Source organism: Strigops habroptila, chromosome 8 (genome assembly GCF_004027225.2).
Source record: "Strigops habroptila isolate Jane chromosome 8, bStrHab1.2.pri, whole genome shotgun sequence".
Taxonomy (NCBI): domain Eukaryota; kingdom Metazoa; phylum Chordata; class Aves; order Psittaciformes; family Psittacidae; genus Strigops; species Strigops habroptila.
Window position 1 is genome coordinate 22,041,311 of NC_044284.2, and position 144,179 is coordinate 22,185,489.

At 39.5% G+C, this 144,179-nt stretch overlaps 3 protein-coding genes and 1 long non-coding RNA gene across 9 annotated transcripts; 1 reads left to right on the forward strand and 3 right to left on the reverse strand.

Moving 5' to 3' along the window:
• Positions 1-10,534: 10,534 nt before the first annotated feature.
• Positions 10,535-70,100, reverse strand: PLOD2 (procollagen-lysine,2-oxoglutarate 5-dioxygenase 2). Its single transcript, XM_030494975.1, is given in 23 exon segments — positions 10,535-13,168; positions 14,175-14,300; positions 14,540-14,686; positions 16,706-16,810; positions 17,832-17,897; positions 18,291-18,404; positions 21,016-21,157; positions 22,324-22,449; positions 23,791-23,895; positions 30,327-30,411; positions 30,414-30,447; positions 31,209-31,334; positions 38,399-38,484; positions 38,487-38,499; positions 41,781-41,795; positions 41,797-41,853; positions 41,855-41,880; positions 42,688-42,751; positions 44,747-44,859; positions 46,204-46,367; positions 51,446-51,582; positions 53,116-53,207; positions 69,657-70,100. Coding segments are annotated over 23 exon segments (2,208 nt in total). The 5' UTR covers positions 69,766-70,100; the 3' UTR covers positions 10,535-13,012.
• Positions 70,101-90,413: 20,313 nt separating this feature from the next.
• On the reverse strand, positions 90,414-104,891 carry PLSCR1 (phospholipid scramblase 1). Of its 6 annotated transcripts, none has more exons than XM_030495115.1 (9): positions 104,668-104,870; positions 100,118-100,148; positions 99,208-99,309; positions 97,036-97,205; positions 95,923-95,965; positions 94,629-94,849; positions 93,717-93,878; positions 92,516-92,677; positions 90,414-91,275 (listed from the first exon to the last, which is right to left on the reverse strand). In XM_030495115.1, exons 2-9 carry the CDS (start codon positions 100,128-100,130, stop codon positions 91,216-91,218), a joined length of 933 nt encoding a protein of 310 aa, XP_030350975.1. In that variant the 5' UTR covers positions 100,131-100,148; positions 104,668-104,870; the 3' UTR covers positions 90,414-91,215. The 6 variants fall into 6 exon arrangements, with proteins under 6 accessions (XP_030350975.1, XP_030350978.1, XP_030350976.1 ...); XM_030495118.1 differs by having other exon boundaries at positions 97,036-98,721; positions 104,668-104,855; XM_030495116.2 differs by lacking the exon at positions 104,668-104,870 and adding an exon at positions 101,919-102,053.
• A 17,601-nt stretch (positions 104,892-122,492) lies between these two features.
• Positions 122,493-135,361, reverse strand: PLSCR5 (phospholipid scramblase family member 5). The gene is made up of 8 exons (XM_030495122.1): positions 135,331-135,361; positions 131,719-131,870; positions 127,451-127,493; positions 126,409-126,629; positions 124,721-124,882; positions 123,526-123,687; positions 122,649-122,727; positions 122,493-122,562 (listed from the first exon to the last, which is right to left on the reverse strand). The coding sequence occupies exons 1-7, from the start codon at positions 135,341-135,343 to the stop codon at positions 122,689-122,691; spliced, it is 792 nt and encodes a 263-aa protein (XP_030350982.1). The 5' UTR covers positions 135,344-135,361; the 3' UTR covers positions 122,493-122,562; positions 122,649-122,688.
• LOC115611745 lies at positions 127,204-129,100 on the forward strand. The gene is made up of 3 exons (XR_003992678.1): positions 127,204-127,367; positions 128,703-128,813; positions 129,016-129,100. It is a non-coding gene; the product is annotated as an uncharacterized LOC115611745 (long non-coding RNA).
• Positions 135,362-144,179: the final 8,818 nt, after the last annotated feature.

Sequence of the window (144,179 nt, forward strand, 5' to 3'; positions counted from 1 at the left end):
TCTGGAGCAAAATCACCCTGGAAAAAGCTCAGATATCCAGGTAATTTATTTTCACTGAAGATACAATTTTCCCATAGCATTGTTCCAAATGAAAAAGGAGGTTAAATCCTTAGCAACAGTTTGACTTTACATGTAGCCAACACGAAGCAAGAAGCTGAGTAGTTTTGGATCACTGGCAAAATGCACCTTTGAATTCAGAAATGAATTTGTGGCTGTGTTTGACTGTTGCTATAAGTCAAACTAACTTCTCAAATCCAAACATAACCTCAAACTGAGGAAACGGAGGTCAGACAGTTGTGGCTTGGGTTCATGTCTAGTTGCTACCAACTCAAAGGCTTCCCCTCTTGAAAACAGAGTGCTAATGATCCAGTGACAATCCAAATGCAAACAAGAAAGAAACAGCAAGAAAACATCTGGAAGCAATACTGGTAGGAAGAGAACATGGAGACGTGGCCAAATGCTTCACTGCCAAAGAGGAAGAAAAAAAATATTTTAAGACAAGGGGCTTTTCCCTGCCTGTGTTTAAATATCACCAACAGAGCATCTGTGCAGAATAAAAGACTAGGAGAGAAAGTACATATGTGGTTTGTGAATGAGCAAAGAAGAAACTGCTAGAAAAACAACTCCAGAGTAGCTAAGGAAAAGGCAGCTGATTAGCATGCAGTCAGTTGAAATGTACACAATAGCATAATCAACATTCATATGCATCTGTCCAATAAAGCCTGTAAGAACCACCATTTTTCCTTAACAATTGCCAAGTTTATATCAGAAATTACCATGCACTGACAAATAAAGTAAAATCTCTGAAATCTTTCTTGCCACAATCAATCTGTTGATTAAGCATCAGGATAATGCAACTAGTCAATGAAAGCCACTGGAAACTTTTACATTAATGCTCAGGCTACAGTGACTGCTGACACAATGAATTTAAATGAATTCCAGAGACTGGCTGGCAAAGAAAGTATGTTGAAGCAGATGGAAATTTTTAAAGCAAATCTGTGCATTTCCTGAAAAGGTAATTTTGCTGAGGCTTGTTGCTGGAGAAAAATAGGGGAAAAAAGAAGAGCTACATTTCACTCTACTGCAGCAGCTTCAACAGTGACATTGCTCCATATTCCCCAACCAGTTCTTACACACACCCCCCTTCAGGGCAGACTTCCAAATATTAGGAGATGACAGAGATGCAGCACAAATATTTACCCTGTTCTGTGAGGTAGAAAGTGAGGAGCAGTAAAACGCAGGCTTGTTACGTGTCATAAAAAAAAAAAAAAAAAAAAAAAGAGAGAGATTCATGTTGCTAAGAGCAGCCAAGGCTTGGTTTCCACTTCCCAGCTCCCAGCATCTTTCTACAGGAGGCCAAAGCTCCCATCAGGGTGGGGAGACCCAGTGTTCAGCTGCAGGCAGGGCTCATGGCATGTGTCCCCAGGGACACATGCTTTGGCACATGCCTTTGAGCTAAGATTCTTCCTCACAGGCTGCAAATACAGGGGCCAAGACCTGTCACAAAAGTCAGGGTACAGGAAAATATGTTGTCTATACAAACTGCTTTTAGAAGCACTGGTTCTGCTCTGAAAGTCCTTTTAACCTACTGTCAAACTATATAATGGAGCAAGGGACAAATTACTGCCTCTTTCCAGTCCTGCTCCAAGTGAGTTTCACAGGCTTCACTCTTCCTCTGAATCACTTCAGATCTAGGAGAGTCTTCCAGTTAAAAAGCCATTTCTGAAAGTACCTTCAACCAAATGACAATTCAAATAGAATATACTACACACAGACATTTATTTGTCCTTTATAGCACCTTCCTTGATGGATATATACTTCCCATACATCTGGGAAATGAAACCTGACCAAAGAAGTGAAAAAATTGCAAGGAGGTGACATCAAATGAGTAAGTAGCTGTTTTATTAGCAGTCATACAGCTCTTGATTTAGAGGCCTCATTCCCTCAGAACTGAGGAACATCACCTCTCCTGGTTCTATACATGTCAGTCAGGACTAAAAACGGCAACAGGACATTTTTGTTGTAGCTTCCCAAACCTGTCACCTGAGTTCAACGAAGCTGCATGGGTGATAGAAGAAGTGGATCCTCTGGCAGCAGTGTAGCAGCCCTGCACCTCGCACCCACACCTCCTCCTTTGCTGCCACAGCCGGGATGGTTGCCGAAGGAAAGCAGAGCCATGGAAACAAACGGGTCTCTCAGCAACCACCCAGCAGCCCCACGTGCACACCAAGCCTGCTCCTTCAAATAATTTCCTGAGTGATAAATAAGTACAATATTGACACTGTGCAAATTCATTAATTCACTACCTATGCAAGTCTTTACACAGTCCTGAATCTATTGCTATTCTAAAAGGGAGAGGACAGTTTTCCTCTTGTATTTGGTTTCAATATATTTATTTCTGAACTGAAGGAGGGATGGAGACAAAGAGAGGAACTGGAGCTTGAAGAAGCATACCATGAAGAAAACACGTTCCACATTTAAGTAGCATTTATATTGCCAATGGTATTGGCTGTGCTGTTGGAGTGTTTTCTCCTTTCCCACAACACTCTACTATAAAGAAAAACATTCATAATTCAAAACTTAGGAGAAGGTTGGAAAGCTAGCTGAAAAGGATGAATATTCTCTTTATCAAGGTTCATTTTACATAGAGGGCTACCTACCAACATGCTGAACTAAAGCCAGGTGGGAACACAGAAAGAAGCTCTGTATCTACAACGAATTTCCAGGAACCCGAGAGGAGAAGTGAAATGTTTAATAAAGTGGTAAGGAAGGACTGCAGGCATCTCTGTAATCACTTTCCCAGTGGACCACAGGCATTTAGGAAAATACTGGATTCAAGAAAGAAGTTGGCAAAAAGCATGGATAAATGCCATGTCTGAGTACTCTGCTTGTACCATAAGACATTCCACCAAGAAACACACACAGAAGGCAGCACTGTAAAGTCAGAAAACAATGAATCAAAGTTATCTAAAAGCTGATGACAAGTAAACATAAAAAGTAAGCTGAAGTTGGGGGTAGGAGGAACCTAGGAGTTCCTATCAGTTGCCTTTCAAATAATCCTGTGTTTCACCTGGCCAAATATGACAAATGACAGCAGAGATGTCTGTTGGGAATTCAGCCCCTTAGAGCAGAAAATAAGAGACAGCAACGGATCTGATCACTTCTAGAATGATCAATATGTTTCACTGTCCATTATGGCTTGGCAACTGGATTGAAAAAAGTCACTACACTTAATGCTATTTTTATAATGAATCGTAGACCATAATATGTGATTCTGTCACTAGCTTATTCAATTCCACTGCCTTGCATCTCTTCTAAACTTGTTTCCTACACATGAAGATTTAAACTTTATTTTGTATACAATCACTTAGGTCCATTATGGGGAAAAAAGTTTTACTTCTTTCCTTGTGGAAACAAAATCCCAAACTGGTTTTCTTCAGCAGTTTTTTTCAGATCTGCAAACTTCATTAGGGAAAAGAAAACATGATTAGCAATAAATACTCTTTATCTCTTCTTAGATATTTAAAAGAGAAAAGATAAAAATTCAGTAATGTTTACTGTAAGTTTTTACTCTGAGCAAATATGCTGTGGAAGACATTCAGTCTGGAAGAGCTTCCTTAGCTTGTCTTTGAAGTAAATAAGTAGCATTTTAACACAGCGTGCTCCACATAAAATCTTCAGCTCGAAGATAAACACATCAAAACTGAAAGAGCAGCAGTATTTTTACATACAGGAAAGATAAAAAACAACTCACATTTATAAAATAAATGCACAGTAGCGGTCTTTATGTATGAGTTACTTGTAATAAATAGAAGGGTATCCTTCTCTAAAGTTTCTTTGTGAAAGGAAATACTTTTCAGCCTTATGAGACCAATTCCTTTTGCATTAGCAAAGGGCTAAAGTTTTACTTTGTGCATATTTAGCTCCATTATTCAAAGAAATCAATTTCTTTTTTTTTTTCTGGAAATGCCCTTACAGAATTAATTTTGCTTACTGCAGACCTCCTATATAGGAAATTTATATTTGAACACTCAGATTACGTATTTTATGTATTTCCCTGAAAGAAAGAAATGTCTACTTCTCATGCATGAACATATTTCTACAATTCTAGTGATTTACATTGCTCAAGAATTGTATTAGCTTCCTTCATTCCCCAAGTTAAAAACAAACAAACAAAAAGAAAGGGTGGGGTAGAACACTCCAGATCAATGCTGTAGAAGAACCACATAGAACACACTATCAGCCTCCTCTCTCCCAGGGGCTTTGCTCCATCTCAGTGCCTCTACTTGGAGGTTCATCAAGCCTACGGCTATTCTACAGTTGCCAGCCTGCTCCTACACAGAAACAGATGATGTTTCTGTGCATCAGAAACAGAGCACTCTGACTGGATTTCTAAAAAACCAAGACAAGAAAAGCTTCAGTCTTGCCCCTATGCAAGGAAGGTGTCTTGAATTCCAACCTGTAAGAGCCAGGTGGGATTTCAGCATCCTTTGGGGTGTTTCATTCAACTGTCTTATTTACCATAAATGTGGAGCTTGTTCAGGAAAAACAAGAAAAAATTATGGTGGACTGTCGTGGACCCAGGACATGGACATATATCCTCTCAATCCTTGGCCTCAGTGGTTTCAATATAAAACTGCAAGACCTGCTTTGAAGGAAGGAAATAAATTAGCACTTTAGCTGCAAATATTTTGCAAATTTGTTATCAGCTCTCAGATCTGTGCCATACACACACTCTCATTCTAACAGGAATTAATACTTACATCAGTAACTTCCATTCACAAATGCAGTAAGTTTCAATTCCCACATGAAACCTGGTGAAAAACTACCCCGCCCTATATTTATTTCTTTCCCGTTAACTTCAACAACTTAGTTGCCATAGAGTTTTAATGCCAAGCATAAGACTTGGTAGGCATTAGAGCTACATGTAGCATTGGATGCTGGGGGTCCTCTCAGCTAAGGAATGATGACTAGGGTTAGAAGTTTGGTCCTATTTCTGAATACATATGCTTTAATGTTACCCTGCCTTTTTGTTTGTACATGAAGAAAAGACCCTTCAGGAATAAAGTCTGCAACTAGGAGCTCTTCCCATTTGGGTTTTTAGTATTAAGGAAAGTTAAATTTGTATTAAAATTAAAAGAGGTCATTAGGCTGCGGTATTTTGACGACATTCCTCAAGTGCCTCTTCGGGGTTCTGGTCATAAAATACTTCATGCAGGGAGTAGTTCTGTCTTAATGGCTGCAAAGTTCTTCTCTCCTCTGCAGTATAATCTTAATTTATCTTTTTTTTTTTTTTTTTTTTTTTTTTTTTTTTTTTTTTTACGAACTTCTGATTCCCAGCATTTCAATGCTGCTATAATGTGATTTTTCTCCCTTCAGACTGAAAGTAAATAAGAATGGGAACAACTTGCCAGGCATGGATCCATTTATTTGCTCAAACAACATTTCAAGAACACCTGCACAGCTATTTTGGAAATATACTGGTATCTCCATTCAGCCTTTTACATCTGTGTTATCCAACTTCAGGCAGATTATGTCTACCTAATGATAAAAAATGCACAGCGTTTCCCATATCCCTACATTCAGCTAAAAACCATCTCATTTTCCTACTTTTGCCATTTGAATGACTTATAACGATCAATTAAATTCACAGAAAGTTCACATTCCGTTTGTGTCAGTGATATTTAGAGAAAAATCAAGCTTTGCCTGTATACTTTTCTGTGCGCCATTATTTTCAGAATAAAGAAAACACTTTCTTCGAGTCTGAGCAGCTTGATGAAAAACATCCTCTTTGTAGAACAAGGCCAAGGTACAGACAGGCTATGAAAAAGTTCAAACATGGGTTTGTGTTTCTACACACACACACACACACACACACGTATATAATGATGAAGAATAAAAAGCTCTCAGTAAATACATATCACAACAGTGAAACATTGCAGCAGTCACCTGCTCCAACAGCCACCAGCGATGCCACAGATTGGGATAAGAGACTCACCTGTGGGATCTGAGAAACTGAACTCACCAGCGGCCCTCTATATTCATCTCAGACCCCTGGCTGTATAAACTACAAGAAAAAAAGTTAAATTGGGAAACATCACCTGTGCTTTTCTACAGAGCATAATTCAGTTGTACCTGATACACAACAGCTCCCTAGTTCGGATCCTAAGGCATCTTTCATTACCACAGAAGCTGTAGTTTAAAATTTACACTTCAAGAACACTTTAAAACAAAGTTCCCTTGTCTCTACCTTCCTTGCTCCTGCCTGCATTTATGCAAATGCCATTGGCCACCCATGCCTTTTTTTGTTTGTTTGTTTTTGTTTTTTTTCTGTCCCTCCTGGAAAGCTGACATTTGGCAAACACATGAGATGTGAAGGGAGCACAGTCTGGATGGAAGTGACATGCATGTGTATGCCTGAGTGATGGGGTCACAGGCAAGGAGTCTAGGAGAATAAAAAGTTCATATCTCATATGGCCAAAATGTTCTTGTGCGGATTAATACGTGACTGAAGTACAAGAACTGAGAATTTCCTCTTTTTGCAAGCAATGCTGTCAAGATCTCCACTCTACAATTCATGATGGCACAGTGAAGACAAGTCTGAGACAGTTGGATCTGGAAATTTTAAGGCAAAACACTACCTTATATACCAAGACCTGTCCTACTTTACATGGTACATGTTTTAAAGAATGACCAAACACTTGAAATAGCTCCCTGGTGAATCACGATTTGAAAAAGTGATTGAGATAACGAGTCTCTAAACTTGGCTGCGCCAGAAGTTCATTGCTGCATTGTATACCTGCCCACCTCTTACACTCACCCAGTACTTCCAAAGATTTAAAAACTAGCTTTTAGTAGCTTATACTTAATGCTTTTTGCTTCAGCTTCTCGTACATTGTGTTTACTTTATGCTAGAGAATGTTCCTTAAAATGATGCAATGGCCACCTGCTTCTGGAACTTGAAACTCATTAAGGGACACCAAATCTTACAGAAATGCCTTCGGTTACCACCATGCCCAAGTTAAAAGTCCCTTGCAGGGGGAGAGGAAGGGCAGTTAAATCCCCCCAAATCCTCATCTCCTGTAAGCTCAGAGACTTGCTAGAGTTCAGGAGCTAAAATACCAGAGGAGTTCATCCTTACAAAGCACGCTCCGTCTTCTCCAAGCTCTTTATACACATCCTGGAGGCAAAAAGTTGGATCCAACTACAGCAAACCCCGCATTTCTCTATAATCAGTGTGGTGAGTGCAACCTGGGACTGGAGCAGGATACAGCTGGCCCTCTCAGGTACCCTTGACCAACTAGATCTCTCCATGCTCACTGCTGCCACAAGAGGATGGAGAAAGACCTATCATTCACACGTTAACAGCAGCAATTGGACACATCTTCCCCTTGCAATAGAATAACAACTGTTATCAGCCACCAAGCTACTTCAAGGAACATAGACCTGAGCAGTTATTCTCCTAGTTCTGTTGTTATTATACATGGAGAAGTTAACTTACTTTATATGCTTGGAAGAATATCCTTTAATTGAAAACTGAAAATTACTACTTTAAAAATAAAGTGAAAAACAGTGAGGTTGCAAACCTTTTCACACACTGCTAGTGGATGACTGCATGTTATGAGAGATTAGCAACCCATGTCTGAGAAAGCTTAAAGCCTGAAGTATTAGTCAAGCACACTCTGAAGGGTAGGTCACGATATCTTAAGGTATTAAGGATGGTAAACCATCTCAAAAGCTTAAAGTATTGCTCAAATTAACTGCCATTCCAAATGAGGCTGTGAAAATGCAATGTTTTCATGCCCTGTCTGTACTACAGATTTTGAAGGAAGAGACTTATACTAAATTTGCTTTGCTACCTTCCTCCTCTCTGCTCCCCACTCCCAAAAGAGTGCGGAAACAAAATGGTGCAAAGCAATTAGTAGTTGAGCAACTCCTTTCACAACTAAGCAAAATTCTTGGAAATTGAAGAATTCTGGTTTCAAGCCAAAAGACTAGATCCTGAATAAATCTGTTACTATGCAACTATGCACCTCCCTTGCCAACTTCAGGCACCCTGAGACATTCAACAGCTGTAAACCAGTAGTAAGTAGTTCAGGCAAGCGCAAAGAGAACAATATTCAGAACCCAAAACACAAGTGATTCCCCCCCACCCCCTGCCAAGAAAATGCAGTTTTCTTAACTGTCAAGGTGCCATGGCATCGCCCAAAGTCCTGTCTGCAATATGGCAAATAACCTCCATGCTGGCCAGGCTCTCAGCTTTGCTACTTCTGAAGTTGCACTGATGCCAACAAAGGCTGTAACCATGCTGACTGAAATCCTACTTTTGAACTGTTGCCTTACTCTATGAAATATCTGAAGACGAATATGCTTTTATCAGATCGCTGACCTTGTATTTGATTCATGTGCAAAATAATCCCGAGGGGCATTGCTTTAAACACTACCAAAACAGCTTTTCTGAAGTGAAGCTTTAACAGCTCAGTGTCCACGTGGAAACCAGAGATGAGTGGTGTCCCTCAGGGGCCAGTGTTGGGACCAATCCTGTTCAACATCTTTGTAGGCGACATGGACAATGGGATGCGGTGTTGAAGTGCAAGGTCTTACACCTGGGTCAGAGCAATCCCAGGCACAGCTACAGGTTGGGCAGAGAAGAGATTCAGAACAGCCCTGAGGAGAAGGACTTGGGGGTGTTGATCGACAAGAAACTAACATGAGCCAGCAGCATGCACTCACAGCCCAGAAAGCCAACCGCATCCTGGGCTGAATCAAAAGAAGCGTGACCAGCAGGTCGAAGGAGGTTATCCTGGCCCTCTACTCTGCCCTCGTGAGACCTCACTTGGAGTATTGTGTACAGTTCTGGTGTCCTCAGCATAAGAAGGACATGGAGGTGTTGGAGCAAGTCCAGAGGAGGGCCACGATGATGATAAGGGGGCTGGAGCACCTCCCGTATGAAGACCGGCTGAGAAAGTTGGGGTTGTTCACCCTGAGGAATAGAAGGCTGCATGGAGACCTCATAGCAGCCTTCCAGTATTTGAAGGGGGCCTACAAGGATGCCAGAGAGGGACTCTTCATTAGGGACTGTAGCAATAGGACAAGGGGTAAAGGGTTCAAATTTAAACAGGGGAAGTTCAGGTTAGATATAAGGAAGAAGTTCTTTACTGTGAGGGTGGTGAGGCACTGGAACAACTTGCCTAAAGAAGTGGTAAATGCTTCATCCCTGGCAGTGTTCGAGGCCAGGTTGGACAGAGCCTTGGGTGACATGGTCTATTGTGAGGTGTCCCTGCCCATGGCACGGGGGTTGGAACCAGATGATCTTAAGGTTTTTTGCAACCCTAACCATTCCACGGTGCTATGATTCTTGGCTCAATCCAGCTCCCAAACTCTCCTGAGCTTTGACCAAGCCCCTCCTCATTTCATCCTCCCCCTCCAGCCATGAAATGCATAAAAAGACAGCCATCATCCTGTAAACGGCATGTATTTCTACAGATCTTAAAAGCTATGCCAAATGGGAAGATAATTACAGAAAGAAAAAAAAATACAACTAGCAAATATAATATTTCACTGAAGATAGAAGCATCTCTTTCCAGTTGTGTTTAAAGATCCAGTTGTACACATGAACAAGGTTCTTCAGTACTGTTGAGCGAGACTGTCTGCTTCATTAGATACAGAATAACTTTTTATATTCAGATAAAGAAAGTATTTGGGAAGCCATGTTGGAAAGTCATTTGTAGTGACACGTCCACCATATGGGTACAACAAAATCCTGCACCACCAGTTCTCATTTCAGTTTTAGTGTTGGCTGGAAACTAACTTTCTGTCAGAGGCCATCTTTCTTGGCACCAGCTAGAGGGAAGAAACAGAACAACTGTGACTTCCTGCAAGTCATAAATTAACTCCTTATTCCTGCAACCCTGCCCTTAACTCTACTAGTGCAAATCTCAGCTCTTAGAACTGCCAATATCAATTCTACAAATGCATTTTATAAGGGCTCTGCCCTCTAATGCGTGCTCTGCTATGGAATAAAAAAATTCCATAATTAAACAAAAATAGTCAAGTAATTTGACTGACACCTCAGTCACAGAGGGCTGCTGAGACAGGAACCGTCTTCCCTTTCACTCACAAAAAGAGCAGCACAGTCTACTCTGCCATGCAAGAAAGTGAGGATTCAAGGAAGTGAAGATTCAAAAAATACTTACTTCTTTCGGAACTGAATCCGCTGAAGATCACATCAGAAACAAATCAAAGGAAACGGAAATGCATATATTCTTTAAAATGCTCATTGCAGTAGCTGAAAAGAAAAATCTGAACAAATCCTTTTAAGCAGAATAACAAAAGTATAACTAATACTTGCACATGGGAGGAAGGAATTACAAGGGTCCTTTCCATCTCTTTAAATGTCTTGGTCTCCTTATTGCTTACATGCTGCAAAAGAGAATCTGTTGTGGAGGTCCTGTGTTCAGTTAACATTTATCTAATGAATACAGTAGATGTGGGGGGAAATCCATTACAAAAGAAAAAGGAATAATCAAACAGATTTCATTATTATTGCCTCACTGAAAATAAATCTTCTTTTCAGGCTTGGCATAGTTTTATTCGAAATGAAGTGACAAATACATATTGGAATTATTTGTTGCACACTGATGTTAAAGATTAAACGTGTAAAATACTACCAAATGCCCTGAACATTGTTTAGTAGTAGAGCTGGAATGGTTCATGGATAAGAAATAAAACCGAGCTATACTCAGCCTCCTTTTGGTAAAAACTATTTAGAAATATTTTGCGCATATACTGCTCTCCCACTTCTTACCCACACCACAGTCTCTTCAAGTACTTAACAGTGAATAATAAAGCTAGATGAAAGTAGAAAAAAATCAAATACTCTAAAAAATATCTCATCTGTTGTAAAGCACCTTTATAGCCTTGTACTCCCGAGATTTCTCTATATGCTGCTAGAATTAAGGCTGCTGCTTTCTTCCTGATGCAGATATCTTCATCAGGAAGGTATGAGGAACAGGGGGAGCGGGGGAAACAATCTGCAAAAGAACTTCCCATGTGCTACAGGATTGTATTTTTGTGGGTTTTTTTCCAAGAAAGCTCCTCATAAGAGTAAACTGTAACTGAAATATTATTCTGTTCTGAGTTAGCCTAAGAAATCACAGGCAAATGCTCAGAAAAAGGAGATTAACAAAGATCACTTTCATTCTGAAGGCTTGAAGATTTTCTTATCTGTAAATTTTGCCTAAGCACAGGCAGTATAGAGACATTCACTAAGACAGAGATGTTCTATGTGTGCAAAGACAAGGGATATCAACCTCCAAATATTAGCCTCAAACAGAGGAAAGCTGACAGTGTAAAAAGAAATTAAAAAGCAACTTCCTGTGAAAAGCCATTCCTTTTCAAGCCAGCCCATTTTAGTACATTATTGAAGTTACCACATTTTGATGCATTTACTTCAGCATAATTTCAAGTATGATTACAACCCATTCCTCAAAACAGCAGAACAGGGATATATGCAGACACTTATCTGTGGTAAAAGAATAATCTTTGAACTCTGCTCCCAATCCTTTTAGCTCCAAATAAAGCTTCTTTTTAGGGAATGTGATACGAAGCTTCTTCAACTATCAGCAGGTAAGAAGTAAACTACTGTTCTGATCAGCAAAAAGCCTCTATGTAAAAAAGCAAGGTTGGTACAGAAAACAAGCAGCATCCATCCTGCTGGAGTCGTTTTGAAAGTGTAATGCAAGGTTTGGTATGCAGGCACAAACTCACGTCAGAAAAAATTCAAGTAACACAGCAAATAAACCAAAACCTGACACTTAGAGAAACCTCCAATTTAAAATGCATCAACACTGCCTTAAAAAAATATTCATCAGTAAATATTATTTCTGTAAGAATGGCAACATGCAAAGAAACTACCTAATACAGCAAAATAATAAATACCTAATAAAGCAAAAGTTGTTATATTAATTTAAAATTACCCTTTATTTTTCACAAGTTTTTTCAACACACTGTGCCTTTTGGCACAGTAGACTTTGAGATAGTTAGCTTCAAGTTTCTTTAAATTACAAACAGTAGATACAGTAGGAATATTTTTAAACCAATTTCTTTAAAATAGACTGCAAGACCCTTAGCTTTAAAAGAGAGAGACTGCAACCATTTCATTTTCCTGATAGAAAATTCAAGTAATTTTAAGTAAGAATAGAAAATTATCTTTATAAAACATCCTATTATTAAAATTTAAGCAACGTTCTCAAAATAAACATCAAATTTCAGTATCACTTGGGTGCAACTACACCTTTAGAAAAATAACTCATTTTAAATGAAGGTCACTTGGTGAAGATAAGTAAATTTTCAACATGATGAGTTCTCAAACCAAAAGATAAACCATTTTTTCTTAGCTAGATTATTTAATTCTTGCTCCATCTACACAATTTATTTTTTCATATAAAGGTATTAATTTTAGTATTGATAATTAAGAAAATGGGCTACTGACATTTTCCCTTCAATATATACCAACATATGACATTACTGCTTATCCCCAACAACTGCATACAAGATTCACTTGATTTTGATTTTATGCCGTGGTTTTTAATTGGTTGGTACCAAACATATACACCACAAAAACTTTAGCTGTATTTACTGAATGAAAACCACAATAATTTTTTTTTCAGATAATTTTGTATCTACAGTTGATTGGGTTTTTTCAACAAAGAAATGGATTCATCATAAAATGTTTTTTCCGTTTTCCCTCCTTACCTACTCTTTAAGACAGCAGAATGGAAAACCAAGCAGGACAAGTTTACTTTGTGACTCAAGGCTCAGAGTAGATATTGAGAAATCTTCAAAAAAATTTTGCAACATTTTCTTTTTTTCATTCTTTTAGCCCAAAGTAACTTTGTTGTCTAGGAACAGAAACAGTTTCTTTTATCACCATCTTCCAGAAGAAATTTATAAATAAATGTTTATGTAAAGAATCAAACACTGCCATTGAAAAGAGAAAAAAAAAATAAAATTAAGGATCAATAAATGATACTGCAATGTATCTTGTGCCATTCAAGATAGGAAGTCCTTCATGTAAATGAGTAAGTCTTCCTGGATGCATGAAACTCCATCCTTTCCTGGGAGACTCAATGGAGCAGTTGTACCTAAGAAATTTACATCCACCTCCCTGTAGTAAAAACAGAAACAGAACCCCAAACATTTACCTTGTGTTTTAATAAAGTTCCTTTTTATTTATCCACAACTTGAAACATTTTGCTATTATTAATAGGCTGCTAACAATAATAAGCTACATAACAGACATGCACTTAAAAATCAAAGATTTCCCTCGCTTTGTTTTAGCATTCTCTTATGCAAGCAGCAACTCTGGCAAACAGATCTTCAATAACTTTACTGTAGATGATACCAGAAAGAATCAAATCATGTTCGCAGGCCTTGTTCCAGCACTGCAATCCTATTCTTGAGAACATTTAAACAAATCTTAAATAAATTAATCTGGCTGCTGCTTTCAAACCGTGTTTTCTAAAGTAATGTTTGATAAACACACTTGTGGGCATTAAGTAGGATTGTGAATAATACAGGTTTATAAACAAAACAGGTTAAGTTTCTCTGCTAGTCAAAGCTGAATATTAATGCCACTGCCCTGCCTATCTCCATCCTCTGAGGACTGTTTACTTGAATTAGAGTAGAAAATAATTTATATCTCAAGAAAAAAATCCTCAAACAAACCAAAAACCAGGAACAACAGATGAAAAATTTTGATTATGTGGCTGATCTTAAAAAAGATCATTAAAAAAGTTGTAAAGAAAAGCTACTTGAGCCAATTTGGACTAAAGGGTTTTGAAAAATTGGTTTTCATTGTACAGAAATGAAGCATGTCAGAAATGTTAAAAATGAAATGGCTAACATCTCCAAAGTTTTTCTTTAAACTCCTTCTCCTTCTCCATCTGAAATCATTTTGACCAATTCAGCCTGACTGCATCAACAGTTCTGGATCCTGCAATTGAGCAAATTTAGTACTTGTCAAAAAACACCCAGGAATATTATATCTCAATTTGTGATACACATCTTTTCCTTTTCAACTTGGTCTTTAAGTATATCCATTTGGGCTCTAGTTTGGAAATTATATTAAACACTCAAAGGACATTTTTTAAGTCAGTAAGTTGTCAACTTACTTGGAAGTCCTCTCCTATTTTGTTGAGAGCGATGTTGATTGTGAATGTAGATGAGTCATGATGAGGTCTGAGTGACCGCTGTCTGTCAGGGCTATATTTTACAACAAAATTCAGTAAAGCAAACCCCTGAAACAAAACAGAGTCAGACTTCAAGCTGTGAACTTCCACATCACACACAGGGTTCTTGGGTTTGTTTCGTGGGTTTTTTTTGTTTAAAACTGAGTTATAACACAACAACATTCATCTGTAACTACTGCTTCATCATGTATGAACTCCCCAACCAAACCAAATAGTGTATATTCAGTAATATACTTAGAATCAGTCATGTCATGCAGTAATTGCCTGTATAAGTTTTAAACCCATACCTTGGTATAATAGCCAGCAAACACTTTTAGGGTTACGGGTGCAATGAACTCTCTTATGAAATGCAGCCATTCATTATCCAGTCCAATTTGCTTCATATGAATATCATCAGTTGGGACATTTTCATAACCTCCAGAAATACGGCTGTCCTAATGAAAACACCATAAATAACCTTGAAATATGGAAATGGAATGCTTCTGGCATTTTGACAAAATTTATTTGAAATTTGCAGAATCACAAAACTGCAACAAAGCAATGCTTTAGTTGGCATATGTGAGCTTACTATACAGTAATTTCGCAGCTAACGGCTGTGGAAAAAAAATGCTGAGCTATCAATGAACAAAAATTTGAAGTTTTTTTTAAAAGGCGAGTCAATATTTGGACATGTTGCCTGTAAATAAGGGCTTTCTGGGGTAATGATTTTATTTATTGAGATGTAGATGTCTTGGTATCTGATATCAGACATCAAGACAGTACAGGCCTCAACCTGACAATGTAATAAATAATTTGAAGATAAAAGTATGTTAAAATGCTTTCTGAAGGCTCCTCTTTGCAGTAAAATAATGAATGTAATTTATCTCATTTCCAAGGTACCACATTTGTGAATATGACAAACATTCCCCCAATTTCAGCCATAGTTAATGAGTAGCTTGAACTTTCTGCAAACACAAACACAATAACTCGTAACATTTGTGAGTAACTGCCCAGGGGGACAACTGTGACAAATTAGTACTTAAGAGGTAAACAAGTAAAACTTCTCTGGACATCTATCCAAGATCAGCCTTGGATAACTGTCATATAACTACCACAGCAACTGCACAGTGAGTGTCTGAATTTGCTAGTTCAAGGTCTGTATTGGGTTTGCATGCCAAGGTTTTGGTAGCGGAGGAGGACTACAGCAGTGGCTTCTGTGTGCTAGAAGCTTCCGCTATGTCCAACAAAGACAATGCCAACTGGCTTCAGGACGGACCTGCCATTAGCCAAGACCAAGACCATCAGGTACAGTGGCAGCACCTCAGGTTATTTTAGGGAGTAACAGGACAGTGAAACAGCAATTGTAGCTGGGGAAAGAAGAATGTGAAAGAAACAGCTCTGCGGACACCAACGTCAGTGAAGGAGGGGAGGAGGTGATCCAGGAGCTGGGAAGATCAGATCTTCCCCTGCAGCCCATGGTGAGGCAGGCTGTCCCCCTGCAGCCCACGGGGGTCCATGGTGGAGCAGATATACACCTGCAGCTCATGGAGGACCCCACACTGGAGCAGAGAGATGCCCAAAGGAGCCTATGACCCCATGGGAAAGCCTGCGCTGGAGCAGGCTCCCAGCAGGACCTCTGGCCCTGTGGAGAGAAGAGCCCATGCTGGAGCAGGTTTGCTGCTGACTTGTGACCCCCACAGAGGACCCATGGTGGAGCAGTCTGTTCCTGAAGGATGCACCCCATGGAAGGGACCCATGCTGGAGCAGTTCATGAAGAACTGCAGCCTGTGGGAAGGACTCAAGTTACAGAAGTTCATGGAGGACTGTCTGTGGAGGAAGGGACCCCACACTGGAGCAGGGGAAGGGTGTGAGGAGTCCTCCCCAGAGGAGGAAGCAGCAGCAGAGATGATGATGAACTGACCACAACCCCCATTCCCTGTCCCCCCGTGCCACTGGCACAGAGGAGGTAGAGAACTCAGGAGTAAAGTTAAGTCTGGGAAGAAGGGAGGGGTGGAGGAAAGGTGTTTTTAAGATTTGGTTTCATTTCTCATTATCCTACTCTGATTACATTGGTAAGAAATTAAACTGATTCCCCCAAGTCAAGTCTGTTTTGCTTGTGACAGAATCTGGCGAATGATCTCTCCCTGTCCCTATCTTAACCCATGAGACTTTTGCTGTATTTTCTCTCCCCTGTCCAGCTGAGGAGGGGAGTGACAGCGCAGCTTCGTGGGGCACCTGATGTCCAGCCAGGGTCAACCCACCACATGGTTCATTGAGGAATGTCTCTAAATCTACTGAACAAGCAGCTAGATGGTAAACTAAAGTACGCACTGTACACCATGAAGGAGATGTCTCGGGTCATTGACAATTCTTGGAATGCTTGTTTATTGCAGTACACTGTGAACTGTAAAGTAAACTTATTATCATAAAGGTACTTGCTAATTAGGGTCATGTTTATACAGGCTGCCACTTACTTGGTGTTTTCCACCAGACCACTGTCCAAAATGTTCCATTTCTTCTACCAATTCATCACAGGCAGTGTCAGAAAATATGGGAAACCAAAACACATCTGGACATGGCTACAAAAGAAATTTTTTTTTTTTTTTCAATTACATTCATATTTTCAGGGGAGTTAAACTTTTATTTTTAGCTGCTAAAAAAAGACATCTTCACTTTTCTTGTTCCCTAAAGAATACCAGCTGTTCTCATTCAAACCATAATTGAGATATTTAAATAATTAAATTTTGTCTTGATCCACAAGCACATTCTCATAGAATGAAACAAAAACTACCTTGCAAGCTATGACCCAGTATTAACAGCTGTATCAGTGTACCCACATATTCTGTACCTTGGCTGCTCTAAATAACAACCCTGATCTACATTTACAAGCTATTAAGAAAAAGTTAAAACTTAACATTGCTTTAAACCCAAAACCAATTTATCACAGCTTTTTAAGAAAGTAAAATTCATTAAATCACCTAATTGACACAGAACTGATCATCCAGCATCGGTACAACAATTACCATCTTAGAAGTGCTCTGTCCAGATCAGTTGCATGAAAACAAGAAACCAGCAGCCAGGAGAGCTAAAAAAAAAAAACAAAAAAAAAAACCCCACCAAAAAAAAAAAAAAAAAAAAAACCACCAAACCAAAACCCAAAAAACAAACACCAAAAAAAAATGCCAGCAAAAGGCTTTGCCTTATATTCATGGTTGAAAGACCTTAGAAATCTATAGGCAAAGGCAAACCCCAAGGAAAGAGCCTAGATGAACTTGCCTTTACCGGACACCAGTAAAACCAGTGATGTGCTACAGAAGTTTTATTAGGCCTTCTGCTAGTGGTACTAACTAGTTCAAATAAATAAGCTAAGCATATCTGTATTTTGGAGCAGGCAATTACTTGGGCAACTACATTATTCCATGCAATCTACCAATTATTTTTTGGACTAGTCTCATCTAGTTTTCAAAATGGCAAAAATTACATTCCAATCCAAAAAGCTGTTCAGCCACAGACCAAAGAGAATCTACATGGAAATAGTTACTGTATGCCAATTTACTATCAGTCAGGCCCACAAATTTTAAGAAAACTATTTATACCCACCTGTTCTACTATATTATCAGTGAATATCTTTGAGTAGTTAGGATTTATATAGGTTTCCTTCCAGTCCTAAAACACATGATTTTAAAACATTAAAAGCAGAATAGATGAACTCATAAATGACAAAAACAAATTTGTTCATTTGCTCTATTAAAAGCATTCAAAACAATTAAACCATTTCTTACAGCCACAAATTAACTGGCTCTCATGATGTCAAAAATCACGAAATTACATCAGAGCCGTATCTCCAACTCCTTACACTTGTCAGTTGGCTTGTTCATATGATATATTGTCATTTGCTTAAATGGGTGGCAGAGAACACCTTTTAGTACACAACCAATATTCAATGCATAAAAAACAAACATTCTTCATGTAGTCTTTAAATCCCAAGTCCTTTATAGTACGTAAACTTTACAATTTTTTCAAACAAAATAACTGTTTCATCAATAATAAGATGCATACCACAGGATTTTCAAATATCTGCCAAAGGTCGTTGTTGTAGTGGGAAGTATTGTAATTGGCTGTAGAAATCAGTCTTCCAAATTCATGTCTGTTGGTAATGTACATGAAAACACCCTATACCAAGTAGAGAAAATGTCATTAGCAAAACTATCTATCTTGGCACAAATGATACTTTAAAAAGTTGGCTTATGATTGCACTTTCATGAACTCTATCACATACTTGTACATGCACATTATACACATACTGTTCATCTAGCATCTTTAATTTTCAAATGGTTAATTACAATCACCATCTAGTGCTCATAATTTCTTATTTACAAGAGCTTGAATTTATTTTGTAAGCACATTAACCCAAAACATATATTGTTCATACCATAAACTTATATACAGTTATAAAAAGGAAAAAAAAGAGAAGTGATGAGTTGATTTGTTTTCCAGAAAACCTATGCGGACACACTGGAGGCACCTGTTCTCAAACTGAAAATACTCATATAAGAAAAACAACATCTAGGGTTTAGTTTCTGATCAAAAACTGAAAGGATAAGCTAACAATAAAAGGGCTAATGGAAGTCAAAACAAGAAATTTATTTCAAAGTGTTTACTACATGATCCTTCTGGTGAACTGGCCTGAAATAAAAAGATAATTGGCAAATACAGCATATAAAAATATTCAGATCGGAGTACAAAACAGCTGAGCACTTCCAAGTATGATCACCTAAGAAAACATTGCAAAATATGTGCAAGATATCAAACATGGTAAGATACAGCTTTATTATCAAGCTATTAAGAGAAGGTATTAAGAAAACTCTCTTGATTAGAAATAGTAGCAGGAAATAGTCTTTTTTAAAAGAAACTTAGGTTTGGTGGGTCTTTTTTTTTTTTAGTTTACTGTTTTTCAGACTAAAACTTCACTTCTGAAGCGTTTGTGACTTTTGGATTTGCAGCAGATGAAGACATTACCATTTGGATACTTTGGTATTCCTGTCTATGTTTTCGTCCGAAAAAGAGTTAAACTGTTAGAAAGATAATGATTATGTTAAACACATGCCCAGTTTTGGGCACTTAAAAATCATAAAATAGCTGCAACAGCAGGGAAATTAAGGAGGGTCTGGGTAAAGAAAAACAGCTTAAAGTGACAGTGTGGCCACTGGACTGTAAAGGACAGACAGGGCCTGGCAAAACTGCTAGTGATTTGAGCTTTAGTCCTTCCTAGGACTGCTGAATCAATCTTAGCTACGGAAGCATAGCTTCGGCACACCTTGAGCTTAGGAGCACTGAGAAACCTCCCTGACAAGCCTGTCTAAGATGCTTTGAGCTGGTCATGAAGAACCTGTCCCTGGCAAAAACTTGAACCTTAGAAGACTGAAGAGAAAGCTAGAGCAGTATTTCATTAGAGTAAGTGGACAGACAAGAAGTATCTTCCTGTGGTAGGATAATACTGCACATAATAACAACTAACGAATAAAAAAAATAAAGCAACACCTTTGGGGGTCTGAGCATATGGAATGTTTCCGAAGAAGGGGAGTCTTTTTCCCTTTGTAAAGTCTAAAATGAAGGAGAATCATCACATCAGTTTTTCCGTTACATAATCTCTTTCTCTTTTTCTGACTACTATTAGGTTTCCACAGTTACATTAGAGAAATAGCAGCCTTTGATCTAAAGCTGATATGCCTTTACAGACAACATGCATCTCCAAGCAAAGCTCATAATACACATGTCAAAGCTGTTTCCACCAGCCCCTTCTTATCTGCTGCAATACAAAAACAAGCACGTACCAGACCATCTTGCAGCACAGACTGAGAAAGAGGAAAAGAGAAAGCACTTTTCTGATGAGCCAGTCAGATTAGTTTAATGAGCGCATGGGAAGCACAGATTTGCAATAACTGATGCTGAGAAGGTTTGAATACAACAGAATTGGATGGGGATGTTCTGAAGAATCAGTACAAACAAATGAGATCATGCCTTGTTATGAGGGAATAAAAAAAAAAAAAAAAAAAAAAAAATCAATACTTGCCAACTTTTCTTGTTCAACTCAGCAAAATTATTTTTCAATGCTACAGTGTCTGGAAATAGGTCTGGTTTAGGTCTTATTTGTTTCTGTGCTGAAACTAGTGTAAATATCAGTAGAATATGAATATGTAAATCCACATATTTCATAGTACAAGTAAGTTTTCTCTCATTACTTACAGCTTAATGCAAGTAACGAATTTCCAATACAGTTTTCATCTATTTGGGAAAACTAACGAGCAATTCATGCTCCCTAAGAAGATTCTTAACATTTCTTAAATCACTTAAGGCTTTTAATATCAACACTGCCCATCATTAGTTTAAATATGTATCTACTTAAATGTAAAACTGCAAAACATTCCAACTTAAGTCTGCTAGAAGTTTCACACTGTATAAAAACATGCATAACAGAGATGCTCTAAATGCACTGATAAGTTTGAAGTCATCTGTTGAGGTTGTGCCAATGAGGAAAATATTTTAACTTCAATAGGAATTTCCAGTGAATTTAACTAAAAACCATTATGCGGCCAGTGCACTGGCCTTGTAAAAACCTCTGTTCTCAACAATTTAAAAGAAACACACCCAGAGTGTTCTGTGTCACAAAAATTGGCCAGTACTTTGAACTAGAAGTAAATATGTAACATCCAAGATCAATCAAGTGAAGCAGCCAAGAGTAGCGGGACACAAAGAAGTCTGAGTGTATTTATAAGCACCTTACCATTTCCCTGGCATTCCTGCAGAGAGCCATATCAGGATCCAATTTATCACGCATAAAGTAGTTCTTTTCTTTCATCTCCAATCTGAGAGTTTGTCCCTTAATTAAGTATATATTAGCCATATAAGGAATATTCCACACTCCTCTTGAAAAAAAAAAAAAAAAAAAAAAAAGGGCAAATAGTTTAAAGCCATGAAAACCAATTTATGGCCTATTTCTCAAATCAGCATCTCTGTATTTGCTAAGACTAAGCAAGTTTCAAGGAAATGAAGCTGCAAGGTTCCCTAGACATTTGAAAAACTACAGCTGGACATTGTGAACATCTCGAACATAGGCATAATTCAACTTTTATGAAGTACTGTTATAAAAAATAGAAAGATCAAATTCTCTAGAGAGTTTTAACTACAAATATACTTCATGTTTCCTAAGTTAAGGCAATTAGTCAAAAACCCTTTTATAATATTATTCTACACTACCAGATGGAGAAAGCAATTCTAAAACAGATTTTTAAATGAAGTTTAAAGACTTCACTAAGGCTTCACACAGCTGGTCTGACCTCCTCACACAAATACTCACAGACCACAGCAGGCCATGTACTTTTGAGAGTTGAGCCAATAACAACAAAAAAAGCATTGCTGTCATGATGCTCACTCTGCAGATTTCTTCCCAACCAGCGCCACGAGCACATCTTTCAGCGTAATTGAAAATGAACTAGTTCTATTCAAGCACTCAATCTGTTTCAGACCTTTTGCTCTTCCAGGGCAATGAAGAGGCATCACCATATGGAAAAGCCAAGCTTAGAACAACTTATATCACATTTGTTTAGGGGAAGGACAAACCCAAAAGGCTATGTGACAAACATATTTCTCAAGAGCATCTTGAATATACAGAGCAACAGAATATACAGGAAGAAACACAAAGAAATTCTAGCTGTTGATTAAGCATTTGCCCCAAAGAGATGAAGAAGTCATCTGATGAATGCAACAATCATGGCTTTGGCCTGAGGCTCCTGGGATATGGTGTTTTCGGTTTGCTATTTGTATTGTCACTTTCTGTATTATGCACTGCTAGAGTAACCAGACAATCAGACAGGTACTAGTAATGACTATGCCTGGCTTAAACACTGCTTTTTTATTCAAATTATGAATGGGAAAAAACAAATGGGAAAACATGTCTATGAAATAGAAAAAACTAAACAATATAACTAATCTAAGCTCTTCAGGAATACCATAGTGCATGAAAATTTAAGAATATGTTGCTAATAACTATACTAGGTGCCTTAACTCTAAAAATCAGCTTACAGTTACTTACACTCTGTTTCCTTGGACAATATCAACATAATCTTCTGATCGAGCATAATAGCCATCTGGGCTCAAAGCACCCCAGAAATTGGACCAAAGCTTCCCATGACGAGTTACAAGTGGAGCAATTATCTTTCTGTGAAGCAACATATTGAATAAGAAAATATGAACCGTTACACACAGACTAAAACATCAAAATATACCAGTTTTACTCAGTTTGGAGTACGGCGTAGTTAAAACACCAATGACTGTCAAATTTTGCAATAGCTCTTCTGAGCTTAAGCTGGAAGAAACAGCATCCAAGCACCCACTGCCTGGAGACAACACATGTAACAAAAGCAAAGATCCCTACAAATTTGAGGTGGCTTGATTTTTCAGTCAGCAACAAAATACTGCCCATAGCATAAAGACAAAATGCATCCCAAAGTCAGAGATGTTAAAAAAATAAAGGCAGAAAAAACAAGACGAACAAACAAAAAACCAAACCAAAACAAAAAACAATACAAACCACCCACTCTGCTTACCCAAAACTTTGTAAGAGTAAAAAGGGGAAATCTAAGTTGACCAGAATAAAAAGAATAAAATGGCACTTTGTTTCAGAGGATGACTACTGGTAGATATATTTTGCAAAGCTTCTGTTTCTTCCACCTAGTGTACCTGCCTTTTAGCCTTTTTCTGTAACAGTAAATATTACAAGGAATATAATGCAAATGATTGGCAGCCAGATCTTTACTTAAGTTTCAGCCCTTGTCACTAGTAGATTGAAACAGACATTGATAATTTATCTTCCTGTGATAGACCTGAGATGCCCAGATGCATTATGAACAGGCAAACACCACTTACCTACCTCAAATGAGAATTTGAAAATTGGCAGGAGTAAAGTGTACAGCACTCACAGCAGGCCCAGCCCACCAAAAGCTACTGATGATAAAGTCACAGCTTTGTACACCTAACTACATACCAATACAAGATGAGACTGGTCATTACACCTGATTCATCTCCAATACATTTCCACTATTTTATTGCATTTATGATTTAAAAAGAAAATAATAATACTGCAATACCAGAGTAGTAAACTCTAGGAGTTTTTGTTAGGTTTTGTTTTGAGGTGTTTTTATTGCTGTTTTTTGGGGTTGGTTTGGGTTTTGGATGGTTTTTTTTATCATTTTGTGGGTGACCAAATCATTAGTCAGTGAAACTATAATTCATTTCATAAAACCTGCTTATACCATACCATTCTTTTCAGAGGAACTCTGAAGCATTTGAAATTCACATCAGGAATTGCTGTTTGACAGGAACAAAATGCTTTGTTAATTGCTGGCCTCTGAGCCAGTTATGAACTATAGTAATCAAATACCACAGGTAAATAAAGAGGACCAAACTGCAAGAACAGACAGGATCTTACTTTCTCTGTATGGGCCCCAGAGAATCCTTTCAAGCTAGAGAAAATTCTGTAAAATCAAGAGATATACCACACCTGTTCTGTTCTATCAGTATTCTTAAAGTTTTTGGGTTTGTCAGCACAACATCTGCATCTATGCTGAAGTAATATTCACATGCTTTATCCTGGCGACAAAGGTCCCTAAAAAGACAAAAAGGAATGGTTAACTTGCACATGTCCAGAAAAAAATTCATAAACCACAAAGCAAAAACCTCAAAAAACCCAAATCACAACCAAGTGCTCTACTCATACATTGCATTAAAAGCCCTCTGCAGTGTAGTATGGTAAAAGAAAGGTGCCTTCAGATTATAGTAGTGTGATAAACTAAAAGATTATTTAAAAATATGGATCAGATGCCTTATTTATCTAAAAAAAAGAAAAAAAAAAGGAAAAAAAGAAGTAAGTGATCCCTAGTCTTTACGAACTTTAGTAAAAGCTACTATGCACTAAGTTTTGGTCCAAGTCATAGTCATTCAGTAATATATTCAATAATCTGAGAATCCTTTGAAAGCATTACTTCTTTCAATTCTGATTTTAACCCCTGTAATGAAGAATATTAAATACATAAAATTATAATACAATGTGTATAAATAATATATATACCCATATTAAATATGTGTTTATATTGTGTGTGTGTGTGTACAGATACAAAAAGACAAAAAAAGAAAAAAAAAAAAAAAAAATCAGGCTATTATTCTGACCGTACTCAGACTCATTTTTTTTTTCCTTATTTCTTGCTACACAGCATTGAAGACTGGATCACTAAACTGCAAAACCATGTTTGAAGCATAATTCTCTATGCGTTTACAGACACAAGTCACAATGTCAAACGCAAAGTATAAGTTTTGACCTTGCATTTTAAAGTCACTAACAAAAACATCTACAAAATCTTCACATTTCAGATATACAGAAAGAGTTGTAAAGTTTCTGTCAAAAGTAATAAAGCAAGCCTACTCTTAAGAAATTCATGCATTTTCTCTTTTAGGCTTTCAAAGTTGCCAAGTAGCTTTCCCAAGGAAATAAAAGTAATCCTGGGTATTCCCATGCTTTGAAGTATTACCTTCTTACAGTGTATGCTAACCTCACCAGACGTAGAAATACCAGATTATATTTGAAACTATTATGTGTATCCAGGTTGCAGCAAGGAACAAGTGGAAAGTGCTTTCTAGCAATACTCATATGTATAGTAACATACTTCCTAATCTAAATTGAATGGCTACAACCCTTCATCTACTTGCTTTACTCTCCACCTGCTAAGATCAACTATTGAAAAGAAAGCCATTTCGGTGGCTTTCCTAACAAAAATTCAGAAGATGACCAGGATTTTTTGTTGGAAATGTGAAGGTCAGCAAATCAGTTTAAAGTATTCTACAATCAGAGCAATGTTTAACCTTGCCTACAAATCACAAGCCCATCTAGAACACTGACCTCATCTGAAAATGGGAAGTGTGACTGCTCTTCATCAAACTTTCCACTGAGATATTCCAAGGGTCTAGTTGTTTATAGTAGTAAGACATATGGTCTAACCCATTTCTTTACCCTTTAAAGTCACTTACTTTTTTTTTTTTATTTTTTATTTTTTAGATATAGTTTGAATTTGCAATTAATGCACTTATCATTTCTATACCCCTCACAGTTTGAAAATACAATTCTAAATGTGGACTATGAGCCCAAAGAGAGAGCACTTACTCTACTTGACAGACCTCTGAAAGAAAGACCCAGATACAAGTCTGCAACACTCACTCAAAGACTGGCTGATACAGCCTGCCTTTTAGGGCTACATTTTGCATCTCTCCAGATGGCCACAACAGCATAAGGAAACTCTTACCAACAATCACTAAAAACAAACAAATGCAGCCACGAAACAGATAAAGCACTAATGTTTAGTTTTGCATCTTGGGCTTAAGTATTGTTACCGCAGTTACCACACCCGGAAGCTACTGAAACCAGATATAGGTGGGGAAGTTGTTTTTCTTCTACAACACTCAAAGCTCAAAATGTTCCTCCTCCATCTGAGGCTGAAACCTGAAAGTGCTGAAGTGTTCAGGAGAAGCAGCTCCAGAAAATCTAAGACTCCCAACAGCAATCACTTGACATCTGGGAGACACAGATTTAATCCCTGACCTTCCTTCAACCATAGCCAAGATACTTGCCTTACTCAAAGGACTGAAACCAAGAGCTCAGAGACAATGACTTAACATCCTCTTTCATAAAACACATAGGAGGTCCCAAATTCAGCTCAAAATTCAACAGTGAGGTCAGTGAACTCTAGAACTGATTCTGATCTACTATTCTTCCTGAAACCTCTGAAAGCTTTCAATGGAAAATTTCATTAAAATGTGTGCATTCCCACTAGTAATTGAGGTAACTATAATTTTTTAAAAAGTCCAGGAAAATTCCTAACTAGTTCTATTACTAAGAAAAAAAACAACACCCTCCACCTCTCCCCCCAAAACAAACAAACCAACCCTGAAGTACACAAGTACCGGGGGAAAAAAGATTATGGAAAACAAGCTTTTTATAAATAAAACCACAGAGAAGTGAATGAAATAAATTCCTGTATTTCCCCACCTTCTGTTATTGCCTGAATATATTTCATATTGTTATTTTACATTTTCTGTCATAACAAATTCTGTAACAGCTGGCTGAAATCTCATCTCCAAAAAGGCAAATCCACAAATTTTGTTTTCTTAAACAAAAAAGAACCAACAATAAGAATTCTAATATAGTCCTTGTAGTCAAGCTAGGGAGGGAGGGAACATTACGTGGAAATGCTATTTTAGGGTTTCAAGTGATGTACAAGCAGAAAAAACACTTAGACAACATGCAACTAAACTTTCCTTCTCTTTACCCTGATTTATTTTCATTCCTTTTCATTATGTTTCAGTCCACAGAAAGGAAAGCAGTGCACTCCTGTCTGCCAGTATTATTGAATTGTAAGCTAAAATGCTAAGTTGTAAATTAAAACCACTTTGTTAATGGTAAGCAAAGATGTTAGGTCGTAAATTGGGACTGCTCTGTTGAGAGCAAGATGGGCTGGTGCAGCCTTGGGCTATGTATAAAACAAGGGCAGCCTTTGAAGATAAGAAACGACCAAAGCGGATAGGGCCGGTTCTTCAAGACAGGAAAAAAATCAGAACATTCTGACCTAAAACACGGACACAGTTGTTATGTAATTCTTAAGAGTCTTTTGCACATGCACAAGCACACAGGTCAATCAGTGGATACAGTGAGGGAGACTATCCTTGACCACCAGAGACCTCTTGAGAGACACCACTCAGCAAGGAAACACATGCGTAATTAAAATGCAGATATTATAATTAGTTCCAGGAAATCTAGAGAATATGTAAAGCAGCTCCCAGAAAAGTTGTAAATATGCATAAGTTGTTGGATATATGGATGCTGCTTGTAGACTCCAGGTGCGCTCACCTTTGTGAAATTATTTGCATGTACAACCAGCACTGCAATAAGGAATGCCTGCTTTCTAAAGCTCCTTTCTAAAAATCAAGTCTTCGACAGTTTCTTTGACCATCTTTTGCAGTAACAGAATCATAACAAGTTTTTGCGGACTGCACAGTTTTGGGTCTTTTCCAATGCCTATCCAACTTTCACAAGTGCAGGAGAGAGTTTTCCATGTCAAGGTACAGCAGGAAAGTAAATGCTTCAATTGTGTGAATGAGAAAAGTAGACAGAGGCTTGCTGTATGGCTATGGGTCAAATTAAAAAAAAAATGTTATTTTCTCACATTTATATTGACATCAGAGAGTCTCATTTACTGAGAATTGTGATCAATCAATCATTGTGATTTCTCACCACTTTTTACTGAGCCAAAATGGAGAGGGACAGTGAGGAAAAAGGTAAGGAGAAAGAAAACTGACCCAACTGCATTACATACTCAGAAGTATTCTGCTGAAAACAAACCAGGCCTTCGATGCCTAAGGGTTGGGTGGCTGGGTTGTTTGGGTTTTTTTCCCTCTCTCTGCCTGTTTTGCTGCTTCAGATACATAAACTTTTTGTGTGAAATGTTCAAATGAGTAGTCCAAATTAATTCTACGTCTACTTCAAATTAACAGAGATACACTAAAATCAGCTAATTTGGAAAAAGAACGAAAGCAAGTGTTTGAGGCAGATGGAACAAACTATCAGTCAATAATGCAGACAAGAGGCAGGAGAAAATTAATCAGAAGACTGAATATATCAATCTTTGTAAATCAAACCATTAAACAGCTTTGAAGAATCACTCTTTACAAGTTGTTCCCATCATGGTATTACTGAGAAACAATTTAGGTTTTTACATTGGAAGCAAGCTGAAGGGTTGAAAGTAGGCCATTTTTTATATTAACTGCCTTTGCCATGAATATCCTGCACTTCTGTTCCCGAGAAGTTTGTGTGTTCACCAACGTAGCCAAGCACAACAGTAGTGCAAAGGAAGCCGCAGATGAACTCAACCTGCTTCAGTCAAATTCAAAGGAGCTGTCAAACTATATCCACATTGTTCACATGAAAGATCCTACTACTAACACTCATACTTTCTGGATGAATCAGTATTCTGGCAAGATCTCATTCCACATGCGTTGTACATAATGTATAGAGAAAACATGAGGTATCTCTTTAGGACAGAATCTTTACTAAAGATGCCTTTCAAAGCAGGAGCAGTACGGGTCAAATTATATCCAGACCATGGATAGCAAATCACAGCGTAGTGTATCCAGTGGAACACAACACAAGTGTGATTATCTCCTGCCTTACAAAATAGAATTTGAAATTATTTTGTGCAAATATACATTTAAATTACTAATTTTTATCCATAGATCAAAGACATATAATATGAAAACCTCTGTCACATTTTAACATCAGTAGGCTCTACCAAAAGATGACAGGTTTAAAGATCTTTGGGTGACATTTAGTAACAGTATAGAAATTAATTACACTAAAGATTACAACTTACGCTGTCTATATAACAAAGAGGAAAAGGCAACTCCAGAAATTCCACCTTAGTTACATGTAACATACACTACTACAAAAAGCTTGCAAACATGGTACATTTGCTCTAGAGACTATTGGAAACAAAGAAAGAATGATTTATAAACATGTGAATGGCTGCCTACACTAACATTGGACATCTGTAGTGTTTCCTAGAAAAGCTAAGGGAGAGGCTTGGACCTTCTGCCAAATATAAGTTTCCCAGTGGCTTCAGCACAACAAAACCCCATTCAAACAAACTTCCATGAACACCATGGGGAATCAGGACTAGACCTTCATTCTTTCAACTGATGCCATGAACAGCTTGTGCTATGCTCTTAACCTTGTAATATAAAAGGGCCTTCTGAAATTAATTTCTCCGCTCTGACACTCATGGTACATTTGGGAGAAAACAGAGTGGAAGAATTATATGAGAATGAAGCCTGCTCAAAAGCTACAAGCAAGTTCTTCACGGTCTGTAAAACTCCATAGTCTGACTGATGGATATACTGGAAGAGCCATGAGCAACTCTGGTAGTAGCCAGCCCTGTAGCCACTAAAGAGACCCTCCGGACAGGCAAGTCTGACACAGGATACTATTACATACTCCTATGTTCTGATTAGGCCTGGCAAGTGTGAGGTATAAAAGATAAAGATTTGGATTCTCTATTAAGAATGAAAGGAGAGAAGAAAAAAAAGGGGGGGGGAGCAAGACTAAAGACAAGATCAAGTCAGTTGTCTTTGCAAGTCCTTTCTTCCGCCACCCTCCCGAAAGCAGAAACTTCTGCTAGAGCACTTCCAACGGATATTCCTGTCTCCTGAGCTGCAGAAAGAAATACAATTCTCTCACCTGTACACTCAGGTCCAGCTTTAACCATGTTTTTACTTAAATGTAGTATCATTAAAAAAAAACCAAAAAAACACCAAAAACACAAACAAAAAAACAAAGGAGGGACTAGGACAACAATTGTGCAATTGTTAAACGCATGTTCGATGCAAGAGGTACTTCTGTGAAATCAGTCCGGGAGATAAGTTAACTTGAAAAGGTTTTGAATAAAAAAAAAAATACAACCCGACCCAATACTTTTTTCAGAAGATATACTGCAATTAGAATTTCTATTTACATTTGCACCTGCTTACACATTATTTTTTAAATTACTGCTACAATTTTCTGCACAAACCTTTTATTAAAGTTCGTTGTATTGTACCATCTATTTAATTTCAACAGCATTCTTAAAAAAACCTTGAGTTTACGCTCATATTTAATAAATATCCATGTTTAACTGTAATGTAAAAATAGCCTGACACACCTTATTTCTTTGTAGTCTACTATTGTCTATGCCTTCATTAAAAGACAAATGACAGACTACTGAAGTAGTCCAAACCAGAGAAATGTCTTCACAATGGCCAACAGCTTTTTATGTTAGACAGAAACTATAAAATACTCAACAGTTCCTATCTTCTACCTAGATCTTGTTCTACCACAAAAGCTCCCACTTTTGTATCTTAAGATGTAAAGTTGTTAGTGCTTAAGAGGCAACTAATACATATAAGAAATGAAAAAATGTTAATGTATCCATCATTATAACAGATGTATTAATTAGTATTTACATTCCCATGTTCCGCGCTTCTGCTTGACTCAGATTTTCTTCAGGTCCAACAATTTTTATATTTTTGATGATGTTCTTGGCTTTTCCCAGAATTTCTTGATGTGCTTTTCATGGTAAACCTCCTGTAATCATGTTAACATTGTTTATAGTGAAAAGTACAAGCTGCTGTGAAATCATCAACACAGTGTCCAAGAGCACATTGTATTCTATCCTAAACAACAGATGGCAAATAGTATTTGAAGATATTCCAATATATGTCATTGAAATGAAGCTCGTGTCCAAAATTTAGCAAAGAACCTAACACATCAGCAATGTAAATCAAAGCTGTACTTCCAGACCAATGATCCGAGATTCACAGGCTGTTTATGCAATATTTTTTCAAGATACTTATTTTACAATCTTTAAAACTTGTCCTACAACCTCAGTGGCACACAGGTTTTTATGCCACTCTAGAATGCACGGGGGTATCAACAAGCAAATCCAATGTCAATTACTGAATAACAGTTATTAGTAACATGCCATATAACTTTTGGTCAGTCCTGAAGTGGTCAGGGCAGTTGATGTAGATGACCTTTGTAGGCCCCTTCAATTGGAACTATTCTATCTTACCCTACCCTACTGTTTTGTGTCAATTAGTACTTCTCCCAGAAGCAGAACACTTTAAAATACAATCTTTTTCATTAGTAAAAGAGAAAGAATCTATGCAGTTTCTTTAAATAGATTTCAGCAAGCACTGACAGAATTTGTGTAATTTTTCCACTTCTGCATAATAAATTCTGAAAGATTCTCTTTTCCTATGCAGTTTTATATTTCTTCACACCACTTTCATTCATACCATAATTTCCAAAAATTGAAGCTTTCATAATGGTAACATCATACTTACATTATTATGAACGAAGATACTGAGCACCTCCTTTGGGTAATCCAAAGTCAACAGTCTGTCTAAAAATTTAGGTAGAAAAGGAGTGGGTTGTTCAATGAAAACACCAATTTTTACTCTTGGATAGTCCTAAAAAAAAAAATAAAAAAAAATATATATATATATATATATATTATTTTGACACAACCAATAAGACTTGTCTCCTTTCTACGATTAGTCATCTTAAAAAGTAATTAATGTCATGTTGTAGTAACTTAGGCCACACAGCTTTCAAATAATTAAAACCAACTAGCTCAAAAATGCTATGCCTTTTATTTAATTTTACTGACTTCAGTAAATAAGCAAAGTTAATTGATTTATTACTGCTAGAAAACTTTGAATTCCAGTAACAGAAACTAGAAGTAGAAAATAATGTATCATGTTTTTAAAAATTCTTACATTGAAAAATAATAAAATGGCAAAAAAGAAGTACTTAAGTAATATGCCTAGAACTGCACGGCAAATTAATTTTTTGAAAGTATTCCTACATTTCTTGTAAACGTAACATACATACCTAAGACCAGATTTTTTAAAAGTAGTTTGAGGATAAATACAACAAAATACTTTGTTATTCAACCTGGAGAAGAGAAGGCTTCAGGGAGACTCCACAGCAGTCTTTTGGCACCTAAAGGGGGCCTATAAGATAGCTGGAGAAGGAATTTTTATGAAGACATGTAGGGATAGGACAAGGGGAAATGGCTTTAAACTGCAAGAAGCTAGATTTAGATTAGATATAAGGAAGAAGTTCCTTACTGCGAGGGTGGTGAGACACTGGCACAGGTTGCCCAGAGAAGCTGTGGCTGCCCCATCCCTGGCAGTGTTCAAGGCCAGGTTGGACAGGGCTTTGAGCAACCTGGTCTTGTGGGAGGTGTCCCTGTCCATGGTAGGGAAGTCGCAACTAGATAGTCTGTAAGATCCCTTCCAACCTTCTATGATGCATCTGTACTTTAAGCCAAAGACCGTGATACCTTTCCATACACTTACATTCATTATTTCCCCCTAACCTTTGATGAATTAACTAGAGCTTCTTTCTTTGCATCCAAGGATACAGAAGTTTTATCCACTTATTTTAAGGTGAATTCACATGTTTTGAACAGTGGTATTATTCATGGTTTGTATGTGCTTGATATAGAGATCATGACCACAAACAACCTAGACAGCACTTCTGTTTATTCTTAACAGTATTACATTATGCCAAAGAAATTTAACCTTCGAAGGCTTCACTCCTACACAAAATGCACTGAGTAAACAAAAGATTTTTCCACTTCTAAAACATTTAGTATAAACATCTAATCCACTACAAAGCTCAGAGAGAAATATGAGTATAAAAGGCTGCAAGTTAGCTTTCCTTAAGCAAGCCAACACCCACTTGAAAAGTGTCTGGATAAACCATCAGTGTTGTTGAGATTTTACAGTGTCACTGCCTACATCGGAATCCAGAAACATACTGGCAAGTGCACCAGATCAGAAACATTAGGCACCAGTGTTTACTCTGACTACCTCCTATTCACAACTTCATCTGTGAACCTAATACGCACTCATGCAGACAGCCCAATAACTTCAAAATAGCTGACAAAGACAAGCACACTGATGTGCTTGAAAAAAGAGCAACTGTGGTATTCTCTGGCAACCACCCATTGAGGCCAGTGTCATGGTAACTGGTACCACTGATTTGGGCAATGAGAAAAGCAGCGCATGCTATCGGGCTTACTAAGCTGAACATGCATATGTGCTACCAATACTAAAACTGCAATAATTTATTTTGCATATTTCTCTAATTCTAAGCCATCTTCCCCTTATTCTCACGGACCATGAGAAGCAGGTTCAGGCTGGATCTGCAAAGGTTATAGGGACAATAAGGGATTAGTATCACTCCTTCAGTACACCAAAGTGTGAATCACTTGGCTCTGCACTAAAAAACGCAGAGGTGTGAGAGATGCAAAAAATTAAGAGTAAAAATTCCTCTAAACTGCACCTCCTCAAAGCAGAAAGTTCTCTGCTGCCTCTCCATCTCTGCTTCATCCCTGCAGGGATACGCCTCTGATGCATCTCCCATTGCATTTCCTTGGAGCAGAGAGTTCATCAAAACTAGACCCTGGTTCACCAGACTATAAAAAGTTGTCACTGCATAATCTGAAACTAGGTCACAACGAACAATTTTAAAAACCAGCATTCTGAGTATATGAAATTCAGAAGTTTTGGTTCTTCCCAAAACACTTTTGGGAAATACCCAGTCTGCACCGGGATGTTATTCTCTCCAACAGATTTTCTCATTTTCACTAAGCTCATACTTTTGCCTTTCAAAGTTTACTTTTTCACAAGCAGTAGTTAAACATATGACAATCTTTGGAAGAAATACAGGACAATGTCTCAGTACAACTACACAGAACAAAGTCCAGGAACTTTTGGCACAACAGTTGCCAGTGAAGCAAGATGAGCGAGGTCATCCTTCCAGCAACACCAGAAAGTCTCCACACCAGTAACAAGCATTAGGACTTAAGACATACCTCTAGAGAGATTAAGTCAAATTTAATTTAGGGTTTTTTAAAACAAACAAACAAACAAACAAACAACAGAAAAAAACCCCAAACAAAAACCACCCACAACCAAAAAAACACAAAACCACAAAAGAAACACCTTCAGTAATAAAATTTACACTTATTGAGTCACTGTGCATTCTTCAACTTATTTTCCATTACCCTGGTTTGACCTGGACAGGTAGCTAACTTGGGGGTGGCACAGGCTGCAGACATTAGCAGAAGACAAACAGTTACCAAGCATTTCCACACCTCAGCTGTGTCCTGCTTCTGTGGACAGGACAAGGACTGAGCAAGAGACTGCGTACATGGCACTCTGTTCCTTCACAGGTAATCCCAAAGCTTAGCTCTTCACAGGCTATGCTCTCAGCGTCTCGCACTGACCCTGGTTGTACGTTGGGCTCTTCTGCTTATCCATCGCAGACGAACCTACATAACCCATGGCAATGGTTCCACCCATCTCTGCCCTGCATGCACCTACCCCGACCTTCACAGAAGAAAGGATATCCCTCTGCCCATGATGCAAAGCAGTATTATTTTAGCTCCATGTTCTACAGCAGAGCTTATCTGGTTTGTACTGCTCAAATCAAGGTCTGTAGGTAAGCCCCAGCCCAAAACATTGACTCTGCAACACCTAAGATAAAGAAAAGGACCAATTTATAACAGAATTCAACAAAAGGGAGTCAAAGTCAAAAAAATAGGTATCAACAAATTCAATTCTCTACTTGCTTATGAAAAGAATAAGCAAAACCCTAAGAAGATACAGAATCATAAAATCATTAGTTAGGGTTGGAAGGACCTTCAGATCATCTAGTTCCAACCCCTCTGCATGAGCAAGAACACCACCCACTAGACCATGTCACCCAAGGCTCTGTCCAACCTGGCCTTGAACACTGCCAGGGATGGAGCATTCACCAACTTCCTTGGGCAACCTGTTCCAGTGCCTCACCACCCTCACAATAAAAGAACTTCGTCCTTGTATCTAAACTAACTTCCCCTATTTAAGTTTAAACCCATTACCCCTTGTCCTATCACTACAGTCGGCTAATGAGAGTTCCTCTCCAGCATCCTTGTAGGGCTCCCTTCAGATACTGGAAGGCTGCTATGAGGTCTCCACGCAGCCTTCTTCCTTCTCCAGGATGAACAGCCCCAACTTTCTCAGCCTGTCTTCATACGGGGAGGTGCTCCAGCCCCCTTAACACCGTCGTGGCCCTCCTCTGGACTTGCTCCAACAGCTCCATGTCCTTCTTATGTTGAGACACCAGAACCATACACAGTACTCCAAGTGGGGTCTCATGAGAGCAGAGCAGAGGGGCAGGATCACCTCCTTCGACCTGCCAGTCACGCTTTTGATGCAGCCCAGGATACAGCCAGTTTCTGGGCTGCAAGCACACACTGAAGCCAGCTCATGTTAGTTTGCTCATCAACCAACACCCCAAGTCCTTCTCCGGCAGGGCTCTGAATCTCTTCTCCGCCCAACCTGTAACTGTGCCTGGGATTGCCCTGACCCAAGTGTAGGACCTTGCACTTGGCTGGTTGAACTTCATGAGGTTGGCATTGCCCCACCTCTCAAGCGTGTCAAGGTCCCTCTGGATGGCATCCCTTCCCTCCAGCGTATCAACTGAACCACAGAGCTTGGTGTTGCCGGCAAACTTGCTGAGGGCGCACTCAAATCCCACTGTCCATGTTGCTGACAAAGATGTTGGACAAGATCAGTCCCACACCGACCCCTGAGGGACACAACTCATTACTGGTGTCCAATTGGACATTGAGCCATTGACCACAACTCTTTGCATGAGGCCAATCCAGCCAATTCTTTATCCACCAAGTAGTCCATCCATCAAATTGATGTGTCTCCAGTTTAGAGACAAGGATGTCGTGCGGGACAGTGTCAAACGCTTTGCACAAGTTGAGGTAGATGACGTCAACTGCTCAGCTGCTGTCCATCAGTTCTGTAGCCTCATCATAGGTGGCCACCAAATTGGTCAGACAGGATTTCCCCTTAGTGAGCCATGTTGGCTGTCACCAACCACCTTGTTGTTTTCATGTGCCTCAGCATGCTTTCCAAGAGAATCTGCTCCAAGATTTTGCCAGGAACAGAGGTGAGGCTGACTGGCCTGTAGTTCCCTGGGTCTTCCATTTTCCCCTTCTTGAAAATAGGGGTTATATTTCCCTTTTTCCAGTCATTGGAAACTTCACCTGACCGCCATGATTTTCAAATATGACAGGTGCCTCCTGTGCCTTTCTAAGTAGAGTCACGTACTATGACCAGACACTTCTTCCTGGAGGCACTAGCAGTGATCCTCTTTACTGGTGCACCAGCTGGTTGTTTCATTTGGTGCTGTGGGCGTTTCCTCACCAGCCCCCCGGCAGAACAGAAAAGCAGTTCTGGGTGGGAACGTTGGATTTTGGAGGAAGCCCCTTGCTTTAATTGTCCTCTTCCTCCTTTTTTTGTGGTTTTTTTGTCACTAGCTCCCAGCTTCCTGCATTAACACCCTCCTTCTTTCCTGTATGTGCTATGGTGCACGCCTGTGGTCCCTGCACGGTTTGGGCCTGGAGCAAGCAGTCCAGCTCCCTCTCAGCTTCCCTGACAGCTTTCAGCTACTGACAGTGTCCCGCAGCGCAGCCCCTGCTGCAGGGGGACCTCCATCACGCGCACCAAGCGCACCCCTGCCCATTGTGCACCTTTGCCTCAGCAGACCAGTCGAGGCCCTTCCTACACCGCGAGCTCCGCGCGGCAGCCTCCCCTCCCATCGGCTCTGTCGGTGCCGCCGCTGCCACCGCCGGGGCAGCCGGAGCGAGCTCCCGGGCGGGCCCTGCCCTGAGCCGAGCGCTCCCCCTGCCGGCGCCACCTGCCGCGCCCCGCGCTGCTCCCCGCGCTGCCCGGGGCGGGTTCTCCCCGCTCGGGCGGTGCCTCCCTCCCGGCACCCGCCCCGGTGAGTCCCTGCGCGCTGGCAGCGGAGCTGCGGCTCCTGGGGCAAGGCCGGGCGAGGTCTCGAGGCTCCCTCAGAGGCTCTCGCCGCTCAGAGCTGAGGCTCCGGGGCGCGGGGTTTTCCTTCTCGCCCCGGGTTGAAGGCTTCTCTCTGGAGATGCTCACCTCGGCAAATGAGGTGTATCAATGCAGAAAGTTAAATAAAACAGTATGGGAATAATTATTAGAGACACAGTGTTAGTATTGCTCTTTTCACTGTAAGATTTCTTGTTAAGCAAGAACTATCCAGGCCTGAACAGAAACCACGTTCAGAAAATTTAAAATACTGCTTGTAGTTTAAAAATGCCTGAAGTAACACTTCCACTGAGGCCAAGGAAAAGTCTCGTATTTCTTGATGGCAGAGGGAGTGAGGCATGAAGTCCAAAGAATGAATTATAGTAAGGAACACACATTCCAAGTAGAATACATAAACTATAGGAAGCTATCCAGTAAATCACTGCAAGTTACTCCCCATTACTAGCTTTAGTATTTTAACTGCTCCCCAATTCATGTTTTAATTACCAAGCACCATTAGGAAAAACTTAGCCTTGTTTTCCTGAGGTAAACTTCATGCTGGGAGTGCAAACATTACTTCAGTACACCACCATATGAATATTGTATCTTCAAAGCAAAATTAAAAAACAGTAAGCTGAAGGTTATTACAATTCCAGCAATAACTTTTTAAATTTATGTTCTAGTCCGTAAGCTACTTATTGTCCAGAAATTCTTTCACTTTGTCCTTTCATTACAAAAAGGACAAAAAACTACTACTTCTTTCATGCTATCCTCAACTCTACCTTTTAAGACCCGTTTTCATTCAAATCTTCGATACAAGAACAGAAACGAAACAGCTGCTATAAACAGCCTACTAAGAATAATCAGAGTATTCTTTTAAGTACAAGCCTTACATTTCATACAATGGTTATTTACTCTGCCTAATATTTACTGAGTACAAGCTGAAATACTCATAAAGACATTGAAGACATCATGCTTAGAGCCAAAGAGCCAAAGTAAGTTCCCAAATATACACATACGATATGTACGTCTATGTTTGTCCTATAAGAATTCTGGAGGCTGAACTATCTGATCTCAATTGCATCAGATTTTTTTACAGAAACACATTTGTATATACAATACAGACATCTGTATCATTCCTTATGAAGAAAGTAGATCTTTTAGAAAATAAGTAACTTTTAGCCATGCTACAATTAACTTCTACTTGTAACAGAAGTTGTTAAACTGATGTATATCAAGTTTTTTTGTAAGTCTACAGTTTAAAAATCTGGATACGTAAAAAGTTTTCCTACCTTCCCAAAAATTCCAAGTACTTAAATCTTGCATGATTCAAAAACTAATCATTTACCCCCCAGTGAACAGAGGTAAGGATCTGGAGGCTTTTGGATGGGACCATCTTCAGTTATACTGGGGGAAAACCCATCTCAAAATGCATGCATAAAATCATTTCTGAAAGTACTGGTATTTCCAGTACATTAAAATTCGATCTTTATAGTTTCATATACCAGTAAAAATATCCTGATGACACTGCAAAACATAATACTGTATACTGAAGCCACTTTGCCTCGGAAATCACTATACACCTATCAACTGCAGTCAAAGGGTTTTGTTCTAGTTGAAATTATGCTTACCGTTACTGTTGACAGGTCTAGTAAGTCTAAGTCACAAATACTGCAACCAGTTTCCCGCGTCCAAGCGTTAGGAATATAGTTTCCAAATAATTCAAGTGAATCTGGTAAATAAATGAACAATTCAGATCAATTAAAGGTGCATGCAAATGGTGATTTGTACCTTTTTAAAGAGTTCAGGGTTACTCATTGAATCTGCTATACATAAAAGCAATTGATTGTTTTGGCTTATGAAATTTAAGGTTAAAAAACAAAAAAACAAACAACCGTAAAAAAAACCAACAACAAGCAAGCATACAAAAACAGCTGGTAGAAGGTTTTTCTTCTTTTATTTACAAAACAAAGACTATATTCTCCTAGCATCTAAATTTATTGCTTCGGTTAAACCAGACATTTGTTGCAAGTATAACAACTACTAACTAAAATGCTTGTATGACTTCCAAGACACAGGACTACAGATCATTCAGCTCTCAAAAGCCACTAGGCATAATTTCAAGGAGAAATTCTTTTCCCAAAGCTGAAAATCATCAACACTTTACACAAAACACAGACATATGAAAAACACATAGAAAAATGTATAAGATAGATGCCCAGATGATGCATTTTTGACAAGCCATGCCAAGATTCAGAAGCCAGCCAGGGGGATACATTTTAAAGCAGCATCTAGCTTTTTCGCACATTTTGATTTGGCACTGCACAAAATATGTACTTTTTCTGTCGATGGGCTGCTTGGGCTGCCCTGTCCTCCTGGATTCCATAGGAAGTTTGTGCAGAACTTCACTCCTCTCTACTGCCATTTGCAATGGTTAAAGGATCTCTTATGCCAGGGAAAGGCTGTCTGAGGGAAGGCTGCTATTCATTCCTGCTCTACTGCCCTCAAAAAAATGAAAGGATAAAGTACTATTTTGCATAGAAAACACATTCCAGTCCAATACTCAATCTGCATTTTACCGTAGTTTGGGTGTTTGCTTACACATACTGAAAATCATTCTAGACAGATTATAAATAGAATTGCTTGAACTTAATTTCATAAACTACATAAAAATAAGTATTTTACCAAAAAGGCATTGCACTTCAGGAAAAATACTAAACATATTGCACGTTGGGATAGTTTAGTATCCATTTCAAAGAAATCTATCTGTCCAATGCTATTTACTAATTCTGCAAATTGAAGATATTAAATAGAAAACAAAAGGTTCTTATAAACAAAAAACTTACCACTTGGAGTTAATTCTGGGAATTACTTTCATGCTAGTTTATTTACCAACTAGTGAAACTTTTTCCAATCTTATTACACTATTTTCCTCCTAATTCTATGTTTAAAACAGAAGAATCTAATCATGATGACAAAGTGATATATAGCAAGAGTTCCCTCTTTGTTTTTAAAACATGAATATATGCAGAGATGGAGTTTTGTTTAATGTAGCATAACTCATGGACCAATATAAGGAGTTCCAACCTAAACTGCCTGCCCAGCTGTAAGATATAGTACCTTTCTTTTCACTGGCAAAGTGTCAGCAAAGCCAGTGATGATAGATAACTTAAGGATTTAATCGAGGCAAAAATAACTGTAGGAACATGGAAGAAATTGATCATATATTTCACCACTACTGAGTAGCTGTAAGCCAAACAGAAAATGGCATCATAACATTCTCTAATTCCAAAGATGAAATACAGTGCAAAAAACTACAAAGCAGCAGTCACTGGAATATTAATGAGTTTCAAACTTTATTTCATTCTCCTGGGAGGCATTTTCTGAAAATAAGGAGCTACAATACAGAACATGTATTCAGAAGAACTTAGGGAGTACCCATTCCCAATCCTTCAGCCAACAGAAGCTATTACAAATGATACACCTTTACGCTTCTTTGCCATATAATAACTGTGCCAGTTGCTCTGGACCACTGAATCCTTACACATGGACAGAATCTGCCAGAACAGCTACTTCACAGGGCAGATGGTGCTCTTACTGTAAAACCAAAGTTCATGAGTCGATGGGTGTATTACAAGCAGTGATCAATGACACTGAAGATGCAACCACAAAACCCAGCCATGGGTGTGTATATACATACACACACACACACTTTTTTTTTTTTTGCCTACATAAATTTTTTGAAATATATGTATACAAACACACACCACGGTCTGGTAGGATCAGATGTGTTACTGTTTCGTACTCCAGCTGTCACTCTTGGTTAGATTTTTCTCCCCCTAAAAACCTATCCTTCCAATTACTATTTAATAACTAGATAGACATTCTTCACTAGCTTCAAAAAAATGTTTTGTGACAGTGAACATGTTAACATAAGCTTACTCTTTCTAATATCCCATACTACAATGAATTTGGGAGCAGAATGAGTTGTTTCAGCATGATATCAGGTTGCAAGCACAACATCCTTGTCTCTAAACTGGAGAGAAAAGGATCTGACAGATATACCACTCACTGGATAAGGAATTGACTAGATGGTTGCACTCAAAGAGTTGTGGTTAATGGCCGTATGTCTGGGTGGAAACCAGTGATGAGTGGCATTCCTCAGGGGTCAGTATTTGGCACCAGCACAGTTCAACATCTTTGTCCACGACATGGACACTCAGCATATTTGCTGATGACACCAAGCTGTGTGATGCAGTCAACATGCTGGAGGGAGGGGATGCCATCCAAGGGACCTTGATATGCCTGAGAGATGGGCAAGGACAACCTCATGAAGTTCAATAAAGCCAAATGCAAGGTCCTGCGTGTGAGTTGGAGCAATCCCAAGCAAAAATACAGGCTGGATGGAGAATGCACTGAGAGCTGCCCTGAGGAGAAGGACTTGGGCTGTTGGTCCAATGAGAAGCTCAACATGACCTGGCAATGTGCACTTGCAGCGCAGAAAGCCAAACCATATGTTGGGGCTGCATCAAAAGAAGCATGACCAGCAGGTCAAGGTAAGTGATCTCCTCCTCTACTCCACTCTTGTGAGACCCCACCTGGACTCCTGCATTCAGCTCTGGTGCCCCAACGTAAGAGAGACCGGACTTGTTTGATCAAGTGCAGAGGAGGACCACAAAGATGATCAGAAAACAGGAGCATCTCTCCTATAGAGACAGGCTGAGAGAGGTGGGCTTGTTCAGCCTGGGGAAGAGAGAAGTCTCCAGGGAGACCTTAGAGCAGCCTTCCAGTACCTAAAAGGGACCTACAAGATGCAGAATGATACAGTGACAGGCAGAATAACATGATGGAGAAACCTATTAGAATGGGGGAGTTTAATCCTTGAAAATTCTTATTAACATTAATTGGAAATGGGGCAGTGGTGGTGTGCTATGATTTTTTCAGACTCTTCCATCATTATTCTTCTATTAAAGTTGCCATCTTTGCACAAAAGTAAAACAAACTGTCACTCACTTTAGTTGGACCATTTTCCATGAATAGTGATTGGTAATGTGTCGTACACTGAATTCCTTGCCCTTACTTTTCCCGTCTTCAAATTTCAAAAGGACTTCATCTGCAAATCATAGATCGTACAGTAATACAGTTTATAAATAAAGCTATAGTTTCAGAGTTCTTTAAGTTCTTGATGATACATATATACTTTGGTGGTGTTATCATTGTCAATGTTACTTATTTGGAAGCTTTTGTTCATTTTTTAACTAGATCTTTAATTCTAAGCTCTTTATGCCTAAATATGGTTACATAAAACTTCAAATTTGCTTATTAGCAGCCTTCAGTAGTTGTATAAAATCTGCTTTAAAAATAAAACTAATGTTGTGCAAATACTATTTATAGAGAAATCACAGTTGTTTCAGGTATGATCTGACTTTGATTTTTTTTTCCCCATATTTAGAGTTTAAATGTAAGAAAGGAAGTTTGCACAGATGCCATCTTTCAGTTTAAATTCATGACAGCTGCATAAAGGAAATCCTACATTATTCCACATTCCATGTCATTATGTATAATCATTTGCTTTAGAACACCTAAAATGCAGTTTTCATTACTAATCTTTACTCCCGTAATTAAGTTTGTGAAAGGCAAAAGGAAAAATTGTTCTTTAATTTTGTGTTTACTGCTAACTTCATTTATTGAAAACTTTTTTTTCTGTTTTTAAATCAAGTATTTTATCAGTGGGAGAAATTTCCCAAAGCTGGAACAATTAATTAATGTTAAACCCAAATGACCTGTAACTAATCTGACAACCAGGTTTACCCATCCAAATATTTCATTAAAACAAGCATATGCTTAGGGAATTATTGTTAAGCAAAGGAAGTGTTAATAACATTTAATACAACACACAACATGCAAATCATACACTTACCAATAGCTCCATTTAGGGTCTGGAAAATTGCACATTTGTGGTCCAAAGTAATGTTAAAACGTTCCTGAAATAAAAATACCAAAGTTATTGAAGCATTCTAAAAGCCAATGTTTTTTACAGTAATGTTACAGTTATATTGCAGTGGCAACAAGTAATCAGGCAAAACTACATATTCAGCTCTCAGATATAATTATTAATTTTATACTGTTAAGTTTTTCTATATTTCCGAGTTGTGCAGCTGTATAGCGATCAGTTTTATAAATGCAAAAAATTTACCTATACTTAAAGGATAGGGGTCATAACTCTCCAAAGAAACTACAATTTGGCAGTATAAGCCAAAGAAAATCTGTGTCTTATCCTAAAAAATAAATAAATTAGCAATTCTAGTCTTAGCCAAGCAACAAAACATACTATGTTTCACAGTCTCAAAAATACAAAAGCCAAATCTAACTATCATGTCAGAATAGAAAACACCAGTGGTTTCAGAACATGTTCCTAATATTGTATTATTAATCCTACCTAAATTCTTATTTAAAGTATCATGTTTTGAAGTTTTAACATGTTGATCAACAAGTATATAACCTTTAAAACACGCTTAAAAACCCTTATACATGTAACATATTCTGGTTTGGTCTTCCAAAATTTGTTACAGCATTGGACAATACATTACAGAGAACTGGTGCTAATGTATAGTGCAATATCCCAAGCTAAGCACCACGGAGGCATTTTGAATCACAGTGTAGTAGTGCACTGTGAAGAAGTGCACATTTTTTTGTCTAGGAAACAATCAATTTAGACAGCTAATTATATTACTTCTGACTTTGGTGCAGAGTCAGCTTTAATGTCTCTACACCCTGTCCTTTCAATTGCATACGTAGCATCTGACTCAACTTGCCTAAAATCAATTTAAACATTAAGGGCTGGAACAAATGTCCTATGAGAAGTGGCTAATGACTTTGGGTTTATCTGGTTTGAAGAAAAAGGGGCTGAGGGGTGACCTCACTGCACTCTACAACTTCCTGAGAAGGAGAAGTGGAGAGAGAGGTGCTGATCTCTTCTCCCTGGGATCCAGAGATAGGACAAATGGGAATAGTCCAGATCTGCATCAGGGGAGGTTTAGGCTGGACCTCAAGAGGCATTTCTTTACTGAGAAAAACAGTCAAACACTGGAACAGGCTTCCTAGAGAGATGGTCAACGCCCCAAGCATTGGGGTCAAGTTTTTAAGGGACAATGCCCTTCATAACATGCATTAACTTTTGGTCAGCCCCGTACTGGCCAGGCATTTGGACCAGATCATCATTGTAGGTCCTTTCCAACTGAAATGTTCTAAACATGCCTGATGTTTCAGGCATAACTTAGTGGAAAAACATATATGTAATTCAGAAACTTCACATCTGCCTTAAGCATACAAATGCTCGAAATCAACCCCAAATTCTGCAATATCAGCTTCTAAAGGTCTTTTTGCATCAATACATTGTTAACTTTCCTTTTTCCACCATTAGGGCCACAGCTCTGACATCTATCATGCTTTAACGCTCCTACTCAGCAGAGAACTTTGTTAAGCTAGGGGACAGAGAGGTCTTCACCAAAATTTATGATGCAGCTTTATTGAACGTATCTGCACAAAAAACTGAAAAGTCAGAGGCAGCTGCAGGCAGGAGCTGAAATGGCAGCAAGCCAAATATAAACCACTGAATCAGCAAGTAGTTCAGTGACACCCTGGAAGAACGCCACATTCTCTGGCTGTCAAAATGCCAAGTACATGGGACCCTCATTGAGATGAATGCGTCTGATCATGTACCTCAGAGCTATTATTTCTAACGACGAAGCACAACCTGCCTGGATCTGCAGACAGCCTGAATAATATATCAAGTCATGACCCTTTGGACGCCTGTTCATTACTCCAACAGGAGGAACCTCCTGAGGACAAACACAACTGTCAATATGGCACTCAGGAATAAAGAGACAGCATTCCTTTTATTTTTATCTCCTGATTTTTTATCAGGAGCAGCATGTTATTTCAAGCAGAAAGAAATGAGAAAGCCAGTTACTACCTACCCTTGCCAATGGGTCAACATAGATTTTAGTGTAAAACAGCTGGTCATCATCATTATCCTGCAGATTCCATTGCTGCACGATACGATTTATATATGGAGCATAACCAATAAATCCTGTAATATCACACACACACAAGTTATTTCCATAAAAAGCACTATTCTGCCAATGCTCTCCACCTGTCAGGAACTTCATTCTTATTGTTTGGTGCCAGCAAAGGAGAAGTATGAAATTCATACAACTTGGCTCAAAATCCAGCTTTCTTCCTGTCATATGTACCAGTTCTGTTTTAAAGAATTCATAATTAAGGGTTATTTTTATACAAATGCTATTTTAAGGGAAAAAGTAAGAAACAGAGATCTGTTTTGGATGGTCCTGAGAACACCAAAGCATTAGATTACACTACTATTATCCCCAAGACCCCATCTGTGGAAAAAAGTTTAATTTTCGTCAATCACTTCTTGCTGGCAGAGAAACCTGAATCTAATACTGCCAGAACTCCAAAGAGAATTCACCTCAAAACCAATATACATTATGTTAAGCCAAAAGAACAACAACAACAAAAAACAAACAAACAAAAAAAAACCAAAAAAAAAAATCACAAAACCCCCCACAAAACAACAACAACAACAAAAAAAAACACAACAAAACACAAAACAAAAAAACAAAGAAACAAAAAAAACCAAAACCCACACCAAACACAAAAAACCACCATGGCAGATACGTGACGTAAAGAAGAGAGGGAAACAAACAGGCACATTCCCAGATCTGCACCCTGCCCAGCACCATGTACTTAGGAAGTGACATATGCTGTGCTCTGCAGCAGTTAAACAGTATCAGTGTCAGTGCATGTATTAATCAACTGCAAAAATTATTACCAAAGCTCACATTTAAATTAAGGATTCCAGAATTAACGCATCATTGAGATTAACAGGAATAACTCAAACTTCTCTTGGAATGAACTGCCTTAGCCATGCTGATGGGCCAGGCAGAGCTACCAGCGCATCTACACTGTATGCAGAGATCACCAGGAACAAGGTAGCCGAGGCAGGAAACTCTGATGCAGCTAAACTGTGCCTATAAATGCCATGTACTGCTTTGACTGCACTTGTACACTGCATTGTTTCTGCAGTAGATTCAATCAGTGGCAACTGGGTCATCCCTGCACAGCATTTCATTGCAAGACACAGTTGCTTGCTAGACCATCACTTTGTTTACCTGCTTTTTGCAAGTTATTGACAGCAAATACTATGTAAGTTTCAATGAAAACTGTTCTTGAGCACAGAAGAGGATCTATTTGACTGGGGAGGAAGACAGGAAAGAGGTGGACAGCAAATCTAGTCCTCGATTTTGCACTTGGAGAATTCAGGAACAGTTTCCCATACAAATTTGTAAAACAGGTGACAGAAACAAGTCATGTTCGAGTTCAAGAATTCATTAAATTAGAAAATTACACTTGCCTCCTGAGTTCAGGAATCGTTTTCCACTCCGGACAACAGGATACTTGTCAGCTAGCCTTTTATCCGGCCAAATTAGCCCATCTGCTGCAAACACCACTTTATGATTAGTTTCCTGAAATTTCTTTAGCAGTTCTTCAGGGCTCCCCGCAAAAATAACATCATAACTGAAAATAAAGAAAAGATACCCATTAGACTAGTTTAATTTTAATACTTCTGTGTTCAAAGTAACAAGTGGTTAGACTATTCATGTTTTTTAAAATCATACAGACAGTCTTCGATTCTGAAAAATTACATTAATCATGTTTTACCACCATGTAAAACTTCCACACCCTTTCTAGGAGAAAAAAATTCAATCAATACTATTTCCCCTTCTATTTACATTCCTTTTTTTTTTTTACTTTTAAACCTCATACATTTTAGACATTCTTTTTCCTTCAGATTTAGTCTACCTGAAATCAATTTTCACATTTCATGTATATCGAGGGGAAAAAAAAAATAAAATCTCCTTCGGAAAACTTTTTATGTGTTCAAGAACGACCACCAAAAATAAATTAAAAAAAAAAAAACTAAAAAAATCAAAACTCAGCAGATGAAATACAGTAGGACTGAAAGATTAATTTAGGTATCTCTCATTTAAAGGCTCTAGATGATCTTGTTCCAAAACACAACAGCACTTTCTTCTGAAAAGTCTTATCAAGAATGTACCTAGATATTTCTTAATAAAGTCCAGTTGCCCATAAAGTTAAACTGTGTTATATCTGACAATATATAGCCTTCTCCTTCAACCTCCTTAACATGCTGAAGTCTTCAGGAGGCTCTAAACTTCACATCTGTTTATGAAAAACTCCACCTGCCTTTATGTGTTCATCAGATTTGACTCCCACCTCCTATTGAGGACAAAGACCTAAAGTTGAAGGGCTCATCTATAAAAACAGCAGTTACCCATAGCCAAAGGTCAACATCACCCCAAAACAGAAACAAACATGCATGGGTTTGGCAAAGGTCATGTAAGAATGTAGTATCACAAGTCCTGTGGTTTCTTGTTGAAACATCTAAATCAATGGGTCTTGAGGGATCGAGGAGTGGAAAGATGACACAAAACCTCAAAATATGTATAAATTATTAAATTATTCAGAACAGAAGGTTCATTTGTTTGTGCTTAAGATCTACCTATACAAGCATTAATGTGAAAACCACTTCAAGGTTCATTTTACACAACATGAAACCATAACAAGTAATATTTGGAATTATGTCCCAGATTAGACTCTGGCTGAGGAAGCAGCATATTTGGATTGAATGGCAGCATCTCAGCCCCACAGTTTTCTCATCCGAATGCAGGTATATTCATTTTATTCCGTACATCTACCTTAGTAACTGAAAATCATTAGCCCTGATATAGGGCAAAGGAATAGTACAGCAACCAATAATCAAACGATCTAACCTTGATCAAGATTTTGTCCTTGCAAAGTCTTTCAGCTGGGCTAAGGAAGACAACAGTTCCTCTATTTGCAGTATACAGAACTTTCTGCACTGTGATTTATTAGCCAGCAATAGTGCCAACAGACCAACTATTAATGACTTCTGGTACTTCTTTATTACAGTTTTGAAATTATTTAAAATGTCTTTTCTTCAAAGGGAATTTCATGCAATTGGTCTAAGAGTAGCGAACAACACCTGACTTACAAATGCAAAAGAGCGTATTTCCTCTGCAGATGAAAGAATGAATCCTGGAAAGGAAGTGTGTTATGTAGTCTATATAAAGTAAGTGGGTTTCTGAAAACTGTTTTCTTTTTCTGTAACTTCGGCAGAAGAATGTATAAAAAAAATATTGTACATTTTGGAGCTTCCCCAGTTTTGCAAAAACTGCCTGCTTCTGCCCAAGTATACAGGAACACACTTCCCTCCCTTTTTCCATTCAATTGGTGTAACCTGATTCAAAGCCAGAATGAGCCTGAAGAACAAGCAAGAAACAGGAGACAAGTCAAAGATAGACAAAACCAGAAATTTGTCTGAGGCTTTAACTTAACAGCTTATGGCAGGCTGTGCTTCTCCTCTTTGATCAGGTTAGTGCTGCTGCTGCAATGACTTACAGCTGGAATATTGCTTCCAAGGACTGTCATTCTGTAAAAGAAAGCCAAAGTTGAGCAAAATGCCGGGCTAGCCACAGGCTCTGCTTGTGAAAGGGATACGCTACTTAATACAGCACAGTCTATAATAGAAAGCACAGTACAGAGCTGCTAAACTGCATTACCGATTATAGTAAACTTTACACACTAATGGATATTATGTAGGAGTATGAATCCAGCATGGACTCAGGTCTACACCATTAAATCCATCACAAAATGGGTCCCTTTTGTGTCAACTATCCTTGACAGTTTATACTGTTACCATGAGTGATCCACATAGAATCATAGAATCACCTAGGTTGAAAAAGACCTTTGAGATCATCAAGTCTAACTGTTACCTCAGGACTGCCAAGTCCACCACTAAACCATGTCATTAAGGGCCTTGCCTACACAGGTTTTGAACACTTCCAGGGACAGTGATTCCACCACTTTCCTGGGCAGCCTGTTCCAATGCCTGACTAATCCAGGTAATTTAATTCACACAATCTTAAAATGTAAATATTTTAGGTATACTCAAAGGGAAAAGACTATACTAGATAAGAAACACAAGATGATGAACTTGCTACAGATCAGTTCATTTCAACATGACTTACTTTAAACAGGGCTTCAAAATTTGACAGGGAAGAAAAAAATGTGGATATATCCAGGAAAATGCAGGCTGCCTTGGCAAGCTGGAAAGGCTCATACAATCTTTTATTTCGTCTTCATAAATCTTTCTGATTAAGTAGAAAGCAAGAAGAAGAAAGGGGGAAAGAAAAAACAAAAAAAAACCAAAAAAAAAACCCAACAAAAAAAAAAAAAAAACCCAACCAAAAAAAAAAAACCACACAAAAAAAGAACCCCCCCCCATTCCCCCCCCAAAAAAAAAAAACCAACCAAAAAACACCAAAGTTTCCACAACTCCAATCCCACTTCCTGAAGCTCCCAGATGGCAGATGTTTGGGGCTGGAATCCACCCATCCCTCCTCCTCTTGCAGCAGCAAAGCATCCCAGCTACACACCCAATAACACAAGGAAATGTCAAAGATGGCTTAGGTCCTCTGGAATTGTGAATGCAGTTTTTGCATCCACAACTTTTATAACAAGGACTTCTTATTACTGGGGCTGAAGGTTAAGAGCTCAAAATATAAGCGAGAGAGGGCTTACTAGTAACCAGCAATTCAGGTCCTATATCTCATCTTATCTAACTGGACTATTCAGCCACATAGCCATTCTGTCGTCTATACTGTACCCCCACTGGTATGACACCTTAACCATTTTGAGATATGTATAAAATGTAATTATCCCTTACTTTCTGAAAGATATTTAAGGGGAAAAAAAAGAAAGAAAAAAAAAAGGTCATAACAAAACAGAGGCTTCAAAAATCTTCCACAACACAAATAGATGGCTGTGGGAGTTCTGGATGAACAGTCAAAGCACCAGCCATTTTATCCAGTCTACACTGGCCATTCGCCAGTTCAATCTGAAATAGTCCAAAGTAAACCAGTAGTTAGCTCTTGCAAAAACAAGACTAATTTAAATACCGTTCCATCTGCAGGCAAAGCATTTTGCTATCTGCACCTAGACACAAGCTATCCACAGAAGTTGTGCAAACTTCTTCCAGAATTGTGAGCCATGTAAAAAACTGCTAAAAAAAAAAAAAAGCAAGAACCCAAGTTTAAGTAAACAGTTCACTAGAAATTACTTGCCTAGTTACAGTAAGTAAACCAGACATTTCCTTTCCCTGCCCCCAAGATTAATATTCCAAATGCTTCACCATGAATATAACAAAAAACACTTGAAAAATAAAGGACGTTCGCTATATTTGTCTTTTCCAAAGCTACAAATACATTGATCAACATTTAAAAATTGCAAACCAGGATTCCTAGAAATTAAAGAGCTCATTAGAATTAAAATATAATGCTAGAATCAGCAAACTTTTTTTTTTTTTCCTATCTGGAATCAGTTCCACCAACTTTAAATCAATATATACTTGGGATTATAGACCTCAAGAACTTGGGAGGCCTTAAATCCTGTGATTTTTCATAACAAAATAATTATGGCATCTGCACTTCAACACACATGGTCCTCTACTCTCTCATCCATGCCAGCAGACAGCCTGCCTCTCAAGAGAATAAATTGTGTTGGAGAAGAATTTGAGCTATACCCAAATCTGATAAAAAAACTTGCACATTTTACCATATAGGAAGAAAACACTGATGAATCAGGATATTAAATTCAAAACCAAAGACATTCTATGTAAGTAGCAAATATCTGATTCATCTGAGCATTTAGTAAAGAACAAAATTATCTCCCAAATTAATTTTAAAAGTGTCAGTTATTGCATGACCAGTTAGACAACACTGTGAACAAACATGTAATATTTACTTTTAGAAAGATACTTTTTCCACTTACCAATTGGGGGGTGGAGGGAAGGGGAAGCAGAGGGAAGCAATGGAAAAAGTAGGATTTCAACACGTCTGAGCTCCCTGTTCTCTGTGACAGGAAGAAACCTATCTGGCCTCCAGTGAGGATGTTCAAGCATAGCTGTTCTATGAGCTATAATCTGGCATCTGCAGCAGCACTGTCTCCCCATCCTTCCATCACACAGGCAGCGGGGTATATCTGGCACCAAGCCTCTTGTTTCTGTCCTCTAACATGTAAAAGAAGCTCTCCTGTTAAATGCTTTCCTCAGAGGCCCATTTTCGAGCTTTCTCCATATCACTGTTACTTCATGGAACAAGATCATGCTCTGGTCCCTACTGGCCACTTTATTTCTAGATCTGCTTTTGCTCTCCTCCTCCATTCCACACTCCTAGCCTGTAGCCACGTCCTGCTCTCACTGCAGCAGAGAGGACGAAGGCTTGCCTAAAAGCCTGTCAGCTCCTAAAAACTATTCTTCCAGCCCCTTGAGGCAGCAGAACTATGAACAACTCTTACATCTGTAAATCTGTTTAAAAAGTAATGATTGCTCTTTGAGCAGTCTACTATTTTTATGAATGGAGAAAAATGGAAGCAAACTGTCTCAAACAAACAGCAAGGGGGAAAACCAGCATGCAACTTTCAGCGTGTCAGGCAGCTACTTTTGCATGCCTACCCAGACTAAAATGTAAAGACAATAAGCCAAGATTGCTCACCATTCAACAAACATTACAACCAAGTCCTCTTGATCAGCATAGCTTTCTAAGCCTTCTTTCAGTAACCGAACTTTCTGCCCTCCACCAATAGAATTAGGCAGCTCCCCACCTTTCCACTCTTCACCTTTTCCAAGTACCTGGAAGAGGAAAAAAAAAAGCATTTTTGCTAGTACCCAAAACAAGAGGCTTTTTAAAGCAGGACCTTATTGAAAACAGATGTTAAAGCAGAAGCAACATATTAAAGCATAACAAGCCAGCATTTCCAACATCATAAGTTTTCCATGTCTGAAGCAGCATTAGGCACAATGACATCACTGCAAAAACATGAGACATTTCTTAACCAAGTAAGAATTGAGCAATTGCCTGCTACCACCGTTTATTCAAATGAGTCTCCTTCGGGGAGGGGGGGGGAACCTTCCCCCCCCCCAAAAAGAAACCAAACAAACAAACAAAAAAAAAAAAACCAATCCCAAAAAACACCACCAGAAACAAACACTAATAACTGTTTCAAAATTTGCATTACAAAAGCATTCTGAGTGAGACCTTTAAAGTCAATGTAATCACTTTAGGAGCAGGAAGCTAAGAGATCTTGGTGGATCAGGGTATTATTAATACAAATCACAAGCTCCAATCTTTCTCAAATCCCTCCAGAACACTTTTCTATATGGAAAGGATAGGTTCCCCCAGCAGGTGGTTACTAAAATCGGCTAAACAAAATTCCTCCCTAGCCAAGCCCTATAGTGAATTACAGCTCAAAAAATAACAAAACCCCTTGGTTTTGAACACAATATTTTTGGAACTCATAAAACCTGGAAGAACCACACTGCATGAAGCTTTGGACAAATCTGCAAAGTTAGTAGATATACCCAGAGCTCATGCTTCTTGGGTGCTTCAGTACATCATTATCATTTTAGGAAAGGTTCTCTCAGTCTCCCAAGTTCAGTGGTTCAAGTCAAACTTCAAAGACCCGAATAATTTCCTATTTATGGTGCAGACACCATCATAAGTAAGCAGAAAAAATTCATAACACCACCAATTCTTGGATTTTCTCTTGCAGAGCAATTTGTGGGGAAAGTTTAGAAGAGGTTTAGTGCCCTTCCTTTTTCCCAAGGTCATGCAGAGGCCAACCTCAGAATGTGACATGTGGAGATATGGAGCAAGGCAGAAAGAACGATAGAAACATTTTGTCCTCTCAGAGAATTACAGGTTCCTGAAAAACACAGAGAAACTTTCAGTTGTGATCCTCCTTCCCCACAGCAGAGATCCAGCTTTGTTTAAGGAGGGAGACATTCAAAGCCCTTTGAGCACAGTGCTGCTTCCAGAAGTATTAATCCAAACAAAATCAGCCACACCAAAGCACGAGGCTGTATCACAAATGATGACAGAACCTTTAAGTGACTGAGGACACCGATCACAATAGCTACTGATCTTTAAAACAGTTCCTCAGGCAGTGAAAGAAGCACTCTTGTGGTTGTTCAGAGGGGGACCAGCAGGTAAGCAACAGGGAGAGCAGCATGGCCACATGCAAGTGCCCTACCCGCCCCTGAGCTGTGTAGGTCTTTTACTTTGCTGCAGCATGCAAGGAAGCTAATGCAATTTCAGTTACTACTGCACTGTTAGTGTCTTAAAGGCTGTGTAGTATGAATACCTGGTATGAAAACATACAATACCTTTACTGTGTAGTTGAAGTGCTTTGCAGTTTGCATGAAACGGTGAAAGCCATCAGGTTCTTTAGTTGCTACAGTGAAAACTAGTAGTTTATCTGAGGGAGAAAAAGAAGGAACGTGTATTAATATGTTCTCAGGCCACAGTTTATAATAAAAAAATGCACTGGACAGCTCTGGATCAAGGGACTTGCATCTCATTCCAAGACAGGAGGCAAATACACAGTCATCTTATAGGCTTGAGACATTATCAAACATGAACTACTATGGACAAGGGTGCTGTATTTAAAATTATCCTCAGGAAGAGGAAGCAAAGCACGCTATCTACTCTGTAAACAACTAACTCAAGACATGAAAATAAAGCTAGTATGACTACTGCACAGGAAGGAATCTTCAAAACAAAAATAACTCACTACTTTTCAGTTTGAGCTAATCCTGTGATCTCTTATCGCAGGACTGAATGGTACCAGAGAATTTACCCAGCCTCGGTAACTCCCCTGAAAGAACGTGTTCATATTCTTCATGGAAACAGGGCAAAAAACCCCAAAAAACTATGGAAACCAGTCCCCCAACACGCAGCATTTAGTGCTTTTAAGTCCTTGGGCAAGAGAAAAGAGCAAGGGTTTTGGGTTTTTTTATTCAGAGCCTCTGTAAATTACAGCAGTGCCCTCCTACTGCACGCAGGCAAATGACTATGCAACCAATTTCCTTTTCATATCCCAGGGCTTTTGACATAGTTCAAATGATGCCATGCATTCCCGCTAAACAGCTTCCCAATTAAACTACTGAACAACATTCAGCACCCTATGCGACATACTGCATAATCAAGGCACATAATTCAAAGCTGTGAGAAAGACAGTACTGCTATCCAACATGAAGTATTTAATCAGACCAGCCTGGATCCCAGAGCACATTGCAGTTCCCCAGTTTAGTCTGAGTTCAAGCAACAGCTGCCCTCTGAATAGAGCCCATGAGATCAATCCTTACAAGAAAGTAAAATTTATCGCCTCTACTGAACATTCCAGATACAGTGCCTGTTGCTTCACTTACCCCAAAAAACATCCTCTGGGTTTATCTTCACAAGCATAGTAACGTGTGCTAAAAGCGGCTGCTGTGAAAAACACTTCTGTTAACCCTTCAGCCTTGTCCACCACCACAGACGTAGCAGGCTAAAAATTTTGGTAAGAAGTTTTAGAAGATTAATTGCTCCATCTTCTTCCCACTTAAGTCGGGAAGAAGAAGCAGTCTTTTACAGGCAAGAATCAGAAAAAAAATCCCTTGAGTACATCTCAGGACGGTAGGAGGACCTCCACAGAGGATTCCAGTGCAATGTGTTCACAGACCACTGACTCATAGATAGACTTAAACACAGCAATATGGTTCAATACCTTCAAAATAATATATTCTAAAGGTCATGTAGTTTAAAGTAATTCTACAGGAGTCACCACAGAATGAATAAAGAACACGGTATCTTAGACTATGACTAAAACAGAAGTGAAGGCAGAGGATAGGATTTTTCTCCATGGAACAGGTTAAGTTACGATTAATTTTTTCTCAAGCACTGCATTTTCAAATTAGAGGGAACAGGAAAAATCTGATCATACCAGACTGTACCATCAAGCCAAATGAACCCATAATTGAAAGTTTCCACGATGAGAGACTGAAAACTCCTTGATCCAGATGACCAACCAGTTAAGCACTGACTATAACCACGGAATTTGGTTTAGGGTAGACATATTTCACACCCAGATCTTCCTGAGGAATGCTAACAGCAAGGATTCCAAAAACGTACTTTACAACATGATGCAAATGACAAAATGTGGGCTGCATCAGATTCCTTCTATAGTCATTAAAACAAGTAAAGTATTAAACCAATGTGCAATTACAGTTTGCCAAGCAAAAAAGAATCTACTGTACTTTACAGGATATTGTCATTCTCTTTTCATGGAACCCAAAGTAATTCCACCTACACATTGTTCATGTATTTCAGGATTCACTGTGGATCCTTGTATGTTACCTGAGTTTTGTGGAATAAGAGGAAAGATAATGATGTGCCAAATCATAAGGGTTTGCAACCTGAGCTATATAAATGGAGAAAGATGAACAGACAAATAACATCCTTTATATTGACATGAAACTGCAGAAGAACCTGTATTACACTCACAGCCAATGAAGCAATCTAAGGACGCTGCCTCAGGTAGGTTTGCAAACAGTCACAAAACATGAAGCTATTTTTAGAAATGTATGATTCACATTGGAAATGTTTCCTTTTTAGCATACTTGCTAATGGTCAATTTTTTAAAATTACAGATGAAAAGGCTGGGCTGCATCAAAAGGAACATGACCGGCAGGTCAAAGGGGATGATCCTGCCCCTCTACTTTGCTCTCGTGAGACCTCACTTGGAGTATTGTGTACAGTTCTGGTGTCCTCAACATAAGAAAGACATGGAGCTGTTAGAGACAGTCCAGCGGAGGCCACAAGGATAATAAGGGGGCTGGAGCACCTCCTTAACAGAGACTGGCTAAGAAAGCTGTGGCTGTTCAGCCTGGAGACCTCATTGCAGCCTTCCAATGTCTGAAAGGGGCTTACAAGGATTCTGGAGAGGGACTCTTCATCAGGGACTGTAGTGATAGGACAAGGGGTGATGGGTTCAAACTTAAACAGGGGAAGTTCAGGTTAGATTTAAGGAAGAAGTTCTTTACTGTGAGGGTGGTGAGGCACTGGAACAGGATGCCCGAAGAAGTTGTGAATGCTCCATCCCTGGCAGTGTCCAAGGCCAGGCTGGACAGAGCCTTGAACAACCTGGCCTAATGGGAGGTGTCCCTGCTCATGGCAGGCGGGTTGGAACTAGATGATCTTAAGGTCTTTTCCACCTCTAACCATTCTATGATTCTATTTCCACGTCTCTGCTGCACCACAGAATTTTAGGTGCATGTGGTAGTTAAAAATGATTTAAGTGCAGCAGAATTGTAATTATAGCATTTAGAGTCCATTTAGAATTAGAGTTTCTTTGTAGACTACTAAGTCTTTGTTGAGGGTTTTTTGGGGAGGTAGTGGGTTTGTTTGGTTTGATTTTGTGGTTGCGTTTTTGGGTTTTGTTTGGGTTTTTGTGTTTGTTTGTTTGCTTTAAGTAATCTGTGTCTGACCAAAGAGCAAAAAAACCCATGCTTTTTACTCTGTCTATAGTGTGTATGGACAGACAATGCAAAGTGCATTAAATTATAGTTACCTTGGTACATTACATAGGGCATTACTAACCAAATGAGGAAAGAGCACTGTAGTCTTCTAATTAATAAGACATTACAAAAATATTAATGTAATTCCTGTAGGCTCCTGTGACTTTATTTAGATGCAAGTGACAACTTGCACCAGTTTTACTGGCAGAGTTCCACTAAGCATAGCATGGGAGATACGTGTTTCTTCTGGGGGAAGTGAGTGAAGAGAATGCCCACCAAATACTTCTGCTTATTTCTTTTTAACTTTTTAATTTGATTCACTTTGAAATACCCATTCCTTGTTTGCTACATTTAGGTACAACAACCTCTTAGAACACTTGCCCAAGCTGTGTCTCATAACACAAATCCAACCCAATTTTCACGAACTCACACCAGTGTCAATATCCAAGTACAACACAGATCCCAGGGGAGTAAGTTTATCCAAGTGCCATTTCCATTTCAGGATGTGCTCAGCTACATCTATTTTCGCTGCAGCCACCCACGGTGTCCCTGCTGCACAAAGCAGGTTCGGTCACACAAAGAGCCCCGCTGGTATGGTTGTTCAGAGCAGCACCAGAGCCTTTACCACAGGCTGGTCTGCATGCAAATGTTGCACTGAGCAGTTGAGTGACTGGCCCAGAGTCCCCAGCAGCATCACTGTGCCAGCTGCAGGGCTCCAGCTGTGCAATGAAGACCTAGGCCTAGCAGCGGAAAGCTGTCTGCAATTACTCAGAGCCCAAGTTACCACTGTGGCCCAGTACCCCCCAGTGAGCGAGCCACAAAATTCTGTATTTGCAAAAACCCCAGGATGAATTCTAGCTGCAGCTCGACACTGTTCCTGATTCACCACCCTCTTTGGCACAAACCCCTGCCCCATCCTCCATGCAGGTGTCTACCCAAAGGAGCTCTGCTGCATGGTGTTACATATAGATTTGAGCTATCCTTAAGTCTGCCTATCCTCCCGACATGAAGGGACAAATGCACACTTTCAGTAATATTTTCCAACAAACAATAACAGCATCCTCAAAATGCAAACTTACATGAAACAAACAACACAGCAGGCGGTCACAGCCCTCCACACTTGCAGGGTACTGGGATGCCACATAGGGTACAGACTGCCTGGCAGGGCTAGGCTCCCCCAGCACGCAGCCTGCCAGAGGCATCTTGGCAGGCACTAGAGGGGATTACCAAGCTTGGCATTTATTTCCACATGTAAAGTCAGCCTGTGTAAAAAGGAAACACGAACTCTATACTGAAGTTCAATGGGAAGGCATGAAAAACATTTCTGAAGAGCTTCATGCCAGGTATGAGGGTTCTGAAGTTACTAGAGTGCAATTACTCCAGACAGCTTTCCGATAGTTATAGTCACAAAACAGCTGTTCCGTTTTGAAAACAAGCCTGAAAGAGCATGCATTTGGCCAAGAAAAGTATATCCAGTGACAAAAAGAATTCATTTTTACATGCAAATTAGGAAACCCTTTAGCACTGAAGTTGTGAAAGACAACACTGCATTGACAGCACATGCAACTTAGAAGGAAATCCAGTGAAGGGTTATCAAAACATCTCACTCTTATTCAGTCTTATGTGCCACTACCATGAGGGATCTGACTGAATAATAGATATTTATTTCCACAAATAAGAACTATAAACCAAAGCTTTTGTCTTCAGTGAACTGCCTGGCAAGGTCTCAGCCAGGAATTAACACGGCAAGACTGCTTTAAGTAGCAGTAACCCGTCTCCTTGTACCTTGGCAAAGAAGTAAGCAAAGAACTGCAGTCATTCCTCACACGCCCACGTGGTTCTTATTTATCTTGAATGAACACTGACAGAGATTACTATATAATTTCTACCAGGGGTTGTGGGCACTAGTACAGTAGATTCAGAGCAGCCAGAACTGAGGATGTTGCTCAGAGCCACATGGGAGCTGACATTTCATTCTTGGATTCAAGTACCATGGACTTCTCTGGAGTAGGAGTGAGCTGTAAGATCAAAGGACATCTGTGCATGGTACTACATTATGCCACTAAAATCTATTTCTACCTTTAAAACTAGTGGTTTATAACAGTAAACAAATCATGTTTGGTACTTGGAATGCAGTTTACAGTTCTAGTATCTATATAAAAACACAATCTACTTTCTCCTTTGCAGATTACGTTGCACCCAGAACTGCTCAACTGAGTAACAACTGTGCATCAAACTCTCCATTAAATGAGCAAAGAGGTACGCAACTGCAAAACAATTCACCAAAGGCTTCCAGCAAGCAAATAAACAAGCTGCTAGAGAGCGTGGAAAAGCCTAGGAAGTGGAAGTATACTGGGAATAGCTCTGTGGCTTTAAAAACAAAAACCAAAAAATCCATACATGCACATTGTCAAAGGAAGGTCAGGTAGTAACTTTGGCAGTGATCCGCATGACCTTAAAGCATAGCCTGGGCACATACCTGGAAGAGAAGATGGAAGAGATGGATACCTGGAAGAGGCACATGAATGCATCCAAGCCCATTAATTAAGCAATGTAATTGTGTCCATTAATTAAGCAATGTAATTGTGCCTATTGTTATGTCTTCCACACCTCCAGAGATGTGGCAGACCAACAGGTTACAGCTTACACACACAACCAAAAAGAGGGGAAAAAAAAAAGCCAACCCACAGACTGGATTTAGCTTGCCTTTACACCACATAGGAGCATCCTTCTTCATCACTGGAAAGGCACACTAACACACAATACCACTGGAAGTATTATCAGCCTGGATTCCTTCCGTCACACTTCAAGAGCATAGTAATGAGGACCGTTCAAGAGTAAGTGGAACCGAGAAGTAGATGTCAGAGTGACAGTAAACAGCCCCAACTAACTGCAAACTGATTGCATTTCTGCTATTATTTATTGTTTCCATGGATTAACTGGGAGGGAGGGGGGGGAGGGGGAGGAGGGGAAGGAAAGAAAGAAAAAGAAAGAAAATAAAAGAGAGAAAGAAGAAAAAAGGAAAATAAAAAGGGGGGGGGGGGGGGGAAGCTTGTTTGGTTTTGGATTAAAGTTTTCAGTATGGCTGTTTATTTCCAAGGCAGGCAACCTACCCAATGTATAATCATCTCAAACTTATGAGTTCTGACTTGGCCATGCCGCTTTCCCTTCCAACTTTGTACTGACCCAATAACCAGAAGGTGAACTAGAGGAATTGCCCTCAACAAGTTCTATTTTCCTTCCTTACACAGCTCACCTAAAGCACATGCTCCATCAAGAAAACTCACATTGCAAGACTTTTACAGCAGTCTAGTTAGAAACAAAATGTAATTAGGAGTTTCCCTGGCTTTCCCATCCATTATATTCCCCTAAAAAGGGAATATTTCTGTGCCTGGAGGAGAAATCACAGTCCTCAGCTCTGCCCTTAGCACAGCTCCTTGCACATCAGAAGCTCCCGGTGGGCGCTTTCCAGCATGTCACCAGGCCTGCTTGGAGAACATGCTATTTTAATATCACTGCCCTGATAAGCATATTGAGTTAGTAAATAAAAGGATAATAGTGCAGTTTGAGCTGTGAGTAGGTCAGCTGACAGTATGCAAAGGCATGATCCATAACAGGCATTTGATATTTAGTTTCTCATATCCTCATGATAAAACCGGTAAATTTTGGAAGAATAAAACTTTTAAAACTATTTAGGAATAGTGTTGCTATACAACTAACCTCCTGTAATTTCTCTAACAGATGAGTTGTATTTCTGGAAGATATCCTGGAAAATGTAAAATACTCTACAATATCTTCCAAACAAGATGAAGCTTACCAAGATCCAAAAAAATGTCTGATATAAAGCTTGTTGGAAAGTATCTTATTTATAGGATCAATTGCTGCTTCCTCCATAAAACTGAATAATATAACAGTCTGAGTTCCCAATTAATTGAAAAACTGTGAAAGAGCTTTTAAAGAGAATACAGCACAAGATTTAAGCCAATAGTAAAGAAAGCATTAAAAAAACTGAAATGGATCATTGGGCTACACAACACTGTACAGAGTCAACACAGTCACGATAGCCAGTTCTCTATCCATGCAAGTTTTGATGACTGTACTAAAACCAATTCTTCCATATGCTTCCAAGCTATGTTGAAGCTCTGCAGATAGCTAGAGGATCACCGATGGTGCCAACAGGAGTTTCCCTATTTATACGGACTCAGGCTGTACGCTTGGAACCCAAAGAACTGTTAAGCTAACTAAAAAGCTGAAATATCAAACAGCACTTTCAAAATCCAGATTTTTAGCACATAATCTTCCACTTATCACTCAAGAAGGCAATACTAGACTCCCTGAAACATATGTTTATTTTTTCCCCTATAAATGGGAGTTACAGCCTAAACTTCTATATCAAATAAAACTTGAAAATCCACATACTCTGAAAAGATGTCAAATAGCTGGAAACAGGAGAAACCCATCACATGCAGTGTAACCATGATTGTGAGTTATACATACATATACTTGGTTAATGCAATCCAGCAGAAAACAAAGATGATCTTAAGAACATAACCTGAAAACCACAAACCTTAAACATATGCATCTACCCAGTGCCAGTTTCTATGACATGCATATGGTCAAAGAAAGTAGTAAGCCAACAGAAGAATTTCTGGTCAAATAAAACTTTTGGCATAGACAGGGAAAACACAAAACTATCCAACAGCTGTTTATTTTCCCCCAGGATTCTTTAGAAACATGATAATGTGCTGAAATAGCAAACATGGTCATCTTCTTTTCTCAGGAAAGAAACGACCATTACACTCCAGGAGGGGGAAAGATGACTGAAGTATAAACAGTACTACTTCATATTTCGAAGTTCTGGGGTTTTTTAAATCTGATTTTTATATTATACAGTCAACTTCTGTTCTGCACACTTTGCTGCACACCTCCACTCATACCACATTTAACTGCTTCTCAGAGAGGCAGACTGGTTTCAAAGTCCCATCAAGAACTTCAGGAAAGCTAAAGGCCTGACAGAATTAAATCTGGGCAGGGATGTTACAGGCAACAAGAAAAGCTTCTATGGGCACATCAGGCATAAAAGTAAGATGAGGGGAAATGTGGGCCTGCTCCAGAAAAATATGGGAGACTTGGTTACCCAGGACATGAAGAACTGCCTGCTGTAAGAGAAGATCAAATCTGAAACCACCTAAGCAACCTGAAGGTTCACAAGTCCATGGGATCTGATGAGATGCATCTGCAGGTCCTGAGGATGAACTGGCTAAGCCACTGTCCATCATATTTGAGAAGTTGTGGCAGGCCAGTGAAGTTCTCACTGACTGGAAACAGGGAAATATGACCCCCTTTTTTAAAAGGGAAAAAAGGTAGAACCAGAGAACTACAGGGCAGTCAGTCTCACCTCAGCGCCCAGCAAGATCATGGAGGAAATCCTCCTGGAAACTGTGCTAAAGCACATGAAAATAAGATGACTGGTGACAACCAAATGGCTCCACTAAGGGCAAATCATGCCTGACAAATTCCACGGCCTCCTATGACAGTGTGACAGCACTGGTGAATAAGGGAAGAGCAACTGACATCATCTACCTGGACCTGTGCAAAGCTTTTGACACTGTTCTGCAGAACGCCCTGTCTAAACTGGAGAGGCATGGATTTGATGGATGGACCACTCGGCTGAACAAGGAACTGGCTGAATGGCTGCAGTTTCAGTTACTTTCGAATAACTGGTACTGTTGCAACTTCCCCAGCTGCAGTTAAGTGTTGCCTGTCACAGGGTTCTCCCTCTTCTCATGTGTTTTAAGGGAACAAAGAAACCGGGTTAGCAGAAATGCATGATTATATTAAGCAAGAGCTGCTCTGAATTTTCTTGTAATATACAAATTTACACTATATTAGCACTTGCTAACACACAGACACTGGACAGGATGCTAAGTATCCTCTCCCCTCCCCCCCAGCTTCCCACCCCTTTCTACTAACTGAATCCAAACTAAAGTTTTCCCAAGACTTTCAAAGAGACTTATCACTCAAGAGTTCCATTATTGTTAAACGCCATCTGCAATCTAAATCATGAAGAAGTGAACAGTGCTGTAGAAACAGTGCATTTCAGAATCTAAAGTTTGTTAGGAAGATACCAAAGATTTCTCATACAAAAAAATCTCTCATGCTTTAATTCACAGCCCACGGGGACGAAAACAGGCATTTCCTTCTTCCGTACGTACTGACTCAAACGATAAGCCTGTTGAGCTGCTGCTTTCTGCCTTTTATCTCATCATTTCTGATATCACACATACAGTATCTAAAATGTTTACATGGAAATGATCAACTGTTGAACAAAGCTAGTTCTAAAAAAATAAATAGCCACCCACATACTGTATCTCTGTAACTGTATTTCTGTATATATATTCACATGCTTTCAAAGATGTTACTTCCAACATTAATACACAACTGATTTCAGAAAACATTTGAAAGCTGATTCTGTCTCAGCTCTCAATTTACTTTCTTTTCATTTAGTACTATTGAATATACAGTCAACAAGAGCTCATTAAGACCAGTATGTGCACTCATCAATCACCCATGTCAGTCCTTGGTGAAGCACTGAGCAGTGCTCAGGCCTGCATCCATTCTAATGCAAAACTTCCTCCTTTTGATAGCTGAACAAAACCAGATACAAGCAGCAGTAGTCAGACCCTGTTTACTGAATCAGTCGCTCTGTAGTAAAGCAAAGATAAGACACTTTCCTTAGTTCCCAGATAAAAAAAAAAAAAAAAAAAAATTGAAGTCAGCTGTTTGTAAATGACATTGCCATGCATGAAGCAACTCCTCGAACAAGAGCTGCCTAACTTCCTGACAAGCAGGGAACAGATCAGGTTACAGCTGTTTATTAGTATACAGATCGCAATCAAACCACAAAAATCTTGAGAGTGGTAGTGGATGGAGTCATGGTACAGGCTGGGTCTTGCTTGAACACGCCTATTGGATGGCCCTGCTATAAACTGTCACTGGGGCTGTGCAGCTGAGAGCAGGACACAATTAACATCAGCTGTTTAAGTGAGAAAGTTTACTCAGCTTCTGCCTTTTTACAGCCTTGCCCTCTCTGTCTCTCCCAAACACATATCTAGAGAAAAGCATGCTGCTTCTTAAGCTGCTGTTTAGCAACTCCAGCTGCTTAAAGCGAAGCAGTCAGACACAGCACTAGGCATTGTCAAAGTCCATTCTGACAGCTAATCAATTCATCAGTGAAATTCAGCAGGTAAGAGCTGCAATAACAGTTTTTCCTTAGACTAGTCTTTGCTTTCAAAAAAAAAGAGAGAAATTGGAGCTGGAACTGGGAAGTGGAGCCATCCTGAAGATGTGTAACTGTCCATGCCTGCACCATGGTTCCTGCTGTCAGCAGATGCTACCACCCCGATTAGTCAGTTCATTTGAAAAAGCTGCCCTGCAGCTCCACATCTGGCCCTATGTCCAGATACTGGTCATGTAAAATTCTCCAAACAGAAACACAGAACACGCAACCCTGGAAAAGATAAAAAACATGTTTTTCAAAGATCCCTCTTCTGTGTTAACAAGCAACTTAAACTCCACACTTGAAATACATGTAGCACCCTGACTTGAACTACTCAGTCCTTCAGATCATGAAATAGCACCAAAAATTTCTGGCCTGCTTGTGACACGAGACGCCATGACATGGCAAGTACGATGCATATTTAAAGATGCTTTTAACATCAAACACTTGACCCAGCAACTTCAGTTGCTTAAGTTTGTAGGCCTGGTTCTGATCTAACATGTGTACAATTGCTTTACAGTGATGTAAAATAGAATTGGTAAACCGCTTACAGAATAGCCTAAGGCAACATATTGCTGTATTAGTTTCATGTGAACTACAAAACTAATTAAAAAAAAAAAAAAAAAAGGCAATTCTATCAGATACTGATTATTTTCTGCACAGATGATTTCAGCGAGAACCCCTAATGGGCTCATTCAGTACATTAACACTTAAACCCACAGTTACATAATTAATTGTCAGAGTAATGGCACTTAAATGCCAAACCTATTTTTGTTTCACATTTTTCTGCTTTTTCCCTTACAGTTTGCCTTAATTACAAATACTGTCTATGCCAGCTTTAAAAAACATGCTTGCAGTTACACTGCAAGAATCAGTACTATCATCAAAAAGGAATCCCCACACCCTTGCTTTTTTTTTTTTTTTTCCTCCTGTGTCTATTTTCCAAGGAAATCCACGGTGGATCAATAGATTTGCCACTTGCCTAAGAAGAAACCCTGGAATACCTTCAACAGGCAGACCAAAAAGCTGGTGAGTCAACAACTAAAATAAAGAGAGCTTTTTCAGAACTGACCTATAAATTCGAATGGAATGTTTTAAGACAAGGAAGAGTTGTACTGTTTAGCCTTAAACTATTAAGGAAATCGGTCTGTAATTACTTAGTACTCCATTACAAAAATAGTCACGTGTTTTAAAAGAAATTATATAGTAATCCACAATATCTTTAATTTTGGTTCAAGCTGAAGAAGAATGAAATAATCAAATATGCCAACTGTACAATTTGTCAATAACCTCAATATTTCAATAATTAGTAGGCACCTAAGCTTCTGCAGTCTCAGTGCTGAGCTGGTACCGTTACCATTAAAATATTACATTAAAAAAAGGCACACAGGCATGCACACACACTGAGAACATGAAGACGCTGATCATCAAATAAAAGACTTACTGTTTCTTTACAGGACTTGTAATTTCTTTGTTTTTCATTTGTTTGTTTTTCCTTCTACAAATTGTAAATTAAATTCTAGCTCTTGATGAAAAAAAAATAAAAAAAGAAGATATGTGGGATGAATCTACCTTGAGGAAATACTCCAGAAGCAGTTCCATTAAATCACCTAAAGCCACTTGTGGAATCAGGCTGTGCTTGCAAGCACGTACTCCTTGATGATTAACTGTCATTTATTCTCTAGAGCTACAACATTCCCACACATACAGACACATTCCTGATACTGATTTCTTTGGTCAAGTTGTGTTTTGTGCTGGAAAGAAACACCCTCTATATACAAATTAAGAGGGAACAAAAATACTGTTCACTTTCAAACCTCTCTGCCTTGCAAGTGGTCCTTCAAAAACTAAGAAAAACTGACATCATAAATGAAAACAAAAGTGCCTTTATTGCAACCATACTTACTCTTCATGACAAGGGAATTCACTTGAGCAATGTGTCAAGAAATTTGTATTTCGGACTAGCAGCTCTACACAAATGGAAAGATACTGGTTTTGATTACACAACGTAATAGCATTAATTCAACAAACAAAACACTTGTCCATGAAGAGACTAAGTCACTTTTGCTTAAGTAAGCAACAGTGAGGGAAAAAGCCAAGAACTTGCACATAAACCATGACTTTCCAGAATACGGCACCAACATTGATAAAACTTTGAGAAATAATCTGTTGGTTTAGATCAGGAACGTGTTTCAAACAATACTTCCCTGCCTCAGATAACCATGGTGGTCATTCCACTGTACCTTTACACTGCAATTTACAGCATCAACTACTGATGCTAAAGGTCACAACTGGTTTACCTTTTCTTGTTTTAATTAGAAATACATTGTAGGGTCAAAGTTGCAGTGATCTTATCCAACCCCACCGCATTATCGCAGAGAGAAGCAATGTCACATTCACCACTGTGGTCTACCTCGACAGACTAATTATTCTGCCCCTAAACCAGATGCTATGAAGAACTCAGACTGCCAACTCTAGATGTCTTCAAGGATGACTATGTTCAAAGGGAAAATTATGGAAGACTGACTCTGCTGTTTTGCACCTCCACAGCCACATTTGATTACTTTTAACAAATTTCCAAACATACACATAGCCCACCACACACAGGTTTATTATTTGCCATTTATTTCAAAGGTGGAGCCTAAAGGTATCCACATGCGTGATACCCTCTGAAGGGGTGCACACTGATGCCACATGCATTTCGAAAGAGCCCCCACGGAATCAGGGTGATGATGCATCAAGACACGGGTAGCCCAAGTGCTGTCTCCTGCTGCATTGGGTCCTGGGTACATCACTCTGCCTTTACTCTTCACCTGTAAGGGCAGGTGACAGCTATTTTGTACAGTCCTCACATAAAGGGCACAAAACTCCCAAGTGATCTAGAGGAGGTTTTTCCCCAACACAGGTTTATGTAGCAGCTTTAGATACTGCAGTGACAAGACGGGACAAAAGTTGCATCAGAGGACAAGCATGAAAATTGGGCAGAGAGATGGAGGCAGGCATACAGTGCTGTACTTATGGCCTCTCCTCCACAAAGCAGACCAAGTCTTTCAGTACTTCTAATAAGTATGTCGAGATGGCTGAATGACCAAATTCCCTTCTTTGCTCACAGGTGCCTCAAAAGGAGAGGACTATCAATCACTGTCACTCACAGCAATCATTTTAGCTGGGTCCAAAGAAGTCAACAAGAAATGGCAATAGTACGTGCCATATCTCCAGGTCCTTGCACAGCTAGACCGGTCAGCAATTACTTCCTAAAGCACTTGTGACCAGCATCGGACAGATACCAGGGTGGTGGAAAGCCTGCTGCTCCCACTGCCTGCCAGGCTGCCTCTAGACAGCCACCCATGCTGCCTGGCCCTGCTCCGTGACAAACCCTCTCCCAACCCATCCTTCCCACCCTCACATTTTGGAAGCACATAAAGACAGGAATGAACCACAGGGCCCACCTCAAAACCTGCCAGTTTGCCACCGTTACAACCTGCGGCCCCAACGCCTCAGTGGAGCCACGCTCCAGCTGGCCCAGTCCCCACAGCCGCTCTAGGGAACAGACTCAAAGGCAGTGAAGCCATTTCCCATGCCAACAGCTGATTAATAAAACATTTTAGGTGGGAACATCATTTGCATCTGTTGCCAAGAGCAGTGTCTGCTTCTAGCACAATGACAAATGTCTTTTCCACTCGCTCTCTCGCACATCCTGGATTGCATTACATGATAAGTAACATGCATGCAGCAAGTACGATGCAACGGAAAGATTTTAACGCTGTTCTTTTAACACAGAAGCTTTTGTGTCTCCACCATACAGGAGCCACTGTTTCGGAGCTCAATGATGCTCTTCTCTGTGACTGCTTGAAACATAAACCTGTAGAAAAGGAGCACAGGAGGGATTTTGGCAAATAGTTTGCCACAGGGCCACTCTGACTGCTCACTGTCCCAAGTAACCACTGCTGAGCGACAGCCCATTCTCTTGCTCTAACTTTTCCAAGCCTTTCTATGTTAAGCAGCAAAGCCTTATTAAAAAATACAGATGCAGCTTGGCAGTTGGTTTCAGATACTCTTGTTACAACTTATTTCTGAAGCAAGCAGTAACATTAATGGACCGCTTTAAAACCTGTCATGTAAATTATGCCTTTGCCTGCTGCTTTACACCAAGTTGTACAAAGTATCAAGAGACTAGAAATTAAAACCCAGATTTCTAGAACTGGAAGAAAATTAAGTTCTGCCCTTCAATTAGTACAGCACTGACTCAGGGAAAACATTTAAGGGTTAAAACTGGAATAAAAACAAGTAACACAGCAGGCAGTGTCTGGGGTCATGAAACTACTCAAGGAGTGGTTTCAACTCAGAGCCTTCTACAATTCAGGCTTCTCATGTTTAAATTAAGAAGATTTAAGATCTTCCTGTGTGAACATCTATATATAAATGTACCAGTGCTTCCTAGCACCATAATTTGTATAGCATCATATTTATTATTTATACAGATGTAACAGTCTATTTTGGGTTTGCTGAATCATGCAGTGCTGTCTGGACGACACACTCTACTTTTCACACCTTTGAACACCAGCAGGATTAAAGAAAAATCCTTACCATGCTAGCTATTAGTTGTATCAGCTTGAGATCCCAGATTTCGAGTACGCAGTTGAAAAGGATGCATTATTTGAATAGATATGTTTGAGAAATTTTAACTGTGATTGCAATAACCAATTTCCAAAGGAGCTTGACTTGCAATACCACTGCCCTGATGACAGGAGCTCAACTATTTACCCAAAACCATCTCACCAGGCTGCACCACCAAGGGACAGTAAAGACTGATTAGTAATGCTCACACTCCCCTAACAGACCACGAACTACAGCACATACCTCAACCTTCAGAGAAATCCTCTGAATGGCTAAAAGCAGCAGAACATTCAGAAAACTGGGAATAAGAAATTCATTGAGTGGAGTCTGGTCTTCGTCAACACCATTTTTATTTTTTTTTTTTTTCTTTTTTTACACTAGTTATCAACCAAGTCAGCACTTTTCCTATCAAAATGAGAACTTGCTTCTCAAAAAAAAAGTTCCTTCCTCTTGCACACCAGAAGAAAATTAATCTAGATATTAAAAATAACTTGATTACACTCTTGAGTAAACAAGCCAAGAAATTAAACTATTTTGGATTTCATGTGGTAATAATCTAGAAGGATGAAATACCTTTGTATGATTACAACAGCGATCAGAAGTACAGATTCTAAAACAGCACTAGAGCAAGAAATATGTTTTGGCATATAGTTGGACATACATGTTCTTGGACACCTCTCTCTGAGGGAATTTCCTGTATACATTCTTTTATTTTACATGCTGAAGATAAAATTTCCTTCTCTCTTCTGAATCCTTGAAGTTCAAGTGACTACAAAATACAACAAGCCTCTACGGGACAAGCCCTCGAAGGGGCACTGAAGCCTCCAGCTGACTTTTGCATGAAGTGGGAAACTTCATCAGCGTTTGCTACAGTTCAGAGAAGCGGCTGACGTTATGCTTTTCCCAGCCTTGGAAAAACATGTTCATCAACACCTTGTCCCAGGGAAAGGGAAGAAAAGGGGGAGGGAGGGGAGCAGGAGGGGGAAGAAGGGAGAAAGTCATGGACACTCGCTTCCCATTAAAGAATTTTACTTTTTTTCTTCCCCAAGGGGGATTATGCATCTATGACCCACCTCGGCAGTTAAATCACCTTCAGCAAACCGGTTCCTCCCGACAGCCGCCGGGGAGCCCTGCTCTCGCCGGCGCCGCAGCTCCTTCCCGCACCGCCGGGCCCGCTCCGGCGCGGCATTTTAAAGTGCGGGGCGGAGGAGCCAGTTGGGGTTAAAAATAAGTAACTGGGAAACCGGCGGCTCCCAGCCACCGCACCCAAGACGGGAGGGTTCTCCCTTCCTGGCGGATGTTATGGAGCCGGGGGGCACAAAGCCGCCGGCACCGCCCGGCCGGCAGCTCATCCCCGCCGCCGCCACCACCACCCTCACTGCGCCCGAACGCACCTCCCACAGGCGGCCGGTCCGCGGGGGACCGCGCCGCGGTACTCCACCACCGCACCCCCGACCCCAGCATCGCGCCTCACCTGCGGGGCCGGGGCCCGGCCCGGGGCGCCGCTCCGCCGCCACCAGCAGCGCAAGGGCCAGCAGCAGCGGCAGGAGGAGGCGCGGCGACCGGGCGCCGCTCCACGCCATCTTCCCCCTCCGCACCCGCCGGCCTGCCGCCGCTCCCCGCGCCACCACCCCTCGAGAGCGGGGGGGGAAAGGAGGCGGGAGATGGAAACCGAGGGGGAAAACTCGGTGCCTGGGCAGCAGCCGCAATCCTGCTGCCGCTCCTCCTCCGCGGCGGGCAGGAGCGAAGGGCGCTGCCGCCCGCCCCAGGCTTTATATGGCGGTGGGAGGACCCGGGCAGCGACGGCACCCGGCGGCGCAACAGGAGCCGCTTGTGGCGCCGCTCCCGGTGCACGCTGCTGCTGCTGCTGCTGCTGCTGCTGCTGCTGCTGCTGCTGCTGCTGCCGCCGCCGCCGCCGCCGCCGCCGCCGGGAGAGGGACCAGTGGCCAAACCCCGCCCCGGTCTCCGGCGCCAGGGCCGGTGCCGTAGGGGTGGGGCGCTGTACGCGGCCCCCCGCCGCCGCGGGGATAGAGCGGAGCGGGCTAACGCCCGGCCGTTGGCGTGGGTCGGGTCTGGCGCGGCCCAGCGCGGTGCTTCCGCTTTCGGTACCTGCCAGGGCGAGGGGCCGAGGTGGCCTTTCCGACCCGCTCCTGGAAGGGCTCCCGAGGTGGTCGCCATGTGGGGAATGATACTCGCCTCCCCCTGCAGACGTTTCGTCAGTGGTTCCGTTGCCCGCCATTATGTCTTGATAAACGTATTCCTGAAAACTTAAATGTTGTTCGGGAGACCGTGGGCAGCTGAAGCCATTACTCCATTCTATGATTCTGTGGGCCAGCAAAAACGGTCTGACCCTTCCGCATATGGGAGTAGCACTGTCGGTGTCGGGACTGTGCTGCATATCCACAGTGCTTGTGGACGACTTCCCTGTTAAACACTCCTCATTATAGCATTCAGATTTCCATCAAAGAAACAGTTCATTTGCCTAATCTCAACACACAAAGCTGTTACACTTTTATCGTTAAAGAAACACCCAGTGAATCACCAAATTACTGAAGACAAGCCCTAAAATACTGATGATGAAGGAGGTGTACTGGCCCACATCCACTCTTATTGCAATACAAGGTATATTCAAAATAAAAAAATACCGTAAACAATAGCTTAGATGCTTAAAAGTCAAATAAAATTATAAAAGCAGATGGCAGCTTATTGGAATCAGTGTGGATTTACACCTTGGAAATGTTATTTGAGGACCAAAGGCATAATCCAAAACAAAAATCTGTGCTGAAAGCAGGATTCATGTATTTGAGATCCAGCTATACAATCGTCAAATAGACACCTCATTTTTTATCCTAAATGTCTCTATGGGCCTAACAGATGTGCTTTTTTTGAGCCACAGAGGAAAGAAAAAAGGGGGAAAGAAGGGAAAACTTGACCTTGGCTACTGCAACCAGAAGAACTGCATGCTTTTGTTTGGAACCCAGAGAAGAAATCAGAGCCTGCATTATGTGCCCAGATGCTTTTACGGTTAATTGAGAAAGCTCATTCTTTCTGGACCAGGCAGCACACTCAGCAGGGATGAAGGTAAAGCAAACCAAAGAAAAGAACTGGGTCCTCGGTCCTAAGGAGCTCCTATAACCGAGAAGGACTGTGAAAGCAGCAGTTGGGAAATACTGAAAATGTATTAATGCAATGGTGAAGCTGCAGTTGCTGACTATAGGAGAAAAAGAAAAGACCCTCCAGTTCTTGCACAGTTACACATGACCTGCTGTCTCCTGCCCCCTCTGTCAGGTGTGCTGAGATTCACCAGAGAAGAAATATCTTTTGAACATAGACAGTATGACTGCATTTATGCACACATCCATGAACGGCCTCTGCTCACTCTTCCAAGATCCAGCACTACTGCTGCTGATCAACTTATATAGGTACATAGACTGCATTAGCTGAAAGCAAGCAATGCCATGACTGGACAGGTTTTTTGGTGGTGGTTTTTTTTTTTTTTTTTAACAAGTTTAAGAAATGGGGCCTATGAAAAATGAAGATGGAAAAAACAGTTACTGTATCACAGCTGTAGTTTCCAGTTAGCAAAGAGGTAAACAAGCATTTCAAAAGAGGTCTGCAACAGAATAAACATCACCTCAGATCCAGAACAGCTTAACAGTAACACTTGAAGATATAAACAAAGTGAAAAAATAAAAACTTACCAAGGAGGAATTGAATCACAAGAGACATGCAGAACACAATACCATCAACTATGAAAGAAATGACAGATTTCTTCAATAAAGTCTGAGGGGAAAAAGACAGGACCGTTTGGCACCATTTCAGAATGCCATGCTGATGATGTCATGGCTCCCACGGACAGGACAGGAAGCAGATGAAGCTTCAGCCCTGCAAATTTAGAGTAAAATCAGCTGAGTATCACGCACATACACAAGGCCCTGAGAAATCACAGCCCAGCACCTCAGCTCTGTCATAAGCAGCGAGTTTCACCAGACACTAATACAGAGGTCCTGAAACAGCCCTGTTAGTTGGAAACCAACAAGCATAAAGAGGAGGGAGCATCTAAGAGAAATCCTAAGAGGCATTTTGTTATCAAAAAGTACATGTAAACAGCAGGGAAGAATGAAGAGTGTTAGTGAAAGAGGGCTGTAAATATGCAATAATGAAAGAAAAGGAAATAACTGGCAAAGACAGATTTCTAATGTATGAGGAAAATGGGAGAGAGGAAAATGTTGAGAGAACCGTGATGTAAGTGCGGCTCGTACCTGTAAGTGCAAGCCCAGACTTTGACTAGAAATTTTTACATTTTGTCATTTTTCTTGATCTCTTGAAGGCTAACTTCATCTTCAACTCTTCTTAGAAAATGCAGGCTTTGCTCCCAGAGAGAAAGCAGAGCTGAAAGTTACCCAAAACACTGCTTTCAAAGTGACAGATGTGGCCAAAACATCTCCTATCCCCAGAGGCTTGAGTCGAACATTGGCCGATGGAAGGGAAAATGCTTGTGAAACTTCAGAGCGGAGAAATGCCAGCTGTGCAGTGCCCAAGGGCTCTGTCTCGCCCTGGCTCCACAGGCACTTGGGTTAGAAATGCTACTTTTGTCCAGAAATACCAACTTCAGGGCCTGAACTGGCAACTGGTGGTTAGCAGAGTCTTCAGCACTCCTGATGCTGTCGCAGGCTGCTTCAGTACTTAAAACTGTTCTAGAGTACTGAATACTTAAATCTCTGAACTGCTAAGTAGGAACAGACCCTCAAATCAAAACAATTTTAAAGAATAACTTAGTGTGTAATGTAATATGCAAGTATGCTCATATGCTACAGAGGTCACCTCCAGAAACAATTCCTACAAATGTCGCAAAAAACAGTCTTACGTTCTTGCTATTATCACTGTTTGCTCCTTTGACTTTTGACGTTATCAACCTTTTTTCCTTTTCCTTTGCAACAAGGCAATTTCTCCATGAAAGATAAATCACTTTGGTTAAGTAGGCATGGAGGAGGGAAGCGAATTCATTACTGCTAGCTATGGGGCTTTGAACATGGGAGCCCAAGGAGTTTTCTTGTGCTGAAAATCCAGCAATAGTGAGCAAAACGAAAAAGGGAGCAACTGGAAGCAGACATCACTTCAGAAAGTCACCGTGAAAAGTAATTTCTAACCTCTGTGCTGGTTTTGGCTGGGATAGAGTTAATTTTCTTCATAGTACCTGGTATGCGGATATGTTTTGGATTTATGCTGAAACAGTGTTGATGATAAAGGGACGTTTTAACTATTCCTGAGCAGTACGTACACAGAGCCAAGGCCTCTTCTGCTTCTCATACCACTGTACCAATGAGTAGGCTAGGGGTGCACAAGAAGTTGGGAGGGGACACAGCCAGGACAGCTGACCCCAACTGACCTAAGGGATATCCCATACCATATGACATCACGTTCAGCATATACAGCTGTGGGAAAAGGGGGACACAAACACACACACATGTTGGGAGTGATGGCATTTGTCTTCCCAAGTAACCGTTATGTGAGATAGAGCCCTCCTCTCCTGGAGGTGCCTGAACACCTGCTTGCTGACAGGAAGCGGTAAATGAATTCCTTTTTTTTCTGCAAATTTCCTGCTTTGCTTGTGTGCAAAGCTTCTGCTTTTCCTATTAAACTGTCTTTATCTCAACCCGTAAGTTTTCTCAACTTTTACCCTACTGATTGTCTCCCCCATCCCAAAGTAGGCAAGAATGAATGAGCAGCTGTATGATGCTTAGTTGTCAGCTAGGGTTAAACCACAACAACCTCACAATCAGTTGCGAAATTCATTTTTTAATATTTTTTTCACACTCAGTGCATTTTCAACAGATCAGCAATAATACCTAGAATTCAGCTAGCAGATATTTGGACAAAATTCTACAGGACCTTTGCAGGAGACAACAGCTTCCTGAATTGTTAGTAATCTCCATGCCCTCAGTGCCTTTTCCTCAGATGTCTGAACAGTTCTCCCTGTCTATATCTGGCCATCCCTACCTCCTTTTCCCCATCTCTTCCCTAATTGTCTATAAGAAATCATCATGGGGTTGGCAGCATCCATCTTCCCTGAACTACCGATAATTTCATATTTCAAAATACCTATAGCTGGTGCCACATGGAATGGACACAGATGTAGTTCATTGCATCACCAACCCATCACTGCAGCCAGAGGCAGGTAAGGCCTGTCGTAGGAAGTTGCCTTCTAAACTACAGAAGCTTCTTATAAGAGAGCTTTTTCACATCCTCTAACTACTTTTCATTTCATTGTATTTTTAAAAAAACCCACAGTCTGTGCTCCTGCTGTGCTGTGACTGTCCTTGAACTCATCTCACCTTGCATCTGGAGGCCCACTAAAATACTTTTTCCACAGATGCTAAAATGGAGCAGTGTTCAGCACAAAACTTCCTTCCCTAATATTATAATCATAGAATCATAGAATAGTTAGGGTTGGAAGGGACCTTAAAGATCATACTGAAATTATACAGTAATAAAAACAAAAGAAAAGAAAAATAACAAGATTGGTCTGTGGAAAGCCATGGGACAGAAGGACTTGTCAGCAATTTACCAGCAGCAGTATTCCAAGAATAAAATAAAATAAAATAAAATAAAATAAAATAAAATAAAATAAAATAAAATAAAATGATGTAAAATAACATAAAATGACATAAAATAACATAAAATAATGCAAGTATCCTAAGTCCCTTACCTCAATAAAGATCATAAAGATTTTTCTGACAATAAATTTGACATATAATGGCCAAAAGTCTGTGTTGTCTGGGCAAAAGTAATTCTCCATGTATTTTCAATAGCAGCAGTCATTAGCCATTTGTTATGAAGAACAAATTCCTCTCCTGTTCTATTCTAGCTTTTCCTCTTAAATATCTTTCTAGTTTCCTGAAGTTTGTCCTCTTTGTGTTACAGAGATAATTCCATATCCATTTATTTCGCTGCCTGGGTCAAGCGCAAACAAAATATAGAATTAAACAGAAAGTTTTGACTTTTTTTGTTACATCATTGATCTAATTTACTGTATCAAAGTAGCTAGCTGAGCTCACCAGTAGATTTGTAAAACACCTTCGGGTATGTATGTCATACCTATTTTTCCAATTAATTTATTTACTTTTGTAATTTCTAAAAAGAAAATACTAGTTTTGAATTATAAATTCAATACATATCAGTACTTTACATGAGCCAGGGCTAGCTACAAATAGGTGTTTGTTATTATAGAATAATACTAATAAAATTAATATTCCTAAGTAACAGAATTTTTTAAATCCCTTTTCAGTCATAGGAAAAAATGTTCTTCAGATATACTTCATTTAGATTCTCATGGCTGTTTCAGTTTGACCGCAAGTCAATGAAACACTAGACTTAAACTAGAATTAAGAAAAAAAGTGCTGAAGTACATCAATATGAATGGAAAGGCCCATCTGGCAATAATACAGCATTAAACTATGCAGCACGTTGCCAAACTTAGTAGTGTATGCGAGCCTTAATAAGGGCCTCTTAAGTCCTTCAACCTTAATGAGAAATGTTCCACAGACAATTTATTTCCAAGGAATCAGGCTAAATGTTAACTGAAATTCTACTCTTGCTGTCTGAAAATAGTTTTGCTTTGGTTGCTTCCCTTTAATTTATCCTCAACTTCAATAACAACATTTCTTTGAAATGCTGCCCCAGTCTTGTTATTATGGATGAGATCCAGCCTATTGACGAGATGTGCTGAGTACTCCTCAGGGGTGCTGATGCCATGCTGATTTCAGTGGATGCTCAGCACCTTTCACTATTGCGCGCTGAGTAGAAGAGCTGTTGAGCTCTTTCATAGAAGTCATAGTTTCTTTCCCAAACCACCCAATCAGAAATTACTTTGTTTCATTCACTCATTTACAATTAAAGCTATAAACAGCACATCTGAGTAAAAGATTAATAGTGTAAGCAAGCATTTCCAGGGTATAATCAGCTGTCATCCCATAATTACTCAAAAGATTGGATGAGAGGCTTTGAAATTACAAGGAGAGTTACATTTCTTTACCGAGATGGAGCAGCAAGACAGGAGTGCCCATGAAAAGCCATGCGAAGTTTTTGTCTGCGGTCCATCCTTTGGTATTTATGACACAATTGCTCTAGCCTCAGGGTCCTATCCTGCACTGCAGAAGTCAGTAAGCATCATAAGAGAATAAATCCTGATGACCTGGCTTCAAAAGAGATGTTTTAGTCCTCAGTTGTTGCTTCTGGTGGACACAAAGGTCTGACCTCCATTTTTGTTTTCTTTGCATTCATTTTTATGGGATTTTTATAGGCACAAGAAACTGAGAATTAAATCCTGCAGAGTGTATCTTGTAAACCCTGCTGATCAGGGTTGATCTTGTAAAGATTTCAGTCCCATAACCCAATAAACTATAAAATACTTCCCAGAGCCTCAAATGGGAGGTGTTGAAATGGACAGTTAATCATAATGACTAATTTAAAGTCTTGCTTTTGTTATAGTTTGGGAATGCAGAAAAGAACATAATGGAAAAGTTTCTTTTTCAAGAAAACTGCCTGAAAGAAAAATTCTAAACATTTAAAATGGGCTTAATAGGAACTTGTAGCAAAATGTGTTTATGAAATTTTCTGAAACTGGGAGTCTGGGAGTGTTTGTGTTTATGTCAACATATGATCGTAATGTAGGAAATGTTCCTCTGAAGTAAGCCTGTGGTATTAAACAGACTGAAGTATGTCACGTGTATGACCAATAGAGGAGGGGAGGTCAGTATGTGTTTTACAATAATTACCCTGAAGCCTACTTTTTCTATGATTTCAGAAGCTTTCTGGAGACTCCTGGAGTGGTAATTTGGGAAGCCACTGGAGCAGAGAAGCATGTCCCACAAGTATCCCCTACGGGAAGACATCAGATTTCATATTCTCTGTTACTGGAATGGTTTTGGCTGAAGTTTCTTTTCCTGCCCCTGCTCTGGGAGTTTTATGACCGTTCTGCCTGTCCACAATGATCTCATTCTCTCCAGCTGACTTGTATAAGGTAAATAGAAACTGCTGTCTGACAAAACCCAATTTTGACAGGTAGGTCTTTTTAGTAATTTTAATGTAGTTTGATTTATAACAAAACTGCCGTTAAATTAGTCTTATTTCCTACTTCCTATATGATCTAAATGAGGAATCTGGCTTCTGAACAGCCAGAAGAACAGCTTCTGGCAGCGCTGCTGGGGCACTGGATTTGAGAGAGAAAGAAAGGACATTTGCTGGCCATTATTTTGCTGCTGCTGCTGAAGTGTCCTTGCACGGAGCCTTCCTACTTCCGCTTTTCAGCAGGAATTGTGTGGCAGACTGACCACAGGAAAGGTAAGAAAAAGCTAAGAGCCACAGGTCTTAATTTAGCGCCTCACAGGTTGGTCGAAATACCACACGGCTTCGCAATACCTAACTTGACAAGAACACCTTTTACAGGGGAAAAGAGGTGGCAGCCAATAAAAACAAGGCATGGAAACTTAACAATCCTGTCTTTAAATGAACAGTTAAATACAGTTACCAGGAAAGTTGAGGTTGTGAGCAGTGTCCCTGACATAAGCAAGAAAATTTCATGACCAAATCAGTAGGAGAATGTGCTTTCAAGCTTATAAACATTTAGGAACTAAACACTGCCTTTGAGTTTGGTTTTTTTTCCTTTATCCTCTTCTCCATCTTGCATTGCATGTGTACATAGTTTTATTTGGTAAAAAGGGATATGAAGGGAGGTTACGTTCACATCACTATTAGAAAACTTTCTCTGCAGAGCAGGGGTCACAACTCTTAGCCTGCGCTAGTGTACTTAAATCACTTAACTCTGTAACTGACAGGGTGCGAGAGTGGAACAGATTCAGACCTTTAACACTAAAATGGCCAGGAGTTACTGAAGCAATGAAAAAGTTTTAGGTTTCAGACTGTGTACCGTAAAAGTGAAATGCATTCAGTCTGGATGCTCCTTCATTGTACTTAGGCAAGTGAGCAAAAAAATGCATGCTTTTTTTTAAGGCTGGGAGGTTGACTGTTCTCAGCTTACACGGGAAGGGGTACAGAAGAGACATGCTCTGAATAGCAGCATAGTTTTGATAAACGTGATCCACTCTGCATTCAAAACAACTCACCTATCTGCTGTTCAGGGAATGACTGGAATAAATCGAGAGCTTCCAAGAGATTCTTAAGAGGTCTCTTTTCAAAAGATTTGGAAATTTAGTTATATTTTAGCACATCACTCAACAGAAGCCAGAAGGATGGCTACTTTGAATCTTTGAAATAATTTCTCAGAGACTACAATTTGTGCTTCTGTAGTCTGAATTCTCATGGAGATGAACTAATTCTGATCACTTGTCAGGTTAGCAAAACCTGACATTGGCATTTCATCTTGGTCCTGTAGTCTGGGCTTTGGGAGGGTAATTTCAGAGTTGATCCAGCTGCTTCACTTCTAGATAATCCGAGGCGTGTACAGTTTAAGGCAACATACAGATTGCTTCTATGATAGGGAATATGATGGAATGAAATTCCTTCATATTTAAAGAAAACTAAACTAACTCACTTTATGTATTGGAAGAAGGCACCAACCTTCTCCACAATGAGGAGAAATATCATGATGAATAAATAGCAGGAGTCACAGGTTTGCTCCGGCACTGTGAATGGCTGTTCATAAAATCCCAAGCAGAATTAAGAAGGTGACCAAACTTGCGGGTAGCCTAAGCATCACATGCTGATGAGCCCGAGTCACTGTCATCTTCTGTTCTTACCTCTTCCTTAGTCTTTCTTCACTCCATCAAGAGGATATGCATAGTATATAAGGCTGTAGCCAAAACCACTTTCATAGGGTTTAGAAGAGTAGGAATCACAGTACTCAACCTAAAAGTGTCCTCACATAAACTGTGCAGGCAGCCTCTATTCCAGGGTACCTAAAGGAGGAGGGAAATTTGGTAGGCACAGAGCACACATCCCCAGGACGCTCCTAGTAAATGGCGAGGTAAAAGCCATCCTGTTGTCATAGCAAAGAAAAGGAGTAGACACCAGTGCCCTTCCCTTCTATCCCTGTACCAACGTAAGGATATTCTTATCTTTGTGATATTTACACATGAACAACGTTCTTTTATATATTCTTTATACATAAAGAAATAAGGAAAATGTTATAGCCTTTATATCTGACTCTGACAGGCAGCTACCTAGCAAATTATCACCTCTGCAAAACACTTACAGGAAATCTCTGAAGGGGGCCTACAAGGATGCTGGAGAGGGACTCCTCATCAGGGACTGTAGCAATAGGACAAGGGGGAATGGGTTTAAACTTAAACAGGGGTTAAGTTCAGTTTAGGTATAAGGAAGAAGTTCTTTACTGTGAGGGTGGTGAGGCACTGGAACAGGTTGCCCAAAGAAGTGGTAAATGCTCCATCCCTGGCAGTGTTTAAGGCCAGGTTGAACAGAGCCTTGGGCGACATGGTCTAGTGTGAGGCGTCCCTGTCCATGGCAGGGAGGTTGGAACTAGATGATCTTAAGGTCCTTTCCAATCCTAACCATTCTATGATTCTATGAAAGTGTTATTAATGTGGCCGTCATATTGTGCTTACATCCTGCCTGCCAGAATTCAGAATTCTTCTGAAATAAGGGCTGCAGAACCCACTGTGGCTCAGCTGTAATGCTCCTCACATGTAGTAGGGAATATTGCTATTACTTATTCTTGCGTTCAGGTTCCCAGACTGGGGTTTGTACACCTGATTCAGGAGAAAAAAAAAAAAGGGGGGGTAAAAAAAATCAGTAATATTACTCTGCTTGGAAAGGCTATGTAAACATTTCTGATAAGCTACTAAGTTGTTTCTAATCAGATAGATTTGATAAAATTTATTAAAAAAAAATCCTTTACACCAGTCATTTTCATATTTCTCTTTCATATATCCTTATTTTGTAGATGCTGCTTTTTCACTTTTCTACCAAAATATTCTCATGCAATGTAGCCAGAGCTGTATTATACTGTATTAGCCTAGTCTCAGTATAAAAGCTCTGCAGGTCCATGATTATTTCATTCTCTGGGTTTTATGACAGGGATATGTGACTATCTTTAGCTCAGTCCCCTTTTTTGTGTGTAATCATTTGTTCTGCCAGCTCTGCGTGGACATGACTCAACCATCTCTAAGGCCGGCAGTCTGCTCCAACCTGGAACAGTGCTCAGAAACATCAATATGCCTTTCCAGCCCTTCGGTAAATGCATTCAGCCATGAGTACAGCATTTTCAGTCATGTGGCCTTCATCTTTTTTTAAGGTCCTTTTCAAGTTGTTTGCTCTTGAGATGCAAAAATCGGATCCCAAGACTGTGGATCATTTAATCCTTTCACTTTGCATGTATTTTTACACTAGCCTGTTGGAGTGTTTGTACCTAAACTGAACATGTATCAAGGGAGTTATTGGATCAGGCCCTTAAGGTTAGTGCTATCTGAAAGACTTCAAATTGCCAGATAACATAAAAGCCATGGTTTCCAGTTGTCCTGATTTCAGCTGGGATAGGGTTAATTTTCTTCTTAGCTGCTGGTACAGTACCGTGTTTTGGCTTTAGTCTGAGAATAATGCTGATAACACACCGATGTTGTAGTTGTTGCTAAGTAGCACGTACCCTGATCAAGGACTTTTCAGTCTCTTATGCTCTGCCAGTGAGGAGGGGCACAAGAAGCAGGGAGGGAGCAGAGACAGGACACCTGACCCAAAGTAGCCAAAGGGGTATTCCATACTACAGCATGTCATGCCAGTATATAAACTGGGGGAGTTGTCTGGGAGCCACCAATCACTGCTCAGGGTTGGGATGGGCATCAGTCAGCAGGTGGTGAGCAATTGTATCGTATATCACTTGCATTTCTTGGGTTTAATTCCTCTCTCTGTTATCTCACTTTAAAATCTGAATGATGATGTTCAGACTATTAACTATTTACTGAACCATCATGACTCCTCAGATTGCTATCTAAAGCTGATGTGAGGTATTAGTATTGCCACACCCTGTTCATCTTACCATCTTGCCACCAGTTTTAAGGTTTATCCCCCTGGAGGTAATAGTGATAGCCTCCCCAGCTTTCTAGTCCAAAGAATTGAAATCACTTGCTCCCAAAACAAAATATAATCTTTAAACTGGACCATGCATGCAGTAGCTACTAAAGCCAGAGAGAGCACTATGATGCAATTTCCACAGGAAAACTAAGACAAGATAAAGGCCAAAACCATTCCCCTCTAAATCACAGACATTCAAGAAAACTCATACACTGCTAAAGCCAGGCTTCTGCAAAATGTTAATTGCAGCCTTTTTCTTTTCTTGGTACCTCGTGTGTCTTTTTCCAGACCCGTGTCAGAGAGGATGAAGATTCTTGTTGTTTAGTAAGAGTAGGCCATTTAATCCTTCGTATCTTCCAACTGTTGTTCATGAGCATCCCAGCTTGCTGTATATCAATATGCATTTGTTCTGTTGAAATATTACAAATAATTCTCTAGTTCTCAAACATAATTCTAGTGTTTTATTCCCCCTGTGCTCTAGGACTATAATTGAGACAGCTGATGGTGCAGCTGAATATAAGCTTCCATAAACAAACGCTGTGGATTTGAACAAAACTGCACGTAGGCCATCCACACACTTTTTCCACTCTGTCTGTTTCTCCCTGCAGCCAATTAGGGAAGATGTTTTGGCCATGACTCTGCTGTAGATTACTCTGCATCAGACCAATGACTGATTGGATTGAGGAAAAAGCTACTGGTTAAATGTCCATGGTTTTCAGCTGGTGTGCCAAGAGCTTCAGATGAGATGCACTCCCTCTCTCTTTTGAAAAGGATCAGCATTCCCAGGCTGACCTTCAAAGCTGAGCTCTGTTTTTGGGAGCGTGTACTCTTCACCTCTCAAAGACAGGGAACTTACTGCAGCAGTTGAAATTTTACTGGCTGTGTTTGCTTTTCATATAGTGCAGACAGGGAATATTAGGCAGGGATTTGCTTTACAATCACCATTTATAGAATTTACTCTTTTTTCTTTTCATTCCAGAGAAAGCCTAACCTTTTTCCCATGGAATTTCTCTTAAGTGAGTCACAGAAGTTAACTGTTGCCCAGGCACTTACAGGAAAGATGGATTTACATTTTATGTGCATTTTTAGGAGCACTCTTCTGTCACACCATAGTTCTCAATGACTAAATTAGGTCATTCATTTGCTTTTTCCCTCTGCATTGTAGAGGAACAGACGTGATTTATCAGTCTGTCATTATGGGGGAGGTTTTATTCTGAGTTTGTACATACACTTCTAACTCCACATAAACCTCAGTCTGTGATTCCCATCATTTTGCAGCTCCATAACTGGAGAGCATGACTGGGCAGAGAAAGACTTTGATACTTTGGTGATTAAACATTTTAAAAACACCTAATTTAGATGATGTATAGATGACAAGAAAGCAGCACTTGTCTGTGATGTGGTCTCCCCATAACCCACTGAAAAATACTTGGCAATAAGCAAAGATTCATAAAACAGGTACTAGCAAATATGCTTTGTTTCTGCACATATGCTGTGCCTGAGACAGCTTCATAACAAGTCCTTGGGAGACAGCATATGTCACTGGCAACAGGACCTACAGCCACTGTGCACAACACTTTGGTCCTCCCCAGCTGCCCCAAGATTGCATCCTATAGCAGTGCTGTAGGGAACCTTCTGCCTTTTCAGTGGTGATAGAGGAAGCGATTACTGCTTTTAAGGGGATGATTCCTTTGAATGCTTTTCAGCCTTCTAAAGATTTTAAATTTATGGAATAAATACTTAATCTTGCACTAAAACTCATTCAAGAATTGCATATATAAACTTTAAAAACCAAAGTAACCTTTTGCAATAGTCTTCTGCTCCATTATTCGCAAAGAACTGATGGGACTTAGAAGAAACTTAGTTACTGCTCCACAGGCACCGAAATCTCCAATAAACAGGGCACTGTCTAACTAAATCTAATAAAATCATTATTTCAAGTATCAGGAGAATTCCATCATACATGAAAATATAAAAACCTTAACAAAATTGCTCGATTAACAGGAGCATCTTCATAATTCTACCTGGCTGCCTTTTTTTTCTTTCTTTGGGGGGGGGTGGGTGAAAATTGGAGTTCTTCTATTTTAACATGAGAAGAGATACTTGATCAGCTGTTCTGACTAGAATGTCACACTTATTGCATTCCTCTTACATACCCTCATATTATAGCCAAGAACATGAGTTAGATTAAAACATTTTGGTCCTCAGCAGAGTAAACTGTTGATGCCACGCTGACAGCCTGTTAACAGCAACCAGCTATTAGTGGAATTGCTGTGGGAGTTTGTAGGAAGGCATTTGCAAACGCTTTATCGATACAGATTTACCTCAGCAGCCAAAAGGACAGACAGCATTAGTTGTTGTGGCCTGGATGGATATACCATACGCTTCCTCCTCGCTGAAGAAAAAGCACTTGAATCAATGTGAATTGCAGGTAGATAGCTCAGGTGGAGCAGAAGGTGATGGTCCCAGGGAAGGGATGAAGTTTCAGGAATTGCAACAGTTTTCCACATATCTGTAATCAAGCAGCATCAAAGCACGTCTCCAAGGAAAGCACTCATCATACTCTTTTATCCAGTCACTCCAGGCTGCAGCTTGATTATGCTAAGATTTCAAGTCCTGACATTTTTTGCATCCTTCTCTTTCATTTTTCCGTTGTCAGCAAATATATTTGTATTTTTAAATGTTCAAATTCTAATCTTAAATATACATCAACCAAAAAAAAAAAAAAAAAGTAATCTGTACCTGGTTAGAAATACTGGCGTGGCTAGATTTGAGCTAAGATGCAGAGATTTATCAGTGGTGGTAGGTGCCCTCTGGACCAGGCAGCAAATTGCCTTGGACTTTACCAAGCTTTTGCTCAATAGGATTTTGAAGTCAAACATATTTCATAGGTGTTTACACCTCGTTACAGCTTTTTGAAAGATAAAAACTTGTCTAGTACATATTTCTGTTTGCAAATTTGGATTGAGTTTATACAATAGTGAAAGCTTTTGCTAAATTTCACCACCTAATTACTGAAGCACAAAACGCCAGGAAAAAAACAAATTGCTGTGAAGATTTCATATTTGCACCTTAAGAGGTGTTGATCAGTTAATGTTTTACTCTGGCACTGCATTATAGTAGCTCCCTTAAAGCATATGTAACTGATGACATTTTTGTAATTTATTTTTCATTAAGCATTTTTTTGCACAAATATTTCCTTTGACTAAACATTGCTTGGAATCTTGAACACCATAAATAGAGCACAAACAATGTACATAAATTTAGTTGATTCATTCAGAGATTTTACCCTCTCTGTCTTGCTCTTTATCACTGAAAGTTAACGATTTGGTCGGGGGATTTTGGGGGTTGGATTCCCCCCTCCCCTCCCCCTTTGTTTTTCTCCATGGAAAAATGCGTGCTGCAACACACAGGTAAGTTCTTGTTCATTTCAATGGCTGGCTTTAATTCTTATTGCATTTTAATATTAGCTTTCTACCTCTCATGGCCTTTCCAAAGTTTGTTCAGTAGAAAAAGAGGACAGGGCACAGTGAGCCCTTGTCTGTGCTGAACAACTTCACTTGTATTTCTTTGCTATCCTAATCTGGCAACAAGCAGAATACAGACATAAACAGAGTGCCGGCAAGCTCAGCCTCAGTGAGAGACCTATATTTTCCAGGAGCCACAAATTCTCGTCTCTGGAAAATGAGAAATTTCTGGCACAATAAAGCAGTGTGCCTTGGTTCCATTGTACAGCCATACTCAGTGGGATAAAAAGTAGTTTTATAACAGTTGAAAAGTTTTATAACAGTTGAAAAGTTTTATACCAGTTAAAAAGCAGGACTAGCTGCAGGAGTAAAAGAAGACAGGATTTAGCTGCTAACATGTAGGTTACATTGCAGTATTAGGATTCATTTTGTTCAAATTCCCCAGGGCAAGTGTTGCTCTGAATCATACTGCATGGCTAGAGAAAGCTACAGTAAAACCCTGAGACAGAGCCTGAGATGAAATATCAGCTGGGAGATTGGGAAAGATCATAAAGAACTGAAGGAACAACCTGCAGAATATAAAGACTGTTGGACTTCATTGGTGATGTACATGACAGCTCAGTTGTATAGCAGGGTATAACTACATAGAAAGTGGACCAGCACAAAGCAATGACTGTACAAGTTTGGATACTTTGGGAGGTTGTGCTGTTCAAATTGTGCCAAAAAAAACCCCAGCATACAGGAGGAACTGTACACTTACACAAGAGGCACTGTACTTCAGAGCAGGAACATGCTGCCAGGATCTCAATTATAAAACATTATTGCACTGATGTGCTGGTTATACACACCAGCAGAACATTGCTCTAAACCATGAAGTCAAGGCAGCTCCAAAGTCTTTCGTGTCTTCAGGGTCAAAAAGTATGACTGGGTCATTTAAATTATCAAATTAGTATTTGTTTATATTTTTCTTCTTATGAATAGCTTTAATTATAGCCTTCACCACAAGCCCCAGCGTCCCCAGTTTGTGTAGTTTTCACACAGCATTTGCCACCCACCGCTCGCTCCTGGGGCTCAGTGCCTACTCACTGTGTCACGACAGTGTCACCACTACAGTGCCAGCGCCATTTCCCAGTTTCATATGCAGTGCTATGGCAGCGTTGTAATATTTGACCACTTACCTTTGAAATACACCTTTGTCCGTGCTCCTTGCAGTCATGCTGTATAGTTACACAGGAATTTTCCTGTTGTTGAACATCTCTGTGTCACTCCCTTTCTGTAGCACACACAAGGAACAGGAGGCTCCTGGCAAGAAGGCAGCTAGGCCAGCAGTCCCTGCATTGCACTGGCCCACACCCCATGGGTTTTTTGGCATGTATTTGTAATCAGGGACTGAAGCTGGTTGCACAGCAGAGCCATGAATACCAGGAGATGCTGAGGTCCTGGTAGGTACAGGCTCCTCTCTGTGCATGCTGCCCAGCCTCGTACCAGTTTCTGTTTATTCCTCAGTAAATGGCAATCAACAAAGGAGAAATACTGACTTCCTTACGTGCTACCAGCTGCCCTGGTTCAATAACTAGGTCAGTTAAAGGTTAAACCAGCCAAGGCATGGGCAGCAAGTTTAAATTTAAAGAAAAACAAACAAAAAACTCAAACAAAAAAAAAGAACAAAAAACAAAACAAACACAAAAAAAAAAAGGGGGGGGGGGGAGGGGAAAAAACCAAAACCCAAACAAACAAGGGAAAAGGAAAAAAAAAATAAAAGAAAAAAAATATAACCGAAGCTTTGGGGCAAGCCTGGAGCACATTCCCAGGCCCACGTAGCCATTGCTTTCCAGTCCCCCACTCTCTTCTCTGTCCCTTGCCCTCTCTTCCATTGTCCTGCAGTGCTCGCTGTCCACATCACAGCCATGGACACTGAAGCCATCTCATGTCTAAATGCACCTCAGATGAAAATGTGACATCACCGCAGCAGTGAAACTAGCCTGTTTGCTTTGATGTACCCTGCTGTGATATATGAATAACTTTCTGTGTTATGTAGTAAATTATAGCCCAATTATAGAAATCATAGTCCGATCATAGTCCAATTCCAAATTCTACTATTTACCAAGCCTAATACAGCTTTAAGGACATTACACAGAATTTGTCTGAGGTTTTTTAAACCAGTCATGGTTAAACATACTTTCACACACATTTTTCAGTTTTCCTAGTGGCACATAATTGCATTTGAAGCTTAAGATTTTGCAGCTTTGGTGGGAAAGACACATCTAACTTTCCACACTCATGTAGGGAATACATACTTTGGAGATAGTGTAATCTGAAATTCTTCCACTGAGAAAATCAGAATGACAACTAAGGAAACTGCCTGTGAATCTCAGAGCAAGGTTTTAAAGCAGTGAAAAAATAATTCCTGTGCTAACACCGCCACCTATTGCCACCCACTGAAAACCAGAAGACGGTCATTGTAGACGCCAGTTCTAGTCTCTTCTCCCCCTTTGGTATTTGTTGCAATGCTTGCATGTTTATTTTCTCCTCACTTCTGTCTTTATTAACATAGTGTCACGAGAGAAACAATGCAAATAAGCCAAAATCAAGTGATATGTCAAATGTATCTGCAGAACAGAAGATAAACTCTCCAGAACAAATCAGCAATGTATGGAAGTCTCCCTGTGAGTGCGAACGGGGAGCTACTAGAGTCCTGGAGCAATCTGATCCATAGCATGTATAAATAAATCCTGAGAGCACATATAGAGCCCTGATCCAACACAACAGAATTCTCCACGTGAGAAATTCCCTTATCTGCAAGTTCCTCTCCTTCCACAACTTCTTCCCTGCATCATCCTTTCCTTTACCATTTATCAAGTTCATAAGTATTCCTGTCCAAATTGTTAGTGTTCATATCATGCAATGCACATCAGTAGTCAAAAACTTAAGTTCTCCAATTTTGCAACACATTCCCTTGAAAAAAGATTTTATTTTCTTTATTACACCTAGCATTTCCAATGAGGTACCCCTGCACCTTCAGTAAATTAGCTAAATTGCAGTCCCTGCTCCCACTGACAGCTTTTGGTCAAAGTTATTAGTAAAACCAATAGGAGGCCTTTTTATGAACTTTACTAATATGGATTAATTTTTTTTAGGAGACCAACTATCATACAATACTTTAAAACAATGCTCCTTCCCTACTCCAGTTAGTAAAATTATTCTCTCTCTTCAATTGGCAAAAACCTAATCTTGCTTAAGAGTAAAGGAGGAGTAAATTACTTTTTTTTTTTCATTTATAATTTTAGTTTCTGAAAACTGGAATCAACTATGCTTTTCTGCTGAGAAATATCATATAAATTACGCCTTTCTGTGCTGTGCAGACCCTAGGGTTTCATTAAGTGCCTGCATCTGCTGTCCAGCTGGAGATGAAAAACTTACAAGGATGATACAGATGGAAAGGTCATTAACAGAACTAGAGAAATACATCTGCAAATCTCACTCTGTAAAGGTTTTATGTAACAGCTTTATCTAACTGAGATGGCATTGAATAACAGGCAGCATGCTGAAAGTCTTCTAATACTTTCCAAAGCCTGGATTTATGGGCAGGGGGATAAATCGCTGTATTGCTTATAGTCTGATGGATAAATAGTGGAGAGTTCTAGAGTCTGGTTATTTAGTAAATATGGATACTGTTATAGGTTCTTCCAAAATTAAGACAGACAGCTCAAAGAATGATTTGTTCTGCTTTTAGCACAATCAGTTTCAGAAATGAGCAAGTGAATACAGCTGTGCCCAGAAGTTCTTGAAAAAATTAAGGAATAAGCATTTTTCAATATCATTATGAAAAAGTGAAAGAAATTACAAAGGTGATACGATATTGTTTTGTTAACTAGAGTTACTCCTTGATAGCTTTAGCTCAAACTTCTCATGTAATATTTTTACCTTCATGACAATGCGTGAACCATTTCACAAAAAAAAAAGTTGATGAGATGTGTAATTAGTATCAGGTAACTAATCAGTTACTCAACTGATGGAAAATTCCCCTAGTCCAATGCTCTCTCTGTCCTTTTATGATATGAGGTTGTGGAACTTCTTTCATGTTCTTACCACAGTTCTGGCAAATCTAAAAGGCTTAGCTTGAGCTTCTTAAACCTTACTATGTAGCTGGATTCACATATTGATTCCCTTGGGCTAATTCTTCACCTTATTTACTAATTTTGCTAAATACATGGTAAAGGAATCCTCTGTAGCAATTTGACCATTAGACTCAAGCAGCACAAAATCAAAAAATCTAAATGGCAACAGCACAACTTACACAACTTCATTGTTGGGTTTCAATGTATTTGAGAAACCTGATAGTAAGCAAAGGTATCTTTTCTTTGATTACACTTTACAGAATTGTTCCTGTTTGCAACTGCAATTCTGCTTACGATAGAAGAGTTGCAACACTTTTTTCCTGCATCTTGATGTGAAGCTGATCATTCTTGGCTGTTTGCATCCTCACATTCTTCCCTTACTGCTCTACAGAGATGTACGTGAATTATTCTATGTAATTTTTTATGCAAGGTTGTTGGGACGGGTGCTTCCAGGACTTATGGTGAAAACTTCAGCACAACATTTGAATATAAATTCTGAATTAATTGGAGGGATGAAAATAAAGTCTCCTGGTTATGTCCCATCAGCTGAAGATCCTAATACCATACTTAAATTTACATACACTCCCCAGTTTATTTTCAAGGGACAAATTTATGATGCAAGATGCTTTTCAGCATAGGTAAAGGTATCCCTGTTTTGCCTACTTTCAAAATATTCTATCCACTCTTCAAACAGCCACAAACAAAGCCTCGCTCTTATACAAACTATAAATTTAAATTTTGTACAGGACCTCCCATGGAATTAAACAGGTATTTTCAAATATCTCAAAAAGAAAAAGAGTTTGTGAAGTATTTTGAGTAACTCTGCTCTCTGGTGAAGGTGCAGCTATTGAATGTGCTTGAGCTTGGGACTTCAGAGCTACAGGCAGAACTGAAGCTGTGTGCCATGCCTTGCAGGGAAAACACCACTGATTGGCTTAACCACACAAATCCCTACAGGACAGGTTTGGTCCTGGGTGTGTTACTTTAGTTTCTATACATGTAGCTTCTATTTCTAACTGAAGCAATCAGAAACTTTTAGCAGATATTAGCCAGACTGAATTTCCAGTATCTCATTAATAGCTGGTCAATAAAATATTTTCAAAATAACAATAATTTAATTCCCTAAGAATAGTGCTGATGAATCAAAAATGCACCTCCAGCAATCTCTATTATTAAAGACACTATATTCAAGGAACTTTGTCTTTAGCAGCAGAAGCTAAATTTAACAAGGCATAATATATAATTTTGAAGACTTTCTGAACAGTCCAGATTGCTGTCTTGAGTTTGTACAATTTTTATAACATCAAAGAGAGTCCAGGAACATAGCAGCAGTGGCACTCCTCTTTTCCTCTGCTTTTTGACTGACCAGGAGCAATCAATAAATTGAAAATACTGAACAAAAAGAATCTCTACCAGAACTAAAATACAAATGAAAATATTGGCAATGACCTCTCCCCATTGCTGGATCCCAAGAACCACTATATGCACATGCTTCTGTGAAGCTGGGGTAAGAAATTGCAAGTTTACCCATTGCTTGCACATTTAAATAAAGCTATAAATGCTAAAAAACAGACCTGCCGTTTCATGTATCTGCTTTTGAAGTAGAATTCTTCTGTTTATTATTCTTGCACTCTCACAATTACAGACAGACTTACAATCTGTGAAATCCATGGACTAAATGAAGAGGAAAGAGAATTCCTGTTTCTTTTACATTTCCTCTAAACTTCTGTTAATGAAAATCAAAGCCTTAAGTTTCAAAACAACCTAAATTATGAAACTAACTTACACTGAAGGAGTCATTTGACAGCAGATTTGTCACCATCACTCTACAATTTTACAGTGATTTTTGATAGTTCACTTAGATCACAGAATCAGAAAATCAGAGAATAACAGGTTGGAAGGGACCTCAAGAATCATCTGGTTCAAACTTACTTTGGTTTGAATGTATATGTTTGATAAGAAGTTGGAAACAACAGAATGTGAACACCAAGGCAAAACTACCAAAAAAGGATACACAGAAAAAGATCAGGACCTCTTTATTAGGCTCACTGCTTATAATAATAATGAATATAGAAGTCCTCTTTTTTTTTATGAATTAAAGTAGCTATAAGTACTTATTTTACAATCCCAAATTTCTTGGGAAAAAATGTTGCTATATATTTCTATAAATTATTGTTTTGATCAGTACAGAAAAAGTGTTCTTATTTGAATACTACAAATTGTTTACTACAAAATTATTTACTACTATTTACTACAAAGAAAAACCTGCAACAAAACATAAAGCTTCTAGTTTATAGAAATATAAACTTGTGGTAGCACAAAATACACATTTCTCACACTCTTACTGGAGCTCTGCAATCCGCTGGAAAGTTGGGATTTATGTTCTTCTTCTATATAAAAGTTTTCATTGCCAAACTCCTGTTCGCTGTTGGTTATCACCACCATGCTCAAAAAACATAAAGTCCTAAGAAGGCAATAAAAAGCAAATGAAAAAAACACTTCTTAGTGTTGATTCTTAGTTCAGAGATCTCCTGGTTGCTTTGCAAGGTATTCAAAGCACATTCCTCTCGGAAGCCTCAAAGATAAGAAGATGATGGGGCCACCCCCTCCATCCCACATTACCTGGATCTCTCAGAATAGGACACCCACAGAGAGAGAAAGAGGTGGTGAAAGACCTACTTTGAAACTTTAAATTATCACTAGCCGAAGCTATGCTTCCTTTAAGCAGGATTCCTGCCCTGGCTTTGTTAAGACTTGACTCAATCCCTTCAATTTTACCTTAAACTGGAGTCCATCATAATGATGACTATCTTTAGTTTACATCTGGGGGCCCCCAATTTCTGTGTCCGGAGTCCTGGGTTGCTCGCACTCACTAGCACTGTACTTCATGCACATGGTGAAGTACAGTGAAGCACCTGAACAAACACAGCTAAGAAAACCTGTTTCATGCACAGAGCTGTTAGAGGCTGGTGAGAACGTTCCAAACTCAAGGTGCTTCACATGCCCCTTTCCTCTCCCTCTGCAGCTCTGCCAGCACAGAAGCAGAGCACTTACTGAAATGGTACCCGATGCTGAATTGCACAGGTAAGTGGAAACATGAGTGTATCGCATACTATTTTCAAAGAGCAAAGTGAGCTGCACTGCAGTATTTGACATGGCAGAGTCAGAGTGCAGCTGAAAACTGCTATAGTTTTGCCTCCATAGAAATCCCTCGCATTGGAAATGACTCCTCTGCAAGCATTTGATCCTGTTCAGCTCAGTGCTTCACATACTTCCAAGAAGGAGAGTTGGGAGGAAACGGCTGCCGCATTCAGTTGTCCAGTTCACCAGCTCAGCAGGCTGCTCTGGTTTTGGATGGGTCTCTTGGTGATTGCTGATGTGCACTTTCATGGTTTCACCATCCACATAAACATGCTCTCCTCTATTAATGTAATGTTAAAGACTCTGTAAAGAGTCTTCCCTTTACAGGGTTTCTCAATCTCATCAGATATGTAGCTCCTCTTAAACACAGTTAGCACTGTAGGTAGCCTAGAACAAGCTTATTATCTGAAATAATTGCCTTCTGTGGTTAGTTCAACACATAGTAATTTCACAAGTTGTGGCCCATTTCAAGAAGCTCAGAATCAAATCCTTCCACAGTACATTTTGAACATGCAAATGAAAAAGCCAGTTCATACTCAAGTATTAGTGAGTGACAGACTTACGATAAGGAAGCAAGCACCAATCATGACAGCTTTCATTTTTACATCAAGGTCCATTGGGAATGTGATTCCAAAGTTATCTGCATCTGTAAAGGCTTCTTTCAAAAATCCAGTCCACTGCTTAGAAATCCTTCCAACAGTAGCAGTCTCATCCACAGATTTCACCTAGTTAAATATAAAATTAAAAAACCATAAAATGTCATTCATGATATTCCCAAATCCTTCTCATGACAGATCCATGTGAATGCTACAGATTGCGTTATTTGAATTAATGCAGTCATTGAATGTAACTGTACCAAAACCCAACCCTATCAGAAAGTCAATCTTAAATAACACAGACATGAACTTAATTCGAAATCTAACTGCGGAGTTCAGTGCTTTAATGGTGTTGGAAGACAGCTACTGCACGCATGTACACACACTGCTGCAAGTGTTGTCTTTTAACCCAGAGAGCAAATTAGTTTCTCCTGCCATGTATCAGGTGCTGCTGAAGTGAAAATTAAACAAACTACATTCTTCTGTTACAAAACAGAAAGTAGCCCTTTAGTATTTCCTAAAGTTAGATGCAGTTGTAAGAGTTGCAAAATCTAATCCGCAAAATAAAATTATACTGAATTTGCTTTAGCAACTATTTGCAACATCATTTTAAATATTAAATGATAGACTAGTGTATCTACTAATTAATGTGTATGAAAATAATGATATATTAGTCACTATTATTTTTAAGTGAAAGGTGTCACCAGTCATTCAAATCTGTATTTTAGCTCTAAATTATCTTGATTTACTTGGTCGTTGAATGATTATTAAATTATTAAATTAGTGGTTATAGGAAGTAATTTTAATAAATACATGACACAGCTGAGAATAACATCTTTTTGTTAGGGCCAAACATAATAGATTCGAAAAGACTTCGCTGCTAAGTATTTAAATTAACAGATTTGTGTGCAACCACAGGGAATCAGTCTCACTGATCACTGGTGAGTGGCTTTAAGACATCATTTCTTGAAGTTGTTCTGGTTTATCTAGAGTAATCTAGATATCTAGACAAGTGAGTTGATTATACTAGCATTAAAATATTCTGTGCTAATTACTTAATATATATTACAGTTCAGTTGACAAGTTCAAGCAACAATTCAAGCAACAAACTACTATCAAACTCCTACTGGAAAGAAGCTACATACAAACAACTTTTAGCCCTGCATACCTTGAAATTAACATCATCACAACAGCTGCAGGCAACACATGGGCCAGTAATTTTCAGTATATCCATTCTTTTCTCATCTTGAATGGTAAACTTTGGCAGACAGGCATGCCAGTTCTGGACAACATAACCAACTGGTGTTCCTGGAGGTGCCTGAACTTCCATCTTCACAGGAAAAAGAAAACTTCCAAGTGAGCAGTCATGCTTTGATAAGCTTGTTAGACAAACCCCACTGTACATACAAACCAAATGCATCTTATTTTTCCACAACAATCTGGCTTTCCAATGGATGAAGCTGCATGGGGTTTTCTGTGAATGTTTTCAAAAAACTGCACACAAATTTCAGACCTCATACGCATCTGCAGTATAAAGATCAAAGTCTAATGAAAGAAAGGCTGTGAGCATCCTGAAAGCATTCAGTGAAGACATTACAGGACGCAGATACCACAAATCCCTCAATAAGAACCTCAGATTTGAGGTTTCAGAAGTTGCATCACCCCATAATTATTTTAATATTAAAAAGGCTCATCATCTCATGTTGAATTTCACTGTAGGTTTCACGGCAGCAGTAAAGTGAAAACTTTAGCTGTTATCAAAGCCATTGCCTAACTCTTACATTGCAAGTCCATCTCCAGCACAGATTTTGGTAATGGCCACAAGTTCCCTGACATGCTGTTTAACCAAATTTTTCATTACCATAATCAGAAATGGCCAGAATGAATCTAACTGTTGCAGCAAACTTGCTTCTTCCCAGACCAAGGACCCCATAAGCAAATCCTACAGCTTGCTCTCCCCACAATTTACAGGCAAAACTTGACTTGTTTCACCTCACCTAACTCAAGACAGCCCCATCTTAAAACCGCACAGATGGACCACGTCCCATGTGAAGGAAGAAAGTGAGAGGGAGCAACTCACCTCCTGTAAGCAGCAGGGAAAGCAGCACGAAGAACATCGGAGGGGTCTCTGCAGCGTTATCACCTCATGGCCCAGGTTGTCTATAATCTGCATGGTGAAGGGTCGTGATGGCCCACAACAATTCCTGGTACAGCAGTCAGTGTTCTCTGCTGCAAAGTACACCCTTTGCCCCAGCGTATTCTTGATTTCATATTTGTTGTTTGTTTCAAAGCCAGTCAAAACTGAAAAACGGGAACAGAATGGTTAAATTTCTCAGGTGCATCTGGTCATAAAAGTCATCATGCTAACTCTAAAGCTACCCCTTCGGAAGGCAGGCCTCCCTCAAAGTCTGTCAGAGGCAGCTACTGGCAAAAGGAAGTGGTGGAGAAGGACTCTTGAGCAGAGCAGCCTGACAGAGAAATTCAGAGAAGAGAAGCTACCATGCACATGACAACGCAGAAAGAGTAGAGAGTTGTCCATCAGTCTCCTCCCACCAGACAGGGACATTTACTGCTAGAGCGAGCACCACAATTATAAATAACACAGCATGGAAGATTCCCAGGGAAGGAAGAGCTGAAGGGATGAGAATTAAAAAGAAAACTTGTAAATCTGGGGGTGAAGCAAGAACATTCAAATGAAAAGGCCATAAAAAAAGCCTCAAAGTCAAAATTCACAGCAGCACAAATAGAAAACAACAAGAGCCAAGACAGAAATTTTGATTAATTTCTGTAATAAATGGAAGCACTCTTTGAAGCATTATGGAAAGAAAATGCAGCAACAGTAGGCATCAACTGAGACGGATGGTCCATTTTATTTCTTCCATTTGAAAGACACTGATAACATGACTTTGATATTCTTAAAGTGAACGGAATGAGGGTAGTAGAAGGAAAGCAGTTCAATTCACTAAAACAGCAGGATTGCCTGGAAACTAGGTAAGAGCTTCATGCCAGTCTATAAAGTTAGATGAAGGAAGAAAGGACAGGAAATAATATCTTTAAGTAGGGAAGAGAAGCAAGTAGAAATCATGTGAATTAATAAAATGGGAAGCGTGACTTCAGCTATAACTATCTACCAAGATTATTCAGTCACATTGCTATGTATCTTTCAAGATACAGAACCAGCTTAAAATCCCCCGACCTCCTATTTTCTCCTTTCTCTCCTCCACAACTTTTGCAGATTTTGAGACAGGTGACAGACGCAGGAAAGAGAAAGGTGGTGATCCACCTTAAAAAGATAAGTGTCAAAGTCTAGATTTTATCATTTCATGGGATTATTGGATTTAAACTTTTCTCTGCCATAAATACTTTGCACTTACTCTCAAGAAGTTCAATTTGTTGATGAATTAATATCTGGTCAATCTGTTAATGGTTGAAAAAATTAAACAATAAATAGTTAACAAGTAAATAAGAGAAAGCTAGTTTCAAGAAGCATTACTGTTTCATTTCAGAACGCAGATTTATGGATCAATATATTGTCTAGAGGCAGATCATCTACTGGTAAAGCTGTGTAAGTAGCTCAAGTACCTTCATCCTTTCCTCTGTCAAATTAGCAGAACAGTGTTTCAGGGCACTGGAGCAGATGACAGAAGTTGTACCCAAGCTGGTCTGGCTACTAGCACACAGGGCTCAGGCTAGTTCAGCTACAGAGCCTGAGAGAGCCTCTGACACCACATATCCCAGCTTCCTACACTAGGAGTCCATACAGATAAAAGCAGGAAAATAAGAAATTTTAGAGCTACTGCTCAGCTGTGAGAGAAACTCAGGATACATGGAAACTCACGATACATGGAAAGTCAGGATAAATGACCTAATGGCCTTCCCTCACTGGTGCCTTTTTTTTTTTTTTTTGAGCAATTTGCAGATTTGGCAAAAATACATCAGTGTTAAGCCTCGATATTTGCTCCCAGTGCTAAGATAAACTGTACTTTTACAGTTAAAGGACATATTCTGCAATTTGGAAACCATTCTTATTTTGCTGTTAGCATTCTCTATGTTGTGAAGTCTGACTAGCGTCTCTGCTAACAACATTATGAAGAGGTGTGAAGAAAGCACCATGTAGAAAACTAAGCACTTCTAATGTGCTACAGTTGCACATATTATATACATTTATTAGAGACACTTTGCCAAATCTCATTACATCTCATAAACGGTACCTTCAAAAACAGGAAAGATCTATGATAGCCCTGTGCTCCTAGTCCTTCAGCATCTCATTTGGCCGGAGAATACTGCATAAAGTGCTGCAACCATAACAGGCATCTCCACACTCAAACATGCATCAATCGCATTACAAAACGCTTCACTTAGCAGCTCAAAAGCAGCAACTCACAGAGCTGCAACAAAGCCACATACTTTTTTTAGCTCTTTCACAGATGCAGGATGCTTCTCAGGTGAATACCTGTTCTCTGGGGAAGAAGGAAGGGTGCAGGTACCTGTGTGAGGTATTCTAGTCCAGGAGGGCAGTTGGGAAGAGGAGGAGGGATGGGCATCCAGATTGTCCCCTCCTTCACAATGGGCTGGTTCTGGATGGGTGGAACAGTAAGTTCAGCTGGGATTCTCATGGCCTGTACCTGAAAGCCATAGCTCCCTGCACCTGCGATACCTGGTGTGGTAGGAGAGATGCAGTTACTAAAGTTAGATGTTAGAAAAGAATTGCCCCATGGATCTTCAAAAGATTAATTTATTCACTATTTTGACCTATGAAGATCCTTATACCTACAATATATTTCAGTTAGGAATACTTTTGTGAAAAGAATTTACACTGGATATGGATGTTCTAATCCCTCCAGACAAAACCAAACAAAATAAATAAATGCATCATTCTTGAATATAGCAGAAATTTTATTCACATAAAGATAGGTAAATCAAAAATTAGAAATAAATAAATGAAGGTTATTTGTAAGTAAAGAAGACAGAATACCTTAAATTAGATGAAAAATATGGGCATTTACAAGTTGTCAGTTGAGCAAATGAGGAATTTTAAGACAAAGTGTTTCTGGAATCATGCCTTCCACTTATGTGATAGGAAATGTCCTTTTAGCAAAGTTCATCTGCAATTTTCAAATTAGATGAGTGTGATCTAAAACCTGCACTTTCCCATTCTCTTTCAAAACTCAGGAAATCCACAACTCCTTGATGGAGGAGGTGCATACTAAAAGAGGAAACAGTTCCACATTTTGTGAATGCCAAGTAAATCTTCTCCAGTTAGCACTCAGTAGAAAACACAAGCTCTCATGAAGCACTTCAGGATGTAAATGCTCAGCATCCCACCAGATGGCACATGCAGCATTGCCTTGGTGCTCACAGCCTAGCCCACATCCTCGGCTGAGCGCAGAGCCTTGCTTGCAGCAATACAGCCTTTGTAGCTGAAGCTGCTGAAGTTGCTGTTGAAAGTTACAGAACAAGAACTATTTTTTTTCCCCTCACCTAATAATTCTCCGGTAGGCTGTAGGTTTTCACTCTGAGAGGAATTTTATATTCTACTCAGAAGCAAGCACAGTGCAGAAGCCATAAAGCATATTTTTGTAGAGCTGTCCAAAGACAAATAGTTCGAGTAAATTTGTAGATTTGTAGATTTTAGCCCAAATCCGTTCAGCACCAGTGTTTCACATTACATTCCAATACATGGACTGTCACATATGAAAGCTCACACTGTGGCCGTAAGCAGGACAGTACCTCAGGTGATGTAAACAGCTGTGGCTTAAAATTCGTAGGTGGCAGGACCCCCCACTCTAGAGAAGGATTCACCCTTATGGAATACAAATTGCTTGTATGTCTGAGTACAGGTTTTGCGCACAAACTAGCTACTGCTGTCATGTGTAAGTGTATGCACATACAATTATGCAAAACAAAAAATGCCCCCCTGACCTTCACCACACAGGCAGCACATGCTCGTTCCCTGCTGAAGCTAACTGTACTTCCAGACCCCAGATTGCCTTGCAACAACATGCACAAGCTTTAACTTACGAACAGCATAGTAACTCAGGCCAAACTATTTGCATTTTATCTACAACTTATGCTTTGAGTCTGATTGTTAGACTTGGTTCTTCAGAAAGCAATTAGTTGCCAGAACATGAGCAGCTATTTAGAAGTGCTGCATTTTGAATGTGGAGCAGAAACTGAAATAGAAGAGGAGAAAAGCAAATGAGTGCAAGGTATAACCACATGCAAAGTACAGCAATAGGGTAGGAAACAGGCACAAAATACACAGATTAGCAGAATAGCGGGAGGAAAACAATTCTTTCTTCAGTTCTGGATTTCTAGAGAAAAGTAAAGTGAAATACTAAAATAGCATATTAATTAAAAAATCTTATCATCAGCAAGAAGCTGCCACACATTAATCGCTTTGCATCAGTAACACCACCCTAACAAACTCTACACAGTAACCACTGGGGAACATCCAACATTTTTAACTCCTACCACAGCTGGTACTGCTCAGCACCAAGAAGGAAAAGATGACTTTTCAGCAAACAGAAATTAACAGAAACTCCACAAAATTAACAGCAGAAAAGTAAATCAGAGATGGTCACCCTGGTGAAATGAAACCTCATATTTCCCGTGCTTATTTCCCAATGGTATAACAGATCTGTAGACAAACAACCTACCTTGGGAAGTCCCAGGTGCATGCTGAGGATAGCCATAGGGGACTTGATATCCTGGTACATGGTTAATGTTTGAAAATCCAGGTGCTAGGTCAGGTTTATGTGCTGGAAGAATGGAACATACACTCTGAGTTTGCTCATTTCCTCCTGCCCTACTATGAAAAATCCCCAACACTGCCTCTTTTTTCAGAGTAGACATAACAAAATTTAGCAGCGGTTTTCTGTATAGCAAAAACTGTATAACAAGCTTGTATTTATGCACAATATGTATATTAAACATCAGTATAATGTTTAAGAACTTAAAGGAGTTCTCATCCTTAACGTGCAGAAAAAAAACAGGTATTGCACATGATGTCATGAAGATGTCACAGAATCATTTAGCTCGGAAGGGACGTCTTGAGATCACCTACTCCAAGCAAGGTCAGTTCACTGTCTGGACCAGAGATGCCTTTGTTCATTTATATTTAGAAGTAGGCTTTAATACAAAGAATTGCCAGGGAACTGACAGGCTGCCCTCCTGTAGAGAACTGACTTGCAATGAACCATTCTTCACTATATAAAACATTTTCTATGAATTTCTTCAAGTTAGGACTACACTAATGCCTCACCAGCAGACTCAGAGGGTTATGCATTTAAAAACATTTACCAAGTTCATTTTGTAAGCAGAAAGAGCTTGAATTTCAAGATTATTTATTCATTTGTTTTATTTAACTTTAGAAATCAAGATCTGAAAATGTAAGCTATATTTTGGAAATTATTACATTTTAAAATGTAAATAATTTCAAGTCAAAACATATTCAACAAAAAATCATACATATTTCATAAAAATAGAGGGTAAGTAAACTAATAGCTAAGCTAGTATTGCTTGAACAATGTGGTGTTCAAGATGACATTCTGTTTATAATTTACTCACCTTGCATTGCCATGATGTGTTTACAGTTGTTCTAAAAAAAAAAAAAAAAAAAAAAGAAAAATTTGGGGGGGATTTTTAATATATACATGTAATTTTACATAAGACTTATTCAGAGTTTTCTATTATTGCTAAAAGATACTTGACTGTCTAAACCATATGGGAAAACTGAATTACAAATGCAAGCTAAAATAACTTTAAATATCTCCACTTCCTTCTAGGCTATGTCTCCACCACACTGTAAGTCTGAATTATCTATGCCTGGATTCATGCTTTGAGTATCCTGAAATTATCAACTTGAAGGAAAGCATCAGGATGTGCAGTTATTTCATTGCACTGCAAGACTCCATTGTGCAGCCATCCAGAAACATCATGCAATTCATATGAACAAATTATTGCAGTAATTTCAGAGCAACTAGTTTAGCATATTGATGTTGACTACAAAACCTGCTTGGGAAATCCCGGACCAGCCCTGATGCCATGCTGCCACCTATTCAGTTCTTTATGCTATTCTACTTTTGAAGAATAAAATGGTACTACTAAATATCATGTATCCAATATTTGTCTCAACTTGATAAGGAAGGATGGGCTTGCACAGGGGAGTGGGCTTCCACAGCAGAACAGCATGAGTGAAATGGCCAACTGCTTGTCTTTTTCTTTCCACTTTTCCGTAATTGTCAAAAGGAGTTTAAAAAAGGCAGAAAGAACATTTACTGATGCCAGCATCAACCTTAAGAGACACTCCTTTCAGACTCTGGATTAATGAGAGAAGCAAAACAATGGCAGCAACTGCTGCTGAAGACAGTGGTCCAAAACAGCCAGGAGATCCATAAGTGGAAGTACAAAAAAGAACAGTATAGGAGTTCCTTTTTACGGGATTGAAAGCTTTAAAAAAATGATAAACCTAGTTACTCTTTAGAAAGAATGCAGTTCAAGTTAAACTAGTAATATATGTTGTCTGTTATGGCTCTTCCAACTAGTTCAGTTCAGTGAAGATAGCCATTCAAAGCTGGGAAGGAAACTGAAACTGAAAGCAGTTCCTTTCTGCTTTTTAGTCCCAGAGTAAAAGCAGATGTCACAGGAGGATCTTTAATGGTTCTGGGATGACATGGCATCTATCTTACTTCCCAGCTTGCACACAACATCCTCTTTGTTTAGTAAACTGCTCTTAAAGTGTTCCTTTTTTAAACCTTGTTCTTGCAGTTGATAATATAAACTGACAAGTTTAATATATGACCATATTAAAATATGTTGATAAAACTACCAGCTTGTAGGAATAGCACAAATGAAAGACGAATAAAAAACCATAATTTAAACTAGAAAAAGATCAGTTTATACTGTGAGATGTTCCAGCTACCTGAACTTTAATGAAATACTGAGAATTAAAACTGAACTCTTTAGTAAAGGAAGGGTAGAGACTGTATCATACGGTTTGTTTAAAAGAAAGGCTTTACAATAGCCCAAAATCTTTCTTCTCCCTACAACCACACATATATGCCACTGCGCAATCTAGGATTTAGAAAACGTTGATATGCTCTACAGCGAGAAAAGTAACAAAGATTTTACAAAGTTCAACTCCCATTTCATCAGACATGATGCTAAGAATAGTTAAGATTATGTCTTTTACTAAAATTGTCTCTTTTCTTCTATTGCTTTTTATGTAGACTCCTTCTACCACGTCCAATTCAGCCATCAAGATCAGCACATTGTCATTCATGCCTTGCTTTTCATCTGAATAATTTATGAAGATTGTGAAATAACATGAAATTGTGAAATACCAAAGGAATGAGGAACAAAAACTCACTTTTGTCAACTTTATATTGCACAATATATTGTTCAATGATGTCACTATGCATGGGGAAATTCCAGCATGGTGAAACCTCAGTCAAGAAACAGCAGTAACGGAAAGACCAGTCACTTAGAAATTAGTTGGTTCCAGCTGTCTGGGTTACACAAAACAATGAAGACTACATTTTCATTTCAGTTTAATAAAATAAGGCTTTACATGCTGCTAGGTGTTACTAGTTCTAGTAACATTTTTAAATACAGGGAACAATTACTGAAACATTACTTAGCAAGGAAAAGTAAAGGCATTTGCATTTAGCCCCTACTAATACAAAAGAGGAAGAATACTATTTCTTTGTAATGGGGTTTAAATTCCATAGAACTAAAGAAAAAAGGAAAGAAAGTGCTTCAGCAAGTAAAAGTTCATTACTGAATTAATTTTGGTTCAATAAAACAGTAGCTGGATGAATCCCTCCTGCTACGCTGGCCATGTGCTGCAACCTGAATTTACAACATAAATTGAGAGTAAGTTGGCCATGGTGTTTGAAGAAGCAGCAGCTCTGAATCTTTGCACACATGTTATAAAAATCTTTACAAGGCTCTGAGCAATCTGACCTACATTTAAATTTAGGCTGGCTTTAAGAAATGGACCAAATAATCTCCAAAGGTTATCCTTTCCAACCTAAATTATGATAGGATTATAAGGGTCCTTCACATTTTATTACATTACCTGAGATATTTGCTGATCAAACATTCACCAAAATCCCCTAGCTGAAGCACTAAAGGGCAAGAGAGGACGGTGGGGTCCAGGCTCCAGCTCCCATCACCTCACCCCCTTGCTGGGGCCATTATGTTTAGGGCTATGCAAGAGAGCCTGTGCCTCGAAAAGCCTGACAGATTCCTGTACTAACTTACAGTTCTGGATCCATGCTCTGAAAGGGAGTGCAGATAAGATATAAACATGCCTGGGTTCAGCTTTACACAGGGGAAAGGAGAAGCGATTTTGCTGGCAGAAGGGAAGCACCAGGGAAATGCTTCTTGAAGAGCAGCTGTCTGGTAGTGAATGACCCTTATGAAACAGTCTCCGGATGGTCTGAGGTCCCCCCACTGCACCTGTGTACTGGGAGTGGGAAGGGCAGGTGCTGCCAGCCACCTCTCCTAAAATATGCTACTTGAACCCCGCAGCATGACTGACACAGAGAGCAAATGAAAGGCAAAAGAACACGCACACACCCAGCAGTGCTTCAACTGCCAAGAGCAGCCATTGAGCTGCAGGTTATCAAGCTGACAGCAGATCCCCAAACCTCATCTGCTATACCACTCACAAGAGAAAGGAATTCATATCAAGAAGTCTCATTCTTCACACCCTGTCCCTATACACTGTACTACCTAGAGCCTATATTGTCAGCCTTCCTTCTCATCCATTTTTCCCTTTGCTTTCAGAAGTAGCAGTCAATTGCTGCTAAACCCTCAAACCCAGCACCAGCACACTCCACCTAACTCTCTCCTTACTTTCTTGAATTGTTACTCAAACGGGTAATGCAGAAGCAAACCCCAGAGCATACAGGTGCCCAGGTACAGTGCTTTTCCCCCTCCATGAGTTTTGAGCCAGGACACTTAAGGACAGACAAAAACTTTTGGGAAGGAAATAGAGGAAATAACTGTTCCAAACGGAAGTCTGAACAAACTGTTATAGTTCAGAGAACTGTAAGGAAATAACATTCCTAGATTGTTCTTTTTTAAGGAATGAAAGAGTATCTATGTTTCTTTTCAGTCACTTTCTCATTTTCGGAACTACATTACACAGCTACATCTTCCTTATTCTGATACATGTCAGCAGGTACACTGTAAGTCATTTAGAGATACCGTAATTCAGTTAACTACAAAGCTTCCATGTTTTATCAGAAAAACAGTCTACTAGCGTGACAATCAGTTTCGTTTCTTCTCCAGCTCGATGAAATACTGCCAAGAGCATACTAGCATAAGCCCCCAAGCACAAACATCATGCATGGCACCATTTAAATACCAAGCCAGGCCATTTCCAAGAAAGTCTATGATTCAAAAAAAAAAAAAAAACAAACAAAAAACCCAGAAAGCCAAATAGCTGTAAGGCGTGCATTAGTTCACCCTAGCTAACTTTGTGGCCCTTCCTTTCATCATTATATTAGACTATTCAGCCAATGGATTTTAACCTTGGCTGCCAAAGAAACAGTATACTTGAAAATAATTTAGTTAACCTAATTAAATAGGTAATCTTCTGCTAAAGTTAGCAAAATAGCCTTCAGAGAAAGAATTAAATGAGCTATTAGTTGGCATAAAATTATTTTGTTCTGATGCAGTAGGGCATCCCTCTTTCCTCTGACATTGCCATCTCTCCTGCAACCTGTGAGTGCCAACACCTAAGAGCCAAAAAACCAGGTCATGCTCCGGGTACCCAGCCTCAGGGACATGAGGGCATATCTCTACCGCTGCTCACTTCACTGCTGGATGACACGGCCACCGTTGCCTGAGCCATGCCTGCTGCTGCCAGCTCTCGAGGACAGCCTCGGCAGCAACCATTTCTTCAGAAGCGAGTTACTTTGCTGAAGACACATTTTCTAACTTAATGTGCAATCCCCAACTGGAAAACATGGCCCTTCTAATCGTCGGGTCATTTTCACACCCCTTCTAATCATTAAGCATCGCTGTGATGACAAAGGATACCTGAAAGGACCACCTAGAAGAAATCACACGCGGTAAAGACACTTATATTCACAGCAAAAGAATACCCGTTCCCAAAGCCGAGAAGCCGCTCCGGCACCGAACCCCGCTTTCAGCTGTGCCGGCCCCGCTGCTGCCGAACCCTGCTCCGCTCCGCCCGTCCCCGTCCTGTCGGGGGGCCTCCGGAACCCCCAGCGCTGCGGGGCGGGAGCTGCCCGGGGCCGCCCCGGAGGAGGCCGCGCTGGGCGGGCCGGGCTACCACCACCCTTCTGGGAAGCGCAGGGTGGGGAGAGGGGGCGGTCTCTTGTTTCCAGTGGAGGAACCGTGTTTATGAACAGCGAGAAACGCGCCTGGGACGTCTCTCCGGCCTGGGCTCTGCCAGTGGTTGGCGCCGCATGTGAGAACACCGCTGGCTCGTTTAACCGCAGTTTTGCTATGGCAGTGGAACGGCAGGTCAAATATTTGCTTAAAATTAAGTGATGCACTAGTTCTAGAAGGCAGTAATGTCTCTCGCAGTATAACTTCTACAACTGAAATAGCATTGGTATTCTTTCATTAAGGCGGCAGTTCACACTTCTCTATGTAACTGTTGTCTTTGAGATGTAAAGTATAACCCTAAAAGTAATTTAAAAGTATGTATCATAGGTTTCCTGTAATCTTTACACTGTCACCTTCGCCTTCTGAAAAAGTTTCCACTGTAAAAAGTTGTTTCTTCTGAAACCTAAATGTTCAGCAAAGAGCTGGTTTCTGTGAAATATCTGTCAATTGAAGAAAAACCCCCCCAAAAAACAAAACCAAAACACTAAACCCCATAGTGCTTATCCTGATGAAAGAAATCCTATTTCTGAAAGATTGAAAATACAGGTGAAGAAATTACTACCTTACGTTTGGTTCATTCTCATGTCTGATGCTGCATTAGTACTTAATGGTACAATACTAGAGTCCGGACAGTCCAGTGTATTCATATTGCTTGAGGAAACACTTTTTAAGTCTGAAAAAGTCCAACATTTCTAAAAGTTGCCTAAAACTTCTGAGGTTTTTTTTTATTAAAGAACATTTTCCTCTAGATATGTACCTCAAAAATGAGTCTTACAGAAAGGAACAGTTTCATGATGCAGAATCCAGATATATGTGATGGTGAGAACTGGGGTAAGGAATGGGGGCACCTCTTAATTTGTTTACTCCTTTGATAACAAATTTAACTGTACAAGGTGAAGCCCAAGAAAGACAGACAGTACTTTAATTTCAAACTGGACTGTATACAAGTACATTTTGTGCATGGTCCCAAGTTTATTGTACTTTCCTGTTTTCACATAGACACTGCAGAGCCACTCACCATCCTTAATCCATTAGCAGCCCCATTTAGGATGAGGAATGGAGAACTCCAAAAAGAGAGTATCAGTAGAGCCACTGAAGGTCTTTCATTTAAAAGCAGCTGGAGTTTTAGGCCCAGATTATCACCCTAAAACAGAGGCTCATCAGGTTTTCTGTTAAATAAAGCATACCATAAATATATATAAAAAAAAAAAATACTGTTATATCTCAAAGTGACCCATTTATTGGTGTACTTGCTGTTGAATCATGTGAGATTAAGACAGGGGAGTGTTAAATCCCCCACTTTCAGCTCAACCTTTTAAGAAAGAAGCTCTTTTATTACAAAATGTGTTGTATATTTGTCCTGGGTTCAGCTGTAACAGTTATTTCGATTCTCCTCCGCATCCCGCCTGGAGCGGGAGGCAGAAAGGGGGGAGTGAGTGAGCGGCTGCGTGGTTCTGAGTCATCAGCTGGGCTTAAACCACGACAATATTCCAGGTACTTTCAGGTTGAAGATGATGAAAAGGTGCAGTTAACACCAATGTTACGTAGATAAGCCATTGCGTGAGCCGGCGCAGGTAGAATGAAGGAACAGCCACAAAACCACGGAGGAAATGCAAAGAATAAATTTCTTTTCATTACTTTGCCAGACAGCGTATCCCCAAAGGAGTACACAGGCAGAGGCACACAAGTAAGGACACACACGCCACAGAGCTCCATGCTAAAGGACCACAGAGCCTGCTGTGTTGGCATGTGTATCAGTACATCAGTGTATCAGTGTACAGTGTATAAGGGATCCACACAGTGGTTTAACACTGCCTTGATTTTTTCCACAGCAGGACAGAAATCTCAAGCGTTCAGTAAAGTGCCTCCCTATCAGAAGCCTATGTTATCCGAATACAGATGTTCTGCTTGTCAAACACACGAGATAAACAATGATTAGTATATGTGTTTTTCTACATCCCAGCTGCAAGTCACTTGAGCATGTTTACAATCCTCCTCACCAATCTTTCGTTATTTTTGCACAGCCATATATATATATTAAACCAAAATGCCTGATTTTACAAGGATCATTTTAGATTTACACAGTGCTTGTTAACGATAATCATAGAATGTGCCAGAAAAACAGGTAAGATGTATTTCAGAGGATTGGCTTGTGGAGACATTTCTTTAAATGTCACTGTTAAGATTCACATGGAAGTCCTATTATCTACAAACCTGTGGTCTGTATTTTCACTGTAATTCATTTTCATTTACATATTAATGAATTTTTAATCTTTGTATTAAAAAATTACAGTCTAGAATTTTTTATAACACATCACAGTGAATAACAAAGTATTTTCTTAGGTTTTAAATCTAATACTGAAATCTCCTCTTAGTTTCTTCAATGGTTTTGTGTCGCAGATCATTCAATAAACATGATAAATTGAGCTTAAAAAAAAAAAAAGTATTAGGGTCTTTTAAACTTCTGTTCATATTGCTGAAAGCCCTGTCTTTCATTCTTCAGAAGCCTTTGGATATCATTACATGTACAATGTGTACAGGTGCAGATAAAACCTAATGAGATGCAGTGTGCAGGTCTTATTTTCAGGATAGAATTATAAAACAAAGCAAAGAACAGTTCTGTCAGACGGTCTAAATAATGGATCTGTGGTAGCAAAATGCACTTTTGATATTTCCATCTCTAGGCTGCTGCTGTCTTTTTCTTTCATTATCCATTCCTGCTCCACAAGGCCTGGGAGTACTTCCAGACAAGTACTGGTTACCTATGAAGATAATCCTGTTTGAGAGATGAGTAGAAAAAAATGCGTATGATGTTTTCACAAGAAGTGAAAAAGCTAGTCTAAAATCAAACAATCACAGTGTCAAGGAGGCTATAATAAGGAACATCATTCTGAAACACAAGGGATTTCAGATGGCATCAAATATAAGCCCCTTGCCCAGACAGCACAACAGTTACCTCTTTGCCAGATCCCACAGCTTTGAATACCTTTGCAGGAAGGTATACACTGCAGTTCAGCTTGGATCACATTATATACCCTGAAGTAGTAGATGAAGAATTTGATGCTCAGAGGTTATAGAGCCTAAATTAGACACTTACAGTAAGAAAGCCAGCATCAGTCATAACAGCTTCTCCAGGAATACCAGGGACACAGGGAACTCCTAGTGGGTAACCCTGAAAGACAAAATTACTTTGTCCTTGGGAAAGAACAGAACTTAAAATTAAACATTAACCTCACACCACTTCAAGATAGGATGCTAGAAAACAGTATGAAATCCTGTCCCAACTGTCATCTCTTACAACCTACCAAATTAACAGCCCAGTTTTCATGGCCTTCAGTCTGACCAGCATTGCACTCAGCTACACTGAGTGCTGAAATCTTGACAAATTGCTCCTGGAGTATGGGGCTTTGATATTCCACAGAAATACCTGAGAGCAGCCTCAGCATGAACTAAACAGTGAAAGTACTGAGGGCTTGATGAGCTACACAAATTAGTGTTTTATCACATGAAATCATTCAAACTGCATCGCTGATGATGCTGCTTGGTGTGCTCCTGCTATCATCAGGGAGCTGGCCCATGATGCCCATCCTAGCTGTTGGAATACTTGGATACATCTGGAAAAGTAACAACTTTTCTGGATTGCCTTAAAGACAACCTTATAATAAAACTCAGCAGAAAAGAGTAGTATGGATGCTGCCTGCAGCCTCTCCTCGCTGGCAGGCAGCCAGCCCTTGCTCTCCCCGAGTTGGAGCCACACACTTACATGGGTGCCAGGGCAGGAGCAGCACTTGGCTGGGCTTCAGCTCATTTCCATAACAAAGTCAAGCCCGCAGAAGAATGGCGTTATGATGATGTTGATGTTAAAGTCCATGCTGTTTACAGATCCACATATTTAATATCCACTACAAAAAAACCCCCAAAAAAACACGTAACAAAAGAAAGAAAGAAACAAAAAAGCAACACAAAAACCCCAAACAAGGGGAAAAAAACCCCAAAAAACATAAAAAAGCCTCAGACCCCAAGGAAACCAAACAAACCAAAACCAATGAGCTACCAAAATGTATTTCTTTGTTTCAATAGGAAAGAAAAAAAAAAAACAACAAAACAACAACAAACAACCCAAAACTAACTTTTTCCGGGTTTTTTTTTCCTCTCTCAGAGCGGTAGAGCAGAAAGGACATCGTGCTTCTGAATGTAAAATCCAAAAAATTTCTAAAGATTTCTTAGTTTTCTCTTTATGATTTTCACTTTTTCCATCTCCAAACTTAGAATATAATGCCAATTCAGTGTATTTTTAATTAAATTAGTTTTTTTTAACTTTTTTAGCCCAGAATACATGGTCCCCTTGAAAGGAAAATAAATTATATTTGGAACAACTTTACCTTGCTTATAAGGCACTACCTCAGGCAAGAAAGTATATTCATGTGGACTCCATATTTACAAGAACGTGAACAAACAAATACTGAATTGTTTGGGGAAAAAAGGTCTTGGAGCAACTTGGCTCATGTCCTGATTAATAGTGTTGGTGAACTGACCTTCTTCATCCTTTTCCCTACATTCACATAGTCCATACTGAACCTGCCAGTATCCCTGTATGTCTCTGCAAAATAAACTGTACTTAATCTAAACCAGACAAATCTGATGATGGCAATTTGTGCACGCATGAATTCCAAGACTGGAAATTAAATTTGAAACTTTATTAAAGAAAACAGAAATGAGTAAGTGCAGATCATTTTGAAGCTTTACAAACTCTTTCTCTTCTAACTCCCAAAATAAGATCTCCATATTTAACTTCCCATAAACAAAAAACCCTATTATTCTAGCCCTGCACTGAATTTAACCTGGACACCAGATATGTCAAGGATTCGGGAATGTTATTTTGCTAGTTTCCTCAGGTACATAAGAATCTAATCTAAAGCCGACTAGCCTTTTTCCACACATCTGCATTTAGTCCAGTAAGAGGATTAATACCAGTCACCAAGAAATAGGTTTTAAACATTTTTTAAGAAACAGGCATAGAATAATTTGACATGGTTTGGAAATTAGAAATACACAGCAGCTTTTGATACTACCTTTCCTTTTTAACAGGAATATAACATAGTTGTATTTAGCTCAGTTCACACTTATACACAGATTTTATTGCCCAACAAATGTGACTTTTTGACATAGGAATGAATGTTATTTCTTACATGAGGATATCTTCATCCTCTCAAAGAGAACAGAGATAGCAGCATATCTCTTTCTTTTCCTTTCAGGCATTTATCAGTAGGAAGAAACCTATTCACCTGCAGTGACAGAAAAAAGATGCCATGATTCAAACAATACAAAGTAAATGATCGGTCTTTGCCGTATCAACTAATGCTCTACTTCTTTTCTTATCCAACTAGGATCACTGGTGTTATGACTGGCAGTCAGTGCTTTTTTGTTACATCAGTGGGTTGAATGCCCAGTACCTTTTTATTTTCTCCAGTGAGCAGATGTAATCAGAGCCACAGGGGCAACCCGTAAACGTTAAAAAGAGAAGTTAGAACTGCTTCAAAAGAAGTGAAAAAGGGATCATGCTCCTAATAATTTTTCTTTTCGGTTTAAAATGCTTACCTGAAAAAAAATAAAAAAAAGTAGATTCTTGACCCCATTTTCTAGGTATGTTGCCTATGGTCTGCATATTAAGAATATCACTTTCTACCTCTTTAGCTTCCGATCCCCCCAACTCTGACATCTTGTCTGATTCCATGGTACCCAACACCAGAAGCGGGATCAGTTCATCCACCAGCTTCTGACACAGATCTCCAGTAAACTGGTTTGCTGGATGGAGTTTTATTGACCAAAGGAGCTTCATCTTTCTTCCTAACATGACTTAAGCAGCTCCTTTTTCTTTAATGCTCAGGCAGCACAGTCTGTGTGATGGAACATGGGAGGAAATCCACTCATGGCTGTTCACCAGAAGCAAATAGCCTTTGTGCAGCTCAAACCACGTATAACTGCATTTAATGTCAAGAAAGGCACTGTTTGCGTGCCACGGGAAATAGCAGCAATTACCATCAGGTTTTCCTCTTGTGTCCATGGACGTAATCCCACAGAAGACACAGAATTACTTCTCCAGTGTTTGTGAACTGGAAAGCAAATCCAGAACAGCAAACAGCCCTGGCAGATGCAGAGAAAGGCTAGCTGTGAATAGTTGCTGTTGTCTTAAATACAGAAAAAACAGACGATATGAGGTTTGAGGTGCAAACTTGAGGGTGCTGCCAGGAAATAAATGGGAGAGAAGGGAAAAAAGAAAGAAGGGGAAAAAAAAAAAAAGAAAAAAAAAAGAAAAAGAAGAAAAAAAAAGAAAAAGTTGTTCCCCTCCCCATGGTAGGCGAGGAAGGGCTCCTGAGCTGCACTGGCAGCAGCCCCAGTGAAGTACATTTTTTTTCCTTGCTGTTTCCCGTCCCTCACTTGCATACAGCTCTGAAAGGCTGCTGTCAAACTGCACACACAGAGGAACAGGAAAGGTGCTGACCGAAACCAGGACCTTCAGTTTCTGACCTAAGATTTAGGACCTGCAAGCAGCACTTGGACATCTGCATTGTAAAATCCTTCCACCCCTCTGCATGGAAACTGGTGCAGGGATGAGGCAGGATGGAGTAAACCGGAGTCAGTTTTATCATCTGTGAATGACAGGACAAAAGTGAAACTGAATATCAGCTATCAGAAACATTTTGGTAGATATGGGAGGTATGGTAGATCCTGACTGTACCAGAGCTTGCAATATTGGCTGCTCTGGACTGTTCAGGTTTTGCTGGCAAAGACCACACGATTTACAGTCACACAAAAATTTAAATCTCACTAAAGTGACAGTTGCCTGATGTGATTTTCACGATGCTTGAACTTGCTGGGAGAGTGTCTTTTAAAACGCTAACCCCACCCTCCATTTATTCACATTTTAGGAACCTTATCCAGAATCAATAAATTATTATTTGCCTATCTGTTTTCAAAACCACTGCTAGTTTGGATACAAAAAGTAGCATAAATACCAAAAGGAAAATAAAGAATTCCAATAGGCAAAATCTACATTTTAATAAAACATGATGAGTCTAGTATCAGACCACCACCAGTGTGTCAGACATGATGTACATACACTAAAAGGCAGTTTAAATCCAAACATTTTTAAAAGTAGATGAATTACTATCATAATTATTTCTTTGATGTGGAACTGGGGCAAATGGATTCCATCGTGCTAACAGCTGACAGGCACCCGACATCTCCTGAGTCCCAGTGTAGCTCTCTTTTTGGTTCTGTAATTAGGCCTTCACTAAGATAATAAAAAATGTATTCATGAAACCAGAAGAGGCAGCTAACACATTATCTCTGTATTAAAGATTTGTAACTGTGGTAACAGGGCTGTTAGAGTATTTGATTTCATTTAACAATGTCAAGTCAGTCATCAAGCCTGCAGTATAACAAATGAGTTTTAGGTTCTACTTTGAGAGAGAACCTGGGTGAAAATGGTTTTAGTATTGTAATATCTTTGTTCATTTAGCATCCAGATAGCAAGGTTGTATAGTTAAGAGTTCCAAACTCCATAAAGCAGCAGTCCTTATATTTTTTGCACACACTGACCAGCAACATATCCCCTTAGGCTGTCACTAAAAATCATGATAATCATTTCATCAGGAAAAGCAATTCCCACAGTGAACTGTCAGCTATCATCATCAGTCTTTCCTCAAGATATTTGAACACAAGGGGAAACAACAACTAAAGAACAATAGAAACAATACAACACAGTTGATTTTGCTACTGAATGTTTTTGTGCCAAACCTATTTCTTTCTTAAGCTGAGAAGGAGGCTAAATAAAATTTTACTGCTGCCTGTCATACAAGTTCTTGAATGTCAGCACTGCAGCTGAACTGGCATAAGCCGCTTTAGAGCCAGAATATAGGGAGAAAAAAGAACAACTCGACATAAAGAAATAGGCCATTACAGTTTACAGCATTTAGGATTAACCATGATAGCAAGAGTTTAAAATGTAGCTTGTATAAATCCTGTTTTCTGCTAAAAGGATACTGATACTGCAAATATATATTTACAGGCAACATTTTCCTAGGCATGATTTTTTGTCCTAAAAAGCATACTTAATACCAGCTTGATTAATACAATACACGAGGAAAGCAAACTCAGGCCAATTTCATGCACTCCATCCTGCAGATGTCCAGCTCTGTGTGTCAAAGCTGGCACTTGGAATTTCCAAGCTGCTTAGAATTGGCTGTATTTGGAGGGGTTTGTTTGTTCTTTCATTTAAGCGCTGCTACAGGCAACATTAGATCAGACAGCAGCAATTAAGTGGTAATAGTCCTTGAACACTCTCTCCTCCCTCCAGTACATTTCCTCACAAGCAAGTAATGTTCATGGGTGGGATTCACTGGCCAAATTCCTCTAGAGCTGACATGCTACAAAGCTCACATAATCACAAAGCTTCGAATCACATAAAACGGTTAAGACATCTGGGGCCTTGAACTGGCATCTCCCCTTTTAAAAGACATCAAGCAGCAGCCCATTGCTATGGTACACGGGGTATCTTTGGCTCAAGGGGAGGAGTCTCTCCACTCCTTTTGCCCATCCTCTGGGATCCCCAGTCCTCAGCCCCACCTCTGGTCAAGCAAAACAAAGTATACCTGGCAGTACTCAGGCCCACATCTGCTTTAGTTTATATTATTTTAGTCTTTTGGATACTAGCATTGCATTTGAATTCAGCAATATGAAAGAAAAAAAAAAAAAAAAAGCCTTTTAAGTTTACTGTTCCTGATTAGGCACCCCAGGCTTTATCAGGAAGCTGCTGTTAAAGGAGAAGCTGTAAATGAGGTTGGTTAATTGTGCTGTGATATACGCTGGCACTTCTTTTACCAACCTGAAGATGAATAGTGCAATGCCTAAACACATAACCAGGCTGAGGAGAGGACATTGTTAAAACCAATAAAGTCCAAGGTAATAAATTTCATAACAGACTTGTCTGTTAGAAATATACTTGGGACATCGAGGCTTTCATTAATTAAGAAGATAATCAATAAGTTGTAAATGTAGAAGGGCCACTAGATCTGCAAGAGTTTATGAGGTGAATTTACAGGTCAATTAAGAACAATAGAGGAAAGCCAGCCCCAGGCACTGTTTCTCACACAGAGAGCTGAGGGGTTTGGGGAGGTTTGGAAGCTGTGGAGGAGAAAACATAGGAAAAGGAAAATGGAAAAGATTTACATCAGACATAAACCCTATTCACTATTAAGACCTAGACACTAATGTCAGGTACAGTAAACTCCTATAGTGATTACCTGGGGTGTGGAGTAATTAAACATGAAGAAATTGCTCATCAAAGCAGTGACCTCATGCTCAGGCCAGGACCATTCCTTAGAAATCCTGAGCACAGCTTTCAGGAGATTCACATTTACTCCTATTATTTCTTAAATCAATTTTGTCAGATTTGTTACTAGCAGCCCAGGAGATATTTCTCCCTGGCTGCTGTATCATGTGGTATTATAAATTGTATTTGACATCCATTCCTTGATTCAGTTGTTTAATGTATTGAGCTGCTGGTTCCTCCTGATCAAGGAGGTGCTCTCTCCTTTCCCCTTAACAACATCTCACTGCTGGCAAGGCAAAAACAGGATACATCCACCCTGCATGCACAAGGTCCTGTTAGGAGCTCCAGGCCAAAGACTGCAGTCTCTCTTCCAGCTGCAGTAGGTTTGCAGTGTGCTGCTGGAGGACACCACACCAGCAAAGATGCTCACCAGGAGCCAGCCCACGATGCTCCTGGACTGGTGCGGGAGGAGGTTTAGTGCCCCATGGTCCCCAGATCCTGAGAAACAGCCACTCTCTCTCCTGCTGGTGAAAGGAGGTCCAGTCCCCTGGGCTTGCAGCTTCTGCAAGTTGAATGGGAGAAGTTGGCCTACAACTCTACACAAATGGGCTCTGCAGGCTTCTGGAACCAATATGCTGCTTAGGCAGGTCTTCAAAATTGAGGTTAAAGCCTTTTTCACACTGGTATTTGCAATTATTCTATATGATTCTCTTTCAACGATCTTTCCCAGAATTTCAAAGGATGTGATTTCTACTTAAGTGGATCTATATTTGTGTTAATCAGTATTTTCTATAGCTTTAGAACTAAACCAAATGTTTTACCCCATTTACTAGTTATTTTCTGTGAGTTAGTAATATAAAATATTATATTATATATTATTATATGCAGCTGGTAGAGCTGCATACAATTACTCTGGACTCATCTGACAGAATGACCTGATAATGACCTGATCTGAAGGCTAACATTTCTTTCATTGGGCTTTGAATGAAGCGCTGTGGTTTTAGTGCTTCACTGTAGTGTTGAAACTCTAAATCCTTCTATGTTAACCAAGACTGCAGTTAAGATGATGTTACTTCATAACAACAGACTGAACAAAGCTATTTACAAAATTTAATTTCCAGGACAGTGTAGGGGAAGAGAGGAGTCTAATCTCTTTTGTACACGTTACTTTTTTTCTTTTTTTGCTTCTCCTGCTATGATGTATCTCCTTCAGGACACCAAGAAAGCTAACATGTTTTTGTAGTAATAAATATATATAGTGCCAACCATATCAATGATGCATGATGCATTTGCCTCTCTGCAGATTTTCTTAAAACATTTTTTCCTTCTTAATCACCTTCTATCATCAATATTCCTGAAATACAAGATAAAAGTGTTACAGCTTGAACAGATCAGCAGTGTGTTAGATAACCATGACTTCATTAAGCAGGTGCTTGCTCTTTAATGAAGATCCATTATCCTTTTTCCACTGAGCACATATTTGTAAAGTCCATATGAGACTTCACAGTTAGTTGAAAGCGTTTACTTACTTTTGATAGAATCATTTCATTCTCCTTGTGTCATCTTCTTCCCCCTGGTCGTTTTGTTCCCATGGCACCCTTGCTTTTTCCTTCAGCTCAAATTACCCAGTGGTTTGCAGGGATTCATGTGGGTCAGACTCTTCCCAAGCTCCACAATCATTCAATCTTTCCCTGGTATCAGTTCCAATAGCCTTACCCAGGGTGGTGACAGTTCAACTAAAACACTGTGTTTGTTCTCTGAAATGCGTCAAACCCATTACTGCCAAGAGAAGACTGAGCAAAAGACCAAAAAAAATGAGATAATTTCAAGACATTGCTTATACAATCAGGTTAGTCTGAAGTTGAGTCACACACATTTTTCCCCCTCCTCCCAGCATATAACCACACCTGTCTATGATAACAGTCTCCCTGCTGGTGTGTGTATAGAGGTCACATGCATATACCCATAGGAGGAGATAAGTTTTTCTTTTGAAAAAAAAAACCCAAGCAAAAAACCAAACAAAACACAAAAATCAGGACAAAATGCCTAGTCTCACTGGTTCCAGCTGCTGCAGCTAAAAGCAAACAGTTTCAGCTTACAGAAGTTTTTGTGGATTACATACTTGTTTTATTTAGGTGTCGCACTTACTGGCACATTTGATGTCAGCATGTAAATCGGTGTTTCTCTTCTCTTACTGATCAAAACCTTTCCTAAAGACGCATCTGGTGTGTCTCTTGTCCTTAGCTCATTGCCCTGAAATGTTCACATTATTTCCTCATGCACTGCTTGCAGTTATTCAGCAAAGCAAGAAGCAAATGCACCCGTTCAAGCTTTCCTCAGTGGCCAGCATAATACCATTAGCTGTGTCCAAAAATTCCACAAGCTTCTGCAAGCAATCCATAGATGACTACAAAAAGACTTACTAAGCAAGACTGGACCTCGACACATGCATTGTGTGTTTTCTTTCTCTGGATGTGCTTACCAGGGTGGTGGTGGTAAAGTCCAGGGTCATTTCTAGATAGAAACAGGTATTTCTCAATAGAGCTATTCCTGCAACAGTAGTTTATGGGGGGTTTTTTTTGTGATTTTGTTGTTGTTGTGTTTGGGGTTTTTTAAATACAAAATATAATGTAAATAGAGCACTTACCTGATGAGGTTGGCACAGAGCAAAAGGAAGTCCTTTATATTAATATCTTAAGTGGAAAGATACATCAAGCTAGTGAGTTCTGTTGAAATGACTTGCAGGAAGATTTTTCCTTCAATACTGACCCAGCTGGCAGAATAAAAACATTATTAGACATACTGTGACTGGATAGAAAACGTGGTGTGTGCTTCCCTGTTTTTTAAGTTTCACATAGGCAAAGTGCAACTTGCCCTTTAGGTAATGGAGGAGAGGGTGCTGCAGCCCTGGGATGCTGCAGGGCTCTCATGGTGCCGCCTCATGGCTCTCCACACTTGGTCCTATCCTATATTTTTGCATAGTACAATTTTATTTCATTGCATGCTATATCTACTTTGTCAGTCTTTACCAGGAAGTATCCTTACTTTACCAGGATAAATGAGCAGCAGAATTGAGGTCACTCCAGTAAGTGGGGACTTTACTCCCAATTAAGATTTTATGTGAGAGCTCAGGATTTTTTATTGCATAGTTATGCAAGGATTAAACCTGTGAGGTGCTGGCTTCTTTACAAATAAAAGCAGGCAAAGTGCTCACTTAGCTTTAAGCATTTGAGCAGGCTCCGTGCTTATCTGCTTACCAATATCCAGATTTTAGGACACATTCTGTGCCAGAGCCCACAGAACAAGAAATACACAGAACTGAACTTGCAGCCTGTGAAAGCACTGAACTTGGGTCTATACGAGATTGCCTCACTTATTTATTCCTCATGAATGAGGATATTAAATGGAGGGGATAGATTTAATCCATGCAATACAGTAAATTTATTTCAAAACCAAGACGGGCAAACCAGCTGTGTAAGTAACAGTGCTGCATGGCTTTGTAGCTGGCCCCAGGACTCCACACTGGAAACAGAGCCTACCAACATGTACTGCACTGTGTGCCTGTTCAGTAATCACTGAGACCTAAGGTTCGTTGGATTGAATAGTCCTATGTACCTTAGTACAGAAGGTTTAATATGAAATCTGTAGATTTGCTGGGTATCAAGGCAGATGAGGTCAGGACTCTGATTCCTACAGCAATGCTGTAATAATTGCATTTATACTCCTTTGCCAGAAGAAAATGAAGGTGAGAATAGGCATGAGAAGTCTCTGTATTGTTTTTTACAAGAGAGACTGGAGAATAAGACCTAATTGTCAATTGAGATGAATTTTCAATGGCAATCTAAGAGATACACAACAGTATAAGGTTGAGCACCCATCTGTCTCTGTCCTTCTGACCTTGTTTTCTAAAAGGTTAGTGTGCTTTTGTAAGTGTAATACTAAGAAATTTGGAAAGAAAGCAGAAAGTTGTACCTGGCCTGGCCTGTCTCACTCCAAAAAGTAGGCATTAGTCTCTTAAAAATTGTTTTGTTAACTTCATTTTACATGGAGGAGTAACGTAGTAAAGTGCTGCCAAATCATGAAAAAAACTGTTGTCTTTTGGCAGATGCTAAAGAGTACTTTTTGATTTGGGTTTTAGGAAGCTATTTCTAAACTTCATCCCTCTTAGGAAAGCACCTGGGATTCCGGAGAGGGCTGAATGGGTGGGGGGGGTGGGGAGGGTGAGGGGGGTGGAGAGGGGCAATTCTCCTTTCACAGGAGAAATTCCTGTGAAATATTCACAGGATATGAGATAATTTAATATTCCCTAAGGAACTGAAGTCTTTTTTTGCGCCTTAAGGAAGCCATATTTAGGGAAGAAAAAAGCATGTTAAAAACCCTAAAGTTATCTTTAAATTAAACTGGTATGTATTGTTCTAACATAGAACATACCCTTCTAATTGAAAAGAAATAAATAAAACTAAGAGGAGAGTCAGGAGAAAGAAATTATATTTATTTTTTTCCCAAACAAGTACCACTTACGCAACTCCATTAGAAAATGTGTATTTTGTATCATTCTAGGTTTAATTAAAAATTAATAACCCGATTGAAACAAAAGAATTGTTTTTCATATAAAGTGTACAAAGCAGTACTTTTGAATTCATCACATTATCAGATTTAAAAAAAATTAAATAAAAAAACAACAAACCAAAATAACCTCAGATTTACAGAGATTGTGTTGCCACTCTCTTACAAAAAGCAGCTGATCTTCCCACAGACAAACTAGCTCCTTACCACATACTTGTGTCACCTGTGTTTGGGGCACTACAGGGGGTTTTCATGCCTCTACCCCAGGACAATGCCTAGTGATGGACTGTGATGACATGACAAGGGGCAAATTTATTTTACCTTCCACATTCATAGGGACCCCACCACAAAGCAATCTTCTTTAGACACAGCACTTTCTGTTTCTGCAGGAGGTGGGGAACATCCTGGAGCTTCTCCTCTGTCCACCTGTGGAAGCTGGAGACATGTTCCAGGTACAAAACTTAGGGTTTGGGCTGACCAGAAAAGCGCACCTTGTGGTAGAGTGGATTCTGCCCATGCACCTGCCAGATCTCATAAAATACCAGTCACCAATAATTCAACTGTAAATTGCAGGCAGTAAAGATAACCTAGCATCATGTAACAAAGATTGAATATCAACGAAAATAAAATCCTCCAGATAGTGGTAGAAATCAATTAGAGGTTAAAGGTGTGTTGATCTTTAATCAGCAGCCTGGGTACAACTTGTGATATGTGGAAAGCTAACCATTGTAATAATGAACTGTTGCTGCCATCTACTGAACACTAGAATTATATACTACACAGATTTAAAATTTGGCTAGTGATCAACTATGGAACTATTTGCTTGGCTGGATTAAGTAAAATTTCTCTTTCATTGGAACAATCATGTTTCTTTCTAGAAGATGTTCAGGCCATGAATCTGCTTTAAAGAATACCTGTTCCGCTTTGGGAAATATGGAATTCTCCTTTGGAGACCCACTCCTAGCCCATGGGGGAATCATGAGAGGTGAGATTTGTAAAGAGCATATATAGCTCCCATAGTGTGAAAGCTATTAATAAGAAAGAGCTACTAGTTAGAGCCACAGGTTTTTAAAATCTTAGTACACGTCAGCTTTTCTTTAGTAATATCACAGAGAACTCCCTCAGCTTTGCCAGGGATGAATACCTGCCCTCGTACAGCAGCTGTGGTTTAGATGGAGCTTTCAGTTGAAAAAGTGCTGGCATTGGCACGGAATTTCTACCAGGATGTTGAAGGCTAGGACCAAGGTCAAATAGGCTGCTGAGGAAGTTCTAGTCATCAAGAGCTATCCCCACTCCAGTGCTTTGTTTTATCCAGGGACTGAACCTGTTCCTGTATGTCCCAGAAGCTGCCTCTCATTCAGCAGAGGCATTCAAATATATTCATACAGGTATGCAAGCATTACACTAAAAAAAAAAACCAAACAAAACTAAACAAACAAAAAAACCCCCCAGGTTGCACTAACACAAAAAACAGCAATGAGGTTGCTAAGTGCAAGAAATAATGCTATCATCTGGTTACAATACATAAAATCTATATGCATTGCTTACCTATAAGGTACATATGTGGACACTCAGCCAAATTTCAGCCCTGCAGGCAAATAAGACCCTATTTTGTATTGACTTCAGTTGGACACATCTGCTTCAAAGAGGTCTTTAGCTTGTTAAGGGTCATAAGAAGTCTGGAAATTGCAGAAGTGGCAGATAGCAAGGGAGCCTGCTGATCTCACCAGGCACTGCATATCTGAACTGCGCGTTCAGATATATACAGATATATACAACTCGATAACTGTGCAAGCACATGTTTTTGCATGAGACCAAAGAATGTTGGCTACAAAAATAGTCACTTCTGCCTAAGACAGAAAAGGGATTTAAAGAGAAAGATTAATGTTAAAATCTGTCTCTTTTTCTCAATTTGCATTAGAGTAAGTCAGGAGTGAATGGACGGAATTTAGTAGAATTACACCAGTGTGAAACTAGTGAGAATAGCAAAGTGGCAAGTCATCTGTATTGTTCTGCAAAACTATAAATTTCCACACGAGGGAGCTTCTGCCCACGAAGCTCACAAGTTGCTTCCTCCTAGGAAAGGTGATGGCAATGGTTCCCTGTGAGTTCATAACTTCTGCAGATTGCAGCCTGATTGCACTGCTAAGAATCACAGCAAGAGTCAGTAATAAAATGGTTAAAAGATAATGATGATTGTCAGAGCTTGTTAACCACAATTATTTTCAAGACATATGTAAATCTGTATAAATACCTAAGTGTGGTATATAATCTAAAACATACTGTTTAAATCTATAAGCAATCCTGAGTTAATTTCACTAAGGGAACATTAGTTGCAACTTCCTGACTTCACTGTGTTTGAATTCATATCCATGAACATTAATTTAAAATTAGTCTAAATATTTGTTGAGAATTAATCACCTGATAAATTTAGCTCTTTTTCATTTTTATGAATTATTCATTATCTCCTCTCCTTTCCGTTGATGTGTTGGTTGTTTGCAAGAATTGAATTACTAGTTCATGGTAAAAAAAATATCCAGCATTCCCTGATTTATAACATGCTTCCCTTGGAAACTTGACCGATGACTACGATAGCATTTCTTTTTACCACCAATATTGTATGCTACTAATTTGCTTCTTGAAGGGCTCATTGGAATTTTTAGGAGAGGATAAGCAAGTTCACGCACAAAATTATTTTACAACAAAAATGATTTTGTTCATGTCTGGTATGTATATCATGGATGTTCCTACAAAGAAAGTTTGTATTAATAAAAGCCTGTTGGTGGGAATGTTTGGGAACTGTATGATGAGGTGTAACTGTAGGAGTGAACAGCTATGTAAAGCTGCTATCTGAAATAGAAAAAGCTCTTACTGTACAGTTCTATCATATAAAACACCTGAGCTTGCCAAAGGAAAAGAATAATTCTGTTCTAGGGTGGTCTCAGGCAAGTCTGAATGAAAAGTTTCTAACCACTGGATATTATAAAGAAGAACAAACCTTTTAAGGGAAGGCTTGGGTCAATGGAAGCAAGAATCAATGCTGGATAGTTCAAAGTGAAGTGATTTGTGCACCTCTATCACATAGAGGACCATCTTTCAAACCTTATGGCCTGCCTTCAATAAAAATAGTGGAAGACCAGATTTTCTGAATAGAGTTTATGTTCCCAAGTCTAATGCTGGAGGCCTAATTTCTGGCTGCAACTCATTAAACAAATCTTTGCCGTAAAATTAATTTACTAGCAAACATAGCTTCCCTTCTTTCAACTCACTGCAACAGATAACATCTTAAACTTCCCATCAGGTGATGTCTTTCTATTTGTTACTTTCCACCTTAGTTTGCTACTATTAATTAAATAACAAATCAGAAAATTGCTTCTAAAATTATGAGAAACAAAACCCCCAGAACACAACTTCGTGTGGTTAGTAACTGGTACTAGCACTTGCAAAACATCAAAGGCTTCTCTAAACATAGACTTTCATCAGTGATGCTGCAAGCCTTCATCTAATCTTTTAAGATTTCCCATGCAGAAACATCAAAAGAGAAAGAAAAGAATAGCACTATTCCAAAGCAACAGTGCTCTGTGTGAAAAATATGTGTTTAGCTACAACACACATAAAATGTAAGAGGGAAATTATTATTTACGTGAGACATATTTTAATAAACATCATCATTAGCTCCCTATCTTTTCCTGTAAGGAACAAGGATTTGTGAAGTTCAAAATCATGTCCAAAGCTCAAGCGATTTCTGGAAGAAAATGAAAAAGAATTAGAAAGTATCTAATGTATAAGTCTTCAAAGCAAGAAGCTCAATTTATGTTCATTTTTACTTACTGAAACACATTCTGCATATTTTATTGTTTCTGTCATCTTGTTATAATCCATCCAAAGAGTTTTCAAAGAACATTAAGTCCTATAAATAAACAAACTGTGAATGATATGTATGGTACAAAAATACAACAATTGCTATCAAAAGTCTTACTTATAGGCTTTTGTTACATAAAGTAATTAGATTAGTCAATCATTTTCTATTACTCTGTCACTGAGCAACAGAAGTTTTGGAAGACACAATCCAAAAATCTTGGGTGTCATGAGAGCTACATTTCTATCCTAAAAAAAGCAATATTTCTGAGTTGTCGTGGCTATTTTAAAGCAAACACTTTCCATTGAATAATTTAAATAGTTTTGCCCTTTTGTCCCCACGTGCATCTTAACTTCGTCCTTACCCCTAGCAATGAGTATTTACTTTTTCATATAATTCTTATCATTATTTTCACAATGAAATTTTTGTAGGAAATTTCATATGACCTGAAGGTCTTACACGCAATACTTGACAGAAGTGTTTAAGTGGCACTCACAGTTTGAAATTACCATTACTATAACACAACAGATAAGGGGTTTTGGGGAGTTCAGTAGGTTTGACATGTACATTGATATTTGATCCTGCCATGTGAGATATTGAGCTATATGTGGAATACTATTTAAACAGTTTAATAAAAAATTTAGGAACCGAAAGATACTCAGCAAATAAGAAAAAAAACCCAAAAGCAGACATAAAAACTGAAAGGTTTTCACTTAACTTCAGTTAACTGATTAACTTAACAGTTAATCTTTTAGATAGCAGGTTTGACTTTCCACACTTAGAGCTTTGCATGATCACAGCTGATAGCAAAGGCCCTTTTGGGTCTACCTCTTTATTTTGCATACTTACAATGAGGAAACAAGCACCAATCATTACTGCCTTGATTCTCACATCAAGATCTACAGGGACCTGGATCCCAAAGTTGGCAGTGTTGGTAAAGACATTGTTTACAAATCCAGACCAATACTTGGAAATTTTGCCAATCGTTGTCATCTCATTGAGAGTTTTTACCTGCACCAATAAAAAATAAGAATACACCTAACAGTAAATAAATCAAGTACACACCAATATTTCCACAGAATTAATGACTGTGCCCTGACACACAGAGTATGCTATAGTTGTCAGGTTGTTCTTTTATTCTTATCATTGAGATGCTCTATTAGTGTCAGATTTTCCTTTAGGAGTGGCACACAAGAAAGGGTCTCAAGTTTGGAAACATCAACATCTTTAGAGCTGACAGAAAAGTGGAGGAAATGAGATGTAAAAATTTATACTATACTTTTGCTGTTCTTTCACAATGATTTGTTTTCCACGTTGTGTTTCTGATATGCTCCAAGACATACCTGTGGACCACTTTCCCTTACAACTGACAGATAAGTTTTCAATTATGTAGCTATCTGCATGTTTCTCCCAGTATACCGAGATTTCGGTCAGTACCTAGTGAAGTCTACTTATTTGGCTAACAAGTTGTTCAATGAAGAAGCTTTTTTATGATTCCTTAATTAAGGCAAAGCACTTTGTTCACATCAGAAAACTCTGTGCAGGGTTTCTTTGATTATCTCCCATTCTCCCTCTCATCCATTACATATGTCAGTGGCTCCTCAGAATTATTTTCTCCTGATAAGTGTTGTCAAATGGATTTAGACACATTGGGCAGTAGTCCTGACTGTGGTTCTCAGTCTAAGAGTAATGAAGGCAGCAGATTCAATGCCACAGGATTCAAGGGACTGTTTCAGGTAACAGTGAATGCATGTGGGATGAAACCCTGAGTTTATGAAAATCAGTGGCTGAGTGCTCAAGGACTACAGAGTATCAGGACTTCACCTAGCAACTTGATTATTTCCTTGAAGGAATTGTCACTCCTGTCCAGAAAACATCTGTAGGAATCTGAGTGTACAAGTCGGAAACTCCAATGCACTTTATTGTACTTCTGTTCCATAATTACAGCAACATATTTTTAAGGGTAGAATAACAGGATTTTTGAGTGAGAAATTTATTCAAAGTAGTAAAACCTTAAACTTCTTAACTCTCACAAGAAACATACCTCAAAGTCAACGTCTTCAAAACAGCCACAAGTTGCATATGGGCCAATTACTTTTAGTACATCTTCTTTACTTTCATTCTGTATAGTAAACTTTGGCAGAAAAGGGTCCCAGTTCTGTACAACATATCCAGCTATTGTACCTGGTGGGGACTGAACTTCTAACTAGCAAAAAAAAGAGAAAACAAAGATCTTCTAAAGTAACTTTATAGTTGTATATTTTTAATAGTGTATTGTTTATATAATGACAAAATATATAACTTTACCAAACTGTCAACTGAATGTTACAAGGCTGTCTGATGGTGGGTTTAAATATATTGGACAATATGAAAGTCAAAAGCTGCACCAGAAGCTAATATCTTACGTATAAGATTTGATAAAAGCTATACACTGTGAAAAACTTTTGTAATTATAATCAATGAGTATCCTTATAAACTTTTTTTATACAGTAGCTGTGCTACCAAAGGACCTCTTTTAAAAAGGATCTTGATGCAGTACTGAGAAGATAGAGGAGTTAACTTTTTGTCCTGGGTTCAGCTATAGCAGTCATTTTTCTCCTGCTTAGTAGCTGGTGCAGTGCTGTGTTTTTTTTAACTTTCAGCCTGGGAACAACACTGATAACACCGATGTTTTTAGTTGTTGCTAAGTAATGTTTATTCCAACCAAGGACTTTCTCAGTCTCATGCTTTGCCAGGGAGGAGGGGAAGCCGGGAGGAAGCAGAGACAGGACACCTGACCCAAACTAGCCAAAGGGGTATTCCATACCACAGCACGTCATGCCCAGTATATAAACCGGGGGGAGTTACCCGGAAGGCCCAGATCACTGCTCGGGTCGGGCTGGGTATCGGTCGGCGGGTGGTGAGCAATTGTATCCTCTCCCCTTGTTATTTCACTAATTGTTATTATCATTGGTGGTAGCAGTAGTGGTTCTGTGTTATACCTTAGTTGCGGGACTGCTCTTATCTCAACCCGTGGGAGTTACATTCTTCCCAATCTCCTCCCCATCCCTCCGGGAGCGGGGGGAGGAAGAAAGGGGGGGGGGGGAGTGAGCGAGCGGCTGTGTGGTTCTGAGTTACCGGCTGGGCTCAAACCACGACACTTTTAAAGCATTTTCATTAAAAAAGAAAAATATCTGAATGAGAGAGAGTCAAAAATAAGGAGAAAAGACCTGATAATTTATAGGATCTGTGGTTTTCTCTAAAAGCAGCTAATTTTCAAGAGATATATGGCCTTTAGGAGACAGAGCCATGGAGTGAAGCATCAGCCTCCTCAGAGGGCTGCTTCCCAGGCACACCCACACAGGGATGGTTTCCAGGGATTTTCTATCCTTCACACTCAGGGAGTATAGTGGGTGATTTCCATCTATAGCACTGATACTAGTGTGTGTCAGGGTAAGCAGTGTTTTGGGGTGTTACCTGACTGGAGAGATATCTGTATCATCAGACACAAAAGCTTGGCATGTCAGGAAAGTAAAGACCCATGAAAAAGAGGAGGCATGCTGGGAATGTAACTTGTAAAAAGGCCCCATTTATCAATAGTTACTTCTAGTCAAAGACCTCCATGTAGTCCTCCAGGCTGAGATATGGGTGTAAATCTCTTCCTGCCATCCTCACAGGGGTTGCACAAGGCTTTATTAATGCTGTGCACATACAGCAAGATGCTTGGACAAAGGGCAGTTAGGATTCACTCACCTGTTGCAGGAAGCAGGGGAACCAGCAGCTGTTGCATCTCAAGGGTCTGTTCACTGTAATCACTTCTTGGCCCATGTTATCAGCAATCCTTATGGTGAAAGACCTTATAGGCGAACACAGATTACGATCAAAGCAATCATTTTCTTCTACTGCAAAGTAAACTCTTTGTCCCAAATGGTTTTTTATCGCATATTTGCTGGAGGTCTCTGTGCCAACTATGGCTAATAAAGCAAAATAAGTAGAAAATTACCTCAATATAATATTAGCACATATATTAGAATATATTCCAAAGATCTATGAAACAAAATTTAATAATTATTTTGAAGTAATGATACAAAGGAAAAATGCAATTATAAGGAAATAATAATGACAGGTCTGTATTTTGAAGGAACATTTAGTTCAAAGATTTTGATTTGCTGTACACTAAAGTACATCTCACAAAACAGAATTCAGTTGAGTTTTAGTTTGAGCTTTTATTTACTTTATCATCTGTGAAAAGTAAAATATGAGGCTGTCCCACTTCAGCAGGCAAAACCCAGCAAGGTATCCAAGCATCGGGACAAAAACATTTTGAAGGGAGAAATACATTTTAAAATGTTTTACGTTCAGAACTTAATACTTGTTCAGTACTTCGAAAATCTGAGGAATAGAAAACAGAAATTCTTATGCTTCATTTTGTGTCTTCTGACATTCCTTATTTGCTTTGTTTCTCATAGTATGTTAATTATTAAAGACAGTAATTTTTTCCATAGATTGGAAAGATGGCTAAACTTTGATAACTTTGAGAAGGATATGTCTAAGATAGAGAATTTAGGACTGCTGCAGAGTTTACTCACTGTAATCTTTCTCTCCTCATTGATTTGCTGCAGAACAGGCATAACCAAAAGTGAGCTTTCACCACACTAACACCACAACACAGGCCTGATGCAAGGTCAGCGGGAGGCTTCACAATGACTTCGGTGAGGTGGGGGCAAGACTTGGAAGCCTTTTGGAGGCATCTGTGTATCAGCATTGTTAAAAAGCAACAAGGATCACACCATACCTTCAAGGAGCTCCACTTGCTGATGAATAATTATCCGGTCCAGCTGTTAAAAAAATTAAATAAACAAGCAAGATAGTGGGTGCTGGAAAGGTCTGGGGCTACTGGGGATCACCTGTCTATGTTTATTGCTGATCTCTCTTTTACTAGGTTCCCTTTCCTTCTATAGGTGCATAAATTGGGTGCTCAAGGTCTATCTCAAGTCACACTTTAGACATCTCTGAAATGATGACTGAAGAGTGTGACATTGGGTGTTGTGGTTATATAATTCACACACATATTTGAAGAAAAATAATCTTTGTTGCTGAGGGGAGACCTCATCACCATGTTCCAGTAATTAAAGGGTGGCTACAGAGAAGATGGAGACTCCCTTTTAACAAGGAGTCATGTGGAAAAGACAAGGGTACAGGTTACTGCTGTGGAGATTCTGATTAGACACAAAAGCAAACTTTTTCACAATGAGAACAATCGACTGTTGGAATAATTTCCCCAGGAAAGTGGTGGATTCCCTGACACTGGGCACTTTTCAGCTGACAGGGTGCTGGCACAGCTAGTCTAGATCAACCAAGAAAGGTTGGACCAGGTGATACTGGAGGTCCCTTCCAACCTGGTATTCTATGATTCTACAATTCTTCACAGAGGGAATGAGGAAAACAACAGCAATGGAAAGATATACGTGAAAAGCAGGACCCACTTCTGACTCCTATGCCTCCCTCCTGCTCTTAGCCCCTTACCCCAAAGCTAAGGTTAGTGCTAGGCACCATGGCAGTGCAAAAGTGAATGAGTTTGGACTCAAGCTGAAAACATGCTGCAGCCACATCCAAAGGGCCTCACTAGAGCAGCCCAGGAAGGCAATTAGGTGGTGCCAGCAATGGCACACGCAAGCTTTAATGCTGTGATCTCAGGCACTGGGAGTTCTGCACCCTGCGTCTGGCAAACAGTCACACCAGGGTGCCAGAATGAGCAAAGCAACAGCTCCCCAGAGAAACCCTCGGCTGACTGAAACTGTCTTCCCCTGCGAGCTGGTTACAAATGCAGGAGAATAACTGCCACAATACCCTTGCTTTGCTGTGCTTACCATCCCTTCTACATTACTCTTCTTTAGAGAACAGTCATTAGTATTGTAAAACCAGCAAGACTTAATTTCAGTCTACCTTTCAGTTTTATGTGACTTTTTATGCCTGTTTTATGTGATAGTTTAGGCTTTGCTAATCTTTTTTTCCTTAAATTCCTGATGGGCAAATACGTGGCACAGGATTTTGCTGTTACTCACAGCTGCAGACAGAAAGCTCACAGCGACCTTCTGAGACCAGCATGTCACTGCTCTCCAGCATCTGCATATTTTACAAGTGATAAATCTTGCCTGGTACGTATTCAAACTGTTGCAGCCATTTGTCAATGCTAGTCATCTCCTGCAGCTAGTTCAGACTGCAAAGAAAAGCTGGTACAAGAGAAACTTCTTTATCCCTTTCACTAATCTCTGAAATGTGCATGCCAGTAATTGAAATAATAAAAAATATTTGGACTTAAAAATTTTCTCCCAAGAATCTTTGCTATTTGTTGTTTAGGTTTCATGAGAGATGTGAATGCTTGGAGCTCGTGGGAAGTACTCTGCTGATATAAAAAGAATAAACAAGTTAAAGATGGTAGAGCTGTTTCAGTATTTTAGTTTTGATTTTAATGTGGATTTCTTTGCCCCACATAGACTTTCACAAGCAAAAGAAAATTAATGAGACTGAACTGTTAAAAGCTTTGAGTGATTTTGGTCTGTTTATTGGTTTGTGAACAATGTATAAAAAATGTTGAGACAACATGGCAGTAACACTCGTTAGACTTGTTTTGCCTTGCCTGGTTTGGGCAAGACAGCTATTCTGATGCATCTTTTATTGGGACACTTGTGGATTAAGTGAATTCTGCACTTGCATTTGAAAGCATGTAAAGCCCTTTGGTTTACAAGGATCTGAGTCCTCTTTAATTCAGATGTGTTAAAATTCCTTATACACAGTTAATTCTTAGTATTCTGTTTTGTGGGAATTAAATTTACATCTGATCAGTCTAAGCAAGTCTAAACTAAGAAACATTTACAAAATTGGTTAAGCCTGAATGGTGGCACAACATGCTGTTAAGCTACTTGGAAAATTCTTCTCCAAGGTCTGGTCTGTGTATTTCTGCTACAGGAAAAGGTTCCCTCGATTTTTGTGATGCACAATTCCTGGACAATTCCTCAAACTATGGCTGTGATCTAGAAAATAATAATGAGGTTTGGTAAAATTTTTTTTGTTTAGAGTGTCACTTCTGTGATAGTGAAAGAAAGGTATCTGTTTGCCAAGGCAGAAGCAAGTTATTGGCCTTTTTTGGTGCGCCTTGAACAGCTGAGCAAATCACTCCTCAGCCTGCCTGACACCAGGTGTGTATTTGCAAAGTGAAATATTACAGCCTGGCCAGGTATTTTCTTTTCCTCTCATCCAACACTATATACTGTGTCCTTGAGTTGCTGTTTAGAATAAGACTGTAGGGATCTTTCTAAAGAGATTCACTAAATTTGGATCCTTTTTTCAGGCACAAACATGTCATGGTCTTATTGAGAAATCTATTCAGTTTTCTCAAGTCTGTCCAGCTATCTTTCCCACTCCTGCTGAAGATCATCCCAGAAATTCATTTCTATTTGTTAACCTGTATTTATTCACAACCACTTTCTATATAATCTTTTTTCCTGTAATATAATTCTATAAATCAAATGTCTCTCTCTCTCACAGGTTGTTTACTCTTCTAGGTACTCTGTCATTGTTCCCTCTCTGGTAGTGGTTTGGGTTTTTTTAGTCTAAAGAGGAAACAATTGCAGTCTTGTTTTAAAACAGGTTCTCTATTCCCCATGTCCTTCCAGTAGAACCTGCCTGTGCCTCTTTCAATTTGGACCCACCTTTCCGCAATGCATACACCATCAGAAGGAAACACAGTATTCTAGTCTTCCTAATGGCATCAAAAATTCCCAGTTCTGCTAGAAACATTTTCATTCATTTGAGAATTTCATTATGTGAAAATCTCTTAGACCATCATGATAACTCCCAAGAGATGACCGTGGCAGCTGTGAATCCCACATTCATTCTGCAGGCAGCCCTCTCCCTGCTGGTCGGACCCCCTTTATGCTCCAATCTATCCTGTGTGAGCTTGTTTCATTAGTCCTACAGCCAGTATGACTTCAGCATCGCATTCCAGAATGTTCTGCAATGCACAGAAACTCTAGCTGTGGGTATATGCCAATAATCAGCACTGCACATATGCTTTCCACTTTTCAGACTGCAGAGAAAATTGAGAATAATTAGTGAGGGCTGCAGCACAGACACATGGTTATTGGGCCAAGAACAAACATGAATGAGGTCTTGAGTTCTAGTTCTAGTTCTAACAGCAACTTGCTCCTTTGTCTTTATGTCAGATGTAAAGCTTCTATAAAAATGGAGTAATAGAATTTGCTTGCCCATGTTGCATGGGGAGATCTGAGGTATAATTCATGTTGCTGCAGGAGACTGAGTATGTAATCTGCCAAGTATTTACTATCACAGTCTCTTTTAGACTAAAAAATGTAGCTCCCACAGTCTGTGATCAAATGCTCATGTAATTGACAACCAATATCATTTTGTGCACGGGCACCATGAAATGAAAGTCATAGCTCCACATGAAAGACGATTTCTGTAGTGACTCCCAGTTTCATTAGCTATCTGGGTAACTTAGCTCAAAATGTAAGATGTATTCAATTTCTGTTTCTGTACAAAACTACCTGGATTGTATATCTAAAATACAGACCTCAAGTGAAATAAATATTTCCCAGCACCACCAAAATACAAACACAGCAGAAGTGTGTGTATCAGAATCACAGCCTGACTATCCTGAGGCAGCTGGAAGAAAACTGGGGGGACAATGAGCAGCATAATAATATGATCTAGAGGGAAGAAAACCATGGGTTTGATGCAAGAAGAGGTGCATGCACAACAAATGGATTTCTATGAAAATGAATGGCAGCAGTGAAGGAAAAGCTTGTCACTCCTATGGCTCCTTATTTCATAGTAATATCAAACAACAAAAAAGCCTTTCCATCTCCACCTGTCCCTCCCCCCGAAAAAAACAAAACAAAACAACAACAACAACAAAAACAAAAAACAAAACACACAAACACACACCAAAAAAAAAAAAAACCCCAAACCAAAAAAACAACCAAAAAAAAACCAAACCAAAAAAACCCCAAGACAATTCTAACATTTGGAAAGATTCAGGACCTGGTTCAGGTACTCCAGACCAGGTGGCAAGTTATGAGGGTGTGATGTTTGCTTCCAGAGACTTGTTGGTTCAACAGGTTTATTCTGTCCAGGAGGGTCAGAAGAACCAGGGGCGTAATCCTTAAAAGTTGGGTTGGTTTGTCCCTGAGATTCTGCAGGAAAAGAAGAAGAAGAAAAAAAATAAATCAGAAATTAACAGGATCAAACAGCAGCTAGCTGTTCGGATCAAAACTGGAACAATGTCCCATTCTGCCTGTGACTATATCAGCATTTTAATTGAGATCAGGAGTGAAGATCTAAAACAAATCTCCTGATGGTCCCACACTTAGAGCACTCTGATTCACTTTATAGAGCAACCTTAGAGTGTGCAAAGTGGAATTGCTGTAGATGAAGCTAGCCAGGATATATGGTCTTGGAGGGCACGTAATCCACTCTGACAGGTTGCAAGCACTGAGTCTGTGTGGCAAGGTTGAAGCTGGTCTGGACTCACACACAGGGTGGCCACAAGCTCCTCAGCACAGGTTGCTGAGCCATGCTTCCTATGAGCTGCCCTGCATGCTAATGTATACCAAGTTGCTGAAGGCTTGGTCCTAGCAAGATGCTGTCTAGCATCTTGAGGGTATGCATATTTTCTCTTAATTAGGGATAACCTTTCCAGAGATCTCAAATTCCCTAAGCTGGATGTTACAACTTTGGTATCAAAGTCTAAACAGTGTCTTACAGTGTATTATTCATTATTACCATAATGAAAAGATCAGATATCATTAAGCTGTGTTTTCTGGTTTGCTATTGCAAACTCATCCTTTAGGGCACAGTGATGGTTACCTTGGCTAGTGCTGTGAAGGTAATGAGAGTATTTACTCTTACAGGCACCTGTATGCCCACACACCTTCATGTGCACAGGCACAGTCTCCAAGCGCACAGTGGTAACCTTAGCCATTTGATTCTCAGCAAACTCCTACTGGTTTTACTCTGAACATCTTTCCACAGCCTTCACTAACGCTGGCTCTGCCAGAAGAAGCAAGAGCAAGCTGAAGCTCTCTTCATATAAAATGGCAAATCCTTCTAATAATAAGCTGAGTCCCTCTTCTTCAGCAGTAAAGCAGTCCCCAAACTGACCATTTTTATCTCATGTGTGACAATACATAGGCATGATGGGGTTTGAGGTCCAGAATGAATTTTGGCTCTAAGTCTGAAGCTCTCTTTTGCTGATGTGGGTTTAAATGAGATCCTTTAACATTATTTGAACTCACTGTGGCTGATTCATCATTTAATCGTATTTTGATCTTAATTTGTCTTTGCAGCTACTGCTTTTTTTAAAGTCTGAGACCATAGGAAGAAGAAGTAACCTCTTTGAATTTGTAGCTGGCTTTTAAAAATGCATAACTGGGTAATAAATATTTTATAGGCTCTTCTGCATCATTTTACCTCACAGGGTTCTGTTACTGCTGTAACTCTTGTTGTTACATGAAATGCCATGAAGTGACCAAGTGTTAGTGTTATTCTCGAATAATAAAGAGGAAAAGAAAGACAACAAATTGCAGTTCTACCTGTCAAATTTTAAGCTATACAAAAATCAAACCGTAAATACATTAAATATTCATTGATACACTGGAGGGAAGGGATGCCATCCAGAGGGACCTTGACACGCTTGTGAGGTGGGCCGATGCCAACCTTATGAAGTTTAACCAAGCCAAGTGCAAGGTCCTACACCTGGGTCGGGGCAACCCCAGGCACTGCTACAGGCTGGGCAGAGAAGAGATTCAGAGCAGCCCTGCAGAAAAGGACTTGGGGGTGTTGGTTGACGAAAAGCTTAACATGAGCCGGCAGTGTGCACTTGCAGCCCAGAAAGCCAACCGTATCCTGGGCTGCATCAAAAGAAGCGTGACCAGCAGGTCGAAGGAGGTGATCCTGCCCCTCTACTCTGCTCTTGTGAGACCCCACTTGGAGTACTGCGTACAGTTCTGGTGTCCTCAACATAAAAAGGACATGGAGCTGTTGGAGCGAGTCCAGAGGAGGGCCACGAGGATGATAAGGGGGCTGGAGCACCTCCCATATGAAGACAGGCTGAGGAAGTTGGGGCTGTTCAGCCTGGAGAAGAGAAGGCTGCGTGGTGACCTCATAGCAGCCTTCCAGTATCTGAAGGGGGTCTACAAGGATGCTGGGGAGGGACTCTTCCTTAGGGACTGTAGTGGTAGGACAAGGGGTAATGGGTTCAAACTTAAACAGAGGAAGTTTAGATTAGATAGAAGGAAGAAGTTCTTTACAGTGAGGGTGGTGAAGCACTGGAATGGGTTGCCCAGGGAGGTTGTGGATGCTTCATCCCTGGCAGTGTTCAAGGCCAGGTTGGACAGAGCCTTGAGCCACATGGTTTAGGGCAAGGTGTCCCTGCCCATGGCAGGGGGGTTGGAACTAGATGATCTTAAGGTCCTTTCCAACCCTTACGATTCTATGATTCTATGATTCTATGATTCATGACAATCTGAGCTACTCTGATACTTTGTCTATTTTTGTGGATGTTTCCCATTTCATTTATGGTATGGGAAAACTTAAAAGTTACCATATGATACAGTGAGCTTTCTGTACAAACATAATTTGTAGAGTTATTTGTTCCTAAAAGAAGTATATTATCAAGTTCCTTCATTTTGAAAACCATATTACACAACATTACTATTTTGATACTAATGTTAACTAGTTTGCATTAAAAATATACAAACCCAGGTCTCTTATATGGCTAAAGGTAAGCAAAGTATATATAAAGACCCCAGTATATTGCAAAAGTACAACAATGCCATAAAACCTGCTTGCTGCTGTATACCTTTTAATGTTGTAAATGCAGAATGTCGTAAGTATTTTGGGGGCAAAGAGGGGTAAAAATTTGACAAACTTAAATAGACCTTGCTGAAAGTCCCTAGGCCAACATATGCCTCTGTATATCACAACAGTGTGACCTCTGTGGAGTTGTATTCATGTTGAGAAAAAATAGATTTGTGTCCTTCTGCTTAGTTTAAGTATTTGAAAGCATGGAGAAAACAAATTTAGAAGTCTGGTTAGATCAGCATGCTGCAATGTTTGCCAATAGCCCTGAGTACCCATCCAGCTGCAGCTAAAACACAATGTGTGACAAAGATGAACCCAGATAGGAGTAATCTGATTAAATTCAGTTATTCTTCAGATATTTGTTTTTTCCGTACATGGTTATCAGGACTCTGGCCAGTTCTGAAAGTGAAAAGCATTTGCTGATTTGGTATTTTTGAAGTGGAATAAGAAAGAAGTGTGCAAAAATAGTGGTACCTTTGGCTCAACATCTGCCCTTCCCCAGCATTCTGAACCAACAACTTTAAGCACAAAAATACAAATGCTATATTTTTGATTGAACGCAGATGTTAACATTTTATAACATTTTATTCAAATAAATTCTGGTATAGATTTTAGTCTCCTTAGGAGCCTCTTGAATGGTAAAAAATTAAAGGACGCCAAAACAATTGTGCTTTGGCTGATGTGGTTTTAGCCTGAAACTCTCATTTCATCAGACTGCTGATTGCTGGAAACGTACAAGGCTGTAGTTTTCTGTAAACATGATCTAAAAATACAGACTATAGATGCACTTACCTTGAGAGGCCATGAAGCTTCCTGAGTTACTTCTTCAAAGGAAGCCAGGTTAAAAGAAAAGGCTTTTCTTGTTGCAGCAAAGAAAAAAAGAGCACAGCATGCACAAAACTTCAGAAGGTGTCTGTCTACTTCATATCAGCTTACAAAGAACTGGAGGAAATGCATTGCCTTTTTCATGTTCCAGAACACTGCATTTTACGTCGATGGGCAACAGGGGGAGATGATGCTAACAAACAAGAAAAACAGTTGTTTGCACCAATGGAAACAGGAAAAAATGTTTTGTGAATACAAAAAGGCACAACTTCAATGTACCTACTGGTTAACTTAACACATTTGACCTAAAATTCTGCTTTATAATGTATGTATATATTCTGAGACTACACAAATTCTATCTTTATAATTCAATATTTATGTTTCCATTTCTTCAGGGTATCCAGTAAAGACAGAGGAGCTAATTACCTGTATTTCCCTACTGCTGGCCCCCAGTCAACTCTTCCAGTGCACAGAGCAGGAAAAGCTACCTTGGATGTATCACTGTATTCCATCTATGCAGCATAAGCCTCCCCTACAAGGGGTGTCATGCCTGCATCCAGACCCAGAAAATGATTCTGTAACCCACTCCCTGCACGCACACCCCCCATGCAAGACTCTGCTTATCTGTGTGGGGTGTTTAAACTGGATTTGGAGAATTAAAACAGACTCACTGTGCTTTGCTCCAGACAAGTACCATCCATACCAAAACATAAAACATGTAATCACTTGTATTGCGCTGAGAGGAAAGGAAGAGGAGGAGGGAGGATAACCGTGACTTACCAGCTCATATTTCTGCCTCAAGTGTCACCATGGAGATCCTCATGCACATGCGATCTGCAGACAGAGAAGATGCATGGCTGCAAAAATGGCAGAGCCTATGCACAGAGCCCAGCAGAGCAGAGTGAGGTGTTGGGGGTCATTTTCTGTTCTCTCTGCTAGTTCAAGTCCTACTGGTTTGAAAAGGTCTGTAGAAGCATGTCTGAGCAGATTTAATTCCAGAGTTTGTAGTTCAGGAAGATGCTGATGAGGATTCTCTGAAGGAAGAATACAGAAAACCCCTTTCCCCTCAAAAAATATAAAAAATACATGGCATCTGATTTTTTTTACTATAATAGCAAATGCAAGGGCCTCAGGTCTACCTACAGAATGTGTAAAAATTTAGCTATGTGAAAATTCTGAGGAGCTTATCATTGCCTGCTTGGGAAGTCCTTGTGCACTCACCCTTGGAAACTCCAGTAAAGAGAGGGCAGCCCACAGACAATAAATGTGGTTGCTGAAAAATGGGCACTAAACAAATCTTTCTGGACTGGGAAGAAGTTTGACATCACTGGAAATAAAGATTAAGAATGACTAAAAATTTTTTCTTTGTTTGTCCCTGTCAAGGATGTGCTGCTTTGGAGCAGAGGATCTAACCTGGAAAGCAGACACAAACAGTAAATATAGTAAATCTAACTTCGAAAATGACAGATAAAAACTCAGGCAAGACAGCACTTACCTACCTTAAAAAGGAATAAAGATTCACTCTACCTCCCAGAAAACCAAAGGAAAACAATATCCCAATTAAAAAAAAAATCAAAAAAAATCCCAATAGTTCTGTCAATGCATAAAGCAAGTGCAGAACATTAAGAAAGGTGCCTAAACCAGACAAAACACACTAAAAATACAATATGCTGAAAGAAGACACTTCAAACATTTTAAAGGCTTTTTGAGAAGTCCAAGCAACTCACTTGCTGGAGGATCACAGAGGTGCCAATGCAGCCTGTCTGTGCTCAGTAGCTGTAATACGGGACCAGCCCCAGTCATGCCCGCAGCCATTGCAGGCTCTGGGATGGGACAGCTTGGCTGTGCTGGGAGCTGCTGGCACCATGGAGCAGGCTCCCAGGCAAGAGCCATGGTGGCACAAGCAGGTTCACCCGTCTGCAGCAGCCAGGTTTCATTATCCCTCTGCTCATGAAATAAGCATTTCCCTGAAGCAGTTCTGTCCTTAAAAACTGATTTTCTGACATTATTTACAAAATTGCAGTAAATAGAAAGATAGAAAACTTGAAGTACATTTTATATTTTTCCATTTCTTTCCCAGATTTCCATATCTTTTGCAATGTCTCCTCTTACCCTATTCTTATTGTTTTATTCGGAGGCAATAATTTTAGTAGATTATATCTATAGATTTCTGCAGGATTTGTAAGCAATAGTCTTGAATTGGCATAGGTCCTTACAAGTAAAACTATATTTAATAATTTTTTTAATATGAACTTTTTTTAATTTTTTTTTTTTTTTTAAATAAATACTCACATATTGGTCAAAATCTGCTCCAGCTGTGATTAAAAGCAGCCTCAACTAAGGACTTCCAGAACAGAAGACTTAATCATACTTATCCAGGCACAAATGTAGCCATACTTTGGTGCTATTTAGAAACGCACAGGAAAAACTACTGAAGAAATCAGGACAAACCTTTAAAGAATTGCATATAGATATTTCTAACCAAGACTTAAGGACCTCAGGAGGCAAAGTGGCAACACCTAAAGCGGAATGCTGCCAAGTCACAGAGCTTGCTGCCTCTGCCCCTTGAAGAAGGTTCCAGGGGATCACAGCCTACATTTACTCTATCCTCAGGAGTCTGAGCACTAAAACATACTTCCTTCCTCTGTGCAAATGCGGTGGACATCTGTAACACATTCACAGGTATTAAAAATAAATAAATAAACTGAATTTGTGTACATATATCCCCTCTACCTATAAAATATACTTGCTCTATCCCATGCTGTACAGCCTGTAAAAATTGATGGGCAAATCATCAGAAGGTGCAAGTTAGCGTGAATCCATTAAAATCAATGAGACTATTCAGATCAGGGCAAGCAGTGCTTGAGTGAAAGAGTTTATACATCTAGAACCTTCTGGTTTTTTCCTTAAAGAAAAGTCATATTGCCTTCTATAATTACGACTTCTCCAAAATCACTGGGATACATCCTCACTAAGCTTACGTACAAACACCACTGCAGTTAAAGGCTATTACACAAACTACTGCAGCCTGTAGGAAACCTAGCCATGGACAAAGACATCATTGTCCCAGAATACCAAAGAGCCATAACACAGATTTTCCTCCAGAAAGCATGTAGTAATAGTCAACCAGGTAGACCAATAGAGCAAAGATACCATATGGCTCAGCATAGGTGCTGATTTTCTGGAGCCTAATCACTCTTCTATTTTTTACAGGCACCAGAGCCGAAGTATGACAATGGTTTCACAAAAAACACTTTCACTAGTGGTCAGAAGTGCCAAGAGAAAAACAGGAGACAGCAACAAAACTCGAAGTATTAAGGAAAGCTTATTTCTTTCCCTGCTTCCTTCTGCTTGGAAAACCTGGTCAAGATATTTGCCCTTGTACACAGTGGGAAAAAGACAATGTCCTTTCCCCACTGTCTCAGTATTGGCTTCCTCAGGTAAGAAGAAACTGCCTCTCCCCTTGTCCCTGTAGCCTCGACAATTTCAGGCAAGAGACCTCGGCTCCTTCTCACCTGCCGTTATTGAGGTCCAAGCAGCCAGGGACATCCTGTGCCATCCAGCAGGCAGGTTAAGGAGAGTATGCAGACATCATGACATGCATCCAAAACATCACTGAGTAATGCCTGAGCTTCCCTTCTGCTAAGAGGGGTGATCATTAATGCCCATTTCCATTTTAAATTTCCTTTCTTTAAAATATCAATTTTCACCAGCATTAAAATGTGTTGTTATTGTCAATATTTTAACAGCAAATTAAATAGCCTTCTTCCTTTTCCTAGGCTTGCTTTTAGTACAGGAAGAAATGCTGAGGATGAGTGCATCAGACTGTGACCCTGTGCAATAAGAAGCTCCAAGTATTTTTACTGAGTATTGCTTTCTGCAATGAGGGGGGGGATTCAATTTCTTAAACCAGCTACCATCTAGTATGGAACTCACCTTGAACTTTGGTTTGTGAAGCGTCTTGCTTCAGCTCATGTCTACACTAGCTCCTCCCCTCCGAAGACATCTGCAATTATGCTGAAATACTGCAGGCAGCAGCCCGGCATCAGCAGCACTGACCGATTGGCTCACGAGTCAGTTCCCGTGCTGACAGCACACGTATCACACACCGCGCTGCGGAACAGGCTTCTCTCATTTGCCTGTTGACGGTAGGTTTACCATAGCTATTCAACAAGGTGACTACTATGCATGAACTAATAGAAAAACACAACCTTCAAAATAACAACTGTTCACCTATCCGCTCTTTATTTTGCATTTAACTGAACTGAGAGAAATGGGATCAAAATAACAATCTTAAAATGATTGCATAAGAAAAGATCAACAAAGAAACCTTTAAAGCATTTGTATTTAGAAATGGTACATGAGTACTGAATATGTACCAGAAATTTTAACTCTACCCCCAGCAAGCACTGATATGGGCCAGAGCCTAAGTATAAATGTCAGCAAAATGCAGCAACCAGCTGGAAATTCATAACCCAGCTTCCATACCCAATTTTGACATAGTAGATGAAGAAGGCTTTTGGATTGAAACAGGTTTTGCCTGTTTCATTGGGTTTTGGGGGAAGAGATGTTTGGGGATTGGTTTTGTCAGGGTTTCATGATTTTGGGAGTTTGGGGATTTTTTTGGGGGGAGGTTGGGAGTAGGTTTTTTTTGTTTGGTTGGTTTGGGTTTTTTGTATGTTTGTTGGTTTGGGGGGTTATGATGTTGGGTTTTGGGGGGGGGTTAGTTTTTGTTGGGTTTTTTTGTGGGGGTGGGTTGTTCTTTTGTTTGCTTGCTTTGGGAATTTTTTGGTGGGTTTTTTTGGTTGGGTTTTTTTTTTTTTAAATCACCTGTAGAATCTCATTCTCATGAAAATACAGCACACCAAGAGACTGTGGGCACTGCTGGTGAACACTGCCTCATGCACGTTCTGGTTTCCTAGCACTTCTAAAATAGCTGCATGAAATAAAATAGTGAATTCAACACCAGACTCAAATATTACGATTTGAATCACATTAAACATGTTTTAGGATAAAAGCAGAGAAAGTGTGGCCATAAGGATGTTGATTTATGTAAGCAGACCAATGTGACTTAAGAAAAAATAAGGCCAGAAAGGAGCAGTGCGCAAGACCTGAACATTCATCTTCCACCAAACCATGTACCAAACCTTCTCTTTGGTCATGAAGGAACTTTGAAACTGATCTCTCACTTGAATTTGCCCTAATGAGCCCTCTGAAGGAATTTTTTAAAAATCTATCTGAAAGTTATTCAGCTCTGGGTAAATATCCTTGAATATTCATTAGGTTGGAGTGTCAGAGAGAATAACTTTATACCTCTGTGGCAAGAGCACTCTGGAGGTACATAAGTTTCCTGCTTTAACTGTGTATGGGAAACAAAGACATTTTATACCTCTTTCCTGCTTGCTTTAATAAACAGTACTGTGATTAATCTATTTTGAGAAGCTGAAGTGCATTTTACCTGATTTTCTGTTTGTCTTGGCTTGAAAACATTTGCCAAGTTCAACTGAAATTAAAAACCATCTCAACTTGCTTATTAAACACAGACTCAACAGTAAGAGAACTGCATCTTGCCCTTCTTTACATGTAACCAAATCACTCTGAACACTTTTCAGGCTGAAAGCAAACAGTAGGTATTCTTTCTTGGAAGTCATAAGCTTTCACAAGACTAACTAAACTGCAACTGCTCAGCAGCCTCTAGCAATTAGATACAGTGCTTGTGTCTAATTAAATTTTACCCATTTAAACCAGTGATAAAACAAGGTAAAGTAGTCAAACAATATACACTGGTAAATTGATAAGATTATTTCTTTCTTCCAGTATATTGAATGACAGAATTTTTGGATACAAATGCAATTAACACTCTTGGTGATGACGCAGAACTTTGCTTGTCTTGAAAATTCATCAAGTAAAATTAGAACAATTGTGCTTTGCTGTAGAAGAAAAACTAGTATTTCTCTCATACTTACCTCTCATTTTCCCTTTCTTTATACTGCGAAACATTTAAATTGCAAGAAAGTATACTGGGAAGCCAGAGTTTCAGAAAACACCGAATACGCTTCAGGTGCTATTCCTTCTGTAAAAATTACTTAAATTGAAATCAACATTTGCATCCACCATCACATCAATAGTCTGATCTCAAGGCACTAGGTAACATCCGCGTTAGCCAACAGCACAGTGCGACGGCAGCAGACCTGCAGAAAGAAAAGACAGACACTGAGGATTCACCCATGCTCGGTGTCTCCGGGTTTTGCTTTGGCTCTTGTGTGGTTCTTCGGTTAAACGCCATTGGTGGCTTTTGGTGTGCTCCTGGAGCACATCTTCCAATTTCACCCCACTCAACAGGAATCAGTCTGCACACTCCAGGATCATTCCAAAACTACACTCAAACACAGCAAGTGGGGATGACTAAGAGATTCCCTTTATAAACTCTGTATGAACTAAATCGCTAACATGGACATACCCATCTGACCAGATTATTTGCTGTCAGATGACACCCTCTGTCATGAAAGACATTTCATTAAGGTGCAATAAACTGTTAGCAGTCATTACAATGTATGCCTGATGGTTGAGTTTTGCTAGTTCCATCTCTGAAAATATAAGCCAACATTACTAAGTTATTGTAGTACACTACTGGAGTGGCTGTTGACAAGTTAATCGCTAGTAACAGAGATCCAGTGACCCAGAGGTGAACAGTTTTGTGCTCATTTAGAGCATGAGGTGAACAGTCCTGACACTCCCATGAGGGCTACAGCTATTCCAAGATTATCAGCTGATGTCCTCCACTTCTTCAGAAAGTCACCATTCAATATTCTAATTCTAAATTCAAAGTAAATAAAACATTTTTCACTTTTTGAGGGAAGAAAAAGAAGAGAAATGGAAAAGACATCCACAAGATTTAACGATACACTGCTAACTCTATTAGGACATCAAAATTAATTTCAGTTTCCCTGAGGTATCTTATTTTAATTAACAAATCCATGATCCTGCTCTATTAATTAGCATACTGAAAGAATAATAAGTTTCAGATGAGCTTAATTCTAATACAGCTTTTCATCCCCTAAAAAAATAATAAAAGGAATTAAGGATCTCAATCCAATTTGTTTTCTACATTTAGGAGCAATGTTTAGAAATTTTGCCCAATAGTACAGCACAACTATTAGTCATTTCTTTTAATTTGAAAATGTTTTGGGTTTGTAGTTATTGCAAAATCATTTCAGACATTCAACCTACTAAAGGGATGACCAGCAGCCCACTGCGAAATGTAATTCTTGCAGAATACCAGCTAATTTTATTTTCCTTATTATTTCCTACTGTTAAAACTGAGTGACTGCTATACTACTGGTAAAATCACACAATTTTATAGACATGCTAATTCATTACTCTGCTCAAAGAAGATCTGGAAAAATAACATTTTTTCCCCAAGTTTGGTTTTCTGTTCTTCTCCTCATATCACAGTTCACTTACTAGTTGTTGTGGTTTACACCCAGACAATAGCTAAGTACCATGCAGCCGCTCACACACCTCTACCTTTCCACACCCGAGCGGGAGGGGGAAGAGAAATGGAAGAATGTAAATCCTGCAGAACAGTTTAATAACTAAAGTATAGTATAATACTACTAATAATAATAATGATAAGGGAAATAACAAGGGGAGAGAATATAAAACTAAAATGGGAAAAATAAAGAAAAACAATAAACACAAGTGATGCATAATACAATTGCTCACCACCCACCGACCAATACCCAACCCGACCCCAGCAGCGATCTGCCCTTCCAGGTAACTCTCCCCAGTTTATATACTGGGTGTGACATGCCGTGGGATGGAATACCCCTTTTGTTAGTTTGGATCAGGTGTCCTGTCTCTGCTCCCTCCTGGCTTCTTGTGCCCCTCCTCACTGGCAGAGCATGAGAGACTGAAAAGTCCTTGATCAGGGTTAGTGCTACTGAGCAACAACTAAAGCATCAATGTGTTAATCAGCATTGTTCTCAGACTAAAACCAAAACAGCACTGTACCAGGTACTAGGAAGGAAAAAAATAACTGCTACAGCTGAAACCAGGACACCGGTGAAAAATCACAAGTTTTTCCATTTGTTTTTGATTCCCAAAAACCACAAGTTTGTAGTTTAGATTCCTGCAAAGCACTTTGTAGATTCCCTGTTACATTAAGTAGAAGGAGAGAAGAAAATATTAGCAAAACATCAAAGGCTTAGGTTAGCAAAAAAAGCCAAAGAGAAAACTTCTGCAGAAATGAAAATGTATTGATGCTTGCAATTTCGAAACTACTTGTCCTTAAAGACAGCCTGCTCTTTTGACCTAGCACCATCTGTAAAACAAATGAGAGCAAAAGAGGAGACTAGTAAGTTATGTGTGCACAACTTTTCTAGTGTATCTTGGTAGCATTTTGCTTATATATTTCAAACTACCAGATTGAATATTTTCAAGACTTTTCTGCAGAACAAAAGTCAAAACAGTTATTATGTAACAGAAAAAAAAAATAGCATTAATATAATACAGAAAATAGAAAAAGAGCTGAACAATGTAAAATATGGGTTATGATGGAAAATGCATGCAAACTTCACTAATACTTCTGCCAGCTCTGTCACTGCACAGTCCCTTTCTCTTCCAGCACTCATGGAGTGGGGAATGGTAGGAACAGCTCTATGCCCATAACAAGATGCTCTGATAGTTAAAGTTGGTCCTGTTGTCTCCCTGTCAGCTCCCTTGGGTTTGACCTGGACTGTTGTATATCCCATGAGATACCTAAGTGACAACCTGATAAGATTGTCACTGCCTCGCATGTGTGCAGGAAAATGATG

What these genes read in the sequence shown, in the direction of transcription:
- PLSCR1 (XM_030495115.1), bottom strand. An exon ending in TGCACCTGGGACTTCCCAAG is followed by an intron (nt 97,206 to 99,207) that starts GTAGGTTGTTTG and finishes CTACCACACCAG; the next exon opens with GTATCGCAGGTGCAGGGAGC. An exon ending in ACAAATTGAACTTCTTGAGA is followed by an intron (nt 94,850 to 95,922) that starts GTAAGTGCAAAG and finishes CCCGTTTTTCAG; the next exon opens with TTTTGACTGGCTTTGAAACA.
- PLSCR5 (XM_030495122.1), bottom strand. An exon ending in GTCTGGAGTACCTGAACCAG is followed by an intron (nt 127,494 to 131,718) that starts GTCCTGAATCTT and finishes TTTTTTTAACAG; the next exon opens with CTGGACCGGATAATTATTCA. An exon ending in TTGGTGCTTGTTTCCTCATT is followed by an intron (nt 122,728 to 123,525) that starts GTAAGTATGCAA and finishes GTTTATTTATAG; the next exon opens with GACTTAATGTTCTTTGAAAA.